The 144,179-nt window shown below is 45.0% G+C and overlaps 4 protein-coding genes across 17 annotated transcripts; 2 read left to right on the forward strand and 2 right to left on the reverse strand.

Moving 5' to 3' along the window:
- Positions 1-6,620: 6,620 nt before the first annotated feature.
- Fam114a1 (family with sequence similarity 114 member A1) lies at positions 6,621-73,175 on the reverse strand. The gene is made up of 14 exons (XM_075943430.1): positions 73,099-73,175; positions 64,439-64,779; positions 51,342-51,429; positions 40,012-40,125; positions 39,769-39,878; positions 36,829-36,963; positions 32,944-33,096; positions 26,753-26,876; positions 20,537-20,628; positions 18,602-18,763; positions 17,440-17,579; positions 13,995-14,067; positions 9,950-10,003; positions 6,621-8,182 (listed from the first exon to the last, which is right to left on the reverse strand). The coding sequence occupies exons 2-14, from the start codon at positions 64,769-64,771 to the stop codon at positions 8,066-8,068; spliced, it is 1,695 nt and encodes a 564-aa protein (XP_075799545.1). The 5' UTR covers positions 64,772-64,779; positions 73,099-73,175; the 3' UTR covers positions 6,621-8,065.
- On the reverse strand, positions 57,525-57,980 carry LOC142832518 (large ribosomal subunit protein eL27-like). The gene has a single exon (XM_075943007.1). It carries the CDS (start codon positions 57,961-57,963, stop codon positions 57,565-57,567), a length of 399 nt encoding a protein of 132 aa, XP_075799122.1. The 5' UTR covers positions 57,964-57,980; the 3' UTR covers positions 57,525-57,564.
- Positions 73,176-83,325: 10,150 nt separating the features above from the next.
- LOC142832724 (toll-like receptor 6) lies at positions 83,326-92,993 on the forward strand. Of its 2 annotated transcripts, none has more exons than XM_075943433.1 (3): positions 83,326-83,415; positions 85,377-85,661; positions 87,808-92,993. In XM_075943433.1, the coding sequence occupies exon 3, from the start codon at positions 87,874-87,876 to the stop codon at positions 90,259-90,261; it is 2,388 nt and encodes a 795-aa protein (XP_075799548.1). In that variant the 5' UTR covers positions 83,326-83,415; positions 85,377-85,661; positions 87,808-87,873; the 3' UTR covers positions 90,262-92,993. The 2 variants fall into 2 exon arrangements, with proteins under 2 accessions (XP_075799548.1, XP_075799547.1); XM_075943432.1 differs by lacking the exon at positions 83,326-83,415 and adding an exon at positions 84,506-84,542 and having other exon boundaries at positions 85,404-85,661.
- Positions 92,994-101,398: 8,405 nt separating this feature from the next.
- Positions 101,399-110,492, forward strand: LOC142832725 (toll-like receptor 1). Of its 13 annotated transcripts, none has more exons than XM_075943437.1 (5): positions 101,399-101,571; positions 101,683-102,449; positions 102,926-102,976; positions 104,011-104,100; positions 107,872-110,492. In XM_075943437.1, exon 5 carries the CDS (start codon positions 107,941-107,943, stop codon positions 110,326-110,328), a length of 2,388 nt encoding a protein of 795 aa, XP_075799552.1. In that variant the 5' UTR covers positions 101,399-101,571; positions 101,683-102,449; positions 102,926-102,976; positions 104,011-104,100; positions 107,872-107,940; the 3' UTR covers positions 110,329-110,492. The 13 variants fall into 13 exon arrangements, with proteins under 13 accessions (XP_075799552.1, XP_075799558.1, XP_075799555.1 ...); XM_075943443.1 differs by having other exon boundaries at positions 104,011-104,064; XM_075943440.1 differs by having other exon boundaries at positions 102,929-102,976.
- The last annotated feature ends 33,687 nt before the right edge of the window (positions 110,493-144,179 follow it).

Here is a 144,179-nt window from a genome sequence, read left to right on the forward strand (position 1 = left end):
CTTCCTCCGTCACCAGGCATGCATGTGGTGCATAGACATACATCAAGTAAAACACTCGTACACAGTAAAGAATTTACATGTAAGAGCTCTTCATTTAATTTACAAACAGGGCTGGAATCCTTCTGGATGACTCTGTCAAATTCTGGCATTCGTGCCCACTTGTCCCCTTGTACCTGTGGTTCTAGCATGGTTCCTGGCTTTTTGTCTGTAGTTTTGTGTGCTTGTGTGTGACATGTTTTGGACACACACATGTTATTTTGCATAAATAACCCAGAGCTTCTTGTCCGCCCAGCAGCTCAACAGTGCAGAAAGCCATTTCATTCTTTCGATTCTTTTGTAAAAATGGTTTCACAGCATTCACGGTTGACCTAATTTTCACTACCTTTAATCTGACTTTGAAGTCTTGACAGGTGAATTCTTCAAAGCAAAAACTACAGCAGGCCAATTAAGTGCTAAGTAGGTGCTGGGAACACGACAGAGGGTAGAAACGTGACTTAAGGGATTTTACATGAATATGCCCTAAAGGGAAGAAGAGCAAGCAGGGAAGGTGCTTCATTCAACAGACTTCATTGTTATTGTTTTGAACCAGGGACCTGTGTAGCCCAGGCTGGCCTTGAACACTCTCTGTAGACAAGGATGATCTTAACCCCTGATCCTCTGTCCCACACCTCCTGATTGCTGGGATTACAGGCATGTCCCACAGGAAGTGTTAAATGGAGACCTCAAAAAATGATAGCGGGAACATGATGCCATGCAGTAGAAGAGCGTCCCTAAGATGCTTGCTCGGATCAAACGCCTTTTTATGGACAGACATGGTCAGAGTCTGTCTTGCAGTTCATCATTTGCTTTCCGGTCCTGTATCAGTTCCCAGCAGGAAGCTGCTTCCCCCGGTCCTCACTTTGTTCAAAGACAGACGACATACTTTCATGTAGCCGCTTCCCTGTCAACAAAAGACAATCTGAGTTTTCAGGGAGCAACGGTCACTCAGCACAGGATGCTCACAACATGAGGACATTGAGAAAAATGGGACATGCAGGCGACTGGCCCTCTCCTGGGCTCCTAGGCATTGGCAGGGACAACGTGGAGCAATTGCTCCACTTGAGGCTGTGGGATCTAGAGAGGGGCATTCAGGGGTTATTAGAAGCAAAGAGCTCAGTCAGTGGGGAAACCAAAAACCAAATATTCTGTTTTAGTGTCAAGCATTGGCTAGTCCTTAGACTCTGTCTAGCCTTTTGTACAAGGCTGGGGTAGAAATCCCTGCTCTTGCAGTTATTAGTTGGCTAATCACAGGCGGCTTATCTTATCTCTGATTCAAGCTTTTCATCTGTAAATGGGTATGCTAATAATAGTAGCTGCCTTATGAGATGGGTGGGGGGATTAGATGAGACAGGAGGCAGAGTGTTTATATCAGGTGTCTGAAATACCAGAAGTAGTTAAGTTTGCTTCTGTGGTCTCCACAGTCATTACTATCACCACCCCCATTACCAGCACTACCACTGTGTCTTGGCAGCAATGCCGAGTTCAGGGGGTAGGAGGCGTCCACCAGCATTTTTTAAAAATGTTTTCAAAATCTTATGAAACTCAGTATTGAAGACGCAACTTAAAACTTGTCTAGACAAGGGAGAGGATTAAAAACAGCCATGGTCCAGGAAGCCAGTAGATGTTCAATGCCCAGAAATGGTGTTGGTTACAGACTGGCTTCTTTGGCGCCAGAGAAGGGGACAGGGAGGGAAGAGGAAATGGAGAGGTTTTCGTGTTGTCAAAGGCACCTGGGAGACAGGACAGTTAAGCTGCTTGGTTTAAATGTCTGTGAAAGGATAAAAAAAAAAAACAAAAAAAAAAACCTGTGGTGAAAGCCACCCAGGGACCAAATAACTGTACATGCTCCAGTCTGGTCTGTCTAGGCCCTGTTTGTTCTCAGCTGCTTGAAAAGAAGCAAAGCCCACAACTAAAGCTTTTGGTTGTATACCTAGGGCTTTAGAGAGTTAGGCCTCTAGTGGGAGGCTGCTCGTTTGTTTCCCAGTCACCCAGATCTAAAATAATCACACAGAAACTGTATTAATTACAATATTGTTTGGCCTATTATCTTATGCATATTTCCAGCTAGCTCTTATATCTTAAATTAACCCATCTCTGTTAATCTGTGCATCACCATGAGCTCATGGCCTACCGGTAAAGCTCTGGAATGCCCCAGCGGACATCTTTCTCCTTCTGCAGCTACATGGCTTCTCTTAGACTTTGCCTACTCTCTCTATATATATCTTTTCCAGCTTGGCTATATTCTGTTAAGCCATTGGCTTTTTTATTAACCAATGGCAATAAAACATACTCATAGCATACAGAGGGGAATCCTACATCATAAGCCTGTAAACCTGAACATTCAGATCTCCCTAAGACTTTCCTCTTTTGTTGGGTGGCTCCATACAGTAGTTCAAATGCTAGCTAGTGAGGTCAGACTGACTGTGTTTAAATACTGGCTCTGCTGCTACTCATGCTACTTGGAGCCAGTTCTTAACCTGTCTGGGTCTCGGTGGTTTTTTTCTTGTGGTGGAGATTATAGTCTGTATCTGCCCAGTTGGGTGACTGTGAATATTTAATGGGGCCATGCACTGAGCGCTCAGCACTCAGCCCAGCATACAGTATGTGTGCACTAATGATCATGGTTAGAGTTCTGAGTGGATGGTTTTCTGATAAATGGGGAGAAAGAAGTGCCGGGAGAGGGGAAAGATGGGCAGATCATTAAAAAACAAAAAACAACTGGTCTTGGAAGCTGTGCATTTTAATGGCTTTAAAAAAACCTGCTAAAGAAACAGGAGAGAGATGGCAAGGACTCAAAGGCAGAGCTTGGCTTTGCTTTGTGCCAAGGTTTCACCCATCTGGCCTTGGCATCCACACTGGCTTTTTCTTCCAAATAGCATCCGAGAAGCTTGCCTGTGGAACACGAAGGGCAGGAAGACAGATCAGCTCAGAATCGCTCCAAATTTCTGCACTCAGTGAAGGCACTGAAGACATCCATGTGTTATTCTTTTCAGGTTAAACTTCTTTCGAGACTAATGCGAGAGGCGGGCCAGTCAGGTGAGCTGCAGTCACTATAGGCTGACATAATCCTATTGCTTTTTGGCCAACAGCTCATGCAGAGAAAAATCCTCTGTGATCCAGACAAGGGCAAATTTAGCTCAGATCTCAACACAAAATCTAGCCCTCTGCAGTCAGACTCTGTTCCAGATCTGTGATGGCCTCAGACACTGGCAGTAGTAGAAACAACATCAATGACTCTCACGACTTGGGTTGTCATAATTGGATTATAAAGGCTGTACGTTCAAAGTGTGCAATAACTCCTTGATTTTAGGATGGAAGATAAAAGAACGAAGAAAATGATGTTTTTCTTCAGACCTTTTTACTGGCAGATATTCTGGAAGATCATTTAGTGTGGGTGAATACACAGAGAATAAATACAAACCTGCCTATGGGATGAGATAGCTCAGAAGACAAAACACACAGCTAAACACCTCATTTGTCTTCTTTCGTGTGAAGAATGGCTGGTGTGAAGCCACTCCTGCGCCATTAGGAATTCCAATCAACTACAGAACCGGGACCCAATTGCCGTTCTCACATGGATTTTCAGTCTGGTCTTTTCTGAAGTGCCTTTACAAGCACAGCAATTTAAGGAGCCAAGGTGAAGCCCAGATCTGAACATTAGAATGTAATGTTCTTAAGAGGAGGACCAAAGGGCAATTTCTTACATTATCAAAAAACAAAACAAACAAACAAAAACCCAAGTTTGGCCCTGTAGAGTAATTACTTTTATAAAACGAAGCACCATTTGAAGTACTGTAGCCTGGCCAACCTCATCTGTTCAGCATGTGCATGCATGTGAGCACACACACAGCATTTCATTGTAGGACAAAGAGAAATGCAGCGATAACTTCAAACTTTTGTAGACTTGAGTGGATTCGTCTGCTTTTGTACCTCAAACAGGCACAGCGTGGCCAGCCTGCACTGGTGCATCTCAGACAGCGTGGCCAGCCTGCACTGGTGCATCTCAGACAGCGTGGCCAGCCTGCACTAATGCATCTCAGACAGCGTGGCCAGCCTGCACTAATGCATCTCAGACAGCGTGGCCAGCCTGCACTAATGCATCTCAGACAGCGTGGCCAGCCTGCACTAGTGCATCTCAGACAGCGTGGCCAGCCTGCACTAGTGCATCTCAGACAGCGTGGCCAGCCTGCACTAATGCATCTCAGACAGCGTGGCCAGCCTGCACTGGTGCATCTCAGACAGCGTGGCCAGCCTGCACTAGTGCATCTCAGACAGCGTGGCCAGCCTGCACTGGTGCATCTCAGACAGCGTGGCCAGCCTGCACTGGTGCATCTCAGACAGCGTGGCCAGCCTGCACTGGTGCATCTCAGACAGCGTGGCCAGCCTGCACTGGTGCATCTCAGACAGCGTGGCCAGCCTGCACTAATGCATCTCAGACAGCGTGGCCAGCCTGCACTAATGCATCTCAGACAGCGTGGCCAGCCTGCACTGGTGGCTCTCAGACAGTGTGGCCAGCCTGTGCTACTGCATCTCAGACAGCATGGCCAGCCTGCGCTGGTGCCTCTCTGGAATTATAAGCACCTTGGAGCATGTGATTTCCACCCAGCACAGGAACACGTCTGCTTCCTGCATTGGGTTCTATCTGCTAATTTGCACGTTCCTTTAGCCAGCGCTTTGTCAATGCTTCCTTCTTATGGGATGAACCTGAAATGTGCTCCTCCCCCACCCCAGGCTCCTGTTTGGAATGCTTGTTCCCCGGTTGGTGTCGTGTTTGTTGTTGTTGTTTTGTGAGAGAGGACCTGGAAACTTTAGGTGTGGTGTATGGAGGGAGAGAGTTAGCTGGTGAGAGTGTGCCCTTAGGGGCCTTTGAAGGTTTCCTCTAGTTCCTGTTGGACTCTCAGCTCCCTTGGTCTGCAGTGATGTGAACAGCCTCCACCACACGCTCCCACAGCCACACACCGCCCAGTTTCACCGTATCTTCTCCATCAGGATGGACAGAAATCTTTAGAAACTGCACCCAAAGAAAACCGTTCTTTCCTTAAGTAGTTTCTGCCAGGTATTATGGGCGCAGGCACACAAAAGTGTGAACACACTCCTGGTCCTGCCTCCACGGTGTACCACTCCTTTGCAGAGATGAAAAGTGTGAACACGTTCCTGGTCCCTCTGGGTCTGAGGGAGGCCATTTCTTTGCTGGTGTGTAGGGCTTTCTTCCGTCACAGCTTCAGCAAAGACACACTGCTGCTAGAACGCCAGCTCATGTGAGACCAGAAATAGCACACACTCCTGTTCTCGCTGGGACTCTGTCCTTTAGATCTGTATGTATCAATACCCCAAAGCAATTTTTCTTGAATGTTCTTTGCTTTGAAACGTGCTTTGGATGCTTTTTATTTAATAAGGCACAGACGCAGGGCTATGTTCAATATTTTCATGAGAATTTATTTTGTACTTGATGCAAAATCTGGCATTGCTTGTTCAGGGTAATTGTGTGCAGTGCAACGAAGCTAATTTATGTAAAGTATTATTGAGAGAATACCGAACTGCCATGGTAAGCCTATTGAGTCATTCATTCAGTAATAGACACACATTTCCCCAGGTCTCCATCATGGGTTTTGACAGCTTTTAAAGCAAAACAAAGCAAAGCAGCAATTATTTCAAAGTGGCAGTGGAAGCCGGTAATGAGAGAGAGAAACCTTAGACAATGGGTCAGCGATTATCTCTCTTAAATAGTTTAATTTACAGACCATGGATCAGGAAACATTTTCAGTTCCTGTTTCTACTTGGTAACTTGGATAATTTTTTTATTAAAAAACAAATAAGTGAAATGTCAATAATGTTGCTTTTTTTAAAAAAATAGTTATCTATTATTTTAAAGCGTTTTTAAAAACTTTGTTGTATAATTAAAACTTTTGCTGTACAATAAATGGATGCTTAGGTAGCGTTTTAAAAACAGGGTCTAATGTAGCCCAGGCTGGCCTTGAACTGTTGATCCTCCTGCCTTACCTCCTGAGTGCTAGGATTACAGTCATACACCACTATGTGTTTTGAGCTGGTGCACACACATATTTGGGCGGGCAGGCGTGTCACAGATCCACCTAGGCCATCTCTACAGTTCTTCATGTTATTTTTTTGGGGGCCTTGATCTTCCACTAAACCTGGAGCTCATCAACTAGGCTAGGTGACCAGTGAGCCCTGGGGTCCTCCTGTCTCCATCACCCGCTGCTGGGATTACAGGTGTGCACCCAGATTTTATATGGGTGCTGGGGATCCAAACCCAGGTTCTTACGTTTTTCTCAACACTTTGCTGCTGCTGAGCCACCACCCCAACACTGACGGCTGAGAGACCAAGTCTGGGAATAGAATTCATTTGCGGCATGTGTTTTTCTTCTATATTTCTAGTTAATGTACAAACCCATCTGATGTGAAAAAAATGTCCACATCTAGATTTTTCTTCTGCTCTATACATAAGAATTATAGAAGTCATAAAGGCAAATGCGACATTGTTACCAGTTAATCACCACCATATTTAACATCAGAGACACTCCAGGTGTCAGAAAAGGAGACGTGAATCTTTCTTTGGTTTTATAAGAGAACTTTATTTTTTCTAGGTCGCAAATAAATTGTCCTTCTGTTTTTATTTGGTTGTTTCAGGAGACAGACAGCTGAGAAACAAAATAGGGACATACAAAAATGCTGCAGAGACTTCAGATATCTACTCTACCTGTAGGGAACAGGGAGAGTTGATTCTATCACAGAAAGAAAGGCAAAGGGACTTTCTCCCTTTTGAGACTCCACGCATCATTTGCTTGGGAGAGCCACTGGGCATGACTATTTTGGACACTGCTGGTACAAATGTCAGTGAGGGTCTGGAACAGAAGCATGCCACAGACTCCCAACCTGCCAAGAACAGGTGCGGCATTGCTACTGCCGGCTGCAAGATCTTTGAGGCATCTCCCTGAACCAATATACCAGCACGCATCGGTATTTTCTACCCTTGCCACCACAATTTTAGTGGGTAGTTTTGGAATGCAGGTCTGGGCTTCTACTATGCTAAAACCGCTTTAATTTTCTACTGAAATACATTCAAGCTTTCTAATTTTGCCACCGCATACCCTAAACTAAAATACGTCTTCAGGCCAGGCAGGTGTGGTTGTGCACACCTTTAACCCCAGGACCTGGGAGGCAGAGGCAGGCAGATCCTAGTGAATCTGAGGCCAGCCTGGTCTACATAAAGAGTTCCTGGCTAGCCATCTACATAGGGAGATCCTGTCTCAAAAATAAATATCTTTTCATACATATTTTTACCCTAGAGGTAATTTTGGTATTTAAAAGAAGTTCAAAGAGGTTGGAAAACTGTAATAAATTGAAAGGTAGCACATTTTAAGTAACTACCAGTTTACTTGGTTCTTCGAGTATTTTAAGGTTTAGAAAACATCTTAATATCTTTGAATATGTCAAGGGTTATTATAAATCATCTTTCAGAACATGTCTATTGGAGCGAGGTCACATCCTTTATGGAATACACATAGTAGGTGCTCAGTAAATCTTGTCACAAAACGAAGGACCACAAAAATATATTTATGCCCTTTTTAAAAACCAAATAAGTAGTGTTATTTTTGCTTGTGGTATTTATGCAACAAAATGAAGTTCAGTATAAGAACTGACTTAAAGGCGTGTTTTAGAAAAATAGGGCATTTAAAGGTAGACATTTCAAAGACGAACAAAAATCTAGGGTATTCCTTTGAATTTCTAAATAAAGCATGTTTGACTAGGAAAACACATATTTGTGAAGGAACTGAAAATTAAAGAAAAATTTCAATATAACAAGTATAAGTTTAAGTTAATATAAAGAAAATACAATTATTGATAAAAACAACAACAATATACATTAAGGGGAAAGTTAACTCTCTGTATTTGCAAAACTGTGCAAAATTGCTTGTAGTGTCCTCAGATGAGTGGTCCCGCCTGTGACTTTGAAGATCATCGCCTTTAAAAGGTGTGTAGTGAAGAGGCTTGGCCTACCCCCGAACTAGCTGGAGTCTGGCTGGGTTTCCACCTTCGAACAGCTGGTGTGGATGTGGGAGACCTGCAATACCGGGAGCAGCAGCTGGAGGGCGTCCTGGATGTATGTGGTGCTATTGCAGCCCTGCAAGATGCAAAAATGGGGCTGAGGGATCGTTTCATAGTTCAGTTCGATGGCTGTCACCTTTTGACAACATTCTTTTCCGTCTGAGGAGAGGGAACGCCAACCATCAAACTACATCATGAAATTCTTAGAATGTTCGTCCGTGTAGCAAATGCAAACACATGTTTTTGGATGGCACATGCCTGAGTCTTAATTATGTAAATTAATGAAGGGACTTCATTCAAAATGAGATAAATCATTGCCACTGGCTTTTAAGGGATGCCAGTATGTGTAGATCCACAGCCCAGTGTGGCCAGTATTATCCACCCCTTTCTCAGGTCTACCTTATGGCCCTAAAATCACAGGACAAGGAGACTAGAGCCGAAACCACAGAGGATTTATAGAAAGCTCTCCACAGGGAGATTATTGTAAAAATGGATGAAATTTAGGGTATCTAGGACATGAACATTTCTTCTGGGCCAGTGAATAAGAATTGGGTCTCGTATTTGTGGTGCACAAATATGGTCAATTGCCATGCTAATGTGCAATTTAATCTGGAAGCCAGGACAGGGATTTGGGGTGGGAGACTGAGAACTGAGACAGAATCTCACTACACAACTTGTGTTGGCCTTGAACTCACCATCCTCCTGCCTCAGACCTCTGAGTGCTAGGATTGCTGGGATACAGCACTACTGGCTTTCCAGGAGGTAGATTTTCTTATACTATATTCTGTTTTCAGCTTCCAGGGTTCCTATTAACTGTGTCTGTTCCACAGGATGTGTCCCTGTAGCTCCCGCCCCTTCTGGTTGATCCATTCCATTGTGTGGCTGGGATCTAAGCAATGACACTCACTGCCACCGCTTTGTTAACTTTTGTCCATTGACAGTTTTGCTTAACAACGAGGCACAATGCCCAACAATATTGCCATAGACAGCATTTCTGGTGCTTTGTAGTCTCCGAGCTTTCCGTTGACATCTAATGTGAAGACGATGGTATGTGTGTTGCCCGTGTCCCGCATCTGCTTGTCCAGCCCTGTGGCTACCCACTGCGAGTGGTTTACAGTCCGGTCTCCCACGGAAGACCCTCCTCTGACCGCATGCAGAACACAGAGCCCAAGTTCTAAGAGGAAGAAGGCATCTTGGGCTGCTTCTCTCTTGCATCACTGGGGTCGTTTTGGCAGAGCCACAGCAGAGCCGGGACAGCCTCCCCTTTGTGCAGCTGATGCTATGAAGTCCTAGTGAGCAGGCGGGTTGGGCCCTGAGCCTTCATCACCTAAGTATTCTACCCTTGTTACTGAACGGGCAGGCATGCTGTATCATTTTTGCTAACCTGGAGCTTAGACTCAGCTATACCAAAAGTTTTTGTGAACAATGGGAAATGCCTGCCTTTATGGAAATCACCAGTGGGCAATAATCCTCCATGGCAGCCAATAATCACAGTGTCAAACTTGGCAGCAGAAATCAGCCTCTGCAGGAGGGGGGTGGAGGGGGAGTGAGGGAGAGACAGTAGCAGGAAATAACCTGCAAGCTCAGCATTTTCTTTTATAACCAGGAATTCATGAAAATTAGGCATTGTGGCTCCACCAGAGGTTTTACAGCTGCTGAGCTACAGAAATGCATACACACACACACACACACACACACACACACACACACACGACTGTTAGACTACTGGTGATAAAATTTAGACTTTTGATAACACTTGCTGACTGGGAGAAAGAAGAAAGAAAGAACATAGCTGTGACATTCACTTTGATTTGGAGTACTTTTCTCTCTGGGGGCTACTTACCTCTAAAAACACACTATTGATCATGGGGTTAAGGACTTCAGCCTTCTTGTTGCTCTGTGAAATTGAAAATATAAAATTGACAGATTAAGGGCTTATACTGTAAGGTTTAGCACATCAAATGTACGACACCGCTTTGCAGAGGGAGGTCTTAGAGAGAGGAAGGTGAGCAGTGCGTGCTTACTGTAGACCAGGCTTCGTGTCTGCACCTTCCTTATGTGGTCTCTAGTTCTACCTGCAATCCTAGCAGGGGATTGGTGCTGTGGTAAGCCTAGGCGCTAGATGAAGAAATAGCAGTCCCGAAGGTTGGGCAATTTGTGCAAGTTCACTTTGCTAGAAATATAAACTAAGATCTTTCTAATTGTTGGAAGTTTATGGCTGATTGGATCCTGTCTTTTTGCACAATTTGCCTGACACCATCCTACATTACAGACATGCATCATGCCTCACCACACATTTTAATTAAGATAGCTGGATAGCTTACTGAGATTTTTATTCTTGAGAGTTTCATTCTACTCATTTTTAATTATGTGTATATGTGTTGGTGTGGAGTATGTGCATATAAGAGCAGGTGCCCTCAGGGGCCAGAAGAGGGCACTGAATTCCCTGGAGCTGTAATCATAGGCAGTTGTAATCTGCTCTATGTGGGTGCTTGGAACTGAACTCGGGTCTTCTGCAAAAGTAGTCCATGCTATTAACTACTGAGTCATCGCTCCAGGCCCTCAATTTTTGTATGTTTTTTTTTAGTTTCATATTTTGGCTTTTCCAAAATTTTCAGGCGGGTTAAGTCCTTTCCTTATTTATCCTGGTAGTCCAATCTTTCTGTCTGTCCTTTCTTCGTCCTCTTTGTTCCCTCTTTCCTTCTTCTCCCACTCGCTGCAAACACGAGTTCCAGGTTATCTACCAGAAGAGCAATAAGGTGCAAACACCCTCAAATATAACTTTCAAACACGCCTGCAGAATCAGGTTTGAAGAGCACAAGGATGTGTTAAGCATGGAGAACAAATCCCTACTTCAGGCACTCCGAAAGGCAGAGACGACCATTATCCTTAACTTGTACCATTCGGCTGTCAATCAGCAGACTTCCCTATCTAAACTGCTCAATCTACTCCTACAACAATGAATCATTAATAGGGCATCTTAGTGGGCTGCCTTCCCTTGCCGTTCCTGGAAGGCTCTATGGCAAACAAAAGCACATGAATTAAATATATCTTCCCAGAGAAGCCTCCCTTCGCTGGCATGGCGTTACTCTACAGAGAGCTAGGCCTTGCTGAGGGAACCGCAATGGAGTCTTGCGGGAGGTGGGGGGAGAACCTCTTTAAAAATGCAGTTATTTTAGTAAGCAACCCGCAAATCCATTATCAGCACATGCTTTTACGTTTATGGGATTATCAATAAACCTCTAAGATGTGATCAAAACGAGGGCAGTAAAATTGCATTTGGTTTTCAGAACCAATGAGATGGGTGAGCAATTTAAACGGAGTCTGGAGAGCAATATGCACTCATTAGTTTCAAGTTATGAATAATGGCTGTTTTGGAGGACAGAAACAATGACAGATGCGAATGATTCGTCACAGCTGCAGGCAGGGGCTCTGCTGTGGTGTGGTGGCATCCCTGGAGGCTCCCTTCTGAGATGCAGCTTTTACTGTCTCCAAACGGACAGCGCAAAGTGTCTGTGAGCGTGTTTGTATCTGCACACAATTGTAAGTTCAAGCACATGCCCACCTGCTGGAAACTTGCTTCAGCCAGTGGAGTCCCTGGCTCAGGCACGGACCTTGGCTTGGTAACCCTAGGGCTTATTACCAATGCAGAACCTCCGTCCTCAGCTCACATAGACTGACTGAGCGAGAACCTGCATTTGAACGAGGTCTCCAGATGGTTGATGTCATCGGTAAGGTTTGGGAAGCACTATGTTAGAGTATGATACGGCACAAGGAGAAGCAAACACTGTCACAAACACGACCCACCCCAGGGAAAAGCCTGTTTTAACACAAATCATATAAACACCACAGACACCCCTGGGACACCCAACAGTTGGTTATCTGATGCTTGATGAGCTGCGGTGAGGAGCCCAGAGACCGACCTAGAGGCCTGGACGCGTGTGGTCACCTCTCTGGGACTTGAGCTTCCTGAATGGGTGAGGTCAGCCCTGTGCTGCGGGGTCAACACACGATTCCCACCAAAGACTGTCACCAAGTAACTGGGAGTACAGAGTGTGCTTCATCTCGCCTGCCCATGGAGTCCGCCGCCCATCACTCTGCGTACAGACAAGGAGATACCATTGCTGAAAGCCCAAAATTAGATAAGGCCAAGATACGACAGGCAAACCAGACTCCTGGCAGCAGAATGGACGGGCGGCCTGTAGCTCACCCTTGATCAGACTGACTTACGGAAGTGTGGGGACAGATATCCTACTTCTTTTAAGAACTTGCTTTGGACCTAATGCGCAGTTGGGTCACAGCAGCTGGGTAATCTGCGTGACACAGTCTTGTCCCCAGTCACTGCTGAGTGACACCATCTGACCTGGCCAATGGTCTTTTTGAAACTTCTCACCCAGGGGAAAGGAATGGGAAAAGAGAAGCATAGCCAGACAATGTTTCAGAGCCTGGGGTGAGCTCTATTCTTGGGTCCCCAGGGCTGTGCACAGTCTTCCAATGCCTTTCACAAAGCCCCCCACTTATCTGAGGAATTTATATATCCATCCCAGAGGCCAAGGAGAGAGCAGAACCCTGGTGGCAGACTTCCAGGTATCCCCAGAAACCTCTACATTGCAATCAGATACCCTAACTGAAACATGTCTCCTGTGTCTCTGGGGAGAGTCAGATCTTGCATCCAGGACTTTAGAAGAGAAGTAAGAAGGTTGAAGAGGAATGGTTCCCACTTGCCTCTTACTACCCTATGAAGACGGGGCTTTATAATATGACCAATTTCTTTCTCCTGCCATGTGTATGTGTGTAGTGTGGAGGTACGTGTGTGTGCACATAGGCATGGAAGCCAGAGGTTGATGCTGGGTCTTCTTCAATCACACGCTACTTTATTTACTGAGACAGGGTCTCTTGCTGAACCTGGAGCTACTCAATTTGGCTACTCTAGCTAGCCAGCTTGACCTGAGGGAGCCCCTAGTCCCACCCCCCCCACCCCCCGCCCCAGCACTGACATTGCAGGCAGGTTCTGGGGATCTGAAGTCAGATTCTCATCCTGGCACATCCAAGCCTTTATCTACTAAACAACCTTCCCAGCCCATAAACACCACCTGGGCCAGAAAAGGGACAGAGAAAAGCAACCTGGATAAGTAATCAGAAGCCACACATTGAAATAAATGGAGAGTTTTTCAAAGCTATTATCTTGAGAACAGAAACACTTAGATCTTAATTGACATTTTGTTTTCCTTTTGAAACTCTTATCATATGTAACTTGTAAGAGAGGACAATATGAGTGATAATATTTAAAGTTAATTGTGTTAGTAGAGATTCTTGAGTAGTAAAATCACAGATGATAAGCAACGGAAAAGAACCTTCATTTTACACTCCTTCTTTGGATGTATGAATAAAATGAGGCCCACAAAGATCTGATCACTCACCCCACAAGTCAGACAGACAGAAGACTGGCTGGAGCCCGAAGCCCAGAAGGACAGTGGACTAGAGGAGTCCACAGCCCAGATGGACAGTGGACGGGAGCCCACAGCCCAGACGGAGAGCGGACTGGAACCCATAGCCCAGACGGAGAGTGGACTGGAACCCACAGCCCAGACGGAGAGCGGACTGGAGCCCACAGCCCAGACGGAGAGCGGACTGGAACCCACAGCCCAGACGGAGAGCGGACTGGAACCCACAGCCCAGACGGAGAGCGGACTGGAACCCACAGCCCAGATGGACGGCAGACTGGAGCCCGCAGCCCAGACGGAGAAGAACCCTCGGCCTGATTTTAGCAAGCAGTATGACACAGCTCTACTTATGGAGTTGTCTCCAAAGGTGTCATATTCCTGACTTCTCTTCACAGCTCCGCTTCCCTAAACAATGCACGAAAATGGTCCAAACGGTATTCTTACCCCAACAGTGGTTAGAGAATTTGTAAACTTCTTCGATAAGGAGGCTACTTCATTGCACATTGCTGTGGTCAATCTGAAATAAGAACAAAGAGGTTCGGGAGTTTTTTATAAAGTAAAGGATCTTAACCCTTGGGACAGTTATTGACATGAATGCTGCGTGACATCCAAAGGACAGCGCCTCAGGCTGAAGTCACTCAACAGAAATGAGCAGTTTTCCTCAACAGTTGTCCACAGGCACCGTTTCCTTTCCAGTTTAATTAAGGAATAATCATCTAATTAGTTTGCCCTCCTTTTAGAATCGAAGCCATGTGCAGGGAAGTATCAGGCCTGAGCATCATTTTCATAGGACTGGAAATTCAGGCCAGGTGGCTTTCCTCCAGCATCTGGGTCATTTTAAAATAATGGCTGCTCACCGAGGCACTTAATCACATGTCACCCAGTGACTAACTCTACCCGCCAGGTAACCTGCGTGGAACATACAGCAGTAATCACGGAGAGGGGATTAAAACGCAGGTATTTCACACGCATGCATGCACGCACGCACACACACACACACGCATGCACACGCATGCACACACACGCATGCACACACACACACGCATGCACACACACACGCATGCACACACACGCACGCATGCACACACACGCACGCACACACACACACACGCATGCACACACACGCATGCACGCACACACACACACGCACGCACACACACACACGCATGCACACACACACGCATGCACACACACACGCACGCGCACACATGCACACACACACACACACACACACGCATGTACGCGCACACACGCACGCACGCACCCCTACACACAAACACACACTTTCTGTCGCGAGGGGACAACCCAGGGTCTTGCACTGACGAAGCAAGTGCTCTATCCCTTGCCTCCCCCTTAAGCAGTGTGTCACTGTGTGGTCCAGACAGACCTGCCTTGAATAAGCGGAGATCTCCTGCCTCAGCTTACAGAGAGTTGGGTCTATGGGCATGTCCCACCATCCAGCTTCTCTCTGTATCCTGATTACATTTTTACTATATGCCTCAAAATAATGAGCCCCTGGAAAATGTCTTTAGGGTATCTCAAAATTCGAACTTTACTTTGGCCATTCTACTTCTAAGGCTTCACTCCAAATAAAGCAAGACAGGCAAAACGAGTGAGAATGTTTATCCTAACGCCACAGATGACAAAAACTGAAAACAAGATAATTGCCAAACAATGTGTGTTCTGTCTGATTTTGTCCTAACAATTAGAGCGGGTGATTTAATGGTGATTTAAAGGCTATTAGGAAAACAACAGTTCCACGTTAGAAGATCTCCTAAAGTCAGCGAAGGAGTTTTCTTTTTTGAAGGGACTCTATCTAAACTGCATATTCAGAGTTTTTTTGTGTGTGTATGTAGGTGCATATGCCACATGTTGAGGAAGGAGGTGTGTGTTTACATGTATGTGGAGGTCAGAGGTCAATATCTGAGCATTCCTTAATCTGCCCAATCTCCCTCCCGCCCTCTTAAAATTGTTTCCTTCCTTTCTTCCTCCCTCCCTCCCTCCCTCCCTCCCTCCCTCCCTCCCTCTCTCCCTTTCATTTTCAAGACAGGGCATCTCTGTGTAGCCCTGCTCATCCTGGAACTCGCTCTTTAGACCAGGCTAACCTAAAACTCGGAGATCTACCTGCATCTGCCTCCCGAGTGCTGGGGCTAAAGATGTGCACCACCACATCCAGCTGGGTCTGATCTTATTTCCTGAGACAAGCTCTCTCATTGAACATGAAAACTCACAAGTTCAGCTTAAGCCCCAGGGCTCCCCTCTCTCCACTTCTCCAGCTCTGAGACTGCAGGTGCCTGCAACCTTGTCTGGCTCTTTGTAAGAGGACTGAGGATGAAGTCAGCTCCTCAGGTGAACACAGCAAGTACTTTATTGAATCTGCCCCCTTCTCAGTCCCCACCCCTTCCGTACGCTGCTGGGGAAGAGACCTAGGACCTCCATGTGCTAATTCAGCCTTGTCACTGACCTACTAAGCAGTAGGCTGATGGACTCCATCATCTGAAATCCATCCATCTGAAATTTGTACGTAGGAAGCATCATGGGCCAGGCCAGCAGGCGGCAGAGAACCATGCTGTGTGTTCTTGGGCAGGTGGTGGAAGGGCACTCACTGAACTGACCAGCTGGGGGCCTGTGCAGCTTGAGGAGGTTGGCACAAACAGGGCAGGGGTCAAAAGGTGCTCAGAGCAAGGTCCAGGATTCATGTCCTGGGACTTCTGAGCCTCAGCCCTCCTCCTTCCAATCTGTATGGTGAAGACAGAGCAGTCTCTAGATGCTGTCTTCAGCATTTCAAAGCTTCCTGCTTTGTCGTTCTCTTTTCCTTTCGTATGTTAGAAAGTACACGATCTCTCTAGAATTATTGCATAAGATATAATTTCTTTCTAAATACATAATTTGCCTTGTCAGATGTAGTGAGATTAGCAAGCTGGGAAGTGAGTGTGGATAAGGTGTGTGTGCATGTGTGTGTGTGTTTGTGTGTGTGTCCCAATGTATTTTCTTGGGGGCTACTTGGGCTCCCTTGTTTCAGTAAGAATGGAGGGATATTTGGACATCAGCTAACATTCCATGTCATAATATATAATTATACACATAAAAGTTAATGACTTATTTTTAGCTCTGTTTTTGATTTTCAAGAAGATTCCACACCAACTGTTTTCCAGTGTGCATATATATACATATACATGTATATATTTATGTATAGTGTTTGCATAACACTAGATAAACTAATAATAACAACAACTGCTTATTGAAGAACATAAACTGCAATGCATGATGCAGGAACGCAGCCTACAGAGAACTGGCTTGCAGCAGCGGCTATCATGCTCAGAAATATAGACTATACAGGGCTGGTAAAGTCTCTAAACGGGTGGGGTGGGTTTGCCTACTTTTATCCTTTCTCTGTTGGTGTGGCATAAAAATAGGATTCCCCTCAATGTTCTGTGCTGAATGATTTAGTGTATCTTCTTTTTCTTTTTGTCTATTTCAAGACAGGGTTTCCCCATGTAGCCCTGGATGTCCTGAAACTCACTCTGCAGACCAGACTGGCCTCAAACTCACAGAGACTCACCTGCCTCTGCCTCTGGAGTGCCAGGATTAAAGGTGTGCACCACTAACGCCCAGCTTATTATGTCTCCTCTCAAATCTCCTATGTTACATTGTTATTATTTACTACTGTATAACATATTTCCTAAGGGCGTCCTTATCTTTTGAAATGACCATCGAGTAACGGAACAGTTGACAAGAAAATCTGAATCTTCAGTTGCTTGAAGTACACGCATATGTGCATTTGAATGGCATACACACATGCACACACATGTACACGCACAGACCACACACACGTGAGGGAGCACATACACACACAATTTAAAAAGTAAGAATTCAAAGTGGCATTTACTTTATCAGAACTTTTGCTTGGTCCTGAGCTGGTTTCTCCTCTTCTTGTCCATGAAGAATTAACTCTGCAACTTTATGAAGTTGCTCAATACAGCGTGCAGTTACTTCAGCCAGACTTTCGATGGATAACATGTACACCTCCTGAAATGAATGCATGCAAGGGAATTAGTCACAAACAAGTCTCTTTTCAAAAATCCCTGTCACATTATGTATACTATACTACTGAGCTACCCCCAGCCCCTAGATGATGTGATCCTGTATCCGTATGTAACTCAAGGGTGGGGTGATGCTTTAGTCAGTAAAGTGCTTCTGCATGAGCAAGAGGGACCGGGTATGGATCCTCCCCTGCACACCTCTAACCCCAGACTGAAGGATGGAGACAAGCTGATCCTGAAGCTCATGGGCCACAGACAACTGGGGGACTCCAGGTTCAATGTGGGACCTGAACTCAAAAGGAAATAAGGTGGAGAGCGACTAAAAAGGATGGGAAAAGTCAACCTCTGACCTCCACACAGACACTAACGGTGCATAACAGTGTGTGTGTGTGTGTGCTTGCGTGTGTGTGTGTGTGTGTGTGTGTGTGCTGCCAGGTCCCCAGGGATAAGGCAAGCCTAGTCACACCTGTGTCCTCAACAGAGGCAGGTGGTGAGTGGGGCGTGGAAGGAAAGCTCCTTAGAGAACATGTTCCCTCAGAGTGATCTCCCTTAGTCGCTTGAAGTTAGAACCCGGCATAATGAGCAATTAGCGCAGATGACTCTGGAGCACGGGCAGGACATAAAGCATCGCATAGACATTAAACTGCAGCAAAGAAGCCATGGCATGAACGTTTTTAGGGGAAGAAAAGAGCTTCAATTACCTCCTTAGTGAGGGAACATAAAAGAAATTTATAGTAACAAATTTGCATGTAAGATGGAGTTTTACTGTAAAGATAAATCAATCATGCTCCGGAAGATCTTGCCGCTTCTAAATTATGAAGTTATGGAGACAAGCTACAAAGTGTGCGGAACTGCAAAGGAAGTTAAGCCGTACGGCATCTTGGAGTAGGGGAACTCTCACTTTCTAGAAGGCAGGGCACGGTGTGAATGGGAAGTGGCTATCCACACCTGAATGAGGCTGACATAGAGCAATTAGGGATAACTGTGGGTGACGTGGTGTGGATTTACCTCTACAGTTTTAGTTCCTTTTCCCTCCGTTCTGTCTTCTTCGGGTTCTTTGGCTCGCTCTTCCTTTTCTTCCTTCTTCTCTTCTTCCTCTGGTCTTTTGGTCACATCTATTGACACCAGGCTTTGATCCTCTTCCACCCAGTCATGAGCTTTCTTCATGGCCTGCAAAGGCCCCCAAACAAACAAGACATTTGCCATGGGAATGGGGAAACCAAGTCATTTCAAGCCGGACCCTCCAGGGTGGATGTGTGGGGCCATTCCTTCAGGGTCTTAGATGGCAACCTCGTTGTTTGTAGAAACTATAGGCGAGGGAAAGAGGGTGGAAGAGAAAGTGCACAGAGCATGTTGAAGGGCTCTAGAAGTTTAGAAAGGCCATTTAAAAGATAATTAATTTATTTTTATTTTATGTGCATTGGTGTCTTGCCTGCATGTATGTCTGTGTGAGGGTTTCAGATCCTGGAGCTACAGACAGCAGTGAGCTGCCATGTGGGTGCTGGGAATTGAACCTGGGTCCTTTGGAAGAGCAGTCAGTGCTCTTAACCTCTGAGCCATAGCTCCAGATCCTAAAGAGAATCTTTTAAAATGATATTCAGACGAGAATATAAATGACAGACTGTACCACGTACGGTGTAGTCTTCGTGTCTCATGGCCAGCGACAGAAGATGAGCGGCAGCTTTTCTTGTAGGCATTAGAAATTAGTAAAGGGTCGTGGCTACAGCGAATCTCCTCATGTAGTGTTTTTCCTCATTATCTCAGAAACCGATAATGTATAGTGATGGAAGGAAGAACCATGGCTTTGCTCCTTCTGACTCAGGGCAGGCCCTCCAACCTCTACCAGGAGTGCAGCATAAACAACCCATGACCCACAAAATCGTGGCGAATTGGAAGCTGCAGAAACCATCTCCCTGGTCCAGTCTGTGGCTTCCAGAATTCAGAGAAAGGTCAGCCTCACCCAGGGCTCATTGGATCCTTCACGCCGTTGGCTTAAGTAGACGCTGTCACTCATCTGACGCTGAACTACTCACCGTAAAGCCTATGTGTTCAAGCTTAACAGGTCAGAATGTTGGGGGGCGGGAATTTAAGAGCTAGGAGATTAGGGGAGAGGCATCCGAAAACGTCCTCTTTGGGGAATAAAGGCTGACCCACGCAACTGAGAAGTCCCCCACGCTCCTCTCCGAGCAGTGCCAGGGGCTGCAAGGAGACGAACGAGGCAATTTCCCAGTGTTCGAGTCCCTGAGCTGCCAGATCAGGGAAGCCTGACAGAGAGAAAGAAATTACTCATCTGCCACCTCTATACCTCATCTGCCCTTTCTTCACGCATTGGAATAGGTGAGTGGCTATACAAACCTCTGCTAGATAAGGTAAGAGAAAAGGAGAGAAAAAAACTATTATATAATTTTGAGTAAGTAATGTTCAGTGTCTTCATAGGAAACCCCACAGCAAGACCCTGTACTAACTTGCAAAATGCACTGTGGTGTTAAAGGAAGCTGGACCGCCAAAGCTGGACCGTCCTAAGACAGTTCTAGCAGCAGCAGCAGCCCTGGTGGGAGGAGAGGTATGACTCTCAACTCTCAAAACTGACCTGTCTCTTTAAGAGGCAGGGCAAAGAGTAGAGTCTGGAAAAGGCCCCTGGTGATTCCCCTCCACCTCACTTTGAAGATAACAGTCCTCTGACAGAAATTTCTATTTCACTGTGAGAGAGTAACTGACTTTTTCAAGGTCACAGATAATCACTAGTAAAATTACAGAAGGCAGGTCCCAGAATTCCCGCAGACATCACGCTGCCCCTCAGATACTAATTACCGACCTCAGACTCCCCTCCCGCGGCGGTGCCAGAGGGGTTTGGTGTTTTTCCGTTTCTGTGGAATCTTACAACTGAGACCCTACCTCCCCAAGCCCCTTGAAACCAAAGGCACAGAATGGGTTGGTTCTGACCTTATTGAGTTTGTCAGGTGTGGCGGCGACGTGTAATTCGAACAGGAGTTCGGTAAGCATGCTAGCAAATTCTTCGCCCTTTTCTTCTAGGCCTAGAAATAGAACATGACAGAAGTAAGGAGCGTGATTTATTTATTTTCCATCCTTCAGAATGTGGCAGCTCTCCTGACTTTGCAGCCTGTACGTGGGGTAGACTAAGGAGAGGCTGTGGCAGTGTGCCCTGGGGCTGCCTGGGAAGATGGATGTCATGTCTTCCACTGGTGAGCCCAGCAGGGAAGCGGCAGGCTGCCTGGAGAGGGCTGCCAAGGCCTAGCTGCAGGCCTCTGGCACCAGGGCACCCCTAGGCTGGCTCAGACACCACAGAGGGTAGGGAGAGGCCTTGCGCGTTTTGGGACCACAGCTCTAGTGGCCCATAGCTAGTTGGCAAAAGAATAAGAGGACAGATAGATGCACGATCCATGTCAGGCCTGAGAGGCCTGCTGCCCAGAGTGTTGCTAGGCTTCAGGCTGTGACTCTGATGATGCCCAGGGTGCTCTGCTGAGGATGGGCCACAGGGCTGAGTGAGCAGAATTCTCAGCTGGGTGTGTACTCTGATGTAACATCCTCTCTCTGGAGAAATTTCCCATGGTTCCCTAGGATACCTAAGTGGCATTCTAATACTTTTTAATGATCTATTTTCTCAGACTGGAAGCTACCTAAGGACAGAGAGGAATTTAACTCATTCCTAACCCAGTGACTGGAACATAGTCCATGCTAAAGAAAATATCACCTTGATGATACAGTATTTATCATATGTCTACAACACAATAATCACATGATATTTGTTATATAGTATAGTCACATATCATGAATTGAAAATAGATGTTCCTGGTAGGAAAACTCAACAAAGAGCTTTAAAAGTTACAGTGTCCTTCTCTCCTTTGTGACTTCAAGACAAAGCCATCTTAAACCTTCAGGCAGGTGCTGAAGTACTGACTCCATAATGGGTTTATCAGCTCCCTTGTGGGGAAGAATAAAAGTAATCTGGCCTGATGGTATGTGTGCAAAGCCCTCTGTGAAGAACGCACCCAGGCTCACGCCAGAACCCAGGTGTACCTTTGGGGAAGGCTAAGTCATGTGAGAAACACTGTACCTCACACTTGCCAGGATACGTTAGTTTCAGCTTTATAGAAAAATGGTTCATGGGCAGCTCATAAAGATAGCCAGGGGGGCCTGTGGGTCTGCTCAAAATGTTTATCGTTGATCTGTTCATTATGATCTATATTCTCACAAGGGAGACAGGTCAATAAACAAATGGATAAACAAAATATTTATGTCAAGTGGTGAATTTTATGGAGAAGTATAAACCATGGGAGAAGGCTAGGGGTGGCTATAACTTAGGAACTTTATTACAAAAATTTAAAATATTTATTTATTGTTATGCGTATGAGTGCTTGCTTGCATATATGTATGTGTACCACATGCATGCCTGGTACCCATGGAGGTCAGTGGAGGTTGGAAGAGGATGTTGGATGGATGGCTGTGAGCTGAGCCCAGTTCCCAGACTATAGCAAGAGCTTTACTCTGAATGTTCGTGAGTCCCTAGAGCTCGTGTTGACACCTCATCACCAGGGGTGATATTATGAGCAGCCGGGGCTTTAGGTCATGGCACCACGGCATTCTTGGGAATAGATTAGTGTCCTTTGAAAGAGTTCCCAGAGAGCTGGCTGGCCTGTGCCCCCATGGAAGGACATATCTAGAGGACCCTGCCTGTGGTCCAGAGATGGACCCCACCGGTGGCCCAGAAATGGACCCCGCCTCAACACCAGATCTGCCAACACCCGGATCTTAGAAATCCGTCTAAACCATGAGAAAAAGTCCCTGCTGTTTATGAGGCGCACTGTGGTGCTTGCTGTGGGGGCCTGAACAGATAGGGGGAGGAAGGAAGGAGGGAAGGAAGCTATGAAGAACGGACGCACACTTAGAAGCTGGACCCTCCTGAAGCATTTCTGTTCTGATTTAGCATCAATTCCCGCCAAATACATTTAGTGTTTGTGTGTTCCGGTCAGTGTGGTACATAAGAACTCATTCACCTGAATTTTCCAGTTTTGCGAACAGTTCAACATTGTAGTGTTCGGTTCATATGGTGACTAAAAAGGGAAAGATGGAATTGGTGCAGCAGCCACCTGACAGCCTCAGAGGTCAGGGGAGGCACAGCCTTGCAGCCTGGCAGTGGCGGGGAATGTGCCTGTCAAAGTTCAGGGGACACTAAGGAGGCCAGAGGTGAGATGTGTGTCCTGGGGGTAGACAGAGCTTCAGGATGAGGCAAGGAGGGGACAACTCTTTAGCCAGGAAGGGAAGTGCTCCTCTGTACTCTGCTTCTCAGAGCAGGAGTGTGGAGAAAGCTTCCTAGGCGATGCTTGGAGAGAAGAGAGAATGAGACTCCATTAGCCAAGGAGTGGAGGTGGGAAGGGAGGGTGAGAAGGGGGAGGAAGGAGAGAGAGGAAGGAAGGGAGATTCCACAAGGCCTGCGTGAGGCCGGTCTGCAGTGAGGCCGGTCTGCGGGGCAGGGGCCCTTGGCTGAGGCCTACACCTGGCTTCCACCCCAGCCCATACCTTTGCCTCTGGGGCAGGAAACCAGCCACCAGACTGCCTCAGCTTACCACTTCCTGTCCCCCCATGCCCCACACCCCGTTAGCTGGGGATAATCAAACTCACCCTTAGTCCTTTCGTAAATTTTATTTTGTACTTTTGGACAGTTACCCACGCTAAGCAAGCATCCTGCCACACTGCATTACGGCAATCCCATCCTTCCCGCTTTAGTTACTATAAGAGCCAAACGCAACTCTGTTGAGTTGTTTTGTAAAAGTGGAAAACTACGTAAAGGAACCGTCATGCACCACACTGACACGGACACACAAGGTGAAATACATTTGGTGGGAATCCACAGTAAATCAGAACACAAGTACTTCAGGCGGGTCCAGCTTTTAAATGTGCGTCAATTCTACTAGACATATACCAGTAACTTTTAGCATGTATTTCAGAAGGGAAAAAAAATCACTAGAAATAAAAAGATAAAAGCAGATGAAAATAAATGTTGCCACGAAGACTATTACTGCTATTCTCGGCCTGTATACATGGCCAAGAGAATTTCCCCAAGGCAATAAAAACAGAAAGTGGACTTTTAAATTCTCCTCAGAGTCACGGTAAAGCAAATTAGAGGGCCATGCAGTTTGATGAGCCTGCACTGTGCCGGAAAGACAGGTGTGCAAACCATGAGCCAGTGTTATTTAGTGTGCAGGAGCCCAATATTAAATATATCTAGAAGATGGCAGTTTATTATTATACTTCCTGAGACTACCGAATAAATTATTTAGTTGTTAGAGGCTTTTAGGAATATAAGTGCATTTATAAGAAAAAATCACAACAACAACAACAAAAGGAACCTGGTGAAAATGCTTAGATTTCTGCCAGAATTTTGCTCTTGGAATTTTTTTCACATTCCACTGGTAAGATTCCTTTCCCGTGTGTTTGGGTAACCCCTCCACCCTCCTGGATTTTGGGTAACCCCTCTAGCCTCTTGGAGCTGTCACACGCCACGGGATGGGGTTGGTTCTACAACAACACCTCTGGTGTCTCTCCCAGAGCCTCATTAAGAATCTGAATGACATTTATTTATTAAATTAAGTTAATGAAAATTAATAGTGTTTTGATCATCTGGAGATGCCCTTTGGGGAAAATGGATCTATTACAGGAGCTAATAGGCTTTTGTCATGGAAAGAGAGACAAATTTACCATCTCTCCACCTTCCAGCCCCCAATTTTCTCAAAATATGACATTTAGCACTTCGGTGTGTGTGCGTGCGCATGAGTGCATGTGCGTGCTTGTGTGTCTGTGTGTGAATCTCAATTTACGGAATGAGGCTCTGTAGTATGAGAACATACCACGTTGCCTGTGGCGACATTTTCTTTCAGCAGTACAGACTCAAGTCTCCTCTCTAAGGAGCGGCACCGACAAGAAGCGGTGTGGTTTCACTCTGCATTAGCAACAACGTCTCTGATGTCTATGAGAACATGGAGTTGTGGGTGTGCATGTGTGTGTGCGTCCATGTGTCCCAGTGTGGGTGTGGATGCATCCGTGGCTGTGGCTATGTGCATGCAGCATGCCTGGAGAGGCCGGAGGACAACACTGGTTCATTCCTCAGGGGTCTTTCCCATGTTGTTGGAGACCAGGTCTCTCACTGGCCAGGAACTTCAAGGAAGAGGCAGAGGCCAGACTAGCTGGCCTACAAGCTTGCTTCTGCCACCTCTTCCCAGCTGAGATTACAGGAGTATGTCACTGATTTTGTCAAGCACTCTATTGGCTGAGCCCTCTCCTCAGCTCTGGGGTCCATTTTTAAAAATCCTTTCTGAATGTCACGCCAGCAGGAACAAGATCTAACTCATGTATCATGAGCTTGAAGAAGAGCCTCATTGGGGTGATGGTTAGGGCTGGAAAGGGGCATCTATAGGTTTATCTTGGGTCCCCAAAGCCTTTGTGTTTGAGCTTTGACTAAAGGCATATAATACTGCATCTGGGAACAAAACGTTTCTGTGACTTGACGGTGACAGTGTGAATGCGTATTGTCACCACTCTGCATGGTAGGGCGTGACAGGTACAATGATGAATAGAAGCTGCAGCTTACTCTGACTCCCCACTCTCCCTGGTATTGCGTTGACACACTGCACAAGAATAACGCCAGCTAACGTATTTGAGCAGTTCTGTATGCCAAGATCCGTAACGTATGTTTTTATGTATGTATTTACTCTGAGCCTCTGACAGGTCCTGGACTATGCAGCACTGTCTCCAGGATGTAGTAGAGATATATACTCTTTTCATCAGGGCCAGGGGACTTGTTCAAGAAATTACTGGAAAGGTTTCCAGTGGGATTTTCTATTGCTCCTAGAAGCAGCTAACCTTGAATCTGCGGTTGCTCTGACCATTGGCACAAACTCCAGGGAGCCCCTGTGGTATGGTGCCTATAACTGTCATATCTGTAGGAAGGCACCCTGTATATAGCAAATGCTTGACTCTATTCCTCACTGGATGACCAGTGTAGTAACTGGTAATGGCCAACTTTGAGATTCTTTTCTCTTCTTAAAAGAAGCCTCGCTTCTCTTACAAAGGCGCTGGATGCCTGTGGGTTCAGGTCACTTCTGAGGCTGTGGGGGATTGAATGAGAATGGCCGCATAGATTCATATATTTGAATGCTGTCTCCAGTTGTGGACTGTTTAGGATGAATTAGGTGTGGCCTTGTTGGAGGAGGAGGTGTGTCACTGGGAGGTGGCTTTGAGGTTTCAAAAGTCCTTGCTAGGCCCAGTCTCTCTCTCTCTCTCTCTCTCTCTCTCTCTCTCTCTCTCTCTCTCTCTCTCTCTCTCTCCTGAAGATTAGGATGTAAGTTCTTAGCTTCTGCTCCAGCTCCATGCTTATCTGCTTGCCTCCACATTCGCCACCATAGTAGTCATGGACCAATCTTTTGAAACTGTAATTAAATGCCTTCTTTCATAAACTTCCTTCATCATGGTGTCTCTTCATGGCAATAGAAAAGCAACTAAGACAAGGCGGAAGGCTGTCGAGATGTGTATACCTCACTCACTCACTCTGTGATCTTCAACTTGAAACACCTCATCCTGGGGCACTTGGAGAAAATGGCACAACCAGGGCAGAACTGTACTTCTTGTGTGGTGCCGGGAACTGAACTCGGGCTCTCATACGGCTAGGCACTGTTGTGTTGCTAGGCTACCAGCCTCCTACACCAAAACTGTACTATTCAGATCTCCACATCCCATGTATTCACACGGGACACATGTAAATGCACAACTCCTCCACACAGGGATGAAAAGGAATAACAAAGTTATCAAGACTTATGCACCATGGTCATCAGTTGCAGCCTACAACATCAACACGCGGAATAAGAAGTGCAACGTCCACGATAGTCATTTAGGCCCAGCCAACTGCGCTCTCGTCATTTGACTTTCTGCATTTACTGTGGGCTGGTGATGAGCCCGGAACCATGCAGAGAAAGGATGGGGCTCCTGCTCAGCAAAGAGAGGGCTATCCTGTGACCAGCCCAGGTACCCACAACAGCTGCACAGGGCGTTCAAGACGAGCACCTGAATTAAGTAAACCCAGTTCAAAGGGCTGTTTTCTCAGCAACTGCGTCCCATGGGTTTATCTTGGTGTTTATGTCTCTTTACCTTGTTCTTCTGGACTTGCTTCACTCTCTGATTCTTTGGCTACAAAGATGTCTTTGATAGAAATTAGGTCATTTTTCAAGAGTTCTAGCTTCTCTCCATCCAGCGATGCTAAAAATGACTGAACCTGGAAAAAAAATAGGTCATCTTAAGTGTCATCGTTTCTTCTTGTGAACACAGACCAGGCTGGCCTCGAACTCACAGAGATCCACTTGCCTGTCTCCAGTTTTCTCAAGACAAGTGAGAGAGCAGCGGGGCGGGAGGTAAGGGAGAGTTGGCTCTGCACCCGCCCATTCAGAGCATCGGCTCCCTGGGCCTCAGGCTATTCATTCCTTTACTATCCCTATTACATCTCAGTATATAGTCCAGACTGGCCTTGAATTGACTTTAAGGTCCAGGCCGGTCTTGAACCTGAGCTCCTCTTGCCTCAGTTTCTGAACTACTGTTATAGGAACAAGTTGCCACGCAGGACTAATTATCTCGTTCCTAAGGCAGGACCCGCACTTCCTTATGGTCCTTTGTGCGGTAAAGAACAAATATGAAGCAAATGGCACCGGTCAATGGGGGTGGGAACCATTTATCATAGTGGCTAAAACACACTTTGACCTCCAGACAGCTCAAATATCAGTTCCTCACTCACTAATTGCTGACCCTGTATAATTTATATTCCTACGCCTTGGCTCTATCTATGAAGTAGGGGCTGTGGATATCTATCTTACAAGGTCACCTTGACCATTAAAGCAAAAGAACTGGCTTAAAACCTATGATGCTCAATAAATGAAATATCAAACACACACACACATAGAGCCACATAAGTTCTTATTAGACAAGACTTACACTAAGTTTACAAAAATGCCCAAGGCACTTTTTCCATTTCTGAGAGCTAAGAGTCTAGAGCAGTTTCTCACACTGTGGGCCGTGTATCCGATATCCTGAATATCAGATATTGATATTACGATTCATAACAGTCACAGAATTACAGTCAGGAAGCAGCAGTGGAATAATTACATAGTTGGGGGCCACCACAACCTGAGGAGCTGTATTAAAGGGTGACAGCATCAGGAAGGCTGAGAACCTCTGCTGTGGAGGAAGGAAGAAGCCCAAATCAACCGGTTTCAGCCTGAATAGATGTGGGCGAAGGGCACAGCAGGGTCATTCTGCCTTGGGGGGGGGGGCTAAGGAGCTGGGCAGGGAGAGCTTGGGAGAAGAGGACTGACCTCACCCCTGCTCCCCTTCGGAGTCTCTCTTCTGACAGTACCCTCTGTGCACACTTCAAAACAAGTACAGATGGCCAGCCATCCTCTGAAGACTAATTTGAATTTCCAGATTGGTCACGGGGCATGAAATATCATATTAGAAAATGAGGTAAGGCTGTAAGTTTTTATTTTTTCATTTTGCAAGTCAGATGCTGGAGGGAGCTCAGTCCTCCCTGGGTTAGGTTGCAGTGTTCATGGGGCAGTAGATCAACACACCAGGCTAAGAGTCAGGCAGGGCATCCAGCCTGACAGACTCCATTTTCCTGAGTGCTTAAGCACATCACTGGGTGCCTGCCCAAGGCTCTGGAGGACGCTTGGCAGGAAATCAACATGAAGCCCATTAGCCGTGCAGTTCGGCAGGTAGCAGCCAATGTGCTCTGTGGCTCCTGGCCAGTCCTTCTGGCCTTGGCCTTCTGAGAGCCTGCCTTTTACTATGCTCTGTTTCCCCATTGGGCCACAGTGATGTGCACTGAACTGTGGTCGGATTCAAGAATAAATAATAAATAATCATGCATTCTTCAATACTAAAGGAATGCTGACTGACTGCTTGGTACTAGGTAGAGTATTGTTCAGGTCACACGAGGGTAGACAGGGTGTCCATGAAAAGAAAAAAATGCAACCGAGTGTAATGGAGACAAAATGATTCATTTTTCACATTTATTATGTATCACACTGCCGGGTCTGGCTTAGAACCAATCTGATCCTATTTAATATTGTGTGTGTGTATGATGAAGGTGTGATATGTGTGTGCACAATGAAGGTGTGGTGTGTGTGTGTGCACAATGACCGTATGGTGTGTGTGTGTGTGCACAATGACCGTATGGTGTGTGTGTGTGTGTGTGCACAATGACCATATGGTGTGTGTGTGTGTGCACAATGACCGTATGGTGTGTGTGTGTGTGCACAATGACCGTATGGTGTGTGTGTGTGTGCACAATGACCGTATGGTGTGTGTGTGTGTGTGTGTGCACGATGACAGTGTATGTGTGCATGATGACGGTGCGGTGTGTGTGTGCATGGATTGTTATGTGGGTGTTAAGGTCTGACCCCCAGTCCTCATGACTATGTAGTAGGCACTTTTAACCACTGAGCCCTCTCTCCAGCACCAATTCTTCCTGCCTTCCTTTTTCCTTGCTGAGCCTGAATCTCAGCCAATGAAATAACAGTGGACGCAATGAGCGTCCTTTCTTGTCCACAGCTTTCGAATGGCAGCGTCCTCTCTACTTCCTCAGGTTAATGGGACTCAGAAGACCATAAAGCACTAGAGAATGGTGCCATCCAATACTCCTTTTAGACTTGGACACAGGGGAGTCCACAGGACACACGGGATGCTTCCTCTTTCAGAGTGCCCTCCAGGTTACTGAGTGGGTCTCTTTCCTGAGTTGTGTTGAGGCCAGTGTGAACCCGGGTGATGACTAGAGGCAGGTGCTTGCAAGGGGATGTGGGTGGAGCTGGAACAATGGTATCTCCCTTACCCGTGCACAGCAGTTTGAGGCAAAAGGCAGTTGGAGTCTTACACATGTAAACATAGGCAACTTAGTTAAATTTGTGTTTCAGACACGCAATGATTGTTTTCTTAGTATAAGTGGGTCTCGAATAATTTGTAGGATGTATTTATTGAGAGTTCGATTTTAGGGAGTCATCCTGTGAAGTTTTTTTCTACTGTCTGTTTTCGAGGTGGTTGAGACTTGAACTCAGGACCCCGCATATGCTAGGTAAGCCCTTTGCCTCCCTCCAAACTACAAAGGCCTGAAGCCCTTTTCTTATTCACTTTATTTCTCACATGTTTAGTGTGTGTGCATGTGTGTGTGTGTGTGTGTGTGTGTGTGTGTGTGCGCGCGCGCATGCACATAAAGAGCAGAGATTTTCTCCCTCTGCCCCTTGGGTTCCAGGGGATCAAACTCAGGTCACAGTCTTGGCAGCAAGTGCTTGCACCCGATGTGCCATTTGCTGGCCCTTATTTTTAAGTTTAGATTGAATTTAAACAACTTCTTTTCAGTGCTAGGGACTGAACCCAGGACCCTGTGCATGATCTATCCCTGAGCTTTATCCTCCATCATTTTAAAATTTCTTTCCATCCACTTTTAATCTGAGACAGAGTCTCCTTAGGTTTTCAAGGTTGGCCTTGAACTCACTCTGTAACCCAGACAAGCCTCGAATCTGAAGCCAATCTGCGTCAGGCTCCTCAATGGCTGGGATTCAGGCCCATGTCACCATGCTTGTATCTATGGGGCACAGCGTGGTGACTTGACATGTGCACACCCTGGGTGCATCATGCCAGTGAAGGTATCTATGAAACATTGCCTCACACCATTGTTGTGGTGAGAATGTTTTAAGTTTATTTTTCCAGCAATTTTGAAATATGTGCATTTCCATCACCCCCAGTCACCGCGCTATAAATACATCTCTGGTAGGCACAGGGTGTCATTAGCTGTGCCTGAAGACCTCAATAAGGGCTTCCGCTTGTATTCCTGTGGGGGGCCTGTGTCCTTTAATCTAACCCCTGAGTACAGGAAGCCGCCTGCTGACCAGGTTCTCCGACTTCTGCTGGTTTTCACATAGATGTGTAGGACTGCTTATGACAGCACCACCCAGAGCGTTTTACAAGTTCTGCATTGCTCCCTGACTGTCACAGAAAGCTCCAGGCTGGGGAAAGAAAGCTTGTGGAAACAATTCACAAAGGGAAGATATGATCCCCTCTGGGACGTTCCCCAAAGGCCCCTGAGTTGAAGGCTTGCTCCCTAGCTTGGAGTTACTGGAAGGTGGTAAAGCCTTTGTGGGTGGGGGCAGGGAGAGATGTTAGGCCACTGGAGACCTATCCTTGGAGGGGGCTCTTCCTCTCTTTTGCTTCCTGGGCCTGAGTGAGTGGGTTGTTCCACTCTCTTGTTTCGCTGTATGGCCCAGAGCGAGGTGGCCAATTCCTCATGGATGGGACCTTATGAAATTCACACCTGTAATCTCAGCACTCAAGAGGCGGAGGCAGGAGGATTGTTTGAAGAACCCAAGGGCTGTTTTGCAACTGAGGTCTGTGATGGAACCAACCAGAATGCAACCTCTCTACTATTGTCTCCTGTAATGTTGTAAATAATAACAACAACAGATATTTAGAGCATCAGAGCGCATGTAAAATACAAAGCCATCAACGCTATGTTTACTCAAACCCGTGGGCGTGCTAAGCAGCAGCTGGCATTTACTGAGCACCTTATTTGTACCAGTCACGCCGCTACGAGCTCTTTCGCAGGCTATCTCACGGAATCCCTTTTGAAATCCTGCGAGGCGGGTTTTACCATCATCGTCATGTCAAGCAGATTGCAAGAAGAGAGGTCCAGATTCCCACAGCCTCAAATTGATGTATAATCACATAAAGGCTGATTCCAGACTCAGCTTTCACGGGGAGAATTTTGTGCTTTGGTGGGAAATTGCATTTTTATTTTTACCGGATTATGAGATTCTGAATGTAGGGAGCAATTTTACAACTGTGCAAATTGCGCAAGGCTGATGGCAGTGGGAAGCCGTCTCTCTACAGACACACAGCAGGATTTTAGGTGAGTTTTATAGGCGGAGGGCAGTCTGCCCCCCTCCCCCCGCCCGTTGGCAAGCTTGGGTCTATTTGCAACTATGATTCAACATTCTTTCTCTGGTTTTCTCTACAGCTGGCCATGACACCTGCCTGTTTTCCTCATTTAATTAATGAACTAAGTAAGATCTTTATTAGGTGCTTATTTTGTATCAGTATGAGTCATGATTTTCATCTTTTTGTTTCATTTAAAAAAAAATTATCCTTCAACAGTGTTTTTGCTTGCTCGCTTGCTTTTTTTTTAATAGTTTAATTTTTAAATTCTATTTGTGTGTGCTCACAGAGGCCAGAGGACAGCCTGCAGGTGTGAATCAGTTCTCCGTCCACCTTGGGCATCCTGGAGATTGAACTCGGGTAGTCAGGCTTGGCAGCACGTGCCTTTGCCTGTGGAGCCATCCCCTAGCACGGTTGGCTTCTTTCCTGAGACAGAGTCTCATAAAGCCTAGCCTTGCCTCCAATCCATAGCGAATCATCTTCCTGGCGTCACGTGGGAGAGTATGAATGTATAGGTGATGGAGGAAGGCCATTGGTTAAATAAAGAAACTGCCTTGGCCCTGATAGGACAGAAAATTAGGTAGGCGGAGTAAACAGAACAGAATGCTGGGAAGAAGGGAAGTGAGCTAGACGCCATGCTGCTCTCTCCAGGGCAGACGCGATGAAGCTCCGACCCAGGATAGACGTAGGCTAGAATCTTCCTGGTAAGCGCACCTCATGGTGCTACACACATTAATAGAAATGGGCCAAGCAGTGTTTATATGAATACAGTTTCTGTGTCGTTATTTTGGGGCATAAGCTAGCCAGTCGGTCGGGAGCTGGGTGGCAGGAACACAGCAGCCCGTAGCTCCCTCAACATATAGGGCTGTCTGTTTGGTAATCTAGGCTTCATAGGTTTCTCAGTGGGAGCATTTTCAAATAGGTCTTGGAGGGAAGGGATGGCTTTGTCTTTTTTGACCCAGATATTCTGATGAAGGTGACCAAATAAGTAACGCCGAACTCACGAAACAACACACACTTGAGGTCCACAGTCTAACAGAAATACAAGCCATCCTGTCTTCACTGGGTAGAATAAAGGCACGGGCTGGTGAGGGATCTCTGATCTGGGAATGAGATCGCCAAAAAGAGGGCCTGGCTGGCAAGTTTAAGAGCAGCCTTTTCTGCCCTGAGGAGGGGTAGTAAGCCTTCTGGGCTGGGTAGAATAACAGGTGAGCACAGGGCGAGAGGAAACCGTAAGTGGCTAGAGGGGACATCAAGCTGGACAGCTCATGAGACCTCAGCATAAGTCACGAGGTGAGAAAACATGTTGTTTTGCTAAGGAAACGCATCACCCAATAAGGCTGTTCAAATGACCCATGTGGATGTACCTTGCTCTCACTCTCATTGGACAGAATTTCCAAGGCTTCCAGGTGTGACAAACCTTGATATTCATCGAAAAGCAACCCGTAGTGTGCAGTCCTCTCCACTGTGAGCTGCTGGGCCAGCCTCTGCTTCTCCTTCTCCTTGGCCTCTCTCAGCATCTGCAGAGACACAATGGTCATGTACTAGACAGCTCCTTCCATGCTGCCTTCCTGTGCAAGATACAGAGGTGGTGGGGAAGACAGACGTTAACTGAAAAATCACCTTTATCACTTGGAATTTCTCAAAATGATTCTTTGTGAGTAGGTGGTAGTGGGTTCTCCCTCATGACCTCACTGGCTCTGGGTGAGTGGGTTTGGTTTCCAGTACTAGGTATACTTTCCCTATTGTTGAGAGGACATTGGGTCTAATTAGAAAGCTGTTGGTTACTGCCTAGGTATCTGTGCCACTATTACACCCTTCCCCATGCTGGTCATTGCTTTAGTTCATGGGCATCAGAACTGGCTAGGACTATGGGTGGCTCTTGTTCCTTGGAGGCTTGCATGGTGCCTTCTGTTACCATAAAAAACTAGTCCTCAGGGAGGAGGTTTTCAGATTCCCCATGAAGTCTCATCACCATGGCTACCGAAACAAGACATGAACAAAGACAACACCAATGGATATGCTAATGTGAAGGGGGGAAGCTAGTGGGGCCTCAACCCTACGTAAAAATCTATAGGCAACTAAGGAATGCTGAGAGATACTTGGAAGGGCCCCCAAGTATCCCAAACCGAATGGTCAGCCTAAAAACATATATATATATATATATATATATATATATATATATATATATATGTGTAACTTTATACAGACTAAGCAGGTTGTGTTTATATGCTTCGAAATTATATACACGCACACGTTACAGTAATTAAGGAAATACACACACACACAGGTTAAGAGAATAGAGGCCACGAATTTGAGACAGAGTAAGGGGCCAATGGAAAGGGTTGAAGAGAGGAAAAGGAGGGGGGAAGACAATGTAATTATATTTTATTTAAAATATACATTTTAAAAGAATGGTAAATAGATACATGATTGATACTGTTTACTAATGTTTACCTATTCTGTTTCATTTCTCCTCTGAGCCAAGCAAAGCAAGCCTCCGAGCCTAGGAGTAAGAGCAAAAGGAAGCACACAGGGGCTCTGCTGCTGCCCACTGAGGTCTTCTCCCACCTGGTTGATTCTTTTCTCAAGTGTTCTCAAGTGTCCACACTTTCTATACTGACAGTTTTCAGTGCACTAGACATAAAGTGAGGAAATGACCGCTCCAAGGGATGGCTGAGGAGAAGGGGTTTACTGTAGATATGAGAGAGAGAACTGCCAGAGGCAGTGGACAGGTCCAGAGCCGGGAGAGGGAGTAACACAAACATGGCCGGCTGGTAGACTGAATGCAGCCATGACAGGAGAGAGACGGGGAGAGAGAGAGAGAGGAAGGAAAGAGAGACAGCAAAGAGGAGAGAGGGCCAAGAGCAAAGAGGAGAGAGAGAGAGAAAGAGAGAGAGAGAGAGAGAGAGCAAGAAAGAGGAAAAAGAGCTTTGCAGAAATGGCAGGGTTATACAGGAATGAGAAGCTGGAGGAAGGGAAGCCCACAGGCTGAAGAAGTTTTGGGTTACAGGGTGGGGAGGTGGGGTGAGAAGAGCTGAGAGGAGCCACAGGTACTGAGTGTGCCTGGAGGCCAGCATGCACTTTGATATGCAAACAGCACCACAGTTAGCCTGACACTGGGAAATGGCAATTCTTTGCTATCTTACTGAGAATTCTCTGCCCAGGTAGATTTCAAAACAGAAAGAGGCTGGCCTGAGTTTCCTGTTACATTTTTAAAAAAATTTCCATGAAGGAAGCATGAGACATCTTCAGTGAAAAGAGTTAACAAATGAACACCAAATAGAAATCGGCTTATTTTTTTGGGCTGAATTTCCATTCACATTAATAACATCTGTCTTTCCTTCCTCAATTCCCTTCTTTTCTTCTTTCCTCTCCTCTCCCTTCACTTCCCTTCCTCTTCCCTCCTATCACCTACATTTGCAGTGTTGGGGATGGAACCCAGGCCTTGTGCATACTAAATAAGAGACACCCCCAACCCCTCCAGTTATTTTGTTGTTTAAATACAAAGATGACAGAATGGAGGCTATCCATTATTAACAATATTCTGCACTTGCTTGCTTTGGTGCTAGGCATCTTTTATTTGATTTCTCATTAAATTTACAAGGACATTACGTTTATGGAGTCCTTTAATATCTGCAGAGAGCCCCATAAATACACGGGCCAAGGCCACAAGGTCACAGGGGGAAGATCATCCAGGAATAGAGGCTATTATGTGCCAATAAAACAGGCAGCCTCATTTTCCTTTTGGGTTCTTAAGGTTGTTAGCCAAGAACTCGCTAGGCTGTGGAAGGAATTCTCTCTCCTGTCTCTCTTGAGGACTAAATTAGTAAGGTTCTGACTGTTAAGGTTTTCAAAATAACCCAGTGAAACCATTACTGGGAAGGTTTAACACTTGTAATAAAACTCAGCAGCCTCCCTGACCTCAGAGCACTAGAGGCTGGGGTAGGGGCTGTCCTATTGGCTTTAGTGACAATACCCAGAGGACCCATGCCCTTTCCAAAGCTTCTTAAGCAGTGTGGAATCTGGCACACTTCCACCCAGTCTTCCCTTTGGTCCTCCTTCACTGGGGCTCTGACATAAACCTGCTCTGATGGTCCTCCCAGGCCCCATTGGTCCTCCTTCACTGGGGTTCTGATATGTACCTGCTCTGATGGTCCTCCCAGGCCCCATTGGTCCTCCTTCACTGGGGTTCTGATATGTACCTGCTCTGATGGTCCTCCCAGGCCTGTTTTCTCTCAGATAGTAACTCCCTGAACATCTCAGCCCACCTCATGATCTACTCTGTGAGGAACAAGAGCGATCCACAGGCTGAAAGGCTTCCCTGTCCTAGGCCCTCCACTGCTCTCTTTGCACCAGAACAGCCACAGTGATCCTTTCTGAGCCCAGGTCAGTTCCTGTCACCTTCCTCCCCCAGCTCACTGACAGCCCTGCAAGTGCCCTCCACGAGGCGCCAACATCTGCAGCCATTGCACCCTGCTTTCGTCGTTGACAATTCCCATTGAGAGCTACTCTCTCAGCTGTAGCGTCCTTGCTGGCCTTTGTGGGTGCTGAGCAGCACATTTCCCTGCACGGTGCAACCTTTTAAATGTAGCTAGCCTGCAGCTGTGACCAAAAGAAGTATGGTAGTTTGGGAAAGGAACTCAGGCCCCTTCTTCATTTCACAACAAAAATAGCTAGAATTTGCCAGATTTTAGACTCAAGTTTTACTGCTCCAACATCATCATCATCTTACCTGGAACAGAAGTTGTACATGTATGTATACATGTGTGCCTTATCAGGTTCTGGGCTAGCTCGTGTAACTGTCACAACATAGTTATTAGGAAGTATTGCTGTCACCTCGTCGCACAGGGGATAAACTGAGGCACAGAGCTGGAAAGCATGGAAAAACCTTCAACAGATTACTAAATAAATAAGTATGCAAGTGTGACTAATATGCTGCCCTTTGGTGAGAGAGCAAGAGCGTGTGTGTGCACGCACGTGTGGGTGCATGTGCGCATGCACATATGTTCCATCTATATGCACAGCAACATGCAAACTCCTATATCCAAATGCGTATTTATCACAATATCTGTGTTTACTGACTGCGTGCACAAGGGACCATTAACAGTGCTTGCTCCTCATGGGGATTTCAGTGGAGTGTGTCAGAAACTTAGCTTTCTTGCTACTTTTTGTGCCACTTAAGTTTGAACACGTGCTTTGACTTTATTGGCTGAAAGGAGAAAATCGATAGAGGATCTATCTAGTCCAACCTGGGACAAGGAAACGGTTCTCTCCATCAGCGTCTTGGTGCGCTTAAACCCTGGGTCGCTTTCTGCGAGGACATTCATGGTTTTCTTTCCAATGAATTCCAGAGCATCCAGACCTCCGCTTAAGACGCTTTTGCCCTGCAAATGAGAAAACCACGGGAGATTAGGTTTTCCTACAGCTTGCTGTTTTGCAGTGGCCCGCAGTTCCAATGTACCCGTCACTCTCTTCAAGTATTAAAATCAATAGAAAACAAGTTTTTCACACCATGAGATTGAACATTTATATAATTCCTGTTTCTTTTCTTCTTGAAAAAAGCATGTCTTGTATAATTGTGGTATTATTAAAAAATGGTGCTGAGGGGGGAAAACAGTACACGTTAGGGATTTGTGTCAGCAGCTCTGGGCATATCAATAGATATGTATCCATGACAAAAAATTAACAGATGACCCAATTGCCTTGTTCGTTTGAAAGAATTTTAGCATAAGTAACGGTATTATTTGGGGTGAGTTATTAAAATGTCAAATACTCAAGCTGATTTAGATGATTTTTTAATCCAGGGCCCCGAAGCAGCAGCCCCTCAGGCTGTTTCAGATGGTTCTTGCGTGCTTTTGGAAACCAGCGAACACCAAATATAATTAGTACATTAATGAAGGAAGACAGCTTGCCTTCCGTGGACCTCCAGCTGTAGAAGTTGTTCTGTTAGCCAGGTATCAGTCTGGAAAATCCCCTTGCCAGACACTGTCTTCCTCTTAGCGGAAATTAAAACAGCCGAGGCACGCACACACTGCTCAAATGAACAGAACCACATTACTCTGAAGCCTCCAGACAGGACTGCAGCAAAACAACACGAATTACAACCTGCAGACACCTGTATTTTCCTCACCTTACACGAAAATGCCAGATTTTAGTTTTATATCATCTACATGTGCTTTTCAATCACCATAATTCAGACATTTCCATTTCCGGCATTTAGAATTTGTTTTCAAATCCGGGATCGGATCGGTACTTTTACGATGGAACAGATTTGTAAAGCAGATACTTTGAAGGATGCTAGGGGGTTCAGTACAAAGTGCTCCCCACTGGCTCACGAACATCCTTGGTCCTCAGCTACCCGTGTTATTTGAGGAAGTTCTAGAAACTTCAGGAGTTGGAGCGTTATTGGAGGAAGTAGGCCAGTGTGTGTGGGGTGTGCCTTAAAGGTTATATTTGGGCTTCAATCGTTCCTCTTTCTCTGCATCCCGGCTGCCAGAAGGCAAAGAGCCCCCTGTATTCTTACTACTCCTGCAACGTTCTGTCCATGGGGCCAAGCAGCCGTGGCCAAAACCTCTCGAACCACAAGCAAAATAAACCTTCTTCCCTGTCTTATTTCTGCCAGGTGTTTTTGTACCAGCAATGATAAAAGCAGCTAATACAGAGGACGGTGGCTTCTCAGCAGCTCCTACTTTCCCATGCTTTGCTCTACGTGGCCCCCAACAGCCTGCCACGACAGGTCACAGAGAACAAAGTGAGAACAGGAAGCATAGGTGCATTGCTGGACAAGGGCAAGCTTGCAGATGGGGTGGGGACTGTGGGAAGCAGTGCAGGTTCAGGAGGACACGGGAAGGGAGCTGAGGATGTGGATGGTGCACTCAAGAATGGATCGATTGCTCAGGACTGGCAAGATGGCTCCGTCGGTAAAGGCGAGAACCCGAAGACTGAGTTCCATACCCAGAAGCCACATAAAGCAGAAGGAGAGAACAAACTCCACAATGTTGTTCTCTCATGTTCATAAGAGCATCACGGTACAGGTGCCCCTCCCCCACCAGATGCATACACAATAATAAATTTAATTTAAAAAAGGGGAGGGGGGTGATGACAAGCCATGATTTTATGTTTTTAGGCCAGAGTTACGAAGTGAGCTTCCTCCACTCCCATGGGCACCCTTGAACGGCTCTGCCGCAGGACTCCTCAAACATTCTTGATAGTCTCCTTCTTCCTGCCCAGCCTAGGGGTCTCGAGATGCAAGTACAGGACAGTCATTTTCTCTACTCCTGGCAGACCTTCCCTCTAACAACTGTGTGAGATAACGCCCCCTGCTCTGCTCGTCTACAGTCTCCTTCTCTCCCATAGTGCATCACACTCCACGGCTGAGCTGACTTCCTGTGACAGAATCTGGCGTCAGCTCCTGCTGCGCACAGAGGACAATCACCTCTCTTCAAAGTCACAAACAGATAAGTGATTAAAAAGGACATGAGCCAAATTTTAGAAAATCTAGTTAGTTTGTTCTAGATAGTGGAATGAGTCTTTTCTTCCTGGCCCCAAGGACCAGCTAGCTCCCCCATCTCACTTGGGATGCCTCGGCTTCCTTTCAACACTATCAGTGTTTTGTTGCCAATAGGAGAGCAAGCTTCCTTCAGGGGTGAGAATGGTTATGTATCCGTCTTTTTAAAAATCAAAAGATGAATAAATAAGCAGGAAGGGCAGGACTTGCAGGGATACATTTAGGGTTCTGCAAGGAAGGGTAGAGTAGGGGCTGCAGGAGTATGGCAGGGCGGGTCTCTGGGCTATTCCTCCTGACTTGTTACGAGTCCTTTGTATGTAGACGATTTCATAATTTTAAGAAAACTGAGACGTGATCCAGGAAGAACAACTGTCCCTGCTCTGAGTTCCTCCCCCACCACCCAGATGTTGCCCTTGCAGCTGCTGGGAAGGACACTGTTAAACCAGATTGGGGGGAAAATGTCTCTTCTAAATCACTCTCTTCTTTCAAACACAGGCTGTATTTCATCTTGCCCTTATTATTTCAGATCCAAGGTTATACCTACTCTGTAGCAAAACAGCATAACAAACTGTAATCCAAAGTCATGAGCAAGGCTGCCTTCTCTCTGATGTATCTGGGTCACGAGATGGAGAGATCAAAAGAAATGAGCCACTAGGGAAAACAGGACCGGCTGGGGACTCACAGTGTTTTGAACCGCGTTGGTGAGGGCTGACAGCATGCCCCTCGACCCTGCTGCCCCTGGCGGAGGAGAAGGGTGGGGGCCTCCGGCAGGGTCCTGATCTGGAGTCACATCTGTCACAGCAAGAGAGAAGACCCCTGTTAGAATCTGTTTTGCTGATCTGAACTTGGGCTTTTTTTCCCCCGCTGTGCAGTTGTGCACACAGCATAATAAAAATCCCCTGAACACTAGGTGAACGCCACTCACTTTCAGAGAGTCCGTTGTCGGCATCAGTTGGGACCCCTTCAGGAGACCTGGAATTGGCACTATGGATTCGTAGGGTTGCCCCAGCCTTTTCTTTGACTGCTGTTAATCCATGACCTGTAGGGAAACAAATATATAGTTCACAGATACATTAGAAGCCCACACGGTCTATAACCCCTGGGCTGATCTCACAAAACCACACAAACCCTTCTGGCTTTGGGGGTGTCTACCCTGAATAAAACAAAATACTCAGCAGCAGGGCATTTAGATTCCTCGGGTTAGGGCCCAAAGATGAACTCAGCTTGGTCAAGGCTAAGGGACCATAAAGAAGCCACCCTCCTTTTGTGACTCAGTTTCCTTACTATGTATCCAGACCCATTTGCCTTCTGCCTCTCACATGGCTGTCTTTCACACTGAGATTCCAAATTCAAGCCAGCGTTTTTGAATGGCATGGCTGTCTCATCTTCCTCATGCCTCTCTAAGTGTCTTATGACCGAGACGCCATTGGTTTTCGTTGTTGCTTGTTTTTTGAGGTCCTGGCACGTCACAGGTGCTCAGTTAACCCTGGGTGATTTGAAGTCAGATGAATTTCAATACATTTCTATGTGTGAACCTAGACATGGTGGCACATGCCTATGATCCCAACACTCAGGAGGCCAAGGCAGAAGGATGCAAGTTTGAGGTTAGCCTGGTCTACAAAGCATTATAGGTCAGTGTGAGCTATGTAGCAAGCTCCTGTCTTAAAGCAAAACAAAACAAAATAAAACCCCCAAATCAAAACAAACAAACAAACAAAACCCACTGCATTTTCTTAAAAGTACACCATGAAGAATCTTGGACTGACCTGAAGGCTTTGAATTAAAAAGGTCAGTCAGTGGGAAAATCAGGAAGCAAACAGCACAAACCAGACTGAAGGTCATTGGTTTTACTCCACTGGGCAGGTAACACCTGTATTTCCAAGAAGGGGCGGTCCTTTATTGCCAAGCCACTGACTTACTGAGTCCTTGATGAATACAGAGCAAAAATCAACCCTTGACTCAGTAGGAAACAGTCTGGTCCCTATTTCATCCAAAGACAGCCTGACATCCTCCACTAAGATGAGCCGTAGCCTTTCTGTATTCCCAGACAGGAAGAAGCAACCAAAACATGTGTGGTCCTCACGGCTATTGGAGTTCTAGAAAGAAAAGCGGCCTGTGCTATCTCCATTCGGGTGCCTGGCACCTGCCTTGACATGCAAGAAGAAAGGAAGGATGTCTCCAGGGAACTTGGGTTTCAAACACAAGGCAGTGGTAAGCATAAAACCTAGAGGCAAAGTGCCAAATCAGAGCTAAGCAGAATCAGAATCACAAAGCACCGTCCAAATGACTGTTCACCCATCTCCAGAGTTAGAGGAAGACACAGATGAATCCGAAGAGTAGTATTCTGTACCTGATGTCAATGCTTACAACCCATATAAAAATCTGGAGGTGGAGGCATGATTTTGTAGTCTCAGAACTAGGCAGGCAGAGAGAGACAGGTGGATCCCTGGGGCCTGATGGCCAGACATTCTGACTGAATCCGTAAGTTGCAGGCCAAGTGAACCATGCTGTCCCCAAAGGCAAGGTGGACAGCATCCCGAGGAATGGCTTCTGAGGCTAACTCTGGCCCCTGCACATCCTCACACATGGCGCCCACACACGAACACATCCTACACACAAAATGCTGTTTTATCAATTAGAACCTGATTTATCAGAGCAACTCAACACAAGGCAATGGTATTTGTTGGTTCCGGTGAAAATCATTTGTCTTCATGGATTACCTACAACCCCTGAAAACCTAGGAAACATGATTTACAACCTTAATTACAATAGAAATATGTGCCTACACTCATGCAGATAATTAAACACAGCTCAAGCTCATTACTGAGTTACTTGAAAAAACAAACTGCAAAGCCCACGACTTAATTGTAAGCTTTCAATCTGGCTTGAATTAATTCTTTCTAGCCTCCAATGAATTCCAAACATTTCAATAGAATTTCATCAAAATTTCAGCAAACATTTAAGTCATTGACGTCAAATTCTTTAAGGTCTTTTTTTTTTTTTAAAAAAAAACCAAAACCAAGACAAATAACAACAACAACGAAAAGATTGCACAGGCAAATCTCCAGCCAGAATGCATAGCTATAGATCTCTGAGAACACCAATCAGAGTAAGTGAGCTTTGGAGGGCTGGGGGTGGGAGTGTGGGCACAGCCTGCTCTGGGAGCTCAGGAAGCCTTACATCATCATCACCCTTTGACCTTCTTGCATCCCTGGCAGGTTAGTATCCTGTCTGTCTCTCTGTAGGGAAGAACAGCCTCTCCTCATCTCAGAGCACAAAGGACTATCAGTTTGTAGTTCCAGCACTTGGAAGGCAGAAGTAGGAGGATTAGGAGTTCAAGACTAGTCTCAGCTATCTAACAAGGTCAAGGCCTACCTGGGCTATAGGAGACACTGTCTCAAACAACACAGACCAACAAAAGGGGGAGAAAGCCTCACAAATGACCGCCCATAAGTGTGCATGAACTGTCTCCAGAACAATCCCTTTGTTTTAGGACTGAAACAGTTTTTATGTGCATGTAAGCAAGGTGTATTTAGTTGAACAGAGATAACAAGAAGCTGCTGTTCTCTGATTAACAGTTCTAATTGTTTGTATGTGAGTAAAAGAAAATATTTTCTGAATTCTACTAGAAATTCAAAGTTAAGTTTTATGTTTCCCCAAAAGCTGTAGTTTTTTTAAAAAATTTTTTTAATTGCCACACCCTATTTAGCCAAGTCACTTCTAAAGCTTGACTTAGTGTGACATCTAGTGCCCAGAAGAAGGAAATCATAGCAGAGCCACTGGCACTTTGATGACTCCATTTCTAGAGACAGTGGCTGGAATCTACCAGCAAGAGAAAGACAACACACGTATGTGACACTATTAAGCGTAGCTTGTGGATTAACTTCACGCCGCCACGGATCCTAACTATCCTAAAACACAGAAGGCCCCAGGATCCCAAGGCTTTGAGGCTGGGGCTGGGACTGGGGCTGGTTTTTGTGCTGCAGTAGAAGGTGAGCACTGGAAAGCAAAACAACCAAAGCAAAACCAGAGAAACAACAAACCCAAATCAAGACACCACGACCTCAAGACCGGTGTAGGAGAGCATCACTTAGAAGCACTCAGCGGTCAGCTGGTACTTAGGTCACCTGTACTGACTCTCTAAAGACAAGCAGGCTGTACTGAAGTCAGCCTAGGACCTTTGGTTTCACCACTTCTCAGCTGTGCGATGTTAAGTAAGTAATTCACCTCTTGGGTCCCTGTCGCTGTGCTTTCTCTGCCAGGAGAATTATAATATATACGTTCTAGAAGTTAAGAGGTGACGTTGCATCCCTTCCGTAACCGAGAAAACGGAGGGCTGTCAAGATGGCATCACCTGCTCCTGAGTTGATAGGTGGGAACAGCATCACTTCACAATAAATAGATAGATATAAAAATAAAGACTCCCTTGCAGCTCATAGTCATTTGTACAGAAGGGAGTTTTCACAGAGGCACCGTGTGGATGAGTTTGCCATTCTTTGTAATAAACACTGATGCTATTTGGACAGGTGGAGGGGGCCATCAGAATGTGAGAAACTGCAGCTAGGGCAAGGATGGGAACGAGAAGAACAGTGGTTCTGAAAAAGTACAACCCAGATGCATTCCACCACCCAACCGGAAATTCTCGCCTTAGATGTGCAGAGCCCTAAAACTGTCACAGCCAACTTTTCAAATAAACACTCAGGCCTTTGGTGGCTCTAGTTATAAGTTTCTCCATTCTGTAGCCGTTTGGCTCTGGAATTTCCATGTCTTGGTACTGCCAGCTCTTGTTTGGATGACTGGACCACCGCTTTACTCTTAGTAATACATTCTAAAGGTAAGCTATGTCTACAATGTGCTTGCGGAAAACCAGAGCTGATTTTCATGATATTGCTCTGAAGTTATCAATATTTAATTAATTTTTTGGTCATTTTCTATATTTTAGACATTTTCTCCCTTTGGTTTCTATATGGAATGACAAAGATTTTTATTGCAGTTTATGAATTTTCCCACAGGCATGAGTGGCAGATGATTGAGTCCTCCTAGACTATGACACAATTTGTCTGTGAGTGACACAGATGCCTTTTAAGAGGGAGGGTCCCGGGCTGGAGAAATGGCTCAGTGGTTAAGAGCACTGGCTGCTCTTCCAGAGGTCCTGAGTTCAATTCCCAGCAACCACATGGTAGCTCTCAACCATCTATAATGAGATCTGGTGCCCTCTTCTGGCCTGCAGACATGCATGCAGACAGAACACTACAAATGATAATTAATCTTAAAATATATACATATATATATATAAAGAGGGAGAGTCCTCTGAAAAGAACTGTTGGCTGATAAATCTTTGACTTCACATATACATTGGGATGGTCGCTTTTTTTTCACTTCCTCTTACCTTAGAGTCAAAGTAATAAGCCACAAGACAAGAAGGAACCATGTAGAGGAGACAGACACCCATCTGGGTACTGTATGTTTCCAGTCGGCCCAGTGGCCCAGTGGCTACACATATGTAATTCCTTCTGCAGGTAACTATGAGGTGGAAAGTGGGAAGGGACCTTGAACTTTCTCAAGTACCTCTGCTCGCTCTTTTTCAAATAGAGAACCTAGGTGTTACAAAGCGCACCTACAAGGTGTAGCTACTGCATCACGGTGTCTTACCACGACAGGTTAGAGGTACTCAAGACTGAGTCTCACGGCCTGCAAGCATGGTTCAGTGTTCACTCCAAGAAAGCACCACCTTCCAAGTGTTTCTATACTGTTTTCTTTCCTGCCAACTCTGAAGACTCACACCCTGTACTGCAGTGTCCTGCCTTGTGAGCTTCGCTTGTGTTTCTAGCGCTGTGGGCAACCATATGTGAAGGACTGTGTTCTGCTGCCTCTCCACAAACGAATTACCCTGGGGGTAACAAGAGGCTTTGAGTGGAAATCAATCACAGTTGAATGTGGTTACTTTCTTTCTTTCCTGTCTGCAGGCAATTTATAAACCTTCAAGAGCTTCTCTGTGGCTATGAGTGCCCTCTGCCTTCTAATAAGTTTCTTTGCCTCACAATGATAAACTGCTTATGCAACAAAGACCTGGGATTGCCCTTGTTTTTTAATGTGATGGAAGTTACCCCTCAACACCAAATTAGCAGCTCAGGCAGGAACCTATAACTTAAAAAAATGTGTTTTTCTATTTCTAAATCTTTATATTTTTTTTTACAATTTTACATATGTACACTTTGCGTACTTACTGACTAACCTCACCTCCTATGTCCTACCTCTCCTTACCCATTCATATCTCTCTTTCTGTATGCGTGCCCACACACACACACACACACACACACACACACACACACGCTCGTGCATTTGTATGTGTTCCACTGAGATTAATGAGAGCTGCCTGTGTGACCATGGATTTGGAGGAATCTGTCGGGGCTTGGAGCATCAGCAGCATTGGAACCTATAACTTTACAGAATCACTGTTCATAGATGGTCCCGTTCCAACCCCCACTCCGGCAGTGACTTTTCCATTGTCTTTTGAGAATCCAAGTCTCAACCACTGCTCTCTGGTTCCAGCTTTGAGACCCCTATCTCCTCTCATGCTGTTTAGTTCTGTGTAAGGTCTGCAAAGAAATTCATCTATGTTTAAAGTATACTGGTTTTAGGGTAGTTCAACACACACAAACCAATCAATGCAAACACAGTACATAAACAGATTCAAGGACAGAAAAAAACAGTATATATTGCTGTTACTTGGGATCTATGATGGTTAATGTTGATTATCAACTTTACCGGATTAAGAAACACCTAGACAAATAGTGGATGTCTTTGGATGTGCCTTTGATGGTGTTTTCCAGAGATGATTGATGGATTAATTCCTTGATGAATTTACAGAATAACATTGCTGGGAGGTGATGAAACGGGCCTGTGCAGAGGAAATGAGTCTCACGGACTGTGTCCTTGGAACTCTACCCAGTCTCCCTCCCTCCTGAGTTCCCCCTTGTCCTGCCTCCTGTCTTCCATGAGGTGAGGGAGAGAACTTCCTCTGAAACAGGCTCCTGTCACCATGGTGACACCTCATCCTGGATGCAGACACACTGAGGCCAGTGACCACAGACGGCACCTCTGAAGCCCTGAGCCAATGCGCGGCTCCTCCCTTTAAATTACCCTCAGGCCACAGTGACGCAAAGGTCACTACTACAGGCCATTGCTGTTGAGTACACTGTAGAGCTATACTAGCTATGCTATGCACTGACTGGAAGTCTATAAAATATGCCTTGAGACAGTCCAGGAAGGATGCTCAGTGACATTTCTTCTGAGGTCACGGGGGCAGTGACAGTGAGTGGTGATGAACAATGCTAGAATTTGTCCAAAGACACCGGGTGGTCAATACCTGTACCTGGACTCTTGACCTAAAGGGACCATAAGACGGTAAGTGTAGACTGGTTTTAAGTCTCCAAAATTTTTGTGGTAGTGTTGTTGTTTATTTGTTTTGTTTTGTTCGAGACAGGGTTTCTCTGTGTAGCCCTGGCTGTCCTGGAATACATACTCATAGAGATCCACCTGCCTCTGCCTCCGAGGGCTGAGTTTAGAGGGGTGTGCCATCATCATCACCCACCTCTGGTAGTGTTAAAACAAGGCGGGTATATTAAACTCCATTCGCGTTTACGGGGTCTGTAAATGTGACTGCATGAAAGCATAGCCTGACCACATGAGAGCGAGATGGTTAGTGACAGCTGGATCTGCTCTAGAGTCACCTAGGAGACAATCCTCCAGGCATCCCTTTCCTGTATCACTGAGGCTAAATTAGTCTCTGAGTATATCTTGTTAAGTTAATTAAGGAAAGACCTGCCCATTGTTGTAGGGCTATATATTATACAGGCCCATATGCCTACATTGTATGGTGGCCATAGTTTGCACCCGGCCTCACAGAAGGCAGTCACTTCGCCTTTCCAGACAAACCTAACAAAGGGTCAGGATATGCTAATGTTGTTCTGCTTCTTCTTTGTAATTTGGAGAACGCAATTCAGCCTACGTGACAGAGCAGGCATAGATAGGTGTGGGCGTGACCTTAGACCTTTGCCTGGTTACCTAGGAAACAGAATACTAATAAATTTCTCCCTCAGTTTATGGTTTGGTATAAAAGCTGTTTGGAGAATAAACACAAGTGAATTTTCAGGATGTGAACTCAGGATTTCATGAGGGATCTCTGAAAATCTCCCTACTGATAAAGCCATGTGAATTATGTTTTTAATCCCACACCCCCCCTCTGGTCCAGAGAAATAATTTATGGTCCGGGCTGGCACCAGACCTCAACACATTCTGGGTGGCTCCATTCTCTGGTGTGTGATCCTGGACTGTATAAAAATGAGAAAATGAGCCAGCAGGACTGCTATACAGGTCAAAGTTCTTGCCACTAATTCTGATGACCTGAGTTCAATCTCCAGGGCCAACACGGTGGTAGGAGAGCTGCCTCCTGCAGGCTGTCTTCTGATCTCCATACGTGGACTGTGCTCCCCTCTCCCCAACAATAATAATAAATAAAATGTAATAAAATGTTTAAGAAGAAAAGGAAAAGTGGACCAAATACAAGCATTAATCATTTTCTGCTTCCTGGCCATGGCTGGAATATGACAAGTCATCTCGGGCTCCCGCTGTCAAGTCTTCCCTGCCATGATGACTGCACCCTAGAACTGTGAGCAACCCTTTTCCTTAAGTTGCTTTTGTCAAGATGTTGTGCAACAGCAATAAGGAAAAAAAACTAGGGGTGACAGTGGGAATGGGGTGACAGAGACTGGCACAATGGCGATGTTGGTCCATGGGCAGGACCATAAGCTCTAGGCTCTGTTGGGTCAACTGTTATGCTGGGGGCAACCAGCAGGGCCTTTAAGTGGCTGTGAAGGCAGCAACATCCTGTACTTATCATCTTCATGGCGCCTGAGGTAGAGGGACTTCAAAAGTAACACCAAGCCCAAGTGAAGGTTGAGATGGGAGATACTGCCGACAAGGCCTAAAGGACAGAGTCACAGCCTGCCTTCCCTGCACAGGCAGCACCACATCTACCGGTTACACCTGAAACAGGTAACAGAAGCCAGATGCTCAGGAGTGTAGCCCACCAGAAGCAAGGTGCGCACCTGCCAAGGCCAGATGACATGAAGAGAATGCTGGGCTGTTGCACCAACAGGAAAGCAACCTGTCAGTGCTGAGAAGCCCCACGAAAGTTCAGGGAAGTCCAGATCCAGTGAATAGGTGAGCCACTGAGGGGTGAGACATAATGGAGGACTCACGGGGGTGTTGTGGAGTATCTTCAGGAGAGCACTCCAAAGTGTGCTCAGAAAGGACCCATGACCGTTCATTCCCATAGGGATGATGATTTCTTTGTGCACTGTAGACTGTGTATTTACAGTTTAAAGAGAAAAGGCATTGAACCTTCTGTTGTGGAATATTTGTTTAACCATGTAAAGATTTGTTGCGTTTGTTTTTGTTGTAGAATATTTGTTTAACTATGTAAAGATGTGTCACATTTGTTTAACTATGTAAAGATGTGGTGCTGTTTTACCTTGTCTGCCTAAGGCATCTGATTGGTCTAATAAAAAGGCTGAATGGCCAATAGTAAGGGAGAAGGGATAGGTGTAACTTCCAGGCAAGGGAAATAAGTAGGAAGAGGAATTTAGGCTTGAGAAAGAAAGAAAGAAAGAAAGAAAGAAAGAAAGAAAGAAAGAAAGAAAGAAAGAAAGAAAGAAAGAAAAGAAAAGAAAAGAAAAGGAAAGGAAAGGAAAGGAAAGGAGATGCCAGGGAAAAACCAGGGGCCAATCAACCAGACATGGAGGAATCAGGAAGGTAGGACATACAGAATAAAAGAAAGCTAAAAAGCCCCGAGGCAAAACATAAATGAAAAGAAACAGGTTAAATGAAATTAAAAAGAACAAGTGGGGACAAGCCTAAGCTAAGGCCTAGTATTCACAATTACCAATAAGTCTCTAAATGCAGACCTTGGCCAGGCCTGTGGGCTTAAGGCTTGACTTTCACAGACCAAGGAGGGGCAGAGCCACCTGCCAGAGTTTCACAGTGGAGGGCCTAGCTGTTACTTAGCAGCTTAAGGTTTGGCTCACATGCTCAGAGAACACTATGGGTGCACAATAAAAGAGGTCCAGACTGAAAAAAATCTTTAAACAGGTTACAGTGTGAAATGGTACTTAAGAAAGAAAAGAAAATGGATATAGACAGTCACAGAAAAAGTAAATAGTTTAAAAATGATTAGGTAAAGTCTTTAAAGAAAGAGTAAAGTAGTATAAAAAGAATAAGTCATGTAAAGATGGGAGATACACAGGGAGTCTGGATCCTGTATGGTGCTTTGTTGACTTTGAATTTTTTGAATGTTGCTGAGTGAACCACAGCTGCTAAGGGACAATAGACTGTAAAAAGAAATGCTGAATTACACCAGCCGAGATACTTTAGGGATGCTTTAACTTTAAAATGGAATTCAGAAAGTGTATTGTGTTGGGGAAAGATTATGTTTTTATTTCCACAGGAAATGAAAGGCTGTGGATTCCTTCAAAATTAATAGAGATCAGATTTGACTCTGGGAGACACCCTGAAAAATCCTGGCTACAGACATAAAGAAATAAACCTAGAAAACCTATACAGGTGACATATATGCTGATCCCTTGACATGGGAACAGCTCTGAGGCTAGAGGAGACATGGTAAATCTTGTTGGTTACACAGTCCTCATGACTTACTATTACATGGCATCTTTTCATATAGCATGGATAGAAGTTTGGTTATACAGGTCTATTGTAAAATATTATTTTAAGATCTGTTATATTTGTGCATTTGTTTTAATGATGCAAAGATGTGTTGCCTTCTTTTATGTTGCATTTAACTAGTGAAGCTGTTTTACTTTGTCTGTATAAAACACCCGCTGCTGCCGGTCTAACAAAGAGCTGAATGGCCAATAGCAAGGCAGGAGAAAGGATAGGCAAGGCTTAGGGTGTTGTGCCTACGCAGTTCATTTTAAAATGTAATATAAGGTTCTAGTTCTTGAAAACTATTATTACAGAATGTTTAGGATAATTTGAGAATGCAGGTTAGTAGTTAGTCATCTGTCATAATCAAACACGTTACATATGTTTTCAAAGTTAAACAGATGTATTTTAGATAGATAGGTGATTTTCAAATGCTTCAGAGACCTACAGAATATGGCGTTAAGATGTTTAATAACCTAAGACTTAGTGAGGCATTGCTCCCGACAGCACCAATCTACTTCATAGAAGGATGATGGGTATTGAAGAACCTCCATATGGAGTTTGCTTTCATTTTGGGTTAGTAATACAAGTTAGGATAGAAAGTAAATTAGGTACACAACTTTGGATTCACCAAAATAGAGTATTTTCTATGAATTTTCCAAATGCAAATGGACTAGATATTATAAATGTAATTCTTTCTTTTTTTTTCTTTTTTTAAAATATTTATTTATTTATTATGTACACAATATTCTGTCTGTATGCCTGAAGGCCAGAAGAGGGCGCCAGACCTCTTTACAGATGGCCGTGAGCCACCATGTGGTTGCTGGGAATTGAACTCAGGACCTTTGGAAGAGCAGGCAATGCTCTCAACCTCTGAGCCATCTCTCCAGCCCTGTAATTCTTTCTTGATAATTGTTCTTATTGTATATAGTTGTACTATGCTGAAGCTAAAAAATTTATTTTCCTTTTTATTTAGACAAAAAGGGAAAAATGTCGCTGAATATTTTTTTAACTATGCAAAGAGAAGAAGAGAGTTGTTCAGCTAAATGTATTCAAGGGATGGCAAGGCCCTCTCTCAAACAAACAGAACACCAAAGTGACATAAAACAAGCAAAAACTAGTAGAGTTGGATGATAAACACATAGCTATAAGTAAGCTGGGTGGTGGTGGTGCACACATGTAATTCCAGCCCTCAGGATGCTGACACAGGAGAATCACAAGTTCAAGGTCAGCCTAGACTATACAATAAGACTCACTCTTTTAAAAAATCTGTGTGTGTATCTGTATTTATGTATATGCATAAATATGTGTGTACATATGCATTTATCTATATCTTAAATCTATACTTTTAGGGATAATAAAGATAGTGGTTTAAAACCACATTACGTGGTTTCCAAATTCCACCCCAAACAATACTGACTTGAACACTGAACATGGATTTCAAATGTTAAACTCCACCAATATATGCTATGTCACCATCTCTTGTCCCATCAAGCTTCTGAACTCTGTTCTGGTGCAACACCCAACACTTACCTACTGTGGCTGATGCAGATGAGAGCAGAGATTTCCCCCAGGATCCCCAGCCTGCCCATCCTCCTGCCCGTGGTGGAGAGTCCACAGCCTGCAGAAATAAACATTAGCAGCAGGTCAGATATTCACTTTGTCCCTGAATGGAAAATCATTCATTCAGAGATGCAGAGAAGATTTCAGAAAAAAAAACAACAACACCAAGTTAACCATATCTCCTGGGCATATAGTTTATATGGGTCATAAACGAGTATCTTGACCCCATTGCAGTATGCACTTTGGAACCAAACCTAGTAATGGAAGTGTTGGCTCCTGCGGACTTGGCCAAATGTGAGAAGGGAAATGTACTCCTCCCATCCCATGAAAGACAGGGACAAGGGCTGGCAGGGCTGAGGGGTGGGGTTAGGGGAGTGGAGGAGGTCAGGGAAATGTAACACATTAGAATCTAAAAGTGATGGAAAATATTTAAAATGATCCTGGTTTAGCCCATTCTTACAGAGCTAAATAAGTGTGTCTTTCAAGACAGTTAACTTCCAGACTTGTGGAGGGGGGATGGGAATGGTAGTGTGGTTGGTGAGTGGCGGTGTCCAACACCACTAAGTGTGCAATGGGGCCATCAACTAGCCTGGAGGGGGGTGGGGACCACAGAAAGCTTTATGGGATATTTGAATTCAAGCTGTCAGCTTCACTCAAATGACCCCTGCCACTCAGCCCTCACCTGCAAGGGTGAAACTCTTTCTGGCCGATGCAGTCAAATTCTGTCTCCCTGGTTCCCGAACTATAGACTGGAGACTGTGGTTTAGTGCGAGTTGTCTGTTTCAACAGAATGTGAAAACTCAGGCAGTGTGGGCCACCCTAGTCTATTCGCTGAACCAGTGAAGGGAAAGCAGGCTGTGCAGGATGGAGCTGCACCCAGGCCACAGCACAGATTTTCTGAAGTATCTCAGCTCTGTGATTTCTAGTTTGGGGACCGGCCTCATTCCCAGATTTGTGTTCTGGAAGATTCCCCCAGTTTGGCTTCCCTCCCTCCCTTCCCTCTTGATCTCTCTTTTTGTCTTCCCTCCTTTCTTTCTTGTTCTGGCCACTAATCCACCCCCAGAGTCAAGCAGAGTGCTTTGGTATTTGTTGGATAAATGGCCGACATTCATCCATTTTCTCTCTCAGGTCTGCAGGAGATTCTGTTAATCGTATCAAGTGAGTCCAACGCATTTAGCGGAAGCACAGCTTCCTCTTACTGTTCACAAACATCATAGAAAGCAAAGGAAGAACAAACACATCGACCAAGTATTCGAGCTTTTTAATAGGAACGAAGGGAAGGAGGCCTATATAATCCTGAGGCTGGCTGTCAGTCATCCCAGTTCCCTTTTCCCTGTTGCCTCTTACTCTTGCAGATAAAGGTGGTATCATGCCCAGTTTTTCACCAAAATGTGTATAAATAAGGAAATGTTGGCTTTTGTGATAAATTTTCAGTTATGGTCATTGCCAACTCTTTCTCTTCCTTTGGGCCCTGAATGTTGATATGATACTTAACCGTGAAGCAGTCACTTTGCTGCTTCAAGGAAAGCTCAGGGAAGCGGCAACCCTGGTCCTGATGCTGATGGGCACTATGCCAACACCAGGAGCTGCTTGTCTTCATCTTTCCTTTAATGGGAGAAAAATACATTGCTGCTCTGTAGACCACTACATGTTGAATTTTATTCATTTATATCTTGACGCATTCCTGACAGCATCCATCCAGCAGAGACATGAGAAATAGAAAAGGCCATAGACTTGAATTGCTTAAGCTTGAGTCTAGGTTCTGCCGTTCTGGACAATGAGTTACTAAAGTTCCTCTAAACCCTCATTCATTCATTAAAAAATGCAAGACGTGACAGAAGAGAGCTTTCAGAATGGGGCAGGGGATACACTCAGTGCTACCATAGACGTTTATGAAATTGTACACAGAAGATGTATATATATATATGTGTGTGTATATATATATATATATATACACATATATATATGAACTCTCAGAACCAATAACTCCACAGGTTTTGTGAAGATTAAAAGAATCATTTCATATAAAGTTGTGAGTGGAAGCCCTGCAATATAAACAGTCTGTGGGTGTTAGATAGTAACAACACGGAACATCAGCCTTAAGGCTACGATGTAGAGAGGTTGGCAAGCTGGCTGTCAGTTTTTCCCTCTGTCTGGAAACAGAGAGGCTTGTCAAGGTGAGTGGAACACTCATGACTCATGACGGTCTGCAACTCGTTTGTGGTGTCTGCATCGATCACCTCACCTGGCAACTGAATCCAGTGGCAACTTCGTGCCATCAGAAACACAGATGTAAGCTGATGACTAACATCACCCATTCATATGGCCAATCACTGCCCATGACTAGGAAGGACAATACACGCAGGGGTGACAGCTTCTGACTGAAATCTATACAATATTTAATATGCCCTGACAGTTGGTAATTGACTAGCAAATGGAAAAGAAATGTCAAATGATTCTAGAATGTTTTGCCGTGTAATAAGCAACACTTCACCTGCTTTATTAAAGTTCTTGACATTGAGCTGGGGTGTCTAGACGAGTTGTAAGGATATTTGTAATCAACAGAAAAAATTACAAACTAAAGATTAACTGTGAATTATATATCTCATCATGAACTTTGTCTCCACTAACTAGTCATTATGCCACACACTTAGAAGCCTATAAAATTGTATAACATAGGACCGCTGAGACGGCTCAGTGGGTAAAAGCACTTGCCACACACGGTTGATGTCCTGAGTTCAAGCCCTGGTAAGGGCAGAAGGAAAGAACCTTCTCCACAAAGTTCTCTGACCTCTACATGTGTGCTATGGTAACATGTGCAAACACACACATACACAGCCAAATAAAAGTAAAATAAGCAGAGTGGGTGAGCTCACACCCCACATTACTAAATGTTGTCGTAAAGCTTTCCTTCTCATCCTTTGCCTATGTATCTCCCACCTGCTACAACAGAGACCATCACGGCCCAGCTCAGACATCATCCTATGAGAACGCTACACGTTTTTCTCCTTCTCACAGAGTCAGAAGAATGAGTTTGGATAGTAGGAGCAAATCAGGCTTAGATTTAACAAGGACATCTAAAACCTCATTGGAAGGGCTGGAGCGAGAATCAGCTGATGGCTCAGCTGTTAAGAGTGCATGTCTTTAATCCCAGCACTCAGAGGCAGAGGCAGGCAGGTTGCTGTGAGTTTTAGGCCAACCTGGTTTACAAAGAGAGTTCTAGGACAGGAGGGCTGTACAGAGAAACCCTATCTCGAAAAAACAAAATAAAACACAAGAAGGGCTGGAGAGATGGCTCAGTGGTTAAGGGTACTGATTGGTCTTTCAGAAGACCTGGGTTTAATTTCCAGCACTCATATGGTGGTTCACAACCATCCATAACTTAGTCTCAGGGGATTCAACACGTTCTTCTGAAATCTGCAGGCCATGCATGAGATGCACAGACATATGTGTAGACAAAACACCCATATACATAAAAGAAGTAAATAAAATTTATATATAAAAAAACCTACTTGGTCCTTTGAACAATAACAACCATTGTGTGGTACTAAGCATATCTAACAATGCAGGATTCTATGGAGCTCAAAGTTCCTCAGTTAGAAAAGACATTTAAATACCTAGCGTCCTGCTTAACATCAAATAAAAAGTACTTTTTAGGACGGAGCTATAGCTTGGTGGTAGAGTACTTGACTGACAGGAGCAAGGCCCCAAGTTTCGTTCCTCACACCATCAATACCACCAGCAAAACAAGACATCATTTACTGAGGCTGCGAGTGTGGCTCGGTCACAAAGTTCGCCTAGCTTACACGTGAAACCCTGGATTAGATTTCTAGGAAAACAATGAACTGCTTGTTTATTTAGGTGAACATGTTCAAAACTATAAACAGACAGAAAGTAAAAACCATCACTGAATACAAACACCATCCACAGTTAGGTGGAAAATATATATTCCTATGTTAAGGGTAAAAGACCAACCTGGATGTCCCATCCCCAAGACAGATGAGGAATCCGGTACTGTGTGTATCTTTGTACCAGGGGTGCTGGCCATTGGATCCAGGAGACCAAGCCTTCCTCCAGTTCTGTAACTCATGGCACAGATACTCTAACCTTAGTAGGAAGGTTGCAAGCTGTCCTGGGCACCTACAGCCCTGTCAGAAGGTCTGGCTTGCAACGACCTCAGTTATTTCCAAGTAATTTTCTTCCCTGATGAATATACACAACTCAACTCTAGGAAGATTTAAAAATTAAATGTAGAAAGGCTAAAGCCCCAAAGCCATGCTATTAATGTTTTTTGGTCCACATTTGACCTTTTCTGTCCTACTAATATTTATGGAACTTAACAGGGTGACAAGGTTTGAAAACCAATTTACAATGAATAGCTGAATTATCACCTTAGAGACTTTAAGCCAAAATTGTGCCGCATTTAGGAATACTATATTAACGTTTAGGTCTTTAAGTCTACTCTATAAATTTAATAGCTTTATAACAATTATTAAGCACTCAGCAAGGTTTTGTAACCTAGAGATAAATGATGTACTTAAAAGGAAATAGAATGTATCGCATTTTTGTTATTTAAAACATTTGAATGTATTCAAGTTGGGAAAAAAGGACCAAACATTAATCAAATCTCCCTGGAAAGTGGCTGCTCTGTTTTGCTTAGCTTGCATACAGAATCATGATTTGTGAGATGAACATAATCCCAAGGGAGAATTGAGTGTTTGAAATTGCAGTCTTAATAAACTAAACACTAATTGTTTAAATTAATTAAGCAACTAAGCAGATCTTTTTATGTACAACATGCACACCAGCTTACACCAAAACCCATCGAAGGACCTAAATCTAAGGATCCCAAAGCCAATTGATGATTTTGTCCTTTCCATTGTCATGGAAATAGTGTCATCCTCTGAGTTACACTGTTTTCTCCACCTGACTCCTGCAGGGTTGGAGTCGGATGGTTCTCCATCCCGTCTTTGTTTATCTCCATCAGTGACTCCTCACATCTAATCATATCCAGTGTCTCCACCACAGCTCTACTGCAGAAACAAGGGGCTTCTTGCAGACTTCTCTGGTGGATGCTCCACATCTTTCTTCTTCACCTCTTCGGAAAGGTGGCTACTTCCTTGCCCGCTGCTATTACCACTTCTCCATCTAACACAGCAAGATTCCTCCTGGCACCACTTCCTGGAGCCACTTGCATCGAAGTCACAATGACTTCCTTGGTGTCAAGCTATGGATTCGTGTTATTCGTTATTATGTGACGTCCCAGTAGGATCTGAAGCTTAACCATGTTTAGATTTAAAGCTCTCTAGTTTCATAGCAGCGGAGCCAGTCCACTTTTCTTTATCATAACAAAATATCAGAGGCAGGCACATTTTAGAGGAAAAGGTGTTAACTTAGTTCACAGTTCTGGAGATTCCGAGGCAAGCTCAGAAGTGGCTTGGATGGTGGTTCACATTCATTGGTTCACAGTGGATGGTGGAGCATGTGAGGAAGGAATGGCATCTCAAAGTAGGAAGTTAGAGAACAACTCAGGGCTTAGCTCATCATAGCTTAACAATTCATTCTTGTGAGAGCTCAAGAGTCTCATGGGGGGACCTTAACCCTTTCTTAGGACAGCTTCCACAGGAACTAAGGGACGTCCACTGAGCTCTAATTCCAAAGGTCCAGCTTTCCAACATCACCACACTGAGAACCAACCTTCTAATCTTATCTCTTAGAGGTTGTCTTGGTTAGGGTTTCTATTGCTGTGAAGAGACACCATAACCACGGCAACTCTTAGAAAGGAAAACATTTAATCGAGGCATTGGCTTATGGTTTCAGAGGTTCGGTCCATTTTCATCATGGAGGGGGGCATGGCAGCATGCAGGCAGACATGGTGCTGGAGAGGTAGCTGAGGATGCTACATCTCTCAGGCAACAGGAAGTCAACTAAGACACTGGGCAGTATCCTGAGCATAGGAACTCTCAAAGCCTGCTCCCACAATGACACACTTCCTCTAACAAGACCACACCCACTCCAACAAAGCCACACCTCCTAATCGTGCCACTCCCTATGAGATTATGGGGGCCAGTTACATTCAAGCTACCACAGAGATCCAAGTAAACTCTATCAAATAGCATTGCCTCTGCCCGATCTTCTCATTATTACTTTTTTTTTGTTTTTTAAACTTTTAATGATGTAAACAAAAATATACCTAAAAGCGAAGCTTCTGGAAAAACCATTTGTTCTTCCCTGTCTTGTATCGTTCCTCAAATTTGACCTTGGCTTCCCGCCTTGCCTTGCGTTTTAGGGCTGGGTCCCTAAAGACATCCTTGTTGACAACAGTTTTGTCCAGGGGGATGTCCACAGAGTACCTTGTGGGCATCAGGTGGTTGTAGTTATAAACCTTCACAAAGGACTTGATCTTGGATCTCTTAGCGACCTTCTTGCCCATGGCAGCTGCCACTTTTCGGGGATAGCGGTCAATTCCAGCATGGCTGTAAGGGCGGTCTGAGGTGCCATCGTCAATGTTCTTCACAATGACGGCTTTGCGTCCCGAGTAGCGTCCAGCCAGGACGAGCACCACTTTCCCGGGTTTCATGAACTTGCCCATTTCGACAGCGAGCAGCCGGTTCCTCGTTATTACTTTTTTATTGTCAGCATTTAGGACTATGATTTCAGTTATTTTTAGAACATTCTTACATACATAGAAGATATTATATATGCTTCTTAGATTAAGTTACAATTAAGTTAATTCCAATAAAATACGTACAGTCCAGGTCAGCAGGGCATCCTCATTGGAAAAGTCATACTCCTGAGGCAGCCATAATAGGCAATTCTATTATCCCTGCCCCCATCGACATCGATGCTTTGCTAGTTAGCATTCTGAATTGCAGAACTGATTTTAATTAGGGAACACATTATACTTTTTACCAGCATCCCGAATATCTGAAAAGAAAGATATTCATGATTCGTAGATGGTTAAATATATTTAAGAGAGTCTTCCCACCTTTACGTGTCCAGGCATAAGGAAGCCTTTTGGGCCAGCTAGCCTACAATCAGTGTGCTCTGGGTTCAGTGAAAGATACTGTCTTAAAAGATAAGGTTGGAATACAAAGGTGTAGGACTCGGGATTAACCTCTAGCCTCCACATATGTGTTCACGCATGTGCAAACACACACACACACACACACACACACACACACACACACACACACACACCCCAGAATTTAGAGAAACTTGGCCTGGGCTGAGCCTTTTAAGGATCACTAGGCTGGTACATCTTGCAAGATCCATAAAAACAAGAATCATTTGTATCATCCTCAACGAAGACTAACCTTTCTGAACTTGGGGAAGACTTCAGGACTGGTTTAAATTAACGCTCCAGGGAAGGCTTTTCCCACACTGCTGTGGTCACTGCTTCTCTATGACTGCCTGTCCTAGCTAGACCACAGAAATCCTGTAGATGCCACATTCCTCACCTCTCTGGTGGCATGCAGCTGGAAGAGCTGCCGGAGGAGGTTATCCTAACATCCGAGGTTCGAGGGAGGATGGGGACTCTCTCCCGCACATGTTTAGAGAAAATTGTGCAGAAAGGCTTAACGCCATGGCTCCTGAGGACAGAGGAGGAGTCCTGAGGACAGTTTCTTTGAGAGCAGAAATGGTGTGATCAGAGCAGTGTGATGGAAAGTCCCGACTGACAACATGATTGAACTAAGAAAACCTAGGAGTGCTCTCTGTGAGTGTGTCTGGGGGCGTTTTCAGAGGCAATCACACACAGGGGTGCCAACCTCGTGAGTGCACCAATTCCTTGGTGGGTTCATAACATTAAGGCATTATTAGCAGATGGTAAACATATGAAGCAGGATGCCACTGGGGACATATCCCGGGGAGCTTGATAGGTTCTAGTCACTTCCGGTATCTTCCTTCCACTGGGGACATATCCCGGGGAGCTCGATAGGTCCTAGTCTCTTCCCGTATCTTCCTTCCACTGGGGACATATCCCGGGGAGCTCGATAGGTCCTAGTCTCTTCTAGTATCTTCCTTCCACTGGGGACATATCCCAGGGAGCTCTACTGGTCCTCGTCACTTCCGGTATCTTCCTTCTCTCTGCTTCCTGTCTACCACAAGGCAAAACACACTTTCTGTCATATGCTCTTGCTGCTGTGATGTTTGGACAAAGTCACCACGGCCCATGCCCTCTGAAACGATGAGTCAGAGGAAATATTCCCTCTCCTTAGGTTGTCTGTGCTGGGTGTTTGTGCACAACAACACAAAATAACTGATCCAGTCGTCACTGGCAGACTGCTGGCCACATCCTGTCCTTTGGCTTCGTCCTGGTCAACACCACTCTACTGTCAAGGTATAGATTCCACTCATTCTGGTAAAAGTGAACAGAATGGCAGGACCCAGATTCAAAGCAACTATGCAGATACAGTTCACTTAAAGACAGACATTCATGCACAGTGTGACAAACTCTAATGCGTTCTAGAAGACATTTTTCCTACAGAGACATCTTTAAAGGGGTTCATGAGCCTTTGTCAGGCTTAGCTACCTTAGGATCAAGGAGGCTTTTGAACCTGACTATTTTCCAATAGAATCTTTCATACTAAGGAACCTGTGTTCAGTAGCCAAGTAACCAATTTAGAAATGAACTTCTATTTCAAGGGCTTCCTTCCTGCCTGCCTGCTTCTATTTTTTTTCTAAAGAATTTATTAAAGAAAAACTATCTGGCTCGATGGTTGTTTTCTTCATTGCAAAAAGATTTCCTGTAAATAGCCAAAAAAAAGGCAAATATAATAAAAGACTAGTATTTAAAGATTATGTTCAAAATCGATCACTTCTAATAATAACTTAAGGAACTCAAGATAAGAAACTAAGGGAGAGAATAGAATGTCCTGTAGACAGAAAGTAGGGTTCAACCTAAAGGTCAGAAAAGAAAAATAGCCAGCCACTGGCTCTTATCTCTACCTCAGTCCGAAATGGTGATCCTGCCTTCAGGAATCTCAGAATGAGACTGTGAGTGAGAACTGTCTCTTCCTGTCTCTCTAGTGCTGGGATTAAAGGCGTGCACCACTATCACCCAGTTTCTATGGCAAACTAGCGTGGCTACTGGGATTAAAGGTGTGTGTGACCACCGCCTGGTCTGTAAGGCTGATCAGTGCGGCTGTTTTATTCTCTGAACTTCAGGCAAGCTTTATTTATTAAATATAAATGAAATGCCACTATGATGTCCCTTTCTGGTAATTCTTTAAGTGAGGCTAAATTTGCTCCCACACAGAGGGTTAAAATCTGACTCTAAAGAATAAGTGTAAATATTTTGAAGGCAATTCGACAGCATGACCATTTACCAAAATAATAGTAAGTTCTACCTTACAGCCTATGACTGCCTAAGCCGTGAGCTTTTCACTAGGATTACGGTACCAAACTTGAAATTCTTCCCTGTGGAACAGGCCTCACAGCAAATCACAAAGGGGTTGGTTTCTCTGGTTACTTCCATGCCACTATTGCACCAGCAGCCCCTCTTGCCTGCCAGGTCAGGACTGCAGCAATTAGGGTGCAGTATTGAGGGAGACCACTGATGGCGTCTGTCCCCCAACAGTTTGCATAGTAACTTCCAGCACTCTGAAAGCTAGCCAAAGGAAAGAAGTTTCCCCAGGAAGTTGAGATTGATTTCTCTATGTTCTATAGCCAAAGTGTATGGTATCTTCAGCAATAGAGTCACACCATGTAGTGATGGTTGGCAGCCAACGAAAGTAGGGATAGCCTATGTTGTTTGACATATCTTAGGGTAACTGGGATATTCATTTAATAACCTATGTCTTCTAGGAGCAACATTGTCCACCTATGCAGGGTAAAATTCTGCTCTAATTCTTTTTTTTTATTAAGTTATGTTTTGAAATTACCTTACTAACTAGTGGGTTTTCTTATCTTTTAAATAGACCCTGAGCTTCAGCTTAACCACCACTACCTTTTCCCCTCCCCCATTCCCTGGCTCCTATCCTTAAGTCTTTGACATTCAGTCCCCCGCCCCGTTGCCCCTTCTTTCATTTCACATGTGTTCTGCTCTCCTTCAGCTTTACATTTTAAGTTGGCTTTGAGATAGTAGCTTCCATATCATACCCCGCTTCCTTTGGGCTCAACCCATCCCTCCCATCCCTGACTTCACCCGTAGTCCTGCCACAACACAAATGGGCAACACTAACTCAACTTAGGGAACTATTAAAAAAATACATGAATTTGTTTGGGGGAAAAGGAGGGAGTTACAGAGATGGAATTATCATATTTCATTGTGAACGTATGTGTATGAAGTTTTCAAAAATCAAGGAAAGAAAACTTGGCCTGGGATTGACCTCAAGTCCCTTTCTGCCCCTCTGGTTACAAACATAACTACCTAGAGAAAGGATGAGTTGACTTGCTCTCTCTCAATGCCATTATCTTTAGTTTCATTTTTGTGTGCTGAGGACCGTATTCCTGGACCATGCCCATGCTAGTCAAATGCTCTATCACTGTGCCAAACACCCACTCTTCTTCAGATGTTTCTGAAGCACTGGACTGGCACCACAGAATTTTAGAACCGAAGTGGTACCAAGAGATCACCTCCTCAAAGAGTCATTAAGAGTTTCTTCATGGTTCTTTGTTCTGCAACAATTATTTTAAATCCTGGACAAACATGAGAACTATCTGAAGCTCCTTAAAAGGCCCCATCCATGAGTCAGGCTCCGTTAGGGTGGCACTCAGGTGTCAGCTCATTTTAAGCATTCCTGGTCACTGGGATGCTTGTCTAGAGTTGAGATCCTCTGCTCTGGGAGTCTGTGGTCCTTAGGGGTCATGGCTGGCCTCAAAGACTTTTTACGTGACTTCTCAGGGGAGACAAACTTTTGTGGATATTTTCCATATCTGATCATCTGATCCAAATGCCTAGCTGGCTCTCAAGTCTCCTCCACACCATCCCCACAGAATGACCATTTAGCTTTTGTTAGAACTCCAGGCCTGACCACTCTCTACCAGGAGAGCTATGAGTGCAACCCAACACAAAACTGTAAACTTTCTTAAGATACTGTGAGACTGTTTTGCATTTTATTTTTGTTTATTTGTTTTTGTAATTTGATTGTGTGGCTCTTAAGAGTAGACTTTGTGGGTAACCTGTTGCATTGCCAAAGGTTGGATGTTTCCAAGTGACGGGAGGTCAATCCCTCCTCTCTCTGGAAGCTCATACTATCTTTGAGCAGGTCTGAGAGTCAAACCTTTGAGGATGATAAAAAGAAGCCACACCTTGAATACAAGCCATAAAACATTGGAAGCAATTATCGAGACTTCATGTGACAAGTCCTATTTTATAGAGAAAAAAATTGAGACAAAGAAAATTGATATTTCTTGACCAAACGTCACAGTTAATAACAAACTGGAAAATGGATGGTCAGAATTCTTGGTTCCCTGTTTCATGTCTATTCTTGGAACACTACACTCAGACACTTCTAAGGGATTTGAGGTGCGCACCTTGAGATTAACGAGGCTAGTCCTTGGTGAAAGCTGAGCCCTGACCCTCTCATGCACCATCATTCTAGATCACCCGAACAGCTCGTCTTCTACCTCCTGTCCTGTGCCATGCCTGCAGGGAAAGCACCAGGAAATGAAGTTTAGATGGCCATGTTGTCGGAGCACAAGGAATGTCTATAATCCCAGCACCTGGGAGGCTAAGGTGGGAGGATGAATTGAAAGCCAGCCTGGGGAACATGGCAAAATCTTGTCTCAAAACCCCCTCTCCCTACAAAAACCAAGATACCTATGGGCAGACACTGGCCCAGCTTATCCTACCTACAGAGGAACAAGTGCAGGCACTGTGGGGAGGGGCACCAAGTGAGCTCTGCTTCTGGTTCCCAGAAAGGTGACAGGTGATAACAGGCTTGCGATCTAAATGCAGAAGACCTCCACAGTGGACCTTCGGTTATGCAGCAGAACTCCAAGGGTTCTGCAGAGACCCCTGGTGCTTGTCATTTGGGATTATTAAGGCTAATACTGTATCTTTTGTTACCCACTGAGCAGTCCAGGACAAGCTGCTTGTCATCTTTGAGTTTAGGTGCCTCACCTATCAACTGGAGTCATACGTAGCTTAGAACCATTGCATGGAGTGAACTGCACAGCACGCCAGGAGGCCAGCAGGGCTCCTGGAATACAGGCCATGTCCAGTAATTGATGGCTGTCAGGATTCTTAACACAACGATCAAAACACAAAATCAGATCCACAAGTTCCTTTTCTGAATGTCTTCCTTCCCCCCACACAGCAGGCAAGTGAGGAGTCACAGCATGTTGTGAATTCTCAAACAGGCAGAGTTTGGCTCAAAGGGTGCCCTTGTGGGTTGATATGGTACCACTTCAGAATATGGTTTTGAACTTCCCTGTGGAGCTTATGCTGGAATCTAATTTCCATGAGACAGTAAGAAATAAGACCTTTAAGGACTAGCTAAAAAATCAAGGATGTAGCTCAGCGGTGGTGAACTTTCCTAGAATTGGAGAAACCCAGTTTGATAACCAGCCCTCGAAACAAACAAACACAGGTGATGGGGCTCTGCCATCATAAGTGGATAAACTCATTCATGGGCTCAGTCCATCAGTGGGGTAGCTCGGGAATGGGCAGCTTTAACAACTAGTCGTCAAGGTCTCTCGTGCACAACTTATCTCTTGTCCAGTGATGCCTTGAGTTACCTTGGGTCACTTCCTGCGAGAAGGCCAACCTCCTTTATAACCCCTCATCCCTGCTGTAGAGCTGTGAATCAGAATAAACCTCTTTTATTGAGAACGTATCCAATCTGTGACATTGTGTTATTAGCAGCAGCTAGCAGCCAGAGACTGGGTATCAGGAAGAGTTTAGGTTAAAACATGGTGACTCTTGCAGGGCGCTGGTGCCTCATGCCTTTAATCCCAGCACTCGGGAGGCAGAGGCTGGTGAATCTCCATGAGTTTGAAACCAGCCTGGTTCTACAAGAGCTAGCTCCAAGACATCTAAGCATGCTACAGAGAAATCCTATCTCGAAAAAACAAAAAAACAACCAACCAAACAAAGAAACAAAAACCATGGCGACTCTTACCACATCGTTCTGTTCTTTCAGAGGAATGTCAGATCCAGTATCTCCCTCGAGGCTGACGGAATCAACGCACTCAGCCAGCGTGTCCTCGGTCACTTCTCCATTGAGGGGGGCCTCCTCGGCATCACTGACCTTGGCCTGCTCTCGAAGCCCTGTAGGGGCAGTCTCTGCACATGCATGCTGTTCTCCAGCGTGGTCAGCTGGCACTGGCTCATCTGAAGTCGTAGCTGGACCACACCGCACGTCTCCATCTTCAGCTGGGGAGTCACCCCGGGGCATCCCCGCAGCATCTTCTCTGACTTCATTGGCTATGATGTCATTGGCATCATCAGACATTTTAATATCTGTCAAGGGGATCACAAACACTTGTGTTGGCAACGTTCATTCAGTTCAATTATGCCAAGTGGGGGTAAGCTCTTGTCAATCAAGAGGTAACTCTATGTGATCTTATGTAGCCAGAATAAAGGCATGGGAAAACTGTCTTCGTTTCTCTGAGTGGCCCTAACTGTAGTCCCAAGTTCCTCGTCATCACAAGTGTCACTCACCAGAGTGAACAAAAGAAGGTTGGACATGATGGAGAAGCAGATGACATGTGGAGAAGGTGACATGCCAGAAGCAGAGCCTGAAGGGATGCACATTGAGAACAGAGGGAGGCTGAGGCAGCTACGAAGGCAAGGAAACCATTCTTCCCTTCCAGAGTCTAGGAGGAACCAGCCTTGCCGCCATCTTGATCCAAGCTCAGGAGAAATCCATATCTGACCTCTAAACTGCAAATGCGTGTTGTGTAAGTCATGGAGTCTGTTGGAAGAGACAGCCAGCACTGCTGACAGGGTTCTGATGGGATTCAGTCTCAAGATTGTACAGGGTTCAAACTTCCATCTTATTGCTTACTCAAAGCGTACCTTTTTAAGCCTCGGTTTTCTGATCTGGAAGATGATTTTGAGGCCATCCTGGGCTGCCTATAGGTATATCATGTCTCAAAACAAACAAACAAATCAAAACAAAAAAAATAAAGAAAAGAACAAAGAATGGCTGAGTTTTATCCCAGACCCACATGGTGGAAAGAGAGAACCTACTCCTGCCAAGTGGTCCTCTGACTCCACAAGTGAATTGTTACAAGTGGGAAGTCTCCACAACAAATGAAAGAACGAATGAATGAATGAATGAATTAGTTAATTTTTCTCTGAAGAATAAAAAATGTATCTGTGAACTTGTTTAAAAAGTGCTATTAGTTTTGCGGAGTCATCAAACACACGCAAGGACTTACAGACGCACTTGGCTCTACTGTCCTTTGTAACAGCTAAGGGCTTGTTGTGGCTCTCAAACTCCTGCCCCCATTCCATAGACATGGAATGGGTGAGCGTCGGTTTTAGAGGCTCATAGAAAGGGGAAGAAGTGACAGCTACTGAAGAGTTCTCTTGGAGGGGACAAGAGTAGTAGTGGTTGTATAGGTGTGTAAAATATACCAAAAAACACTGACCACAATGCCTAGAAACAATGTGAATTTTATGATCTGTGAATTATAGCTTAATATTCTGACATAGAGAAAGGTCTACAGCCAGATAAATAATTCTAGTAGCCAACTGAATCTCTGTCCATGTCTTATTTTTAACGGCAGGCCTCTTTGTCTTGTGTGTTTCTCACAACAAATCCTATATTTCTGCCAATAACATGCTGAAAATCTCAGTGCTATTGTCCAGGAAACCTTCACCTTCTTAAGAATACATAGTATATTGAAGGTACAGACTCTAAAGAACACCACTACTGACATTTTCCTAAACCAGGCCAGTTTCTAGCTGCATTCTAAATCCTTATCCTTCTGTCCACAGGTAAGCAGCTCCTGCCCTTCATCATGGCAGCAGATGAAGATCATTTCAGAGAGCCAAAACCGGTCTGTGGGGTGCCTGAGCCCAGCCAATGCATTTAGAACATAACTCTTCCACCTAAGGCTCAGGGACACCGTGCAAGAGAGGACAGAAAGATCGTAAGATCCACCGGACCAGGACGTCTGCTGTGAGGTGGTGTCTTCTATATGTTAGGGAAGCCGCACCCATGAAATCTTAACAATATAGTCACCTGATCAAGACCTGACTAATGACGACAACACCAGCTGACAAGCTGAAGTGGTGGGAGCAATCTCACAAGGCTCCGCCCCTAAATGAAGAGCTACATTCATTTGACTAGTGGCTGCTGAGAGGAGACTCCGATAGGTTACCTAAACCCAAGTGGTCAGCCATAAACAAATACACATATGAGCAGCACTAAGTGTGTATTCATATATACACATGTGTATCCATAGTTACACACATATATGTACATATATATGTAACAATCATTAAAGACAAGGTCATGAATTTGAGGCAATGGGGAATATGGAAGGAGTTGGAGGGGGTGATGATGGTGGAAATGTTGTAAATAAAATATTCGTGCATAAAATTTTAATAAATTGTAAATTAAGAAAGAGAATATAAAACACACAGAGCTATGATTTACTGACTGCTTACAGTAGCCAGGGTATGCAAATGTATCGCTTTCTGTGGATTAGATACACCGAGCTCCATTTTCCAGACCAGAAAACTGAGGCGTAGAGGGCACGCCCTCAGTTGCTGACAGAATTACAGTTGGAGAAATGTGTGACCTTGAGATTGAACCCCATCAGAGTCTTTGGTGTTCAGAAGCCATGCCCACTTTCCTACTTATTCACCGCCAGAACCTCATTGTGGGCCTGCTGTGATTTCACCTTTGGGTTTTCCTGTTCCCCTTTGGCTATTCCCCAAATCCACATTCTTTGCCTCCTAATTACACAGTGTTGCTGTCTTATTACACAGCTTTGCTGTCTACATCTCAGAGACTCCCTATCCCTAGCCCCACTGAGTGCATCCACACTCCTCCTGGCATCCGAGGACCAGCACACTGATCCCACTAGGATTGGCTCCTCCTATACCTTTCCAAACATGAAACGAGACATTCACAACAGACTGCAGCTGGCTACTGAACCTAATCCTCCACAATGGGAGGGTCCGGAAGACGAACCCTTCACCAACTGTTAAGAGCCGAAACGATGAGAGGGACCAGCACACGCGAACGGCTTTGCTCTTCTTTTTCACTAAACCCCAGGGTTGAAGACTCTGCTGTTCAGTTGGAATGAATTAAATGTAATGGATTTAACCCAGCCTAGAGTAGCCTGGTTACCAGAGCAGCATGGACTCACCAAAGGCCAGGTGAGCTGTACGTAGTTACCGTGACAGGCAGGACAAGCAAAGCAAATGTCTATGAGGGCTTGTATGATGTTACGGGCTTTCATAATGGCTGATCGACCAGATAAGAAGTCTGCTAAGTGCTTATTCTCTCTGAATTGGGTAAATGTATTGCTTTGCTTAAAGTCCAGGTAAAACCATCACATCATTCCTTCCTTGTGTCTCCCAAATAGATTTACTGTTTCTTCTTATTCCGGGAGTGCTTTGCTTCTACGGCATCATGGGCAATTAGAACTATCTGATTACAGTTACTCAAGGCATTGTTCTTACTCTGCAAATTCAATGAAGATCTTGATTTTTCAAAATATTTTACGTGTGTGTTTTCTGCCCATATTGGGAAGCTCAAGAAACATGTTCAGCACTTAAGACTGTGTAGAGAATGTAGGTGGTTTCAATTGACTCTATGACAGCTGTGTTCTGTCACAACAGCCAGTGCCAGAGAGAGTCAGCCTATGAAGACTCACATCTTGGGAGGGTTTGGCCTATGCCTGTTTAGTCCCTAACTTCTGAGTGAAGCCACACATCATAACAATAATGGATGTCACTTGGTGGAAAGAACCTCTCACTTCATAGTCAGGAAGCAAAACAGAACTGAAGTCTCACTCTCTCCTGCCAGAGTGCACTCCCGATGCCTGGAATTCCTTCTACTGGGCCCCACTTCTCAAGTTCCCGCCTCCCTTTAGTGCCATGTGAAGGGCTAAGCTGTGAGCACACGAGCCTCGCAAGAAAAATGGATTTTAAATATAAACTCTAAAATTAAATTAGAATTCTCTTTTTAAGCCAAACTCTGTACTGGAACTTCAGCGCTCCTGTGAGCAAGACTGCAGACAGGAAAGGCAAAGGTTATTCGCTTTGCTCGAGCTGCTGTGTGAAGTCTAAGGCAGGGTTTGTGGGCTGTGGGCAGTCAAGGAGTCTGGACTGGCCGGCAGGGGACACCTGAAAAGGGATTGTCATTTAGAAGCGGTAACGAAAACTTCCCAAGCTGGGCCTGGCCTAGGGTAAGAGGCTGCCAAAGTACAACTTGCTGCTCCAGTCTTGCCCTTCGCCCTGCCCTGCCCGGGTAAATAAAGTTTTATTGACCACAGATGAACCTTTCTATTCACATGCAGCTACTGTTTCTCCATAACAGCAAATCACTGCAGACGCAACACAGACCACGAGGCTGCAGAGAAACCGAGATGGAAATACTTACAGTGGAGCCTAGCACAGAGAACTCTAGCCTGGACCTGGGCGCCTAGAGATTTCTCTTTCTTACCCTTGCCTTCTTGCCCAGTCTTCTAGAGACAATCTTTCAAGAAGACACAGCACATCCACACACGAACATCATCTTTATCTCTGTTTATTTATTTATTTATTTATTTATTTTCAACTATAGCTGGTCACAGGCTTTATCCGAGACCTTTATTTTTTCATAAACTAATTTGAACACCCCTATTATTAGTCTGGATCTTTAAGAAGCACCAATTAGTTTTCTTCAGCTTTTTCTTTCCCCTTTCTTTCTTTTTGAAATAGCATCTTACTACATAGACTGGCCTAGAACTTGCTATGTAGACCAGGCTGGCCTCAAACTCGCAGCAATGTGCCTGCTTCAGCCTCCCAAGTGCTGGGATTAAAGGCGTGTATCACCATGTCCAGCAATTTTAACTTTTCTGTAAGCAGAAATATGAGAACAAATGTGGCCATGATAAACATTAATGGGCAAATGAAAACCACATGGATCACTTTCATGATGTCTTAATTATGCTATTATAACACTTACAGACATTCTAACATACTGTGACATATGTCATATGACCTACATGCTGACTGGCTAATACCTATGTTGCTCTGTCCAGGGATACAATATCCAGAGGTCTTTAGTAAGCATTCAAAGTTTACCACGGGGGGTCTGTCCTTTGAGAGATCTCAGCCGCCATCCTCTTGGACGCATGCTTTGGGGTATGTCAAATTGCATAAAGGTAGAAATCCATTTCCACATGACACAGCAAGCCCTTAAGACATGTGCTCCAGGCAGAAATAACGCACTGGTGTTCCCTGTCCTTCCATGCCCAGGGCCTAAGATTATGTCAAGTCAGCAGCCCGTGGGCCTTTGGAGTAGGGTTTTTCTAGAGCTCCTAGCTGACCGCAGAACTCCGAAGCCTGAAGCTAGCTGAACTGTGCTCTAGATGGACATCTGTTTCTGAGCAGGGACTCGTGAAGCGCACGGGACACAGCTGTAGCGAGGACCACGTGTCCTGGAGAGGTACATCACTTCCTATCTGCACAGTTCGGAAGTCTCTTCTGATTTTGGTTTGGAACACTGATCTCTGCAGCCATCCGTGTCCGTGGCTTTGACCCACAGAAACAAGGAGGCTGCTTCAGGAAGCTCCAAGGAAGGGGGGGCGATACATAATGAAGTCTTTGTAGGGTGGGAATAAGTTAGTTTTTTCATGAGCAAATGTATTCATCACCTAAAATGCTCCTGGGCCCATCGGAGCAGCTATATCACAGCACCCCAAGTGAGGGCAGAAGGCACAGGGCTAGATTTCGGAAATGAGAAAGGTACCAGGGGCTAAAACAAATCATTAAAAAGGCATTCAGGGGTGGAGGGTGGCTCAGTGCGGGAGGGCTTGCCCAACACATGCAAGGCGCTGGGTTTGATTCCTAGCACTGAGAAAAAGAAAATAGAATTAAAAGAAGGAAGGGAAGATGGAAAGAAAACTATGTAAAATAGCATCATACATAAACAATACCCCTGAACTAGCACAAGGGAGAATCGTGACCCCGGCTTAGCATAAGTGGGTGGGGTGAGAAATGAGAAAGGTACCAGGGGCTAAAACAAATCATTAAAAAGGCATTCAGGGGTGGAGGGTGGCTCAGTGCAGGAGGGCTTGCCCAACACATGCAAGGCGCTGGGTTTGATTCCTAGCACTGAGAAAAAGAAAATAGAATTAAAAGAAGGAAGGGAAGATGGAAAGAAAACTATGTAAAATAGCATAATACATAAACAATACCCCTGAACTAGCACAAGGGAGAATCGTGACCCCGGCTTAGCATAAGTGTTCAGGTGGGGGGGATGAGAAATGAGCTCTCGGCAGTCAGGATGCACGTCTGTGTGGCTGAGGCTGCACATGCGTGACTGCGTGGAGGAACAGTGAGGTACATTCTGCAGTGGGAAGGGCTAGGCAGGGGCCTCCGTCTGACTGCAGTGTCTCTTTGTAGGCAAACAGCGCTTGCTCGTTCGCACTGGGCTTCCTGCTCCCTCTTCTGTGAAGCTGGAGCGGATAACATGATCTGGAAACTTTGTTCCCAAGTCCTGACTGCAGAGAAAAATCAGGGCAGGGTTTTAAGGTTCTCCTAAATCTAAATTTATTCAAAGTAATGCTCGGCCTTCCTCGTGCCATTTAAGCGTCCATGCTCTTCTTGGTATTAAACTGTCCCGAACTGACAGTAGGTGGCTTACTGTCTGAATGAACTCACTTGGTGAGATGCAAATGTGGTAACATGACCTCTGTCCCAGGTGGCCTCCCTTCCTTCACAAAAAAGGCTCGGAGAATGACGCAGGAACCTACAGAGAAGAGGCTCCCAGACCTGTCCGGTTTTCACAGTGCACACATTGAGCCCCTAGGCCTGTCTCTACACCTGACAGGCATTTTCTGAACCACAGAGGAGACCTATATTTGCTTGACTTAAAAATCAAGCGGGGCTGGAGAGATGGCTCAGTGGTTAAGCGCACTGGCTGCTCTTCCAGAGGTCTCCGGGAGGGGTGGATTCCCAGCACCCACATAGCAGTTCACAACCCTCTGTAAGTCCAGCCCCAGGGGCTCCAATGCCACCTTCTGGCCTCCACGGGCGCTGCATGTACAGATACATGTATGTAGGTCAAATACTCACCCACCTACAACCCCCCACGCACACACTCACACACACAATACCACTACGGGTATTCTGTGGCCCTTCCTGAGCCAAGACCACCCTGTCTCTTGCATCTCAACACTTCTTGCACTTCTGACTTCTCACACTGGCCCTCCCTACTCACATTGCTCTTAAACCTTCAGGCTGGCTTCCACCACTGATGTCATGTCTTCCTGTCAAGCTAATTCCCAGTCCCTTCGCTACCCAGCATCTAATGTCACCCTTAACTTCGAAATTGCTCTTTGTGTACTCCACACCCTCCCAACAATGAACTGCTCCTCTGTCTCTGTCCTGAGACTTTCACAGACTTCTCTATTGCCTTTAGAAGTCTCTCCTGTCATCCTTCAGGCCTTGCTGTGAGGCACAGGATCTTACTTCATTCTGACCCACAAATATTTACTGGACTGAAATATACTGCGTTTGATACTGATTTAAAAGAAGTGATGTTTCACATAAGCCTGGTCTGATGAAAGAAATAGCTACTTACACGTCTGAATCCCCGAAATTAAGGGAGGTTCCCCTCCCCCCTTTCGAATTCCTTCTACAGGGGCTCACTTGTGCTTCAAATTTCACCCTTCATTCCTTCGTTGATGGCTTAATCAGAACATCTCAGGAGAGAGCCTAGGGATAGGGGCTGGGGAGGAAGGAGTCTCTAGGAAGCCCAGAGAGCTTGGGGAGGCCTCTCAGGATGACCCTTGAGCTGGGGAGTCGCAGGGAGGAGTTCAAGGAGTGCGGATTTAAAAACCCATCTGCTTCAATCAAGAGGTTCAGGGTGGAAACTATTATGGCCGAGATAATGCTCCTACAACCTGCAGAAAGTCTTCCTTTAAGAAAAGCCGGTGGGATTCTGGCGCTGACTGACGGCTGGGAAATACTCACCAGATTCCTTGGAGAAGAAAAGCCGACTGGGTAGAAGGACTGCATTTGGGGTGGGGAAGAGGGAATCCAAGAGGAGAACCCAGGATGTTGCTTGGGCAGGAGAGCAGGCATGCTGGGGGCACGCCAGGGAGGGGTGATGGACTAGGATGGAGACCAAGGCCTGAGCTCGGTTTTCCGAGGGCAAGGGCAGGCACACCCTAGGGATGGAGGCCTTTGCCTTGCTGGGACGGGATCACTCAGTGCTTCGCCCTGGGAAGACCCCACCGCTCGCTCCCCTACTTGGGACACTTGGAGAAACTTTTCAGACTGGTTTGTGCCAAGACTCCAGCAGCCGGCTCCGCAAGCTCCAGGCGAGACGAGGGTGCAGACCCGGCGTGCGGGCGTGTGGGTGTGTGCATGAGCGTGGACACGGAGCGACACACACTCACACACACACACTCACACGCCCGCACCCACTCAAGGCCCTCGGCCGCGTCGCCCGCGTCTCCCCCGACCTTCGTCCCCAAGCAAGCGGGTTTTCCTGGACCACTTTTCCGCCGCAGGCTTCTCGCTACCCAAAGAGGACAGGGGTCGCGGCGCTCGGGTCCCCGCCCGCCCGGGAAGGGATGGGGAGAAGGCGCCCCGTGCTCTTACCGCTTGGCCGCCGAGTGCGCGCCGGAGCCCCGGGTCCCGCCCCGCCACGTCGGCAGGACCGGCGGGGACGCGGCTGCAGGGGAGGGACCGGCCGAGCTGCCCCGCCCCGGGCCGCCCGCCTACGCCTGGCCCGGCCCAACTGGAACCTGACCTGTGGCGAACTCAGTTGTCCCAGCTCGGTGGTCCCGGCACTACGTCGGGTCCCTTGCCTTCCTTCAGAAACACCGGGAAAGCCCTGCATGGTCCTAAGGAAGGGGTCCCCTGGGCTGCACTGTGGGATCCCCAGGTTCTAAGTTAGGTGGAAATCTTTGACCACGTCCTCGGTGGGAGTGGGATGTTATTAAAAACAATAACAAAAGGAATCAATCAAACAGACCACACTTTGTAGGTCAGCTTGGAAATATGGATCAAGTTCATTCTCTTTGGCTTGGGGATTGCACATCTGTGTTTGGCATGAAAAATATATTTGTCCTGAGAAAACAAATTGTGTGTGTGTTAACTACTTAGATTGTGGGTAGCCGGAAGCACACTGGATAACCCACAATCAGGGATTAATGACATAACCTATAGTAACGCCAAACAATCAGGTCAGCTGTATCAAAAAACACGATTTATTTCAATGAAGGCCATATAGCAAGGTTTTCCTTAATAAGGGTCTAAATGATTAATTAAGTGCGGGAAAGCTAACTAAATATGTGCATTAGTAGGAACTACTTTTGTAAATATGTATGTGTACATGATTCAAATTCGGGAAAACAGTTTAGAAACAGTGGGTCTCTGACTGATGTGTTTAAGGCTAATTTTCTCCTTTTCCCTTTACGGGTCACAATCTTCTTTTAAAATATGGCATACACATGCTAAGAATTTATGAGGTTGAGGTAAAACCAAACAAAAGACCTTTGACCTGTCTCTTGTTGATCCCAGGCTTAAGCAGTTATTGGTTTGGTAGTTGTGTGGCTGAGGCTGCCTTAGGCAACCTGTGGCGGTGCACGCTTGCTTGTGCAGTGTGTGGTAGCCCCTGGAACAGAGAAGGGATCTCAGTTCCCTACAATATCCCCTCTGCTATTGCCTTTTGCTTCATCAAATACCTGTTCTATGAAACTTTGCACATAGTGAGTGAGTTGAACTGAATGAAAGTTGCATTTGGGTGCCATACTGGTGCCAAGGGTTACTTTAATTCTCACTTGGGGCCTGGGAACGTAGCTTGCTCCCCCATTCCCTGATGGGGAGCCTCAGATACAGGGGAATAAACAAGTGAGGACACATATACCAAATCAGAGGACCTTGTAATATTACCCCAAAGTGAGGTAATATTACATGGATAACGGTAGTTGTGTGTGCAACCCTATACACCCATTCTTCTAGGATGCCAGCCAATAACTGGTACACACCTCCTGGCATCTACATTCAGGCCACACCTAAGCACACACTTCTCTAGTTTTGTGGTCCTTTGTCCTTCATGGCCTCTCTCCTGTTAGTATCCATTGAATGTATGTAGTCTTTGAACATGAATGTCATTATAAGATCTATTTCTAGTGTGTGTGCTTTTTACTGTACCTAGATGATGTTATGCAATAGCCATTTTGTCTTCACTCAGTATGAGTGATTATCTAGCCTGGTGCCTTCTAGATCTTCTGTTGCTCTGGTCTGTTACCGGGGTGCCTCATAATGGCATCAGATGAACTTTATGTACACGATACCTTAAGCGGAGGATGTCTGAGCCTTCAGCTCCTTGGAACCACATTTCAGACCATAGCAAATATCTCTTTCTGTGTGTCTTTCTGGGACAGTTCTCTGCCATATGTGTCCAGGATGGGACTGTGGGTTATACAGGTTCATTTTTCTTGTTTTCTAGATTTTTCTTCTGAATGAGGACTGCCTCCTTTTAGGGGCTTATCTCTGTACCCTCCCCAGCATTTGATGCTGCTGACCTTTCTGATATTGCCAGTCCATTTCCTATAAAGTGCCACATATCTTAACATTCCTTTATCTGATCACCATATTGGGGGGGGGTTGGTGTGGTATTGGAGACAAGGTTTCTCTGTGTAGTCCTGGTTGTCCTGGAACTAGCCCTGTAGTCCAGGCTGGCCTTGAATTCCCTGATCTGTCTGTCTCTCTCTGTCTCTATCTCTCTCTCTCCCCTCTCTTTTTGTAAGAAGCTCTCACTTTCTTGTAAAACTTCCACTTATGTGTGTTCTTTTCCTTTGAAGAATTGTTTGTCCATTTCTGGGGAGTTGCAAACAACAACAACAACAACAACAACAACAACAAAATCCCTAAGATTAGGACTTTGTGTATTTAAGGAGATTTTTCACCAACCAGATGTTCTTAACTTTAGTATAGACAGTTGACTTTTACCAGAAAGCTTACTGCTTTTTTTTTCTTTTATGAAAAAATGAGTGATGTGGGAGTCCCCTCGGTGTGCTGTGATTACCATTAATGAATAAAGAAACTGCTTTGGACCTATAGCAAGGCAGAACTTAGCTAGCAGGGAAAGCTAGGCTGAATGCTGGGAGAAAGAAGGGCAGAGTCAAGGAGATGCCATGGAGCTGCTGGAGACAAACGCTGGGAACTTTACCTGGTAAGTTACAGCCACGTGGCAATATACAGATTAATAGAAATGGATTAAATTAATAAAAGAGTTAGCCAATAAGAAGCTAAAACTAATGGGCCACACAGTGATTTAATTAATACAGTTTCTGTGTGATTATTTTGGGGCTAAGTGGCCTCTTTATTACAAATGAGAAAGAACTTTCCGAGTGGCTCCAAGTGGAGATATTCAAGATTGATGCTTTTGGATTTCTAAACTAGTTAAGGTATTTTCAGTTGCTTCTGTTAATTTTGTTTTGTTTGTTTGTTTTTCTCACATGTTGAGACTATTAAATGGGGCTGAAAATCTTACCTGGTCCACCACGATGTTGGCATTGTCTATTCTGAGCCCTCAAACCCTGGTTGCCACTGGTTGTCACCAGGCTGTATCGGTCACTAACTTTTGTATGACACTTATCAACTATCTGAAATGCATCTTTTTGGAAGAGAAAGTTTTATTTTATTTTTAATCAAATGGGACAGTTTTCTAAACTTTGTCTGAAAAAAAAAAAGCCACTGATTTTCTACTAATCTTTGAATCTGATTTTTCACCAAAGCATGTCAACTTCTTTGAAAAAAAAATTTTGGTGAGAATACATCATTCCTTTGAATTTTGTAACAATTAAATAAAGCATGATTTTGTATACCCTTCCAGTTTTTATTCCTAATCTTTTATGCCCATCAGTGAATTTGGACACATGAATATTATGTATTAGGTCTCAACTAAATAAATGGGAATGCCTTTACCTAAAAATTAGATAAATTATAAATGCAAAATTAAAGAAAATGGCAACAACTTCATTCTTGTCCCTTTAATGTTACTTCCATCATCATCATCTTCTTCATTATTATCATCTTCTTTTTTATCATCATCTTCTTCATCTTCTGCACTATCATCATATTTTGTATCATCATTATTACTTTGGAAGTACTAGGGATTAATTAATGCTAAACATAAGCTACATTCCTAACCCTTTTTAAATTTTTAATTTTTGAGAACATCTTGCTTGGTGTGTACCACCACTGCCTGACTATCATTTTAAGTGTATGGATTCTACTGTAGCTCTTCTTTACTGGTATAAAGGCATAGACAGCTCTTTTTTTGTTACAAAAATGGCAAGATGCTAGAGGTGGGGATGATGGGCATGTCTATAAGTCTAGAACACAGCAGAGCGAGGCAGAAGAATTGCAAGCTTGAGATCAGCCAGGGCCACACAGCAAACTTGAGGCCAGCACGAGCTGCATATGGACAGCCTATCTCAAAGGTTTTTTTTGAAAAAAATTAAGGCAAGATTATCACATACTTTTTATTTTTCCTACAATTATCTTTCTTGGTTGACATGTGTCAATCAAAGCATTCTTCTAAGATCAACATTGTACTTTTAGTATAACAATGTATGTGATCACAATCAGGTCATTTCTGGTTCCTTCCTTATATTTTCCATATGGAATAAAGAAATTGAAGCTAATAAATGCTTTTTATTTTTATATTCATAGAAAAACTGGGAAGTCATCTGGATGTCACAAAGGGTGGAACGGCTTTAAATCGAGATTGATCTTTGTGTTTTGAGCCAGAACTTAATACCCATCCTAGTGCTTGGCCCTTGTACCCCACTTTCCTCTTCAAAAACAGAGCACAGAGCATTTCTCTCCCCTGTTTCTTCCAGTTCTGAAACTGTGACCCTTACCAAATTGTGTTCTGGGTGGGTCAGGTAGGTTTCAATGAACCACGGACTTCAGCATCTGTGCTGTGACTTCTGTGCCTGCCGAGAGACAGCCATTGCCTCTGCTGTCCCTGCCACGCAGCTGAGGGCAGCAACCCAGTCAGCCAGGGAGGACTTCCTTTTTCTCCTTTAACCCAAAATCCGCACCTGTGCAGCAAAGACGTATGGGCTGAACAATCCCAGCAACGAGGCGGTTCCTCGTGCCACTCCCCACTGTAGATTATGACCTGTATCCAAAAGCAGCTGCTTCCAAGCCAATGGGTCTAAACATCTTGGGCTGTTTGAAACATATAGAGAAGTCAAAGATAATAGAATAAATACTTATTTGTGGGCAGAAAAGGGAGAAAATGCAGTGACGAAGCTCAGATGTATCAAGTCTTAAGTTTTTTGACTTATTTATTTTAAAACTTTTATTTTGAAAGAAAAAGTGTTAGGGATCTGTTTGAAAGAGCTTTCCTTTCTTTCTCCACATTCTTTGAAGGTCACTGTTGTCCTGAGGTAGTTGTGAATCTCTTTACCCATATTTTTGAGTGTTTACTGCCGATACCCTTACTGATAAATGCATAAAAATTTATTTAAATGCTATGTTATTTAAATTATATGTAAATCAGTTAGAATTTTACAGATAACTATAGGTACTTGTTAATTCAACATTAAATTATTTGTTTATTTGAGATAGGGTCTCAAGTATCTCAGGCTAGCCTCAAAGTTGCTATGTAGACAAAGATGTCTTTAAAGTGATGATTCTCAGCTGAGCATGGTGGTGCTCACCTTTAATCCCGGCACTCAGGAGGCAGAGACAGGTGGAACTCCATGAGTTCGAGGCCAGCCTGGTCTACACAGCGATTTCCAGGACGGCTAGGGCTGTTACACAAACCCTGCCTCGAAACTGTGTTCCCACTCTCACTCCCCGCAAATAAATAAATAAATAAATAAATAAATAGGCTCCTGATTCCTCTGACCCGACCTCCTCAGTGCTAGATGACAAGAATTCTCCTCTGTACCCAGTTTAGATAGTGCTGGGGATCACAGCCAGGGCATCTGACAACCATGCTACTACCTTAGAGCATTCCCAGTTCTAACAGTGAGTTTCGCCTGAGAATAATCATGTTCACCCATGGAGCTCTATGGCGGTCATTCTGTTGTCCTTTAGACACCCATTCTGTGTCACAATGTATCGGTTTCCTCCACAGTGGATAGTTAGTGTGTTTCCTAGTTCACTCCTATAGTCAGATGGCCTTTACTGGGCACGTCCCAGTTGTCCTCTGCTGTGATCCAGCATGGCTGAACAATTTAGTCAGTGCTTTCCCTTTTTCTTTTTTTTAAAGGTGTGCACCATCACATCTGGCTTGCTATTTTTTTTAAGATTTTTAAATTTATTATGTGTATACAGTGTTCTGTCTGCACATACGCCTGCAGGCCAGAAGAGGGCGCCAGATCTTACTACAGATGGTTGTGAATAGAGCCGTGCTCTTAACTGCTGAGCCATGTTTCTAGCCCTAGACAATGTTTTTCTTTCTTTTTTTTCTTTCTTTTTTTTGTGTGTGTGTATGTATGTGTGTGTGCGTCTCTTTGTGTGTGGGTACGTGTGTGTGCACATGCATATGGAGGTCCAAGGTTGAGGCTGGAAATCATCTTCAATTACTCTTCACCTTATTCAAGGAGGCAGAACCTATTGTTCAAACCCAGCTCTCGCTGAGCTGGCTAGTCAACAGCCAGCTGGCTCTGAGCATCCCAGCTCTGCCTGTCAAGGCTAGAATTACAATAGGCTTCCAGGCCCACCCTGTGTTTACTGGGGTTCTGGGGATCTGAACTCCAGGCCTCACACGCCTGTCTGTGTGGCAGGCACTTTCACCCCTGAGTCATCCCTCCACCCTTGCAACACAACTTTTCAAAAGCATGTATTATGTAGCAAGTAATGCTGGCTCTGCTCTGGAGGCCCTCCCTTGATAGCATACCAGAAGGAACAAAGGTTTCGTAGAACCTGTGAGGCGAAGAGTGTGGCGGGTGAGAAGGATTGGGGTCCGTCTATACTTCTGAGCTGAAGGGAAGCCTTGCAGTTTTTTAATAGAAAGCTGCTGTGATTATGGGGTCTGAGTCTGGTGGGGTTGGGGTGGATGGGACTGAATGGGGAGAGGCAAATGCAGAGGCCAATAAGGAACTACTTCACTTATCCCTGTGATCCAATGATAGCGATGATGGCCTTGCACTCAGCAATCTCACCATCAGGAGAATGTGATTCGGAGCATGGAAAGGACTTTGTTTATTAATCTATTTTGAAGAAAGCACAGAAAATTAGTTTTTGGATTGGATGTAAATTTTGATAGCTTCAACAAGAGGAAGAAGTCACCAATTATGCCCAGGATCTTGGACTGAGATTCTGGGCGAGTAGAAAGATCAAAGAGAGATGAGAAAGGATGTGAAGGGTAGTTTGGGAGATTAAGGTAGTGAGGATGTAACTGTTTGGTTCTCCACAAGAATAGCCTGGTTAGTGTTTAGCAGGCAATTGGATAGAAGGGTCTGCAGTTCAGGGAAATCTGGGTTGGAGATGGTTACTGGAGAGTCACTGGCATTGATGCCACGAGACAGGATGGGAGAAAGAAGAGAAGTTCAAAACAGAAAGGACCATAGAGTGGGGAGCAATGCCAGTGAGTTCACAGGGATTTAATCCAAGAAAAGGGGAGGGAAGCTGGGTGTCCAGAAAGCCCAGATGTTTCGGCCATGTAAAATGCTGCTTGATAATCCAAATGAGATGGAAAAGGAAACCCGACCACTGTGTTGGACATTATGATAGTCCGTTTATGACCTTGAAAAGCGTCTTGAGCAGCAGGGAAGGAAACCCGAACGGTGTCTGTTTAAGGGAACAGAGAGAGAGTGACGAGAAAAATACCAGCCGTGCTCCGGTGTGAGGAGGAACAAGGATGAGGAGGCTGTGCATTTAAAGAAAGGGTTTTGCTTTCTAGAGAAAGCGCCACGCTGAGTGCAGAATAAAGCTGGCACCAAGGCAGAGAGAGGACACCAGCGAGAGCGACTTCCTGAGGAGACAAGGCAAGAGCGAGTCCTCTGCTGTGGGAGCAGCCAGGCTGGCAGAGCTTCGCAGAGGGCAGGACCCTGCCGTATGGACAGGTCTGTTTTCCTTGTGTGGTATGAAGCCTCATCAGCCAAGAATGAAGAATGAAGGGGAGGAAGGTCGGAGAGTTAGAGGAAGGCGAGCGTGGAGCGTGAGAAAGCGGAGGAGAGAGTTGGGCCAGGGTACGGAAGCTGATACAATCGCACCCCTTCAGGTTGGGACACAGTATGCATTTTACATGAGACCAGCTCTGGGTGGTGCAGATGTTTACTCCCAACTCCCTCAAGTAGCTTGGGCTCCATGGTCCAGAGAAAAGAGCGACTTAACGTGGACTGAGAAGAGGGCATAAGGTAGCCCAGTGGGAATGCAGACGGACACAGCAAGGCTGGGGAATTGCTGGCATCAGAGGGAAGGACTTGAGGTGGAAATGGAAATCAGAGAGCGCCGAAAAAAGTCAGATGGTGGCTGGAGCTTGAGCGCAGCCACTGGTATTAAAAGTATCTGGGATAAGCCGGGCGGTGGTGGCGCACGCCTTTAATCCCAATCCCAGCACTCGGGAGGCAGAGGCAGGCGGATCTCTGTGAGTTTGAGACCAGCCTGGTCTACAGAGCTAGTTCCAGGACAGGCTCCAAAGCCACAGAGAAACCCTGTCTCGAAAAACCAAAAAAAAAAAAAAGTATCTGGGATATAATCAGGGGTTTTCTGCGCAACTGCCTAACACCCTGGAATTAGCCAAGGGCTGGTGGGGCTCAACTTAGTGAACAAAACACCAAATCTGAAACATCAGGCAAACTGATTTCAAGGACTGGCTTCAGGTGTCAGTGAAAGACGGAGGCAATGAGCAAGAAAGTCAAGGACAGGGAAATGAGCAAGAAAGTCAAGGACAAACACCTCCAGGCCCCTGGGAGCGCTCTGTTAGGAAACAAGACACCAGGTAGTGTACAGGTCTCAGCTCCTAGATCCTCCTACGGCATCGATAGAATCAGAAGAGCTTCAAGCGTGGCATCAAAGCCTGGCTCCTCTGACCATTTATAAACAAATCAGGCCCCTGGACATGTTGACAAGCTCCTGTTTCCTATCCTTCTCACTCAGGCTTGGCATCACCAAGGCTCTGGATTTGTGTCTGTCTCAGGAGTGGGCAGTGATACACAACCAGGGGTATCTGAATCCGTGTTTTCCCAAGGGTAGTGAGGATGCTTGGTTGTGTACATCCCCACGTCAGATCCGTTTCGACTTCCTCTGCTTTCCGTCTGTTTATATCCTTGGCTCACCTTGCCCTCCCCTTTGGGTTTCTCAGTCACATTTATACCGATTTGTTGGAAACTTTATATATTTTGGATACTATCATATGGTTGTATGTACTACGAATACATTTTTTTTAAAAACACAGCCGTGGCTTATCTCCCCCACAAAATCAAGAGCAAATGTTAGCTTTAATATCAGTACTTCATGTTTTGCTTCTGTCTGAACTGGGACAGGATATTAGCTGGCCTCGGGCCATGTTATCTTACTTATCCCGCTGTGGCATTTTTAAAAATAAAATAACATAAAGTTGGCACATGCTTACAATGTCAACACTGGGGAACTGAGGCAGGAGGATTGCAAATTTGAGGCCCATCTGTGAGATACTATCTCAAAAAAATGACATATGTGTATGGCATTTTTTTTTTAAGGGAGAGGGTCATACGATGGTAATGGTTCTTAGCTCTGTTGCTGGAAGACAAGAGTTCCGAAGTAACCTCTGAGAAAAGAATTATGCCTGTTCCAGGATATGTGTGCAATCCTAGTATTAATCTCCTGTGGCTGACATAATAAGTTATCCTCAGTCATGTGCTTAAAACAACAGCAATTTATTCTGCTTAAGGTTCCAGAAGTCAGAGAACTGGAAATGAACGCAGGGCGGTGAGCCCTCCAGCCCCTGGCTGCAGGCATTCATCGGCTCTGGACGCCAGGCTCTGTGTCCGAGTCCAATGGGTGTCTGCCTGTGCCTCTTCATGTGCGTCTTGGGCCTTGACCCACAGTCTTGGGGCCACCCACCCCTGGCCATCCGTTTCCTAGCTGCTCCGGAACGGGCGTTAGGTGGGGGTGATAAAAGTGCTTCTCCCCCAGCACCTTTCTGAGGGTTGGCGGGAACTTAATGGGTCCTTGTGAAGAGCTCCGAGAAAAGCTGGCGGGAAGACAAGCCCTGTCCACGCGTGCCAGGCCGTGGTGCTGCAGCTTGCTTTGCTTCATTTGGCCACAGTGTTCTCTGATCTCCCTACTTCCCCACTTAAAAACACGGCTTTCACAGGATTCAAATCCCGTTACTCTCCTGCCTTCTCTTTTGGGTGGTCCCTGGTCCAGCCACCTGATGTTCATCATCATCCCTGAAAGTCACAATTCTGACCGTTCTGCAGGTAAAGACAGCCTCAGCGAGGTCACACAACTTAGCCAAAGCCTCACAGCTCGCAAGTAGCCACACGAGGAACTCAGCTCACTGTTCTCGCCTCTGCTCATTCCACTGTCATGTGGGCTCTTCCTTGTTACACGAATTTGGCTGGTTTGGTCTTCCCCTTGAAGGCGCTTCTGAGGATTGCAGCAACCCCAGCAAGAAAAGTGTCTGCCTCCCCAAATGTCAACATTATTATGCAATACAGTTGAGACATGAGTCATGTGACCAGTTTTCAGTGATGTGTACGTGTGCGCCTGCGTGTGTGTGTACGTGCGTGTGCCCACACGTTTGTGTATATACATATGTATCATGTGTTCTCTTAAGAAGCAGGCCCAGTGTTGCCTGCAATCCCTCCCTGTCTCTGGCTCCTCTCCCCTCTGCCTGTGTCCCCTCTCCCGGTGACCCCCCCCTCACACCCACTGCTCACAAGCTGCCAGCCTTGCCTCTCTCCCTCCCTCCTTGCTAAGCCTCCCCGGTTCCGAGCAGACTTCCTCTTATGTTTGGTGAGTAAGGATGAACAGTAAGATCTTTCTCTTCCCTTTCTCCTGAAAGTAGAAGTAATTTCTTCCTATGCTCAGCATTGTCCTACATACAGTCTTAACTTGCTTTGGCAGTTAGATCAATTAGGGGACGCTTATTTAGCTCCTGTATTCAGTTCTTTGCACAAGCTAATCAAGTGAGAAGGCTCGGTACGGGAACACCTGGCTGAAGGGGCTGGCCTTCATTCTCTTTGCCTTCCAGCCTGGACTGGAAGCATTCTCAAATTCTTTTTTTTTTATTTTTTTTTTGTGTTTTTATTGGGGTTAATCATGGGTAGGAACTGTCACCTTCAAGGTATGCTCCTCCCACTCAAATTCTAAACAGTCTTTAGAAAACTAATTTCTAGTCTGATCTAGAAGGATTCCAGCATTGTTTGCTCTTCCAGGATGAAAAATTAGAACATGCAGCTGGGCGGTGGTGGCTCACGCCCTTAATCCCAGCACTCGGGAGGCAGAGGCAGGCAGATCTCTGTCAGTTTGAGACCAGCCTAATCTACAAAACTAGTTCCAGGACAGGCCCCAAAGCTACAGAGAAACCCTGTCTCAAAAATCACAGACAAAACAAAACAAAAAAATTAGAACACCCAATAGTATCCAATGTTTGTCAGACTGTGAAGCCAGGCTAAATGTGTATCAGTCACAAAACTTCTCTTGAAAATTGACTTTCCTAAAAGGCAAATGAGGAGCATAAGCTTGTTTTATTTTTAAAGTATCTCTGTCAGTCCCAAGATGCTCAAACCGTGCTTGATTGACAGGCATTTCTGGGGGGAAATGTGAAGGATTGTTGTCGCAGAGAATCGAGTCTCATAACTTTCTGTCCTGGCAGCAATTTAAAATTTAGCCTGAAAACGTAAAACGTGTCTTAGATAAATATTTCTAGTAATTACAAAACGTTCATAATTTGCTTCAAGGATTTATAAGCTGTTTTAGATTGGAACGATTTTATACGTGGGGTAATTCCACCGAGGGTCAAGAGATGGCGCCAAACCACTCACGTACTGCTGCTCCCGGGCTAAGGACTGGGATAGGTCAAGCTCGTATTTTTTCAGAGCACTTCAGAGGTTACTTTCTTTTCCGAGAAGGAAGTCTTGGTGAGTAAGAAGGCTTTTCTGGATTTTTCAAATTGGATTTTTCAAATTATTGTGTTGACGCTTTAAAGGAGAAAGAAAATGGTAACGGCAGTGTAGGCAATAGGTAACCTTTCTTTGAAGTTTTTACAAAAAGATTTTGTGTTTGGTGTTTTGAAGTGTGGCTATCGTTTGAACCACCTAAGACAAATGTGTGACTTAACGCTAGACAGAAAACAGTTGGCATTTCAGCAGTAGCCAAGGAAGTGAGCAGACTCGTGTGGTTTTATCTCCCCTGGTTTGGGCTGTTTTCTCCATTCACAGAGTTTGTAGTCGTTTGTAGACGCGACAGTACACCGTCTGTACTGGTGTACAGTGTTTCATTTCCCAGTCATGTAGTACTATAATCTTTAATTGGTCGGTACCTCTCACTGATTCTTGAGCGTTGTGGAGGAAAGGCTAATTCAGTCGCTCCCATGTGATTTCGTATCCCCAGCGCTAGTTTCTACCGTGCTCCGTGCCCACTGAACAAACATGATTTAAGTGGTGGAAGTGAATGAGACCGGATTCCTAAACTCTGTGACCTCGAGTCCAGCACTCTTCCTCCACTCAGAGTTTGACAAAGCCGGGTTTCTCTTGTGTTTGTGTTGACTTGATGACAAAATTCTTCTCATGCTTGCCCTTGCTTACTGTTACTAACTTCCCTTCCCCTTCTTGTAGCTTTAATTTTCACAGCGACTCCCTCCACCCGCCACCTTTGTGGTTTTTGAAATAGGGCTTGTGTTGACTGTTCCTTTTTTCTTTCACTTTTTGTTTGATGTATAAATCTTACTCCTGTCCATTCCTAACTTCCTTTAGAAAGACAGAAACTCTTGAATTTTCCAGGGAGATCTTCCGGTTGTCCCACCCCCTCAACCACGTATACACTGAAGTTCGGCTCTGCTTCTCAGAATGCGTACCCTAAGAACTGCTTGAGGTTTTGAGCAACTTCCAGGACTCACATGTGTCCTCGTGGTCACATGGCGGCTGAATGACAGATCCCCTGAACAAGACACACAAGCTGTCAGAAGAATTTGTAGGATGGGACTTCATCCATGAATATCAATTCTCTACCATTGTGTTGAAAATGCTGACCCTCTTTATGTATGTATTAATACTATCAATAATACAAGCATGCTTATTTACATATAACATTTTATTTTGGGTATATTTCAAGTGGATTTTAAATTTTTCTGATTTATTAGTTCTTTGAGAATGTCGTACAATGTATTTTGATTGTATGCAGCACCCCCCCCCCTGCAATTCCTGCCTGATCCACCCCTCTTCCCTATCTACCTACCTTAGCACAACATATATTACATCCTAACCTCAGTTTCCCCTCCCTCTACTCCTCCCAATCCCTCTCCCCGAGAACCACTCCTCCTCCATTTCCCATTAGAAAAGAGCAGACCTCTCTGAGATATCAACCAAATGGCGTAACATGTTACAGTAAGACTGGGCACATATCCTCGTACCAAGGCTGGACCAGGCAACCCAGAAGAAGGAAAGGGGTCCCAAAAGTAGACAAAAGAGTCAGAGGCAGCCTCCACTGCCACTGTTAGGAGTCCCACAAGAGCACCAAACTACACCGCCATGGTATATATGCAGAGGATCCAGCTCAGAGCCATGCAGGCTCCCTGATTGTCGCTTCAAGTCTCTGTGAGCCCCTATGAACCTTGCTTGGTTGATTCTGAGGACCACGTTCTCCTGGCGTCTTTGACACCTCTGGCTCTTACAATCCTTCCTCCCCCTCCTCCGCAGGGTTCCTTGAGCTCTGCCTGATGTCTCTCCATCTGCTCCCATCAGCTGCTAGATGAAGCCTCTCCCAGTTATTCTGTGATACAAGGCTCTACTTAAGAAACGTCTGCTTTTGTGCCCCAAGCTCACAAATAATTTTACGTATAGAATAGAACCCAAAAGAGGGTGGAGCCAGCCAGGGAGTCTCAGTCATCTGTCCTCCCTGAAACACGAGGTCTGCGGGCTTGGGCGCCTGCCTCCGTGTCTCACTCAGGTAGACTTTTCTCGTCACTCAATGTCATTGTTATGTACATCAATGTCTGTGATCTGATGAGATACACATGAAGCCTTCTGGGCTCTGGAAAAAATAGTTATTGCTGACATACTTTAGCCTCACACACCTTCTAGATTCTTCCATGGGCTTTAGATTTCTTCCTGAAACATGCTCTCGCTATATAGCCAAGACTGGCCTGAAACTCTTAATCCCCTTGCCTGGGCTTCCCTAGGGCAGATTACCCTGCATTACTGTGGCTGGTTCCCCCGGTGTGTTTTGACATAGTTCTCTCTCTTCACCCATTTTGTGTGAACTGTAGAAACTTCCAAGCTTCTGACTGTCACATGCTGAATCTCATTTCCTTCACTCTATAGCTTCTAGGCTAATAGTTGTCGGAGAAATGCATGCTCCTTTTTATGAAACACGTGTCAAAGAGCTGAGATCCAGGGATTAAAAATAAATCTCTGGCATCAAAAGAACCAATGAAATGAACCTCTGCCAGGACCCGAATGCTCCTGTTTCCCTGAAACGTGTCTGCCGACTCTGAGTTGTCAATGTGATTGTAACGGGATGGGTGAGGGTGGGAGGGCAGGATGCCACTGTGAGAATTAAGTTGTTGGTGGAGAATTCTTTGACTTCAAAGCCCAGTACACAGTCTCTGGCTGGCTTCTGGCCCTCTGTGGCTCAGATATTTTTCTATGCAATTCAGAGCCCGAGTGGTATGGATTCTTGCATGTGTGTTTATGTTGATCCCTCTACACCTCTTTGCCTTCCCTTCCTTGCCTCTGTCCCCTCTTTCTGTCTCTCCTCACCCCACTTTCCCGGTGTCTACATATCCCTTCTCCCTTTCTCTTACTTCTCTGGCCTTTGGTGTGTCTATTCTTTGTTACCTCTGGCTCAGGTGACTGCAGCTAGTCTATTTGTCCTCAACTTTTGTTTTTTGACAATCACTGCCCAGGAGGTTGCTCCAGTCCTGAGAAAGTTCTGAGTAAGGAACAAAGGTGGTGCCTCTCTCCCAAATCCTTTAGCCCCCTAGACTAGTCAAAACACTTACTCATGGTACTTTGATTAAAAGTTCATATTGTCCCCTGTAGCTACAGACTGAGAAAATTTCACATAAAAACATGGGCTAGTGATGACTGCCAGAGAGGATGAAGAAAATATCCAAGTTTCTGAGAAGTGAAAGCTTAAAAGCCATTATCTAAACTTCATTCACCTTAAAGTCTCTCTTATTTCTAGGACTTGAACTCAAGTAAAAATGCTATGAAACAAATGGTACAGTCCCTTTGAGCTAACCATTGCATCATGACCCGAGATAGAGAACCCGCTGCGGGAAGTTTTCATTTTGTTTGCATCCTGGCCTTCATAGTCGGAATCATGATCCAGTTCTCTGATGAACTTGAGTCTGCAGTTGACTATTCAAACAGGAACCTAACTCGTGTCCCCAAAGACCTGCCGCCAGGAACAAAATCCTTAAATCTGTCTCAAAACTCTATCCCCGAGCTGCAGGTGTCTGATGTCCGCTTTCTGCCGGAGCTGAGGGTTCTGAGGCTCTCCCATAACAGAATCCAGACACTTGATTTTGGTGTGTTCAAGTTCAGCCCGGATTTAGAATATCTGGATGTCTCTCACAATCAGTTGCGAAACATCTCTGGCTGCCCTGCGGTGAGCCTGAAGTATTTAGACCTCTCATTCAATGACTTCGACCTGCTGCCCGTGTATAAGGAATTTGGCAACTTGACGCACCTGAGTTTCTTGGGATTAAGCGCTACGAAGTTCCGACAATTGGATCTGCTCCCAATTGCTCACTTGCACCTGAACTACCTTCTTCTGGACTTAGTGGGTTATCAGGTCAAAGATGGTGAGAACGAAAGTCTTGAGGTTGTGAACACCAACGCTCTTCACTTGGTCTTTCATCCAAGTAGCTTGTTCTCTGTGCAAGTGAACATATCTGCGAATGCTTTGGGATGTTTACAATTGAGTAATATTAAGTTGAATAATGGAAACTGTCAAAGGTTAATTACATTCTTATCAGAACTCACCAGAGGGCCAACCTTATTCAATTTGACTCTCCACCACGTGGAAACAACCTGGAAGTGCTTTGTTGAACTTCTCCAATTTCTTCGGCCCCGACCAGTGGAATATCTCAATATTTACAACTTAACGATAACTGAAAGCATCAATCATGAAAATTTTATTTACTCAAAGACAACACTGAAGGCATTGACAATAGAGCATGTTACGAACCAGGTGTTTATCTTTGAAAAGGAAGCACTGTACTCTATGTTTGCTGATATGAACATCACGACGCTGACCCTCTCACACACACCTTTCATCCATATGACCTGCCCTCAGTCCCCAAGCGCATTTACGTTTCTGAACTTTACCCAGAATGTTTTCACAGACAGTGTATTCCAAAACTGTTCCACCTTAGAGAGATTGGAGACACTTATCTTACAAAAGAATAGCTTGAAGAACCTTTTCAAGGTCAGTCTCATGACTGAGAACATGGTCTCTCTGGAAACTTTGGATGTTAGTTTGAATTCCTTGGACTCTCATGCATATGAGGAAACATGCTCTTGGGCGGAGAGCATATTGGTGTTAAACCTTTCTTCAAATGTACTTACTGACTCTGTCTTCAGATGCTTGCCGCCCAAGGTCAAGGTCCTTGACCTTCACAACAACAGAATAATGAGCATCCCTAAAGAGATCACCTACCTGCAAGCTTTGCAGGAACTCAATGTTGCATCCAATTCTTTAGTGGACCTTCCCGGATGCGGGGCCTTCGGCAGCCTTTCTGTGCTGGTCATCGAGCATAATTCAGTTTCCCACCCCTCCGTGGATTTCTTCCAGAGCTGTCAGAAGATCAGGTCCTTAGCAGCAGGGAACAACCCATTCCGATGTATATGTGAGCTGAGGGAGTTTATCACAAACATAGGCCACGTGTCAGGAGGAGTGGTAGAGGGCTGGCCCGATTCTTACAGGTGTGACTCCCCAGAAAGCGCTAAGGGGACCCCACTGCAGGACTTCCACATGTCTCCATTGTCCTGTGATACTGTTCTGCTGATTGTCACCGTCGGGGCCACTTTGCTGGTGTTGGCTGCCATCGTGGCTTTCCTCTGCCTCTACTTTGATCTGCCCTGGTACCTGAGGATGATGTGTCAGTGGACACAGACCCGGCACAGGGCCAGGAACGTCCCCGAAGAGGAACTCCAGAGGAAGCTCCAATTCCATGCTTTTGTCTCATACAGTGAACGTGATTCCACCTGGGTGAAGAATGAATTACTACCAAACCTAGAGAAAGATGGCATACGGGTTTGCCTCCATGAGAGAAACTTTATCCCTGGCAAGAGCATCGTGGAGAATATCATCCATTCCATCGAGAAGAGTTACAAGTCCATCTTTGTGTTGTCTCCACACTTCATTCAGAGTGAGTGGTGCCATTATGAGCTCTACTTTGCCCATCACAATCTCTTCCACGAAGGCTCTGATAATTTAATCCTGATCTTGCTGGAGCCCATTCCACAAGATAACATTCCCAGTAGGTACCACAAGCTGCGGGCTCTTATGACACAGCGGACTTACTTGGAATGGCCTGCGGAGAAGAGCAAACATGGACTCTTTTGGGCCAACCTTAGAGCTTCTTTTAGTACGAAGTTAATATTAGTCAATGAAGAGGATGTGGGAACTTGAAGTTTGGATTTCCAACTTAATGAACTGCCAAGTTGGAATCGGATGAGCATTGTGGTTTTACATTCCTAACTGGAGCTACCTCTCTTATGGTGTCCTAGTTCGGGGTCTGTGAATTGTGATGAACAGCATAACCAAATGCAACTTATGGAAGGAAAGGTTTCTCTGGGCTTATGATGGCAGTGTATCATGAAGGGGGATCAAGGCAGGAACTTAAAGCAGGAGTCTGGAGGCAGGAATTGAGGCAGAGACTGTGGAAGAGTGCTGCTTTTAACCTTTCTCTCCACATCTTGTTCTGTGTGCTTTCTTATTGCACTGAGGACCAGCTACCCAGAGGTGGCATCTCCCGCTATGGGCTGGACCCTTCCACATCAATAGTAATCAAGAAAATGCCCCACAAGCCTGCCTACAATCTGATCGAGACAGTTTCTTATTTGATGCTCTTTTTTTCCCCAAATGTGACCCCAGCTTGTGCCAAGTGGACAAAACAAAAACAAACAAACAAATAAACAAGCAAAAACCTAACAGGTATGATTTGGAGATAAAATGTCCCTAAAGGCTCATGCTTGAAGGCCTTGAGGAAAATTCTGATGGTGCTATCCTAAGTAGTTTATGAAGCTGCTCACTTCATCAGTGGAGTTACCTTCTGCTGAGTTCACAGCTGTATGGGCCATTAGGATGGGGGGTCCTACATCTAGGAAGTAGGTCATTAGGGACATGCCTTTGAAGGTTGTATTTTCTTCAAAGCTCATTTTTCTTTCTTTTCTTGATTTTTTTTTTTTGGTTGTTGTTTTTGAGACAGGTTTTTCTGTGTCACAGTTTTGGCTGTTCTGGAACTCACCTCATAAACCAGGCTGGCCTTGAACTCACAGAGATCCACCTGCATCTGCCTCCCAAGTGCTGGGATTAAAGGCATGCGCCATCACTGCCCAGTGTTTTCTTGTGGTTGTTAAGTCAGGGTCTCACCATATGTAGTTCAGACTGTCCCTGAGCCTAGTGTGACCTTCCTGCCTCAGCCTCCAAGTGCTGGCATTTACAGAGATGAGCTGCCACAATTAGCTTAGGAGTGCGCTCTCACGCCCTCTCTCCCCTCTCTCTCTGTGCTCCGTCACCACCATAGGGTTAATAACCCCTCCATCACATGTCCCCACTGCCATGATACTCTGCATGACCTCAGGTCCCAAAGTTAGGGACTCAGGTGAACCTGGGCTGAAGCCATGGTCACTTCCTCCTTTGTTTACATGGGGTCTTCACTCACAGCGGCACAAAGCTGACAGACACAGCTTCTGTCTCCTTCATGTCTTTGACAGAGAGTAGATGGAAGTTCTGGTGCCATTGAGCTGCGGGCTGAGGCTGCGGGGTGGGAACGGCACTCATTATATTAGTCAGAGGCGGCTCAGTCGCATCCGGCGACACAGTCCATTTTAGGGAAATACTCTCTCCTTCACAGAGAGTTCCCTCTCCCAGATGGATTCAGTATGGGCAGGAGTCTACAAGGCTTCGTGTTAGCCAGCCAGAGGGCAATGGTATGCGTCAGTCCTCACAGAGTCCCGTAGCTGCTTGTCGACCTGCCGCTGGGCTTCACCCTCCTATGTGTGTACAGGTAGATTGGTAAAAGTTTCTGAACAACAGCAGGCATGAGGAGCTGAAGCATGTTGACAGGTTTAGAGAAGAAAAAATTTGATGTTACAAAAACGGAGGGGTATTATTGTTGACTTAATTTTTTCTTTTTGTTTGTGTGTTTTGATTTTCTTAGTAAATGTTTTATTTGGATAATAAAACATTGAAATTACTAAGAACTTTCATGTCAGAAAAACATATGTATGGATATTTGATCTTGTTGTAGGAAAGAACTTTTAAATTATCAAAGTAGTAGGGCATATGCCTTTAACCCTTTCCTCGGGAAGCAGAAGAAGACAGATCTCTGAGTTTGGTCTACACAGTGAGATCCTGTCTCAAAATCAAATAAACAAAACGTCAATGGCTTGCTGGAGTGGGCATCTTAGTTAGAGCTTCTATTGCTCTGAAGAGACTTCCATGACTACAGCAACTCTTATAAAGGAAAACATTTACTTGGAGCGAGGTTTAATCCATTATCATCGTGGCAGGACATGGCTGGACACAGGCAGACATGGTGCTGGAGAAGTAGCTGAGAGTTCTGTATCTGGATTAGCAGGCAGCAGGAAGAGACAGTGACATTGGGTCCAACTTAGGCATCTGAAACCTCAAAGCCCACTCACAGAGACATATTTCCTCCAACAAGGCCACACCTACTCTAAAAGGCCACACCTCCTAACAGGGCCACACCCTATGGACCTATTGTGTCCCTTTTATTCAAACCACCACACTCACCTTATACAGACTAGTAATAGCCAACTGCTAAATATTCATCAATTCTGCAGCCAGATCAGCAGGCGGCCAGAAACCAGCTGTGGTGGGAACGCTGGCATTCCTAATATGAACAAATGCTACAAACCCATTCGCACTCAGTTGAATGGAAACAATAACAAAGGACATTTATGGACATAAAATATACAGATTCATTGTTTAAAAAAAAATCGTGAAGTGAAAGATGAACAGGAAGTGAGATGTCTGAACAGAGTGGGAAGGGCCAATGTCAGTAACAAAAAAAAGAATGTACCATAAGGTGCTAAACTATGGCCCCAATATGAAAACAGTTATATTCTATGGACAAATAATTCACTAAAGAGGTACAAATTGTTCTCTAAATATGAAAAGCTCAATGATATAATAAAGTGAAAAATAAACAGGAAATATTGCTCCCCATCACTGAAGGTGACAGAACCTGCCCAGCCTACACATTGCAAACCTAAGTGTGAAGGGCAGAGGCCCCTGGGATGCCGGTGTCAGTTGTCTGATGATGGGTGATGATGTGTAAACGGGCTACAATGGTGTGCTTCCAGGTCTTGTATGCTTGATGCTGTTGCTATTACAGCAGGGTTGTGGCTTCCCCCCCTTTGAAGAGATTACTGGATATCGTGCCTCTGTGCACGAGCTACTCAATAATAAGATGCCCAGATAAAACCAGAAGTTATCCAAACAAGCAGATACAGAAATCACAACACAGGGACACAAGAAGGATGGAGAAGCAAAGCACACAACCCTCCGAAATATCAGAAAAAAAAAAAAGATCAACTACGGGATAAAATAGATACTGAAAACGTGCAGCCCTGGTGAGCCGCCATGTTCTGGTGAAGGACCGCACATCCAAGAGTATCTGAAGACAGGTCGTGAAGAATCCTTTCTAAAGGACACAAAGGGAGTGGATCTGGGAAGAGTTGGGGGATGAATTTGATCAAAACACATTGTACAAAACTCTCAATGAACTAAAAAAAAAAATTTAAAAACTACTGAAGAAAGTAAAATACCAGACAAAGGTTTCAAAAATTCACAGAAATGTGATAAATGACCTGAAAGAGAATGCAAATAAGCAAAAGAATTTTATCCAGAGCCTGGAGAGGAAAGTCGGCAACATAGAAGAAAAGGTCGCCCACATGGACGAGAAAAATTAGCGGTGTGGATTTAAAAAGCTAGCAGCATGGAAGCAAAATTCAGCAAAGAAATGAAGATATTTGAAAAATATCTAGGAATGGAAAATTCAATGCATGAGATGGAAACCCTGTGGCAGGTGTCACTAATCAGCTAAATGATGCAGAAGAGAGAATGTCAAGGGTGGAGGCCGTGGCTGACAAAACATTGCATAGCAATATGGGGAAAAGCAATGAGCATAGCCACAGCATCTAAGGATGCTGAGACATGGAGACCAAGCCTAGGAATCTATGGGGTAGACAAAGGGCTGAGGCAGACACCAAATGCATAGAGAATCTGTTCAACGAAGTTACAGCAAAAAACTCTCAAAATCTGGGTATTCCAACACAAGAAGCACTTAGAGCTCTAAGTGGAGATGAGCAGAAAAGCCCTTTTCCAGGGTGTGGTACAGTTCAAATGTCAACAATAGGAAGCAAAGACGCTATACTAAAAGCTGAGGGGGAAAACTCACAAAAGCAAATATCAGAATAATGCCAAATTTCTTGTCAGCACCATAAAATACAGGATAACGCAGTAGGTATATTTTACACTCTGAAAGTAAAAACATGCCGAGCCAGCTTGCTATAGCCAGTTAAACTGTCGTTTAAACGTATCGGTGGATAAATAAGGGCACTTCAAGACAGGCGTAAGGGGACGTGCCGCGCACCGTGTCCCCGTGTCTGTGCTCGGTGCGCTATTACCCAGTTCGCGAGCTTCGGGCAAGGGGCTGGAGGTTAAAATACACAGACACACACAGACAGAGAGACAGTGACACAGGTCATCCTTGAGTTCCCCAAGAATGCCCCCTTTATTGTGTTCAGGGGCAGATTATATAGAGATAGCCACGCCCCAGCCAAACCCACCAGAAACCACTCCCCTGCCATCAGGAACTCCTGAAGGTCTCGTGCTCAGAGCAGCTGTAGGCACTCAGATCAGGGGAAACAAGTTGTTTACAAGATATTCAGGATCTGGGGTCTCACTGCTCCCAACACTGACGGCTCACGACTAGCTTCGTACTGTAGAAGATGCGTGGTAGCATGAATAATGAAAACACAGAGACAGATATTGGGTTCAACGTGAAGACCAGAAAAGCAAAGCAGCCGAGCCACGAGAGTACTCTTACCTCCATGAAATCTTCAGACTGAAAGAGAGCGAGTTGTTCTCTCATCCTGCCCTTATATTCTTCTCTAGTGCTGGGATTAAAGGTGTGTGCCCCCACTGCCTGGCCTGTATGGCTGACTTGTGTGGCTGTTTTACATTCTGATCTTCAGGCAGGCTTTATTCATTAAAATGCAAGTGAAACATCACTACAATATATACACAGAGGAGGAAGAAATGCAATCTTCATATTTCTCTTTCATGGAACAGTTTGAGGGACATTAGTACTAGGTCTTCCTTAAGATTTTTGGAGATTCTTCAGTTTATTCATTATTATTTAATTGAAAATTTACATACCAATCCCAGTACCCACTCCCTCCCCAGTTTATTTTCTTTAATATGAGTTTTTAGAGTTTTCCTTGCTGGGATAGGGAAACTGAGGGATTGCTAGGTAGGTAAACCCCTTGCCTACAAGTGTGACAGCCTTACCCACACAAATGCAAGGCAAGCGTGGTGACCGCCCATACCAGTGCTGGGGAGGCAGAGACAAGGGATCCCTGTGGCAAGCAGACCCAGTTAGACTAGATGAATCCAAGAGCTCTGGGTTAAAGTGAGAGGCCTTGCATCAAAATACAAGGTAAAGAGTAATTACACAAGACATACAACTTCAGTTTCTGGCCTTCACACTCATGTGCACACATATGCATATGGATGCAAACATGCATGCAAGCATGTGTGTGCACACATGCGCGCACGTGCACACACACCAAACCAAACAAAGAAACAAAAGACGGCTAACTCCCACAAAAACAGACACTGGAGAGAGACAGCCTCTTCAACAATTGGTGTAGGAAAAAGCTGGATGTCCACATATAGAAGAAAAAAACTAGATCCGTGTCTCCCACCTCGTACAAAAAGAAATTCAAAATGCTGCAGAGACCCAGAGGTAAGGCCCAATACCTTGAGAATGCCAGAGAAAAATACTTCAAAACACAGACATAGAAAAAGACCCCAGTAGTACAGGAAACAATCCAAAGAGCCAACGGATGGGGTTGCATGAAATCAAAACCTCCTGCCCAGAAAAGCAAACAATAACCAAAGTGAAGAGACAGTTTACAGAATGGGAAAACATATTTGCCAATTACACATCTGATGTGGAATTAATAGCTGCAATCTATAATGAGGCACAAGAATTAAACATTAAAGATCCCAAATCATTGACCCAAATGAGCTAATGCATCAAGCAGACACTTCTCAACAGAAGAAATATAGATTGCCAATAAAGGCTTGCAAAGTGTTCAACACCCTTCAGCATTAGGAAAATACAAACGGAAACTGTGCTAAGATTCTTTCCTGCTAGTCAGAAGGACCATAATCGAGAAACCAGATGACAACAAATGCTGGCAAGGATGTGGAAAGGGGAATCTTTACACAGATTTGGTGTGAATGCAAACGTGTGCAATCACTATGGAAATCAGAACGGAACCTGACCAAAGGGCTAAAAATGGAACTGTTCAATGATCCAGTTACTCAACTCAGATTATATTTGAATTACATATTCAAGCTGGGACAAGCATAATGACACACATGCAAATGCCATAATTAAGCCCATTAACCCGTATAGTTAGTGTTGCTTATCAACTTGATAGGATATAGGACCACCTAGGAGACAACCTCTGGGCATGTCTGTGAGTGATTTTAGACCACTGAGGAGAGAGATGCATCCTAGATGTGGGTGGTCCCATTTCAAGGGCTAAGATTCCTAATTAAATAAAAAAAAGGCAAGCTGAGAATCAGCTTTCATATCTGTCTTCTTACTCTCTGTGGATGTAGTGAGACCAACTGCCTCACCCACCTATTGCCATGACTTCCTCATGCTGAGAAACCGTACCTTCAATAAGTTGTTTTATTTACCAATAAAGACTTGGGAGTCAGATGTTGGGGTGAAAACCTGCTAGATCGGAGAAGCTAAGAAGCAAATAGCTGACAGTTATTATTGGCCAGAAACCCACTAAGAGAAGCATCTCTCCACACATTCAACCAAAACAGCCTGCAAATCTCTAAGTCCCTCCCTACTTTTTCCTGGGTCCTCCATACTCTCTATGGCTAATTCATGTCAATTCGTTGCTGGCTTCACTCCCTGATCCAAGGGTCTCAGAGTTTCACAGTGCAATCAAATATCCAACAACATTTCCCCCTTTTTGTCTAAATCAAAAGGAAAGGTTTTAAACTCTAACACAGTAACACTATATGCAGTAAGAATTCAATGAAGAATGACATTCACAGTGTCTGCTCCATTAGTATTTGGCAAATTCGGGGAAAGTACTCAACTATCTATCCTGTCTTAAGGAGTTCAAAGTTCTATGACTAAACAACTTTCTAACTTGTACCACCAATCTAGAAATATCTTTTTAGACCTTGAAATATTTTCTTAGATAAACAACTTAAGTCTTTACGCTTCTCAACCTTATAAACTTTACATCTCTTTTGTTTCACAGTGCCATCAACTCCCGCAACAGCCAGCTTTTAAAGAAAATGTGGTATATCTATACAAAGGAGTATTACTCAGTGGGGAAAAAAAACAATGACCTCATGAAATCCACAGGCAAATGGATGGAACTAGAAAAAAATCATCCATCCTGAGTGAGGTATCCCAGACCCACAAAGATAAACATGGTGTGTACTCACTCATAAGTGGATGTTAGTTGTAAAGTAAAGGATAACAAAACTACAATCCACAGCCCCAGAGAAGCTAGGCAACAAGGAGAACCCAAAGAGAGGCACATGGATTTTCCTAGGAATGGGAAATAGAAGAGGTGTCCTGGGTAAACTAAGGGCTGGGGTGGTGGAGGTATGGTAACATGAAGGATTGGTTGGGCAGTTTGGAGGTGGGACAGATGGGGAGAATAATGAAAGAGATATCTTGATGGGGGCTAGGGAGAAACCTGGTGTCAGGGAACCTCCCCGGAATCCACAAGGAAGACTCCAGCTAAGACTCCTAGCAATAGTGGAGAGGGTGCTTGCACTGGCCTCCTCCTGTAATCAGCTAGGTGACGATCCTAATGGTCATCAGGGAGCATTCATCCAATAACTGATAGAAGCAAATGCAAAAATTTCTAGCCAAACACTGCGCCAAGGTCTGAGAGTCCTGTTGAAGAGGGAGAGGAAGGATTGTATGAACCAGGGGATTCAAGATCATGGCAGAGGAACCCACAGATACAGCAGGCCTGAGTTCATGGGAGCTCACCAAGTCTGGACCAATAGTTAGGGAACCTGCATGAGACTGACCTAAGCCCTCTGCATGTGTGTAACAGTAGTGTAGTTTGGCCTGTTTGTGGGGCTCCTAGCAGTGAGATCAGGATCTGTCCCTGGTGCTTGAATCCATTTCCTATGCTGGGTTACCTTGCCCAACCTTGATGCAGGGGGAGGATGCTGGTCCTGCCTCAACTTGATGTGTCGAATGGAGATGGAAGAGGAGAGGGTGAGCAGGGGGTGGTAGTGGCAGAAGGGAAGTGGTGGAAGAGAGGAGGGAGGGGAAACTGTGGTTGGTATGCAAAATAAACAAAAAAATTTAAAAATAAATAAATAAATGTTTAAAAATGTTGAGCAAAGAAAAAGAATGAGATATCAATATGTACGACTGCATGATTGAGCCATGAAAACATGATGCTAAGAAGCAAGCCAGTCAAAAAGGTACCTGGAGGACATAAATCCACCATCTAAAGTAGTCAGGAGAGGTAAGTCTGCAGAGATGAAGTGTTTTCTGTAGAGTAAATTGGGCCAGCTTGTCCAGGTAGAGAAAGATACAGCGGTTCATTTTAAGATGATGAAAATCTTGTAAATTGATTGTGGCAATGATTACACAATTCTAAATACATCAAAAGTATTTATGTTACTGAGTGTATACATTATATTTTTGCTTACTTTTTACGTTTTTATTTTTAGAGTATTTATAGTTCGATAAGGCTTAGAAAAAAACCAATCACAGATTAGACCTGCTTGACGGTTTCTTTACAGTGCCCTGGACCCCAAAACACACACCTGGATGTGGGACAGAGAACTGGCTGTGGTGAAAAGTTAGGGGCTGCTTGAAGGAAAGGGGTGGACTTCGGCTTTGTGTGTTTTCAAGTTGTGATAGTGCTAACTAATCCGGAGCTGTCCAGTGTGGGAGCCTTCAGCCACATGTGCTCATTGGGCTCCTCAAATGGGGGTGACCCAGTTGAGATGAGTATGTACATACCAGACTTTGGAGAGTTGGCATTAACACACACACACACCCTAATTTTAATAATATTTCAGATATACTTTTAAAATTTCGGATATAATTTTAAAAATTGCAATGCTTTCAATACTTTTACAAATTTAAAAGGCCATACTCTCTGAGAAGAGAAGGCTTCCCCAGGAGGGCTGGCTGTACTGACGCGTGGGTATCCCCTGGATAGTAGGGGAGACGTTAGGTGAGGAGGCAGCTCATAGAGGATGGGGCGTGAGCTTGGAGGGAAGAGGGACACGAGGGTGATAATGTGCTTTGCCTTGAGCTCCACTTATTTTCCTTTTTGGCTGTTTTCTTTTTAAACAGAGTATCTTTATACTTTGACAATTTTGTATTATGTGTACAATATATGTTAGTCATATCTACTTGAACTCTCCATCCCCAACATGTTCTTTCAGGCTCTCTCTCTCTCTCTCTCTCTCTCTCTCTCTCTCTCTCTCTCTCCCTCCCTCCCTCCCTCCCTCCCTCCCTCCCTCCCTCTCCTCTCCCATCATACTTTAGTGCTGCCTGTTGGAATGTTGACTGATGTTGGCTTGGTTTCGTGATATCATGTGAGCAGACATACCTGGGGTGAGTTCGGGAGCAGGGTCACGGAATGTCCTGAAGGCCGCATTCCACAGCTCTCTTCCCCATCCCTCAGCTCTCACCTAATGCTTTGTCTTCCATGATGTTCCCTGAGCCTTGGGTGAAGGTTGCTATAGATACCCTTTTTAGGGTGAGCACTCAATAGTCACTATTCTCAGCACTTTGAGTGAGGAGTCTCCATTAATCCTGAGCACTTCAGAGAGAGGCTCCTCTGGCTAAGGTTGAAGGCAGTGCTAATTTATGTTTATAAACATTAGTATTTAGAAGCCAGCTTGACAAAGTGTTCATTTAGCAAGACAACAGCTGTATAAATTCCTCCCTAGGGCCTATAACCTCCTGACTCACAGTTGTTTGGCCAGGTTTACGGTACCAGGAAGGACTTCCTTCCTGTCAATTAGATCTGACTTAAGAATGGTTGGTTACCTCATAACCTTTGGGCCCCTATTGCACCAGTGGGCACATCCTTAGGCATTTCTTTAGAGCTTGGATCTTGAAGCCTGTGCCTTTAGGAGCTGTGATAACTATTCTTGGTTTTAAATTGATTCCATTTCAAATGAACTAAAAACTCAAGCTGCTGTGAGGGATTTTTAGTTAACTGGATCTTTTGAGGTAAGAAGACCCACCTTAAATCCTTAAATTTGAGATCAGAAGACCCACCCTAAATCTGAGCCACACCTTCTTATGATAGCCTAGTTAAAGGATGGGAAAGAAGGAAGATTTTGCTCTTTGCCTGCTTTCCCTCGCTCCCACTGGCAAATGTTATGGAATAATCTTTTTGTACACTGTGAAGAAATGCCACTTGGATTGATTTAATCAAAAAGCTAAATGGCCAATAGCTAGGCAAGGTTTTGGGGGCAAAGAGGACTCTGGGAAGAATAGGGGCGGAGTCAAGAGAAGACACCAGGAGATGCAGCGCAAGCAGCATGGGCTTTACCAAGTAAAGGTAACCAAGGTACGCAAAAGAATGTAGATGAAAAGATATAAGTTAATTTAAGTTATAAGAACTGGTTACATACGAGCCTAAGCTATTGGCTGAGCTTTCATAATTAATAAGAAGAGTGGTTATTTGGGAGCTGGCTGGCAGAACAGGAAAAGTCCGACTACAGGCAAGTTCATTCCTTCACTGTTCTTAGAGCCTACTTCTTCGAGATCCTGATGTGTGCTGAAGACCAGCTAAGACATCCAGCCTCGTGGGCTGAGCAACAACTGGATTCTTAGACTTTCCGTTTTAGATAGCCGTTGCTAAACTAGCTGGACCACAGCCTGTAAGCCACTCCAACAAATCTCCTGTATATAAATACAGTCTCATTTTGTCGTTTCTGTTCCCCTAGAGGACCCTGACGAATGCAGGAGCCAAGAGCTGAGCTCTCAAAGACCTCTCTGTCTCTGGTGGGGGCGGGGGCGTGCTTTACTTCTTTCTCAGTTTTATAAACATGTTTAACCACACATTTCCCTGAGCAGCAGAGATAGGTCATTTGGGAACGGTGGCAGCTGTTCTTGCTTGTCAACTTGACTCCTGGAATTAAACATTCTCCGTTAAACAGATTCCGAGATGGGGAACATAAGAGGGGTCAAAAGGAAATCCCAGAGTTCTCGGTTTAGGGAAGTAGACCTCATTGTGTCCGGTAGAAAAGCTGATTCTGGTGGAGACGTGTGGAGGGGCAGAAGGAAGGGGTTTTGCTGTCTCGGCATTCACACAGTGACTGGACACGCGTGGAGGCTGCTGTCATCCTTTAGCTTTGATTGCCCATTTGTTGTGGTCGTTTGATAAGAATTTGAGTTTGCTAACCGAAATCAAGTCAGTGGAGGTACCGAGGGTCTTATTTGAGAAAACAGGGCCTTGGCTTTGGTGGCAGAGTTTTTTTTTTTTTTTGTTGTTGTTGTTGTTGCATTTGTCTGTTTTTTTTTTTTTCACACAGAACTTTAAAAGCTGAAGATGAACTTTTGAAGAAAGTTAGAAAATATTACTGGGAAAGCCTTGTTTCAAACCGCATCTGAAAGCCAGTGATCAAAAGGCTGGCATTTGTCTGAGGAACCGCTCACAAATTACTTTTCCTCTATGAGAAGAAAAAAAAAATCTCTTGCAAAACTTTGATCTTGCCTCCCGACTTCTACCGCCCAGTCACTAGACAGTGAGCTGATCAAAAGGCCAGAGGAAGCCGGGCAGCGGTGGCACGTGTCTTTAATCCCAGCAGAGGCAGGCCAGTCTTCGTGAGTTTGAGGGCAGCCTGATCTACAGAATGAGTCCCAGGACATCCAGAGCTACACAGAGAAACCCTGTCTCAAGAAACAAACAAACCGGAAGACCAGAGGAAAAGCAAAGCAGATGAGTCGCACCAGAATCGTGACAGCATTGCCACAACCACCACGATAACCAGGTTGAATCGAGCCAACAACGGTCTATGAATTATTAACACCGCTGCTGCGCTCCACCAGTGGGGATGAAATGAGCCTACTTACTGCAGTATAAAGACGGGACCATGGCGAGAATACTCTATTTGACTGCAAGTCTACAAAGTCATTTCATGGGCTTTAGCTTTCTATGTGATGTAATTCCAGTAATCAACAGTAGGTGGCAGTAATGAGTCCCTTTTTGCAATGCTGAAAGCAGTTGCCAAAAGAAAAAAAAATGCTTGAGGAAGTACTTGAATTTCTTATTGCTATGCCAGAGAGGCAAGTTGTCTTGGTAAGTAAAACAAATTACTCTGTTTAGAAATAAGGACAATGCTTGTTGCCACGTGGAAATAGAAAATATCTCTATGATCAAGTTGTGCATGTTTCTCTAAGTAGGCTCGCTTCTGGTAATTACTTACTGTGAACTGTGTGGCTTGAAACTAGTGTTTGTCCAACCTAAAGCAGAGAAAACCTTCAACCTTCATCTTGTGTGATTTGTTTTTAACAGCTCCTGGGTGTGTGTGGGTGTGTGTGGAAGGTGGGAGGGAGAGGGGAGAGAGAGAGAGAGAGAGAGGAGCATTTGGTCACAGGTGTTTTTTTGTTTTGTGGACACAGCTATTTTTGATTTTAAGTGACCTCTCCTCTCTTCTCCCTCCCCTCCCCTCCCCTCCCCTCCCCTCCCCTCCCCTCCCCTCCCCTTCTCCCATCCTCTCCTCTCCCCTTTCCTCTCCTGTTCCCCATCCATATTCCTCTCACTGAAATGTTCAGAAGAATGGACAAGCTGGGACCTGCATACATTTGAGTGACCACACCATCACAGTAAGTAACGATCAGAATTCCACATGTTGGAACTTACTACCCTCTGTGAGGCACCAAGAGAGAGGAAGCTCAATCTGACAATGGCATTTGGAGGTGGCCCTTTGGGAGGAAACTAGAATTGGATTCAATCAGACCATCAGAGGCCCATGGTTGAATACTGGTGGCTTAATAAAAGCAGGGGGGAGGAACCAGAATACACATATATGTCCCATCTCTTGCCTTGAGATGCCCCTTGCTGCCTAGGATTCTGCTATCACGGTCACTGCCAGATGTGACCCCTTGACTGTGGACCAAAACTGTAAGTAAAATTAACTTCTTTTCTTTGTCAAGCAGTCTGTCTCAGGAGTTTGGTTATACCAGGGAAAACAGTCTGCACAGTGGAACTCAGTTTCTCCGGGACAAGCGCTGTAACACACAGCTCCTTGTTAATTCCTTGTTAATGGAGAGGGTTACTTCCATTTTTATTCTGGGCTATTCTTACTGAATATTCTTGAAGTTTTCCGAGACTATAGAAACTGTTCTGGGGAGCTGGAGGTCAAGGTGGAATTGTAGGGTTTGAAAATGCTCCCCAAGCCACATCCAAGTAGATGAATGCAGGAGTGTGCGCAGTCACACAGGAAGCCAATCAGAAATGCTTGCCCTCCGTCCAGACCTCCCAGGGCTGGTTAATAGTTACTCTAGCTCAGAGAAAACTCTTCACACATGTTTGAAGAACTGAATTTAACGAGCCACATTCATTGTGGGGGTGTTGTCCTATTTAAGATCAACCGAACCCTGATTGATATCCCCAGAGTTTCTGAGCAGAGGTAAGGCAAACACGTTAGTTCCTTGTGCCATTTGATGCCAGCTAAGCTTGTCCTGGTTCATAAAAATGGACGTACGTGTCTCTGAAGGCTTTTATGCTTCGAAAGTCCCCTTTCACAGCCCAGTTAATGAATCATCCTTTTCTAGTTAATGGTGAGATGGTTTTGAGGTTCTAAAATAGACGGGGTCAGTGACTATCGTTAAGACTCTGCTCAACGATGTTTTGGCAGGGCATGGTGCTACATACATCCCAGCATTTTGGAGGCTGAGACAGGAAGATCACTGTGAGTTTGAGACCATCCATTTTACATAGCTACAAAGTAAGTTCTAGGATAGCCAGGGTTACATATTGGGAGGTGTCCCCAAAACAAAAACGGTAACAACAGGAATTTGGTTTTGTTTGAACAAGAAAATTCAGATTCTGATTTTCAGTGACTTTAGCAAGTTTATTATCTACAATTTATAGCTCCAAATATCTAAAATTATTTAGATATCTAAAAGTCTCTAAACAAATATCTAAAATTGATTTCTTAATGTTTATAATACTTTAATTTTTTGAAAAACACTATTTCTTTATCTTGAGTGTGTGCCTGTGTTTGCGTGTGCGCACGTGGAGGTCTTTGGGATGCTGGAGCGGGATAGTTGGGACATTTCTCGGCCTTTCCCAGGGCAATCAGTGCGGTGCAAAGGCTAGCCTTGCTTTTCACGTGAAGGTTGATGCGGTCATCTTTATTGCTCAGAGATTTCCTGGTGGAGAACTCAGAATAGCCAGGACATCCATGGACACCCCTGCAGAAAGGTCAGCCCAGGGAGAGTTCTGCATGTCTAGCCTGGGGAACTTTTATAGCACAGGGCTACCTCTCAGAATTGAATTCTTTAGGTCTGTCTGCGCCATTTGATGTCTGGTGAGGGACATGCAGGCAGGATCTGGCTCTTTGTTGGTATGCTGGTGGCTTGTCTTTAATGCCAGTCTAGGGGGGTTGAATCAGTTTCCTGAGACAGATGCCGAGCTGTGCAGTCTGTAAAAAGCCTCGAATGCTCATCTCAGCTCAGCTCCCTCTGTCCTCCCACCATTGGAAAGGGGTTGACAGACAGCATCCAAGGTCACAGGCAGGGGCTGATAACTAGAGCAATGGGCACAACCCCAAACAATGTCTGGTGTGTCTGAGGGGGACATATTCATTTGATGAATGAACAAAAAAGATTTTCTGAAGTTTTTCCAGCCTCGAATCCCTCCAATATCGAATGAGTGAATTATTCTTATGACTCAGTGTCCTTGTGACTCATAGGATCTGTTGGGTTTTGAATGTGAAATGTCTCCCAGAGGCTCGTGTGTTTGAACACTTGGCCCCTAGTTGGTGCTCTTTGGGAGGTGTTGGAATCTTTACAAGGTAGAGTCTTTTGGGGGAAGTATATCTGTCATTGGGGATGGGTTTTGAAGGTTAATAGCCTTACCTCACTTCCTTCCTCCCTCTTGCTCTGCCTCCTGTGTGTGGATGGAAAGGTGATCCGCAGACTTTCCTGCTCCTGCAACCATGCCTTCTCCACCATAATGTCTTTGTCCCCCTGGAGCCCCTCCAGTGGCCATGCCTTCTCCACCATTATGACTCTGTCTCCCTGGAACCACAAACTAAAATAAACCCAATTCTTCCTTCAGCTGCTCTTGCTAAGGTATTTATCACAGCAACAGAAGTATCTAATAATGGGATCTAACCCTGCTTCCTTGCCATGACCAACAAGCCCTAGAGTGATCTTGGCCCCGACGCCTTTTGTGTTTGCCTCATCCCGGACTATTGCTGGCTACCCTGTCCCTCAGAGCAGCTCACCGCAGGTCCATCTCAAGACTTTATATTTACCTTTTGTTTGTTTGTGTTTTGCTAGAAGGGCTCTTCCCTTAGCTCTTTGGCTTCCTTTCGATTTCTATCCCAAGGTCATCTCAAAAGGCTTTCTCCAGGGAATTAGTCAAAACGAATTCCTTAGCACTATATCAGACCTGAAGTTACCCTGATTCATTTTTCTAGATTACTCTTTAACTACTGCATGAAATTAAAATGAGTTATTTATTAACAGGGCTTTGCTTTGAGAGACAGGAGTTGCTCTTCTTCACTGGTCTGCATCTGGGCCCCCAAACACTGATACATATTGGCTGGATAAATGAATGAATGAATGACCTTAACTGTGATCTTTATCAGCTTTTGAGTAAGACCAAAGTTAGGTCCAAGACTTGTCCAGGTAATCACAGTGATGCCAGTGATGCCGGGGTAGTTGAGACTCTGCTGCCCAGGGGGTCTTTTCAGAGTCACGGGACACCCGAACATCCCACGTCAAAGCATTAAAGGACGTGAAATGAGTCTCAGCATTGGTTTTGAATGAGTGTTTGAGAGGGCCAGAGCCAGGGAACTGTCTTAATTAAGATTACTGTTGCTGAGATGAAACCCCATGGCCCAGCAGCTTGGGGAGGAAAGGGTTTCTTCGGCATACACTTCCGTACCATAGTCCATCACTGAGAGAAGTCAGGGCAGGAACTCAAATAGAGTGGGTATCTGGAGGCCAGAGATGATGCAGAGGCCATGAAGGGAGGCTGCTTACACTTTGCTCAGTCTGCTTTCTTATAGAACCCAGAATCACCAGCCCAGGGAGGGGACCACCCACAATGGACTGGGCCCCCTTCTATCAATCACTGGTTAGGAAAATGCCCTATTGCCCAGTCTTTTTTTCTTTGTAAAAGCGTTGAAATATTTATTTGAATTCTATTTCTTTTCTTTTTTTAAATTTATTTTTAAAACAATCTTTTCTCATTTTACATATCAATCCCAGCTCCTTCTCTCTCTCGTCCTCCCTCTCCCGGCCCCTTCCCATCCACCCATCTACTCCTCAGAGAGGGTAAGGCTTCCTATGGGGAGTCAAGAAAATCTGGGACATCGCTTTGAGGCAGGACCAAGCTGCCTGCCCCCATATCTAGACTGAGTAAGGTATTCCTTCAAAGCGAATAGACTCCAAAAAAACCATAAATCCTGGTCCCACTGCCAGTGGCCCCACAGACTGCCCCAGTCACACAACTATCACCCACATTCAGAGGGCCTAGTTTGGCCCTGTGCAGGTTCCCCTGCTGTCAGTCTGGAGTCAGTGAGCCCCAACTAGCTCAGGTCAGCTGTTTCTGTGGGCCTCCCCATCCTGGTCTTGACCCCTTTGCTCATATTACCTCTCTTCTACTGGACTCTGGGAGCTTGGCCCATTTCCAGCTGTGGTTCTCTGCATCTGCTTCCATCAGTTGCTGGATGAAGTTTCTATGATGGGGAAGGCCAGCTCAGGTACCCTCTCCACTATTGCTTATGGTCTTAGCTGGGGTCATCCTGGCGGATTCCTACAGCTAGATCTTATGGAGGCTTTTTCTCAATTGAGGTCCCTTCCTTTCAGATGACTCTAGCTTGTGTCAAGTTGACATTAAGCCATACAGCATAAGGAGTGTCTGTAGGCCATCTGTGCTCCCATCCTATAGTTCCTGCAATAAGCCATCGTGAATTTAGTAGCTTAAAACAACATCAGTTTATCGTGGGGACTAGAAGTACAGGCATCAGCGGAGCTGTGCTCTCTGTGACTTTCTCCAGTTCCTACGGTGTATATAAAGGTGTTTGGGGCTAACAAGATGGCGGAGTGGGTAAAGGTACTTGCTGCCAAACCTGCATGGTGGAAGGAGAAAATTGACATCCACAAGTGTCCTCCACACATGCCCTGTGGCAGGCACACACACGCACATACACACACACACACTCATACACACACACACACACATACACACACACACATACACACACACATACACACACACACACATACACACACACTCATACACACACACACACTCTCATACACACACACACTCATACACACACACACTCTCATACACACACACATACACACACACACACAGTACCCACTGTCCATCTATTCACCAGCTACCAAATTTATCAGTCTTCTTGATTTTGAGTTGTATAACTCTAAAGAGCATAGCCTTCATTTCATAAATCTCTAATAACAAAAGCTGTTTAATATCTGACTTCATATAATCATTTCATGTGAATTTTTCCTAGGATCTGTACCCATGTCGAAAGTGCTCTGAAGAATATAACAGCTGCCTCAGGAATGTTTATTGCCATACAATGACTAAAATAAATTCCATCATCTTCTCTGTTATCATTGTCTTGGGATTGATACTTATTAATATCCGATTATCCAGTGGAAGTGAACTTATCATTAAGAGGCCGAGAGCAAACCTCACCCATGTGCCCAAGGACCTACCCTTGACAACAACTACTTTAGATCTATCACAAAACAATATATCTGAACTCCAGACTTCTGACATCCTCTCGCTGTCCAAGCTGAGGGCCTTGGTGATGTCCTACAACAGTCTCCGGTACCTTGATATCGGTGTTTTCAAATTCAACACGGAACTGGAATATTTGGATTTGTCCCACAATGAGTTAAGGGTGATTTCTTGCCACCCCACAGCCAACTTCAAGCATTTAGATCTTTCCTTCAATCCATTTGATGCCCTTCCCATATGCAAAGAGTTTGGCAACATGTCCCAGTTAAAATTTCTGGGACTGAGTGGTAGTCAGGTGCAAAGCGCCAGTGTGCAGCCGATTGCTCATTTGAATATCACCGAGGTTTTGCTGGTGTTAGGAGACACTTACGGGGAAAGAGAAGACCCTGAGTGTCTTCAGCACATTAACACTGGGGCTCTGCATGTTGTTTTCCCCGAGAAAAGAGAATTTCGTTTTACTCTGGATGTATCAGTCAGCAATGTAAACAGTTTGGAACTATCTAACATCAAGTGTGGACCTGAAAGCTCTAATTGTTCTTATTTCTTAAGTGCTTTGTTAAAGCTTAGAGAGAATCAGGGGCTATCAAGTCTTACCTTAAACAACATTGAAACAACATGGAATTCCTTCCTTGATATCCTCCAGTCTGTTTGGCATGCACCCGTAAAGTATTTCTCAATTTCAAACATGGCACTACAAGGTCAAGTTGAGTTCAGAAATTTCAATTATTCTGGCACTTCTCTAAAGGCGTTGTCAATACATCAAGTTGTCAGTGAAGTGTACAGTTTACCACAAAAATACATTTATGGTATCTTTTCCAATATGAACATCCAAAACTTCACGGTGTCTGGAACACGCATGCTCCACATGCTTTGCCCGTTAAAAGTTAGCCCATTTCTGTATTTGGACTTCACAGATAACCTCTTAACAGACATGGTTTTTGAAGATTGCAGAAACTTAATTAAATTGAAAATACTTAGTTTACAAAAGAACCAGTTAAAAAAACTCGAAAATATAATTCTTATGTCTGCGGAGATGAAATCACTGCAAAAACTAGACATTAGCCAGAATTTTCTACAGTACAGCGAGGAGGAAAACCTATGCTCCTGGACGGAGAGTTTGCTAGCTTTAAATTTGTCCTCAAATATGCTTACTGGCTCTGTCTTCAGATGCTTGCCGCCCAAGGTCAAGGTCCTTGACCTTCACAACAACAGAATAACGAGCATCCCTAAAGAGATCACCTACCTGCAAGCTTTGCAGGAACTCAATGTTGCATCCAATTCTTTAGTGGACCTTCCCGGATGCGGGGCCTTCGGCAGCCTTTCTGTGCTGGTCATCGAGCATAATTCAGTTTCCCACCCCTCCGTGGATTTCTTCCAGAGCTGTCAGAAGATCAGGTCCTTAGCAGCAGGGAACAACCCATTCCGATGTACATGTGAGCTGAGGGAGTTTATCACAAACATAGGCCATGTATCAGGAGGAGTGGTAGAGGGCTGGCCCGATTCTTACAGGTGTGACTCCCCAGAAGGCGCTAAGGGGACCCCACTGCAGGACTTCCACATGTCTCCATTGTCCTGTGATACTGTTCTGCTGATTGTCACCGTCGGGGCCACTTTGCTGGTGTTGGCTGCCATCGTGGCTTTCCTCTGGCTCTACTTTGATCTGCTCTGGTACCTGAGGATGATGTGTCAGTGGACACAGACCCGGCACAGGGCCAGGAACGTCCCCGAAGAGGAACTCCAGAGGAAGCTCCAATTCCATGCTTTTGTCTCATACAGTGGACATGATTCCACCTGGGTGAAGAATGAATTACTACCAAACCTAGAGAAAGATGGCATACGGGTTTGCCTCCATGAGAGAAACTTTATCCCTGGCAAGAGCATCATGGAGAATATCATCCATTCCATCGAGAAGAGTTACAAGTCCATCTTTGTGTTGTCTCCACACTTCATTCAGAGTGAGTGGTGCCATTATGAGCTCTACTTTGCCCATCACAATCTCTTCCACGAAGGCTCTGATAATTTAATCCTGATCTTGCTGGAGCCCATTCCACAGTACTCCATCCCTAGCAACTACCACAAACTTAAATCTCTCATGGCGCAGCGGACTTACTTGGAATGGCCAATGGAGAACAGCAAACATAGACTTTTTTGGGCCAACCTAAGAGCAACCATTAATGTCAAGCTGGTTAGCCAAGCAGAAACTACATGTCACATACAGAGATAAGAATATTCACCTCATCAGGCTTGCGGCTTTGGGCAGTTCTGATAGTGGTGCCATTGGTATCATCATGAACTTAAGAATGATCTGACATTATGTTGCAGGAATTTGTGATTTTAAGCCCAAGTTTACTACTAGCGTGTGGTAATAAAAATTAGTAGGTACTTTAATATTTGTTGAAATCATTTATTTCTTTTTTTATTATTTTTTATTTTTTTTAAAATACTATTTTGTATATATAAATATTGTGTCTTACCTGATTTATTTCTGTATACCACACGCATGCCTGGTGCCCTCAGAGACCAGCAGAGGGCATTTGAGTCACTGGAGCTGCCGTGTGGGTGCTGGGAATCGAATCTGGGTTCTCTGAAAGAGCAGTCAGTGCTCTAGTCCAGCCCCAAACCAATTTCAAACACTTAAGGGATTCATTGGCTTCTTTGCTATAACCACAGTCATGGAAGTTTTGGTAGACTCGGGAGCAGCCCTTCCTTCTGCAGGTGTGTGTATGTCTGTGTGCTGGGTCAGAAGAACTCAGTTCACTTTAGGTTGACTTTCCCATCCTTCCTTCTCGCTTTGGCCTCCCAGGCCCTTCACTCTTAGGTCCTGATAGTTCATTTCCACATACATTGCCTGCACATAAAGCTCTTGTCTCGGTTTCCACTTAATGGAGGGGTTGAAGGGCAGAGGATGGCATAGTCTATGCGTGACTGCATGTATGTGCTGAATAAAATCCCTCTTCTACGGAGCTCCCGGTGAATCCCAGCGGCCTGTGTGTGTCCCCAGATTCAGAAGGAATAATGAAACAGGAACATACAGTGAGGTTCAGAGGTTATTTAGTGTGGCCATCTTAGAAATAATAGGTAGTTAATCTCAGCACTTAGATGACAGAGGTGGGTGGATCTCTGTGAGTTCAAGGCCACCCTCGTCTACAGAGCAAGTTCCAGGACAGTTAGAGAGACCCTGTCTCAAAATAAGCAGATAACAAAGCTGAGAAAATCAGAAATAGTAGGTTAGATTTTCCACTGGGTGTTGAAGGAAGCCTCAGTATGTAACGGGGAAGCATGGAAGTCCATTACAGTGAACAGACCAAAGGCTGGCACACCCAGACTTATTCTGGGACTGCTGTCCCAGTGGGCTAGGATATGAGGGTTTACCATAAATAAAACTGGTATATTGCTGTTGGCAGTTAAATAAAACCATATTGCAGTCAGCCATGCTGGTGCATGACTGCAGTACCAGCAACTTCCAGGCTGAGGTAGGAGGTTCCTGAATTTTAGACCAGCCTGGATTACATAGTTAGAGCCTATCTCCAGGAGGAAGAGGAGGAGAAAGCAAAGGAGGAGCATGTTGTCAATGGTCCCAATTAGACGACTGAGTCTGAACTAGGGATTTAGACCCAGGCCAGCTGGCCTTGGTGAGTTCCCGAAAGAACATCCCCATTGTCTCAGTGTGTGGGTGCACCCCTCGCGGTCCTGAGTTCCTTGCTCGTGGTCTCTCTCCTTCTGTTCCTGATTTGGACCTTGGGGTTGTAGTCCAGTGTTCCAATGTGGAACTCTGTCTCTGTCTTCTTTTAATCACCTGATGAAGGTTAATATCCAGGAGGATGACTATATGTTTGTCTTTGGGTTCACCTTCTTATTTAGCTTCTCTAGGATCACAAATTATAGTCTGAAAAAGCCTGGAATAAAACCGGATTTGCTGAACATAGCGGACAATGAGGACTGCTGAGAAGTCAGGAACAATGGCACTGGGTTTTGATCCTACTGCACGTACTGGCTTTGTGGGAACCTAGGCTGCTTGGATGTTCACCTTACTAGACCTGAAAGAAGGTGGGAAGTCCTTGGACTCCCCACAGTGCAGGGAACCCCGTCTGCTCTTTGGGCTGATGAGAGAGGGGGAGTTGATTGGGGGAGGGTTATGGAAGGCGGTGGCGGGGAAGAGACAAAAATCTTTAATAAATAAATAAATAAAATAAAAAGAACTGGGGATTTAGGAAACATGACATCTAGGAAGCACAGTGGGAAGTGAACATCAACCATGAACCTGTTATCCCGTGATGCCGATGCAACCATTGTTCTAACTGGATTCTCCCATGTCCCCTAGGACCGCTCTACTTCCCAAAGTATGCTTCTAGATTTTACAATCCAGTTTCAACTTCTGATTTTATAGAACTTCGGGGACTTCTGTGCAGAGACCGTGTTTTCACAGACTGAACAGTTGAAGTTTCTTGTCTCAGGGTTCTGGGGCTGGATGTTCATAGTCGTGGTGAGGGTGGGGTGGGTTCCTCGTGAGAGGAGGGACGGAAGGACCTGCTCCCTGTCTCTTCTTGGTTTGCATTTGGCTATTTTCTCCCTATATTTCTTCACTTTGTCTTCCTTGTTTGCACATCTGCTTCTGTGTTCTAATTTCCCATTTTCATATAGAAATCCATGGTTTGGCCTTGGTCCAATATGAATATTCCTACTTAATTATAACTACAATGCCCCCATTCCCAAGAAAGGCCCCATTAAGAAGTACTCAGTTTCAAGGGTGCATCCTAAGAATTTGGAAGATACAATTCAACCCCAACACCTCAAAGTCTAAAAGGCAGTCTCTGTAGTGAGAGGCACTGACTCAAAGACTCCCAGAGTTTATCCAGCAAAGTCAGGGTGTTGAGACATTAAATCAAGTCCTGTATGTAGACAGCGGAACTCACGAGCAGCTTCACGGAGGCTGCCAAGAGTCTGCAGGTGCACTTTTGGCTTCTCCCATCCAAGAATTCCAAACTGAGAGATGAAGAACTTGGATCAAAGTATAGATTAAAAGGAAGCAATGAAAGTAAGAAATACATAAATGAGAAGGAACATAGAATTCAGCAAAGTGGAGGTGGCACAGACCTTTAATCCTAGCAGTCGGGAGGCAGAGGAAATGGATCTCTGAGTTTGTGGCCATCCTGGTCTACAGAGCAAGTTCTAGGACAGCCAGGGTTACACAGAGAAACCCTGTCTCAAACAAACAAACTTTCCCTCCCCCCCCCCCAAAAAAAAAGGAAGGAAGAAAAAGAAAAGAAAAATAGATTTCAAATGCAAGCTCTGAAACCAGTGTGGCTTTCAATTCCAGCTTCTGCATTCATTTGTGACAACCGACTGTAAACAAACTACTTCAACTTTCTAAGCTAAGCTTAGTATTTATATTAGAGATTTTTCAAAAAGTACTCTTACAGGAGTTAGTCAACACCTCTAGATTTCCAGACATGAATTTAAAATTGCTCAAATGTGTTCCCCAAATTACAGCATTCATAGAGCAAGCTTTCCATGGGGCTCCATTCTATTTCCTAGCACTGGAGAATGAGATATACACCTTTCCCTTTGCGGAGTAACTAGGACCCATAAAGAAAACCCCACCTCCACAGTGCTCCGCTGAAATGAACAAGGGGTTATTCTTCTTATGCATTGATTTTGCAGGTCAGCCATTCAAAGCTGGTACGTACTTTCACCATCCAAGCCTCTTCAGTGTTTTCACGTTACTGCTTGGGAAAACAAATTTTTCCCCAATTGCTTTTGGTTATGGTGTACCATCACAGCAGTGGAAAAGTAGCTAAGACAATATATATACCCATACACGTGAGAAAATATAACGTTAGTAGTAGTTAACTTCTAAAGTGTTACTATCCAGTGGGGTACTGATCAATACATATAGCTTTTATTTTATTAAATATCTTCCCTGTATGTTTTAAATATTCTATAATGAGCTTATAGTGTAAGGGAAATTTTTTACCTTTTAAAAAATATAGAAAACATGCTATTTTAAAAACAATACCTCATTCTTTCAAAGAAAACTAGGTATAAATATGTGTACTTATTTTCTCTTCACTGTTAAAAGAAAGGAAGCTGCTGTTCCCATCTTCTGCTGCAAATTTTGAGTCCTGCTTCTTCCCCTCATCTTCACCTTCTTGGAGAAGAGATGATCTTCCTGTTAAGTTCGATTACTTCCCTCATGGGGCAAGGTTCTACTGGTTTATTATTCAGGGTCCTCCATCCACCGAGCTGATTCCTCACCTGCTTTTCCAGCCCTCTTTCTGCTTTTTGAGGAATTAGGCTCAAGGCAGTGTCTCACTCTGTAGCCCAGGCTGGTCTTGAACTCCCAGCAATCTGCCTGCTCTGGTCTCCTGAGACCTGGGGTTGCCAGCATGAGCAGCCACACCTGGTCTTTGTGAAGACACTACCACTACCCATGACTGTTTATCTTTGTCACTGTGCTCACCATGGTCACTTACAAGAGGCTGGGTTCTCTAGCCTCCAGGTGAAGGAGAAGCTAGGCTGCCTTTAGTCCATGGGGTGGGCCCTCTCCTCTTCCCCCATAGCTGAGCTGTTTAATGAGTCAGAGCAGCAACAGGAGAGAGTGGTACTAACAACATGTGGGTCCATAGTCTCATATGGCTTGCATTTATTGTTTGTGAAGCAAATGTTAAATGTGTAGTCAGTTTGTAGTAGAATTATCCCTCCAGACTGGAGAGATTCTATAAAAGCTGTTTTAGAGCTTGGTCCACAAGTGCAATGGAGTAGCTGGTTCAGAGAAAAGGTTAAGAATATTGAACAATGGAGTAAAGCTTGAGATATGGAAATCTCCCAAGAGCAACTTCTTGGAGAATGAGACTGTGCTACATAGAAAGACAATCCCTATATGATGTTCTGCCTTGTAATGGCAAAGTCCATTAATTTCTTTCTTCTGTGTTTTGCAGAATGTCTGACAGACTCTTTCATGTAGCAGGAACCCCAAAGGACCATCTCACCTTTAGGCAAGTTCAGTAGTCATTTCTCTGTGGGTCCTGCATGTCCAGTTCATACAGCATAGCATTAAGCAGTCCAGGCAAGAGCAGTTTCTTGCCCAAATGGCTAACGAACTCCATAAGGAGTCTCTTCAATTCCAATTATTTTCTTGAAGTAGATTGGTGCTGCCAGGGGCAGATGTGTCTCATTGTCATGAAAAGTCCTAAGTCCTTAAAACATTTTAAATCCCATATTCTGAAGGTCTCTGAAAGATTTGAAGAATATTTATATAACTGAAATATACATACACATATGTACATACATATATCCTAACCAACATGACTACAAGCTTGACTATTATAGATGATTATCTATTAACCTATGTTTCTTAATTATACATTACATTTTTAAATGAGCTGTACAAACACAATACCTTAATCAAGAGCAGAAATATACATATAACTAAATTGACCTTAAATTTGTATCAATAAACCAAGATCCATATCAATGCAAATTTCTATAGCATATTCCCTTTTAAATGTAAACAAACATTTATTAAACAATCATTTAGGGAAATTGGATATAGTTCTCTCTAAACTGCTTCCTGGTTTTGATGGGCAAAGTATTTTGGGGGTGTTCACAGCAACCTTTCAGGAGATCTTGGTTCATCAAACCACATTAGTCTGGAAGAAGTCCACAGGTTCTCATCTTCTGTGAAAACAAAAGCAGAACCTCTTTTCCAAAGCAACATATCCTTAAGCCCATAATTTGAAATTAAGATACCTTTAAAGTATATAAATTGGCTTAATCCCAGAGATGGAGGGATGGTTCAACATACGAAAATCTGTCAATGTAAACCACCATATAAACAAACTGAAAAGTAAAAACCACATGATCATCTCATTAGATGCCGAAAAAGCCTTTGACAAAATACAAAACTTCATGATAAAGGTCTTGGAGAGAGCAGGGATACAAGGAACATAACTAAAAATAATAAAGGCAATATGTAGCAACCCAACAGCCAACATCAAACTAAAAGGAGAGAAACTCCACTGAAATCAGGAACAAGACAAGGTTGTCCACTCTCTCCATATCTATTCAATATAGTTCTTGAGGTCCTAACTAGAGCAATAAGACACCAAAGGGAGATCAAGGGGATACAAATCAGAAAAGAAGTAGTCAAAATCTCACTGTTTGCTGATGATATGATAGTTTACATAAACAACCCAAAAACTTCTACCAACGAACTTCTATAACTCATAAACACTTTCAGTAATGTAGCAGGATACAAGATTAACTAAAAAAAAAAAAAACCTCAGAAGCCGATAAATGGGCTGAGAAAGAAATCAGAGAAATCTTCACAATAGCCACAAATAGCATAAAATATCTCAGAGTAATTCTAACCAAAAAAGTGGAAAACTTGTATGACAAGAACTTTAGAAGTGGAAAGCAGAGAAAGAAATCAGAGAAACATCACCCTTCACAATAGCCACAAATAGCATAAAATATCTCAGAGTAATTCTAACCAAAAAAGTGGAAAACTTGTATGACAAGAACTTTAGAAGTGGAAAGATCTCCCATGCTCTTAGATAGGTAGAATTAACATAGTAAAAATAGCAATCTTACCAAAAGCAATCTACAGATTCAATGCAATGCCCATCAAAATTCCAACAAGATTCTTCACAGACCGCTAATGAATGGTACTCAAGTTCATATGGAAAAGCAAAAAACCCAGGATAGTCAAAACAATCCTGTACAATAAAGGAACTTCTGGAGGCATCACAATCCCTGACTTCAAATTCTACTACAGAGCTACAGTACTAAAAACAGCCTGGTATTGGCATAAGAATGGACAGGAGGTTGCTTATTTCAAACAACGTCGATCATAATTTTACAGGAAGATGTGGGAGGTTAGTTGAATCAAAATTCATGCACGTAGCCCTCCAATCTATAATGAATAAACATTAAAAATGAAGGTAATGCTAAGATTTTATATAAGAGTTAAATATATTTTGAATGCGGAATATCTATTGAGGAAAACCCCAGCTATGAACAGAGCCAGGATAAAACAGAGATTATGTCTACAGTATCCAGCAGGATGATGGAGATAAAATCAGTGTCTTCCCAATGAATCTACACTTTTTCTTGATGTAGCTTGTCGTTGATATGGTCTGACTAATTCCTGAGACACATTCCTTGCACTCTTACTATACCTTCAATGTGGCAGGAAGATATATTGATCAGCACATATGTCTGATGACCCTGATATCTTTTGGAAAAGTCGCAAATAAATATTTTTTAACAATTATGAAAAAAAAGAATAGACAGGAGGTCGAGCGGTGGTGGTGTAAGCCTTTAATTCCAGTACTCGGGAGGCAGAGGCAGGTGGACCTTTGTGAGTTCAAGGCCAGTCTGGTCTACACAGCAAGTTCCAGGACAGGCTCCAAAGCTACAGAGAAACCTTGTCTCAAAAACACAAAACAAAACAAAACAAACAAACAAACAAAAACTAGACAGGAGGATCAAAGACCCAGAATTAATCCACACACCTACAAACACCTGATTTTTGACAAAGAAGCAAAAACTATCAAATGGAAAAAAAAATAAAGCATATTTAACAAATGGTGCTGGCATAACTCAATATCAACATGTAGAAGAATAAAAATAGACTCATATCAATCACCACAAAACTCAAGTCCAAATGGATCAAAGACTTCAACATAAAGTCAGCCACACTGAACCTCATAGAAGAGAAAGTGGGAAGTACACTTGAACACATTGGCACAGGAGACTGCTTCCTAAATATAATCCCAGTAACACAGACATTGAGAAAAACAATTAATAAATGGAACCTCCTGAAACTAAAAACCTTCTATAAAGCAAAGAACAGTCAACAAGACAAAACGGCAGCCTGCAGAATGGAAAAATATCTTCACCTAACATGCATTGGACAGACGACTGATCTCCAAAATATAAAAAGAGCTTAAGAAATTGATCATCAAAAGAGCAAATAATCCAATAAAAAATGGAGTACAGATGTAAACAGAGAACTCTCAATAGAGGAATCTAAAATCACTGAAAGACTAAAGGAATCACTAAAGGAAATGCTCAACATCTTTAATTATCAGAGAAATGCAAATCAAAACAACTCTGAGATTCCATCTTACACCTGTAAGAATGGCCAAGACCAAAAACACTGATAACAACTTAAGTTGGAGAGGTTGTGGGGTAAAGGGAACACTCCTGCATTGCTGATGGGAATGCAAACTGGTACAGTCCCTTTGGATGTCAGTGTGGCGATTTCTCAGAAAATTAGGAAACAACCTTCCTCAAGATCCAGCATACCACTTTTGGTTATATATCCAAAAGCTGCTCAATTGTGCCACAAGGACATGTGCTCAACCATGTTCATAGCAGCTTTGTTTGTCATAGCCACAACCTGGAAACAACCTAAATGCACCTCAACCAAAGAATGGATAAGGAAAATGTGATACATTTACACAATGGAGTATTACACAGAAAAAATAATAACATCTTGAAATTTGCGGTCAAATAGATGGATCTAGAAAATATGATATTGAGTGAGGCAACTCAGACCCAGAAAGACAAATATCATATGTACTCACTCATAGGTGGCTTTTAGACATAAAGCAAAGACAACCAGCCCACAAATCACAGTCTCAGAGAACCTAGACAACAATGAGGACACTAAGAGAGACTTACATAGATCTAATCTACATGGGAAGTGGAAAAAGGCAAGATCTCCTGAGTAAATTGGGATGGGGACCATGAGAGAGGGTTTAAGGGGAGGGGAGAGGAGGGGAGGAGAGAGGAAGGGAAGGGATCAGAGAAAAATGTATAGCTCAATAAAATAAAAAAAGGGGGGGAGAAATGCTCTTTTGTGAATATTTATCTATTTATTTGTGTATATGTGGGAGTGGTGGGCATTGCAGATATCAGAGGACAACTTTGTGATGTGAGAACAACTTTGGCTTCCCCTTCACTTCTGCAGGGCTCTGGAGCCTGAACTCAGGGCTTGTACAGAAAGCGTCTTCATCGCCTGAGCCATTTTCCCAGCCTTCGCTTTGTATCTGAGACAGAGTCATATATATTCTAGTCTGGCCTTGAACTCATTATGTAATTGAGGGTGATCCTCTTGCCTCAACTACCCCTACCAGGATTCTAGAAGTGTGCCACTCAGCCCGAGTGTTTTCACTTTTCCATGGCATATGTAAACAACACAGATACCGCAGCTTGCTAATAAATGCCTGGCAATGGGGAGGGGCTTTGAAAAAGCAGTAACATTCTTAATTATTTTATATAGAAATTTAATAAACATCGAATAAAATTCTGATCTGTGTTTGCCAATTTTGTCATACACACACACACACTCCATGATCAATTTCAAGGTGTCAATGTAACATCATTGAAGGTAGAGTTGGAAAGAGATAGGCATGGATGTCCCAGTATGGTGCTTTCACCGTGCTGAAGCAGTGGCCAGAGGAGCTCTCTAGGGCACAACCGCGGTGAGCACACGACAGAACGATCAGGCACAACCGCGGTGAGCACACGACAGAACGATCAGGCACAACCACGGTGCGCACACAACAGAACGATCAGGCACAACCGCGGTGAGCACACGACAGAATGATCAGGCGGTGAAGAACCTGGAGGACTTTCTGGTGTTTGTTTTTAAGGCCATTTGTTCAAAACCCAAGTAGACACAACTCCATTGTTAGTGCTGGTTGCTTTTAACTATCTCACAAAATCCTTGAAAGTTAAAAACGGACTCTCACAAGTTAATAAAAACCTGTATGCATTAGAAAAGACCTTAGTAAGCGTGACTCATTGTGTAGTGGGTTTTTCCCACATCCATTGAAAGCCATGGCACGTGGCTTCCATGCAAACTAGGGAATCTTGGGGGAAATCCTTGAGCTCAGCCAAGTGTCTGACAAGCCGTCTGTGTCACGCCTGACCTCTGCAGCTCAGCCTCAGATCCACAGTACCTCCCGATCGCGGTCTCAAAGACAGCTCCACTGTAGTGTACTGTGTGTACTGTACCGTACAACTCTACTGTAAGGTGTAGTTAAGTGGTATGGACTTCCCATCGCACACATGACCTTCGCTTCCATCCCCAGCATCACCCCTACCACAAACAGGAACAAATTGTTGGGGCTGGGAAGCCAGACATGGAGCACACCCCTGAAATTCCAGAACTCCAGAAACTGAAGCAAAGGGTTATAAATTTGAGAACACCCCTGGCTACATAAAAAACCCTCTGCCTAAAAACAAAACAAAAAACAAACAAACAAAAAATACATAAAGATGGGGGCTGGGGAGTCGGCTCAGTGGGCAAAGTGCTTACTGCACAGACATGAGGACCTGCATTTGGGTCCCCAACACCCACGTAAAAACTGGGTGCATGGCAGGTTCAGTGAGAGACTCTGCCTCAGAAAATAAGGTGGAGAGAAAGAGTTGAACCAGCTCGTGGGGACAGTTGGGTAGCTTGGTCGGTTTGAGGGGCCCCTCGGGGACTCTAGACCGATGGCTGGGAGCCTGCATGGGGCTGAACTAGGCCCTCTGCGTGTGGGTGACAGTTGTGTAATTTGGTCTGTTTGACGGGCCCCTGGAGCGGGACCGGGATCTATCCCTGGTGCATGAGCTGGCCTTTTGGAGCCCGTTCCCTATGGTGGGATGCCTTGCTCAGCCTTGACGCAGTAGAGAGGGGCCTGTCTCAACTTAACCTGCCAGGCTTTGGTGACTCCACCTCGGAGGCCTTACCCTTTCAGAGGAGTGAATGGGAGTGAGGTGAGGGGGAGGCAGAGAGGGGGGCGGAAGGAGGGGTGGGAGGGGGAACTGTGGTTGGAATGTAAAATGAATTTAAAAATTTAAAATTAAAAAAAAAAGAAAAAAAGAAGGTGAAGAGTGACTTAGAAAGACATCTGATGTTGACCTCTGACCTCCATGCACGCTCACACGGGTATGAGCACCCACATTTACACAGGTGTGCACGCCCACATTCACACGGCTGTGCGCAGCCACATTCACACGAGTGTGCACACCCACATTTACACGGGTGTGCACACCCACATTCACACGAGTGTGCACACCCACATTCACACGGGTATGAGCACCCACATTTACACAGGTGTGCACGCCCACATTCACACGAGTGTGCACACCCACATTCACACGGGTATGAGCACCCACATTTACACAGGTGTGCACGCCCACATTCACACGGCTGTGTGCAGCCACATTCACACGGGTATGAACACCCACATTCACACAGCTGTGCACGCCCACATTCACACGGGTATGAACACCCACATTCACATGGCTGTGCACGCCCACATTCACACGGGTATGAACACCCACATTCACACAGCTGTGCACGCCCACATTCACACGGGTATGAACACCCACATTCACACAGCTGTGCACGCCCACATTCACACGGGTATGAACACCCACATTCACACGGGTATGAACACCCACATTCACACAGCTGTGCACGCCCACATTCACACGGGTATGAACACCCACATTCACACGGGTATGAACACCCACATTCACATGGCTGTGCACGCCCACATTCACACGGGTGTGAGCACCCACATTCACACGGGTGTGAGCACCCACATTCACACGAGTGTGAGCACCCACATTTACACAGATGTGCACACCCACATTCACACGGCTGTGCACACCCACATTCACACGGCTGTGCACACCCACATTCACACGAGTGTGTACACCCACATTCACACGAGTGTGCACACCCATATTCACATGGGTATGAGCACCCACATTTACACAGGTGTGCACGCCCACATTCACACGGGTGTGAGCACCTACATTCACATGAGTGTGAGCACCCACATTTACACAGGTGTGCACGCCCACATTCACACGGCTGTGCGCAGCCGCATTCACACGAGTGTGTACACCCACATTCACACGAGTGTGTGCACCCACATGCATACCACAACCACACAAACTCTCCAAAACCGAAACCAAAAAAGTACGCAGCTAGGGAGAAATACAGACTTACAGACTTTCCCTCCTTCCTCTTTTCTCTTTGTCAACCCCGTATTCACTCTGTGTGTAAAGATGTATTATATATATAATTACAAATGTAATATATAATAACCATATTATATATGATATACCACACATGTATGTGTGCATGCATATATATGAGTATTCACCTGCCCTTTAAAGATGTATTTTGTCTCTAGTCCCTTCCTCTGGTGCCCTTTCCCTCCCTTCTTTTTTCCTTCCCTCCCGCCCCCTCCCGTCACCTCCTCCCCCAGCCCCTTGGGAACCACAGGTGGGTACCTTTGTTCCATGGGAACCACAATGTGGGTACCTTTGTTTCATAATGATTCCCATGCCATGATGTTCCGCTTTGCATAGATTCCAAGTGACAGGGTGAGGGACCCACGTGCTGAAGCCTCTATATGCCAGACTAAATGTCTTCTGTAGGCTGATTTTCTCAAAGCTGTCCTAGTGCCTGGGGGCTGACTGACATTTGTTTTAGGGCTCGCTCCAATAGACAGTCTCTGCCTACTCCTCACGATCTTACAACTGCTGGAATTGCTTTCTTCTTATTGTCATTTTGCTACTCCACCTAGTTTGAGAGGCAAAGTAACTGATCTGAACCTGGAAGTAAGGACCACCAAAGTGTTCCAAGATGCTCGGAGGCCAGCGTGGCAGTTCTGATAAATAGATAAGTAAGCCTGAAACACCTGGTGACCCAGCGGTGCTGCCTGCAGGAATGTTCATGTTTGTACTCTCTGTTCATAGCAGCATTTTCCACAAAACTCCTGAGGCAATCCAAATGTCTGACGATAAGCAAGATGTGGTCTGTGCGTTTAGTATTATTCAGCCTTAAAAAGAAAGGGTAAACTAGGCGGGCTGACACACACCCTTAATCCCAGCATTCGAGAGGCAGAGGCAGGTGGATTTCTGTGAGTCATCCTGGTCTACAGAGAAATCATGTCTCAAAAAAGTAAGTAAGAAAGAAAGAAAGAAAGAAAGAAAGAAAGAAAGAAAGAAAGAAAGAAAGAAAGAAAGAGAAAGAAGGGAGAAGAAGGAAGAGGAGGAGTATTCTAAGGCATACTGGGTGGAGAGAATTGGAAAGGTTCTAAGTGAAATAAACCTATTATATATTAAAGAAAAAGAAATATTTCCTGAGTTCCCTTACAGACGGCACCTAAAACCATCATATTTTGAGACAGAAAACAGAGCAGCAAATATCAGAGGACAAAGGGGAGGAATGGGGAGATGGCGCTGATGGGCACAAAGTATCGGTTTGTGACGATGAATGATGAAAAGGTTCTAGAATGTACTTAACACTCAGAATTACAGTCTTTAAAGGCAAGTTTAATGTGTAGTTTGCCTCAACTAAAAAAGAAAAGAACAAGAAGCGCTCTTCCGTGCTAGCTGATGTAACATGTAATGCCAGTGGCATGCAGCAGAGGGGGAATTGTCTGGCCCTTCCAGGGAACTCTGATTCAGACTGTTCCCACAGCCATTTCTGACCTTGTCCAAGAAGCCATCTGCACACCTGCATCTCCACTGAGGCGGGAGCCTGCAAGCTGGGCTAGGAACTGCGGAGACACTCATGAAAAAGAATGGGGTTGTACAACTCTTTCCAAAGAGCTAATACAGATGAGAGCATACAGACCTAGGGTCTGTTTTGTTGTTGTTGCTGCTTTGTGTGTGTGTGTGTGTGTGTGGTTACTGTTTTGCCTAAAGCTGAATGATTAGTGAGCATGGGCTATTGCTCGGAGGGATTATCTTGTAGGAGTGTGGGGGTTTGGATTTATTTTCACTGCAGAATGCACCTGATCAGCTCTTGTGCCCACTGTGGATGGTCCTAGGGATTGTGGTGAGTTTCTCTGTTAACAACTGAAAGCTCCGTTACTGTTGGGAAGTTCTGCACCTCATGGTATGTCTAAAGATTGGTCGGATGGGTCTTCAACACTGTGGTTCTTGCTCCAAAGGATGCTCCCAACATCTGAAGTGGCCAAAGGTGGCTAAGGGGTTGCCGTGGTGTCTCAAGGAATTTGAGAGCATTCTTGCGGAGTGCCTAGGCTGACCTTGTGAACTGATAACTCTCAATATATGTACATGCAGGCCAAGTCTCTGTGATGTGTGACACATAGCACAGCATCCCATCACAGGCAGCAATATCAAACTGAGAAAGACACTGGGGTGAAAGGAGGAAGCCCCCACAGCAGCTGGCCAGGTGCGTGGAGCTCACCTCCGCAGTCTGAAAAGGCTTTGGTTGGGATTTAACTCCCACCCAGAAGGGACCAGACAGATCCAAATTCAAATCCCTAGTTTACTACTTTCTAGGCTGTCCTAGACAAGTTACTTAATCTCTGAGTTTTCACTTCTGGATCTGAAAAACGGGAATAATAGTGGCCACCATTTTGTTGGATTATTGAAAGGATCTTTAAGAGAGTGTTTGGAAAATACAAAGCTCTGTGTCAGACTGGTAGAAACACTAAAAAATGCTCTTTCTTACTCTCACACTGCAAGATCACTCAACCTTCGGTGGGTTTTTAAGCCTTTTTCCATTTACTAGAATTATTAAGGGGAAAATGACGCGGGATAAATTTCTTGGCAAACCACCAACTGCTATTGTGTAGTGCCTTCGGGTTGGACTTTTACATTATAATCTGTGAATGGAGGACTTTCTCTGCTTCTCAGCTGTTTTCAGCATAGTGACAATAGTGTCAATGCAGGGACAGTATGTACTGCTTTCTGACTGGATGCGTCTTTCATGAGGCCTCATGTTGGGTGAACGTCATAGCTCCATGGTACAGGGTGCACTTGGCGTGCCTGTGGCCCTGATTTAATCCTCTGTACAACAATAGCAATAATATAATCTCAATGCCTCGCTCAAAATGCTTTAGTGAGATGCTACGGGACATATGAATTGCCGGAGGGACAGGAACTTCTAATTTTCTTAAATTAAGAGAAGTTCAGTGGGAGTTGCTTCCTCTCTCTTTATAACTCCATATCAGGTTGTGACACTGGGCAAGAGGAAGCATCACTCAAGAGAGAAAAACTCTGACATCCCCGTCTAAGTAATTCCACAGAAAGTAGCAGGGTGGGTGTCGCTGTGGTTTTTTAAGGGCCATGACTCTCGAGTTCTGTGAGATGAAAACCCAGCCTCGCCCCTGTCAGCCCAGCGACCTTCCCAAGCCAAAACGGTGCCTGAGGGAATCCGAGTACCCAACTCTGTCTTTGTGGAAAGCTTTGATATTTATTCAATGTAGGTTTCACATTAATTTTGATTTAAACATTATTCATCCTGATGACTGAGTTTTTGCTAAACACCTTATAAGTAGTGTATCATGAGCCTTGTCCTGCCCTTGGCTATGAGAACTGATATTTACTGTGTGTGGTCAGCGTACGGCTAAAGGACTTTCTCATTATGCACCTTTGCACAAGCCTCATTGTATGGATGGGAAACCTTTCAAAAGTCGAATGATGGAATGATAGCTGCCCAAACTGTGACCGATTACGTTTGGCCCTGAGCGCAATCCACAAGAGAACAGGTCTTCAGAAGAGAGGCTGGATGCGTGGGATCACTGTCTGCAGCAAGTGCCGTGAGCAATCTTCTTTTTTATTTTTATTTCATTTTTCATTTGTTTATTGCATATGTGTTTGTGCCACAGTGCACATGTGGAGGTCAGAGGACCTCCGTTTGTTACCCCGTTCCACTGTGTGGTGCTATGGGAATCAAACTCGAGTCTTCAGGCTTGGCAGCAAGTTCCTTTAAAAAAAAAAAAACCTTGAGTAAATCCTGATTCCTTTTCCCCCCTTGTTTTTACATCCTAACTGAAGCTTCTCTTTCTTCCCCTTTTCTCAGTCCCCCCATTCCCTTCTTCCCCTCCCCAGCCCCATCCATTCCTCTTCCACAGTTTCTCTTCAGACACAGGTGGATATCCTACGGATACCAGCCAGCCAGGGTACATCAAGCTACAGTGAGACCAGGCACCCCCTCGCCCAACAAGGTTGAATGAGACAATATGGTCAGAGGAATGGGTCCCAAAAGCAGGCAACAGAGTCAGAACTATCCCCTGCTTTCACTGCTAAGAATCCCACAGGAAGACCAAGTTACACAACTGTAACACACACATACGTGTATGTATATGTGTATGTATGTATATATATAATGGCCCAAAGACAGTTGCAAATGTGAGCCTTTTTGGGCAAACTTCTGAGCTGCCATTATGTTAATTTATCAGACACCCAGCGAAAGGTGTCAACTACAGACATTCACAGGGCCAAATGATGAGTACCATGGTTCTACCATCTCTCTGGTGAGAACAGGCTGTTTCTAAAACCCACCACACCCAGGGAGATTGGGGACACCATCACTGTTGGGAGATAATGTATATAACCTTTAAGATGATAGTTTTGTAACATCTATTAAAATAAAATGATTATTTCCTTTGTGTCAGTTCCTAGAAAGATTTCTTAGACTGTGTCCTCAGAAATAGCTGCACAAGTTTGCAAAGGTTTAAGTAAATAGATTTCCAACATTGTTCATAATCATGAATTAAAAAAAAATTCCAAATGCCCACAGAACAAGGATTATTAGTTCAGTACCTTACAATATTCCTATGTAACAGAACAATTCATAGCCGTTAAAAAAGGATGCCATGGAGACACATATTATATTAATGTTAGTTTATACATTGAAATCAAAGACTGGACTTGCACGTCAGCTTGCTGTGTAGAAAACGTGCTCAGGGTTTGTTTGCTCCTACATAGCGTGTTCTGTTCCTATCATGTTTGCATTGCATAGGATGAAGCTGTATTTGTGCTTTTCTGACTTCTCAAGCAAACAACAACCAAAAAGAAAATTAACCCCAAAACGGCAGTTTCTGGAAGTTTGTGTATCCTTCTCATTCTGCGTGTTCCTTCCTCTCCAGTCTCACAGGCCACAGGAAGAGAATAAGCAGGTCTCAATTTGGGGAAATTACATGTTTTAAAAAAGGTTTTAAAATAGCCAATGAAATTCCATTACCATGTATGGAAGACATGAAAACAAAGATCGGACAAAAGGCTCTGTCTTCAGGGCTTGGTTCTTCTGAGCAGAGAAATTCATCCAAGTCTGTGCTAGAACAATTTAAAGCTATTTCCCTGGGGGCTGGTGAGAGACGACTCAGAGGTTAAGAGCACTGGCTGCTCTTCCAGAGGTCCTGAGTTCAATTCCCAGCGCCCATATGTGGCTCACAGCCATCTATAATGAGATCTGATGCCGTCTTTGGGTATGCAGACATACTTGCAGACAAAATACTAATATAAATAAATAAATAATCTTTTAAAAAAGAAAGACATTATTTAAAAAAAAGCGCTGTTCTTACAACAGCCGAAATCACATGATACTGCTAATATTTGGTTGCTTTTGACCTACATGGACAACGGCGCTTCACCCGATTTAATCTAATAAGAAAAAAAAGATTAAAATTAGAGTTTGTAGCTGGGCATGGTAGCCTGTGCCTTTAATTCTATCCTATTACTCAGGAGTTTGGAGATCTCTGAGTTCAAACCAGATTGGTCTAGAGAGAGTTTTAGATCAGGGCTACCCAGAGAAAACCTATCTCTAAAAACCAAAACCCAAACCCAAACCAAAAGAACCTAGAGTTTGTATCTACTTCTGTTTCTTATGGCTTGTATTTTATGAACTTCTCATAGTAGTAAATTTGCTTTGCTTTGGCTCTTTCTTTCTTTTGTAATTTATTTATACGCAATCTCATGTTGCCCAAGGTGGCCTTAAACTCACTATGTAGCCAAAAATGACTTTGCACCCCTGATCCTCCAACCTCCTCTTCCCAAGCTCTGGGATCACAGGTGTGCGCTTCCACATCCTGTGTAGTAGGTCGGCTTCTAGCCTGAGAACCCATGGAGTGGGCTGGGGCTTGGATCTAGAAGCCAGGTCTGGTTTACATCTTGCCAGTGCAAGAACTGGGGAGTAGCCTTGGAGCTAGGTGTCCCTCTGTCCTTCTGTGGAGTGTTGGCAGAAGGGGAAACTCAAAGAAATCACAGCGGCGTGTGGGCAGAGGTGGGGCTGGGAACTAACACACTGTGGCTCTTGGCTGTTGGAGAAGTGAGACAGAGAGGCTACAAACCTTGAGGGAATTATTCCACAGGAAACTGCTCCCTTTGAAGATGCAAGCTCAGCAGGATTCCACTGCTTCATGGTAGTGACCTCAGTTTAGTGACAGCTGTAAAAACACATATGGCTTTTACGTTTTATTACGGCTGTGTCTGTGTGCCTGACGGAGGGGGCACAGCATGTGGCGTGCTAGAAGTCAGAAGACCGTGTGGAGTAGGCGTGTATAGAGGTCGGAAGACAATCATGTGCAGTTGGCTTTCTCTTACCTTTGTGCAGTTCCAGGTATGAATAGAATGCAGGCTGTGAGGTTAGCTGGCCAAGTGCTTTCCCCACTGAACCATCTCCCTGGTCCCTGATAGGTTTTATTACAATTAAAAGAACAACAACAACAACAACACATCGGGCTTAGCTCTCAGCCCCTTCTTGTCTCCAAAGCTGAGCAGATCAAACAATTAGAAAATCCCTTCTCAGAACCTCAGGGGCCACCCCGATTCCCTAAAAAGCCTGGCCGTGACTGTCATGCCTTATAAGCCAGACAAGAGGAGTGCTGCTTACTTCTGTGGCTCTAAATACCCCTAATAGCCACATAATATCTAGATACACATAATACCCAGGCTCGGGAGAGCTCCATCTGGTATCTTTGCTCCCAAAGCTTTCCCATGGCAGCAGCTGTGTCCTCTGCTGAACCATGAAGTAAAGCGGAAGCCAACATGCAGACTTTGTGCTGCCCCGAACGCCAGCTGAACAACTCCAGTCATGTCCGCGCGCTCCAGAGCTCAGAGGACACCTGGGATGAGCTATCTGAAGGGCGCTCACTCATCTACTTGACTCTCATTTCTCCAAAGTCTTTACCACCTGACAAATTACGCTGTGGACCTTCTGCCTATCCCTCGTGTTCACTGGCGTCGTCCGCTAGGATCTAGGCATTTCAGAGGGAGAGCTCTGGCTTTGCTCGTGGGTGTTATCCAGCTGAGTCTGGAATGGGACCTGCTATACAGTCACTTCAGTAGTCTCTGAAGGAAACTTTGTCAGCAGGCATTGCTGGTCCTATGCTTTTGGGGACCCCAGTAGACCATCTGCTGCTGAGGCTGCCCCGCTTCCAGGTGAGCCTCTGTGCCGCACAAAGGATACAGGTTTTCCCATCAGGCATTCTTCCCCTTCGGTAAGCGTATTTTTGCTGACACTTTGTGAGCTAGGCCTTAACTGGCCTGTTATTCCCCTGTTCTACCCCAAATCTCCAACCTACACGTATTCCACAATGCCCCACTTCCTCCTTGGCACATGCCCGACCTCAGGGGTTTGCCCTGGAACTATTTTAGAGCCTGCTGATTATACAAGTCACCACATGGCTCCCCAGCTCCCCTCTTCATCCTTGTTGCTGTGTCAGCCAGCAGAGCCTCTGCCGCAGGACCACTCCTCCTCACTTCGGAGGGCCTCCCTTGAATGAATTTTCTAGAACATGGCGCTGTTAGGATTCACTGTATTCCCCAGTCAGGAGGCTCTTGGCCCAGACACAGACCCATTGTGCCTCTCTCTTTCCTCTCCCCTTCAAGGAACGTTCAGAGTCAGCCAGCTCTGGCCCACCCCCACCCCCATTCAAGATGGACAGCCTGACATAGACCATTCTTGCTGACTGATGTGATGTGGGATTGCCTGAGGCTGAGAACCAGAAGGGTGTTGACATACGACTTCGTGGTGGCTCTAGTGAACACGAGATGGCCTCGGGACTCCGAGCATACACCACTTCTCCAGCAAGCCTCGGGCTCAAGCTAAGTGCGCCTAAGTCTATCTGTGTTTAGATTGCAGAGTTTTCGCCTGCCTCCAACACTTAAGGATGGCATCCTGGTGGCACATGTTTTCCACGGTGTCCCTCCTTCTCAGGCACTCACACGATGGCCATCACTGCTGCAGGGTCTGAGCTGTCAGGTAGTCTTCCAAGGATGGCTTTAATGACAGAGCACCATCCAGGCTGCCCATCACTGAAGGCTCTTGCCCTCCACTGACGGGGTTGTGTATGCTCTTACTGCTGGCCTTAGGCTGTGCAGGCTTAGCAGGGGGACCACGCTGTGTTTGTGCCTGGCCTCTCGCTTACCCTCCTGTTGTTGCTGGACTGAGGAAAACAGAGACTTTGTGGTCTCTGAAATGACCTAGAAACGCAGTGATATCCTTATCAAGAAGCTTGGAGGGCACATGGTTCGAGTGTGGGTTCTTCTGTCTTTACACACTCCAGTTCTCAGTGATACGCTGAATAATACCAGGAGACAAATAAGCTTCCCTGGGCAAGACTTTCTCAAAGGAGCACAGGAGCAGCTGTTGAGGGGTCGCTGGGTGCTACTCTGAGCGCATGGCACAGAGCTGTTAGCAACGTTGCAGACAGACTATGAGAAACCGGCATTGACAAGAAGGTCCATCCTGCTTCATGTAGGCAGGTTCTGCAGACCATGTCCTCGAGATCAGTTCCAGGCCCGCTGCTGACCTCTCCTAAGGGAAATGCACACTAGACAGGGAAGTGCACAGATGACGGGGCCTGGAGCCTGCAGATAACCCTCACGTGTGCTACAAGACGATAAACAATCCATAAGTGACTATTCATTATTTTATTTGTGTGTATTGTACATTCATATATGAGGGCACATGCACGCGGATGCTGGAGGCTGACGCTGAGTGTCTTCTTAACCACTCTCCACCGCCGTTTTTGAGACACAGTATTTCACTGCACCTGTAGCTCACTGGTTCAGCTAAGCGAGCTGGCCAGCCAGCACCAAGAATCCACCTGCTTCACCAGTGATGAGATCACAGGCGTGCTCCTGTGTGCCTGGCCTTTCCAGAGGTGCCAGGAATCAAATTCAGGCACTCACGCTGGCATAGCGAGCATTTATATAAGGACCGAGGCTCACACAGGAAACTGTTCCTTTCTCACCTTCCTTCTAATTAAAGATTATACTGTCTGCAATCTTTCACATAATAAAATCTGCTCATCCTATTTTGACGGGGATTCTATAGTGATATGTTGAAATAACAAAATAACAAATTTTAAAAACCCGTGTGTTGATGTGCTGGGGCCAGAGTCTGCTGTGAGATGCTTGTTCAATACTCACCCCACACTCCTTGGGGGTGTCAAACAGATCCAGGGAGAACGGGGACCATAGACCACATCCTTAGCTCCAGACCCCTCCCTTCCTTCCCCATCTGGCCAGAGCTGCGATTACTCCTCCCTCATCCTGCCTGCGCCTGTCAGCTCAGGCACACAGACACAGAGAGGTCAAGGCCACTTAAAGAAAAGCCCAGTTTTTTCTTCCCCTTGTGCGCACAGCTAGAACTCTCTGATGTGGGCTTTATGCAAACTCGGGGGGAGAAGACTGAGAAGAACACAAATTTAAGTATCAATGTCATATAGTGCAAAGGTTTAGAGCCTCGGGCTTCGTAAGGGCTGGGTGAACATTAAACTAACTGATGAGGCAGGCAAGGAACAACTGTTCATATAACCATGTTGAGGAGACAAAATGGGGGAAATATATGGGGGCTGAAGATGAAGCCAAGTTAATAGATATCTGGGTTTGTGAAACCTACGTTTTATCACCAGCAAATCCCTGCACTTGGGAGGAAGAGTCAGGACTATTCAAAGTTCAAGGCCATTTTCAGCTGCACAGAAAGTTGAAAGGGCACCGTCGCAAACCAGCTCTAGAAAATAAAATGTCAGAGTCAGTCAGAGAAAAAGGACAGACCTCCTCTTCTCTTAGATGCTGCTGTGTCGAAGCAAGGGCCTGCCAGGAGTCAAAGGGCCTCACTGGACAAGAAGTGGTTTCACTTCATGCACTGTTCCCGGCAAGCCCTTCTCACTTGGGGAAGCAGAAGTTCGTGTATTAAAATAGATGGATTGTGTATGCAAGAGTAACGCCATCGGCGAAGCGGCTCTTCCTGTTACTGCTCTCGGTTCTTTCTATGGCTGGCTCTCCCCAGTATGGACTCTGCCTGCGCCTCAAGGCTGGCTTCTGAGGGGAGCATTTAGGAATGCGTGCTGAAGCCCCTAGCACTGGCTAGTGTAAATCCTGCACTGAGTTTTCCTCGGTGCCAGAAAGAAGGTCAAGGAAGGATCCCGCGGGTTGCACTTCTCACCTGGACCAAAGCATCTGCTCTACTGAGTCAGTGCTCGGCAGCCCCGCCCCCTCCCCCACAGGGCTAATGGGATTGGAGCACTCCGAGAGAGCTGCCTGAGTTTGTTCCGGTTGTCGTCCCCCCCCCCCCCCCCATTGCCTCTTAAAGACAGAGGGCAGAGCCCTTTCTCCTTTTCCCAACTACGTAGTTTCCACTCCATTCCAATCACTAGAGAAATGAAAACTGAACTCGCCTAGAACCAGGAGCAGCGTTAGTATCTCCCTAAAGCCTCTTGGAAGCGCGCAGTTCAGGCTCCACCCCAGACCTGCCAAACCAGAACTTTCCTTGCAGCAAGGTGGCTCTGGCTCACCAGTGTACGTTACAGTTACAGGAACCCCAGGGTAATACGACTTTAAAAAGAACCTAGGTGCTTTGATCTATTTTCTTAAGTTCTCTATGTATTTTGGAGATAAGCTCTCTGTCAGATGCGGAGTTGGTGAGTAGCTTTTCCCGCTCTGTAAGATGTCTTAATGACAGTGTCCTTTGCCTTACATAAGCTTCTCAATTTCAGGAAGTTCCATTATTTACTGTTACTCTCAGTGTCTGTTCAGGGAGTGGTCTCCTGTGCCAGTGTGTTCCAGGCTACTTTCTGCTTACTCTTCTATCATGTTCAGTGTAACCGGATTTATGCTGAGGTAATACTCCAGTTAAAAAATGGGGTACAGATCTAAACAGAGAATTCTCAACAGAAGAATATCAAATGGCTGAGATACACTTAAAGACTTGTTCAGTATCCTTAATCATCAGGGAACTGCAAGTCAAAACAATGTTGAGATGCCACCTTACACTGTCTGCATGGGTAAAATCAATGATGACTACTTATACTGGAGAGGATGTGGAGTAAGGGAACACTCCTCCATTGCCGGTGGGAGTGCAAATTGGTACAGTCGCTTTGGAAATCAATAAGGTGGTTTCTCAGGCTAAAATGGAAATCAGTCTAACTCAAGACCCAGCAATGCCACTCAGGGCTATCCCCAAAAGATGCTCAATTACACCACAAGGACAATTGCTCATCTATACTCATAGCAGCATTATTAGCAATAGCCAGAACCTGAAAACAACCTAGATGCCCTTCGACTGAAGAATGGATAAGGAAAATGTGGTACATTTACACAATGGAGTATTAATCAGTTGTAAAAAAAAAAAAAACAAAGCAAAACAATGACCTCACGAAATTTTCAGGCAAATGAATGGAAGTAGAAAAAATCATTCTGAGTGAGATAACCCAGACTCAAAAAGACAAACACAGAGTGTACTTACTCATAAGTGGATATTAGGAGTAAAGCAAAGGACAACCAATCCACAACACAGCCTCGGGAGGCTAGATAAGAAGAACAGCCCAAAGAGGGGTGCATGGATTTCCCTGGGAAGGGGAACTAGAAGAGATCTCCTGGGTGAACTGGGGGCATGGGTGGGAGGGTCGGGAGGATGGGGGATGGGAACCTGAGGGAATAGGTTGGGCAGGCTTGGCATGGAAGGCAGGTTGAAGCTGGATGGAAGGGGAGAGAAATGAAACAGACATCTTGATGGGGTGGGCATTTCAGGGTTAGAGAGAAACCCGGTGCCAGGGAAGTGCCCAGGAATCCACAAGGATGACCCCAGCTAAGACTCCTAGAAATAGTGGAGAGAGTATCACCTCCTGTAATCAGATTGGTGACCACCCTAATTGTCATCAGAAAGCCTTTGTCCAGTAACTGATGGAAGCTGATGCAGAGATCCACAGTCAAGCACTGAGCTGGGCTCCAGAAGTCCTCCCAAAGAAAGGGAGGAGGGATTGTACAAGCCAGGGTGGTCGGGGTCATGATGGGGAAACCCACAGAGACAGCTGACCTGAGCTTATGGGAGCGCATAGACTCTGGACCAACAGTTAGGGAGCCTGCATGGACCAACTGGGTTCTCTGCATGTGTTTGACAGTTGTGTAGCTTGGTCTGTTTGTAAGGTTCCTAGTGGTGAGAACAGGACCTGTCCCTGGCGCTTAGCTGGCTTTTGGGAACCTGTTGACCATGCTGGATTACCTCCGTCAGCCTTTATGCAGGGGGAGGAGCTTGGTCCTACCTCAACTTGATGTGCCAGGCTTTGTGCAAGCCCTTGCCCCTTTCTGAGTGGAGACTGAAGAGGAGTGGATGGATGGGGAGGGGGTAGATGGGAGCTGGGGAGTAAGGAAGGTGAAACTGTGGTCGGTATGTAAAATAAGTGAAAAAAATGTTAATTATTTAAAAAAAAAAAAACCTAAATTTTTCACTTGTGTGAAGTTTTAGGTCACACCGCCACCTTGTGGTAACTTCAGTAGTTAACACTTTCTCTCTGAGTATATTCATCCTTACAGGGAAGAGACAAGTGAACAGAGGTCTTTCCACTACAGTGTCCGTTGAAAAGATACAGGACCTCTTCCAAGGATGCCTTCTCCCTAGTTCAGACGAGCTTCCGTGGACATAGGTGTTATCTGCATCCGAGGCGGCAACTCACTTCGATACATCCAGGAATTGCTTCCCGCTCACAAAGTTTCTAAAACCATCACATCCTAGAAGCACAAGAGATCAGCTCAGAGATCATCTAGACAAGTGATCTCACTCTGAGGGCGAGGATTGCTTTACTATAATGGCCAACATTGACTCAGCCGGGCCCAATACCAGGCGCTGTCTCAACCCCTGGTGTATTTACTTGCTTGCTTCCACAGTCCAGCAAGTCAGCCCAGCACTTGGGAGACGGAGGCAGAAGGATTGCCATGGGCTGCAGAGCAAGAACCTATCTGAAAACAAAACAAAACAAAAACAAAAACAAAACAGCGAGAAACAGAAGCAGGAGGATCTCTGTGAGTTTGAGGCTAGCCTGGTCTACATAGTGAGTTCCGGGTTATCTAGGGCTACATAGTGAGACAGACTATGTCTCAACAACAAACCAATACCTGAACAGGTGATCTCTTATCTTCAATTTGCAGGAGCTCATTTGACAATAAATCTTTGTGTTCCATTTGCTGTTTGGGAAAAATCTGTGTTAACGAGAAGTTATGACAGGTTGATTATCTGTCGTCCGAAAACCTGGAACTGGAAATGCTCCAGAACTTGAAACTGCTTTTCTAAGACTGACTCTTACTCTGTAGCCCAGGCTAGCCTGACACCCGTGCTTATTGTCTTGCTTCGGCCTCCTGTGTACTGGGATTACAGCTGAGAGCAGCCACACCGGGCAAAACCTGAAACAGAGCATCAATGTGATGTCCAAAATGGAGAATTGTGCTCCTGACTGCATGCCCAAAAATACTAACAATAGGTGTAGAGTGCTTGCCCATCATGTGCGTGGGCCTAAGTCTAATCCCCAACACCACAAATAATAACAAACGCAGCTATAATAAAGAAAATATTGTATAACGTTACCTTAAGGCCATGAGTGTAGGATGCACATGAAGCTCAGGTCCATTTCCTGTTGCTATGACCCTACAGGTCAAGATATGGTCCATCGTGGTAGGGGGTCAAGGCAGCAGGAGCTGGAAGCAGCTGGTCACATGACATCAATCATCAAAATCAAAGAACAGGCTTGTGAGATAGCTTGCTGGGTTCCGGCACTTGCCAGGCAAGCCTGGAGACCTGATTTCAATGCCCCAAGTCACACCAAGTGCAGAAGGGTGGAACCATCTCTATAAAGTTGTCCTCTGACCTTCACATGCACACCATGGCACACACACACACACACACACACACACACACACACACACGAACACACATTCCATGCACACACACACGCTCACATATTCACACACATGCACCATACACACACACCATGCATACACATACACACATGCACCATGCACACACACACATGAACACACACACACACACCGTGCACACAATACACACATGCACCATGCACACACACATATTATGCACACAGATACTCACACACACTATTTAAATTTTCTAAAGAGAAGCAAAGAGCAGTGAGTGCCAGTGCCTGCCCACCGTCAAAGTGGGTCTTCCCACATCAATCACAATCGAGATAATCCTCCCTGAGACATGTCCTTTCTCCAGGTGGTTCTAGGTCCCGACATCACATGAAACATAAACACGGACATTCTGTGTTTAGACTTGAGACTCATTCCCAAGACATCTCGTTATATATATATAAAAATATTCCAAACTTTAAAGAAAAAAATCTGAAACTGAAAAAAGCACCTCTGGTCCCAAGTACTTTGGATAAAGGATACTCAAAGTGTATTACATGTCTACAAGCTCTTGAAAAGAGCATAAATTTCACTTCTACTTTGAAAAGGCTGTTATAGGTGGGATCTACAGCTAATTTCTCCCTTCATTAATCTATGCCCTCCAAGAAGGCTAATCTCCCTAAAACACAGCTCTGTTTGGGTTAGTTCTCAACCTGGCTATGCACATCTGCCCATAGCTGACAAGCACACACCGGTGGTAAAGTACCTCCTAGCTTTGTGGCTGTGCATTTTGTCCTCCTAGCTGACCATAAAAAATGATCGTCCCAAAAAGACCCTTCCTGGGAACCTGGAGGGCAGAGCTAGGGCCCAGCTAGACACAGGGAGACAGCTCTGGTAAGTAAGTGAATTGGGCAGCCTCTCCCTCAGGCACGCATGAGTTCACTGTGAGAAACTCACAGTTAGCTGTGATAGACTCTGTGGCTGGCATTCTCCTCTGTGACACGTCCCCTACCCACCTGACCCCAAGTGCATCTGAGAAGGAACAGGGCCAGAGGGGCTGCATGCATCTTGGCGGTGGTTGTTTCTAGAAGCTTAGAATCAAGTTGTCTTAGAGGGGGCTGAGGCTGAAGCTCAGCGGTACTTGCTTACTGGGTAGAAAGTGGTGGGTTTGATATCCAGTCCTGGAAACACCTAAACACAAACCAACAAACCAACCAACCAAACAAATCCCAACTATTCTCTATGAGGCGTTCTTTCTTCCTGGTGGATAGAGCCAAGGAGACAGCCGCCATGAGCCCGTGCTCGCTAGTTACTGGATAGAGGTGGTCCCCACTTTCCATCCTTCCTCCCTCATCCTCATCCTTTCTCCTTCCTTCCTTCCTTCCTTCCTTCCTTCCTTCCTTCCTTCCTTCCTTCCTTCCTTCCTTTCCTCCTAATCAGTTACTGATAGACTAGTATTGTCTAAAAAGTAGCCCTCAAAATCTCACTGATTACAGCCATGAAAATCGTTCCCTTATTCCATGGGTCAGGGAAGGTAGGCATTCTTCAGTCGTCAGGTCTGGTTGAAGTTTGTCCCAGGTGTCTTGAATCTGAAAGCGGCAAGTCCTTAAAACATGCCCTTGCCATCATGAATTGGAGGCAGCAAGGGCACATTAAGAGTCTCTGGTTGGGCAGCTCACATTTTACCGTATTCCATGGGTTAGATTAAGTCACATGGTTACGCTTGACAGTAATTGTGTGGGGTTGCACATTTGGCAAACTTTAAGGTAAGTTAAAAAGCCACTATACCAAGCAAGGGACACAAATGTCTCACCACCCTGTGAAGAAAGAGTGTGAAGCTGGGACAGGCCACCTACCACAAGGAACCAGGATATAATAAAAATGTTAGCAGGGATGAATTTTAACACAGTGATGATCAAGCTTGTGATCGTTGTATTGTGCTTCCCATGTCTCAGTTAAGAGCTTCTCTTTCAAGGATTGAAGTGTTTTATCTAATTATTCTTCATCAACCAAGAATCGGGAGCCAGACATTGGAGTAAGATCCTGAATGATCAGAAAAGCAACAGAGAAGCCATCAGTGACTTGCTTTCTCTTCTGTTCCTCAATCCAAAAAGGGTTGAGATCCTCTGTCAATCGTTCCCTGCTACTTCCTGTGTCCTATCTGTCCTCAGTCCTCCAAGACCTCTATGGTTAATTTTGGCCAGCTAATAGCCGACTGCCCTCTGACTCAAAGCAAACTTTATTGCCAGAATGGGATCAAGGTCATGAGAAAGCCGTCTGTCTCCCAGATGGACAGATGGGCAGGAGGACTCACATCTGCAAGGCTCCCAGGTGTGTCATCGCTCAGCAGCTATGCAAAAGGCTCCTTTGAACCTAGGTGGGACCTGAGTAGTTGGGAATGTATAACAGTGCGGTTGAGGGTGAGGGGCAGAGTGGATGTTGCCAACGAGACAGTCTATGCTGAAGAAGGAGGGTACAGGGGACCTCTTGTGGACAGGGCTTGATACTGTTGCCTGCCTGGTCCTTCCAGAGTTCTCCTGTTGGTCTCGGGCCAGCACTGTGGGTCTGACAGCAAGGAGAGGAGGTGTAAAGTTACAACCCTAGTCATCCCTGGAGTGAGGTGACAGATGGTGGCCTAGAATAGGGCTTCTTTTTTCTCTTCCTTCCTTTCTTCCTTCCTTTCTTCCTTCCTTCCTTCCTTCCTTTCTTTCTTTCTTTCTTTCTTTCTTTCTTCCTTTCTTTCTTTCTTTTTTTGGCTTGTATTTCTTTTTTTTTTCAATTGTTTTTATTGAGCTATATATTTTTCTCTGTTCCCCTCCCTTCTACTCCCCTCCCCTTCCACTCTCTCCCATGGTCCCCATGCTCCCAGTTTACTCAGGAGATCTTGTCTTTTTCTACTTCCCATGTAGATTAAATCCATGTATGTCTTTCTTAGGGTCCTCATTGTTGTCTAAGTTCTCTGGGATTGTAAAGTGTAGGCTAGTTTTTCTTAGCTTTATGTCTAAAAGCCACCTATGAGTGAGTACATATGATATTTGTCTTTCTGGGTCTGGGTTACCTCACTCAATATCATATTTTCTAGATCTATCCATTTGCCCGCAATTTTCAAGATGTCATTATTTTTCTCTGCTGTGTAATACTCCATTGTGTAAATGCACCTTCAGTTGAGGTGCATTTAGGTTGTTTCCAGGTTCTGGCTATGACAAACAATGCTGCCATGAACGGGTTGAGCACATGTCCTTGTGGTACTTATACAACTTCTATGAGTCTATGGTCTTCCAATATTTCACTCAGGGTCCACTGGCCACTGGAAATGAATACAGGATAATTATAGTCCATGTTTCTTCACATGGGGCCATTAAGATGGGAGAGAATTTACTTGCAGTCTGACTGGGGCAGAAAATTCTCAAGATCAAGGCTTCCTGGGTGTCTTAGGGTTTCTATTGCCATGATCATGACAACTCTTATAAAGGAAAACGTTTAATTGGGTGGCTTACAGTTTCAGAGGTTTGGTCCATTATCATCATGCAGGACATGGTGACATGCAGTCAGACATGGTGCTGGAGGAGCTGAGAGTAGAGGCAGCAGGAAGTGAACTGAGACACCAGGCATGACTTGAGCATATTTGAGACCTCAAAGCCTGCATCCCCAGTGATACACTTCCTCAGATAAGGCCACACCTACTCCAACAAAGCCACACCTACTCCAATAAAGTCACACCTCCCAATAGTGCCAATCTTTAGGAGCATATGGGAGCCAATCACATTTAAACAACCACAGTGGGCATAACGACTACTCTTACCTGTCAAGTTGACAGCATCTGGAATTAACAAAATCCCAAGCAGCTGTGAACATCTGTGAGAGATTTTTCTTGATTTGATCAGTTGAGGTGGGAGGATCCATCCTAAATCTGGGCCACACCTTCTGGTGGCAGTCAAGATAAAGGACAAGGAAGAAGGAAGTGTTTGCTCTTTGTTGCTTGCCCTTGGTCTCACTGGCAAGTTCTTTCCTTTGCTGATATTAGAACCTACATCTTCAGGATTCTGGCATAAACTGAAGACCAGCTGAGACATCCAGCCTTGTGGACAAAATTGCTACTGCATTCTTGGACTTTCCACTGGGAGACAGCCATTGTTGGACTAGCTGGACCACAGCCTGTGTAACCCTCCAACAAACCCCATTTTTATAGATACATAGAGACATAGGTAGATGACAGATAGATGAATTAGGTTGATAGATAGATGACAGATAATATCAGTTTTATTTCTCCAGAGAACCTGGACTGTTATGTTAGGGCATAAAGTGCTTTTTTTAAGAAAAATAACTTGTCTTGTTCCCTCTGCTCTGTAGTGGTCTTTGTCACCATCTGTTGATACACACACACATCCAGAGGGACTCTCTGGACTCAGTTGAGTTTCTTTGTTCTACCTGTCAATTCTTGAGCTGGCTCCGCAGGAATCACCATTTGCCCTTCAGTTTTTATTAGCATCAACTCATCAAGTTCCATAGCTGCATGCTAAAACCACCAATCACTGTTTGGTTTTTGAATTACTTTGAATGAAACATTGGTATGGAGTAAGCAGTTTGAGATAATGAATCTTACTCTTCATGAATATGGAATAGCTCTTCAATTTTTCTAGTCATATTTAATTACATTCAATAAAATTTTATAATTGCCGAAGTGGGTAACGTGGTTGCTGTTCAAGCCTGAGGACCCAAGTTTGGATCCCACTGCCCACATAAAAAGTCTATCTGAGAGGCACCATAAAGAAATGCTGACTTGCTGTCTCCACTTTTATTTTATAAATAAAGTTTTTTTTGTGGCTAAGAGAGAAAAAATATCCAGAGGCATCTGGAAGAGTCCAGAGCAGAGAGAAGGAAAAACAGACTGGACACGGGCAGGGCTAGGGAAGCTGGGAGGGTGGGAGAGAATAGTGGAGAGAGATGGCAAGAGATATGGCATAGTGAGAGATCTTGAGACAGAGAGAGAGGTAGCTGGAGAGAGAGGCTCCTTTGCGGGATAGAAAGCCCTTCAAGGTTCCCGAGGAATGCTAGCTTTATCTAGCATTTTTCTAACCACCAGAAATTCTTCTGCAGTGCAGCTCGATCTCATTTCTGTATGTATGGATAGCCTGAGACCTAACAAAGACTAGCATGGTGTTGCTTACCTGTCCTCTCAGTACTGGAGAGGTGAAGCGAGAGGTCTTGTCTCAAAAATACAGTGGGGATGGCGAGAAACACCTTGTGGCAGAGAATGGTACCATTGGCTCATAGATTTGAGTACTTGGTTGCCAGGGAGTGGCACTATTTGAAAGGATTAGGAGGTGTGGCCTTGTTGGAGGAAGTGTGCCACTGGGGGCGGGCCTTGAGGCTTCAAAAGGCCCATTCTAAGCCCAGAGACTCTCTCTTTTCCATGCTTGTGGCTTGGATATTGAACCGTTAGGTACTTCTCCAGTGGCATGTCTACCTGTGTGCTACCACGCTTTCCACCATGGTGCTAATGGGCTAAGCCTTTGAAACAGCAAGCCCCAATTAAATGGATGCTTTCTTTCACAAGAGTTTTCATAGTCTTGCGGTCTCTTCACCATAACAAAACACTAAGATAGAAGTTGGTACCAAGGAGCGGTGTGTTGTTGTGACAGGCCTGACCGTGTGGTTTAGTAGTGGACGTGGAGTTTGGGACTTCAGACTAGAAAAGCCATGAGAAAAAAAGTGGAGAACAGTAAAGATGATGGAGGCCTAGCCTGTGAAGTTTCAGAGGGAGGTTGAAAGACTCTCAAGGCCATTTGTTATTTTGAATTAAGATCCTGTGGTTCTGGTTCGCTGGGGCTGAAGAACCAGCTGGATTTAACAAGACACCAGAACTACTGAAGTAGTTTGCTTGGCTGGGACCCTCACTGCTGGTCAACTGGAGCTGAGAAGTTGCTGCTTATTAACACGAGACTGGTGTCACCGACGTGAAATCATCTGGAAGGCTTTTCCTCAGAGTCAGCTCACAGAAGCTGTGCTCCAGAGGTGGCCATGCTTGTACCTTGTGCTGGCAACTGAACTTGGTAATATCAGAGCCACCCAGGTGGTACTGGTTTTGAAGGCATGAAGGGGCCATGGAGAGCAGCTGAGGCTTGGCACTGGGAGAGGCCAAGAAAGATCATTGGCAAAGATACAGCCCCAGTGGCAATTGATGGACCAGGACTGAGGGCTCATGCAGAGAAGCTGAAGCTTGTTACCATGAAGCCTCTAAGAGGCTACAGTGAAAGTGTGGCCCAGTTTCAGTAGAAGACCCTGGTGTTTTGGAGATGCCAGCACAACAGGATGACTGCCAAGAATAGCAAGCAGCAATGGTGCAATGGAGCTTGTCAAAGCTTAGAAGAAAGCTGTGTGCAGCAGAGGGCAGGGCCAAGGAAGTGACTCCTTCCTTTGGAGGAGGCTAGAAAATCATGATTGGATCCCAGACTATCCTAGTGAAAGTTTCTACTGCTATGAAAAGACACCACGACCACAACAGCTCTCATTTTTATTTTTATGTGCATTGGTGTTTTGCCTGCATGCATGTTTGTGTGAGGGTGTCAGATTTTGGAGTTACAAACAGTTGTTAGCTGCCACATGGGTGCTGCCATTGAACCCGGGTCCTCTGGAAGAGCAATCAGTGCTCTTAACTGTTGAGTCATCTCTCCAGCCCCAACGACAACTCTTATAAAGTAAAACATTTAATCAGGGTGGCTCACAGTTTCAGAGGTTTAGTCCATTATCGGGATGGGGAGAATGGCAGCGTGCAGGCAGATGTGGTGCTGGAGCTGAGAGTCCTGCATCTTACAGGCAACAGGAAGTTGACTGAGACACGGGGTGGTATCCTGAGCATAGAAACTTCAAAGGCTGTGCCCACAGTGACACACTTCCTCCAACAAGGCCATACCCACTCCAACAAAGCCACACCTCCTAATAGTGCCACTCCCTGTGAAATTATGGGGGACAAGTACAGTCAAACTTCAGACGCACACACATTGGACACTGAGTTACTTATACTGTTTGGTTTTGCTTTGTTTGGATTGTGACTCTCCCCTGGTTCTTCCCTCTTCCCTGGTTTGCTGGGGAATCAAACATGGGTCTTCTGGCAGAGCAAACCAGTGCTTTCAACTGCTGAACCATCTCTTCAGCTACAGAGATCGGATGACTGGATATTTTAAAGAGACTGGAATTTTAATATGTCTGAATTTGTAAGAACTGTTGGACTTTTAAAGTTATTTATGTTTTATATTGTGATATTAATATTAATGTGCCATCTTGGAAATCAATGAAAAAGTAAAGGTTCACATAGAAAAGTGATGTATTTGTGTGCCACGGTAACAAGGGATCAGTTGTACTGGATAGTTTTATGTCAACTTGACACAAGCTATAGTCATCAGAGAGTAGTCCCAGCTGTGAAAATGCTTCCATAAGATTGGGCTGTAGACAAGTCTGTAGGGCATTTCCTTAATTAGTGATTGATGGGATAGGGTCCAGTTAATTGTGGGTGGTACTGTAAATGGACATTTCTCTCCTGCCCACATATTTCCAAATACCCAGCAGCCGCTTCCCAAATAAACACTCAGAGGCTTATATTAATTACAAATGCTTGGCTGATAGTTCAGACTTATTACTAACTAGCTCTTACATTTTAACTTAACCCATATTCCTTATTTACACTCTCCCACATGGTAGTACCTTTACTAGCACAGCATGTTTATTTCCTGCTTCCTCTGTATCTGGCTGGCAACTCCTGACTCTACTTTTCTCCTTCCCAGCATCCTTAATTTGGTCACCTCACCTATACTTCCTGCCTGACTCCTGTCCAATCAGTGGCCATTCACAGCAACAAATCTTCACAGTATGCAAAGGGATCATTCCACAGCATTTCCTCCTTTTTGTCTAATTAAGAAGGAATGATGGAATCCACATCTTCTCATTTCCTATGGAAATTAAAGCATAACCTCTCCCACAAAGCAACATACCTTTTAACTTAAATTGTGAAGTCAAAATATTTTTAAATATATAGGTTTGTTTAATCAAGCAGCTCTAGCCCAGTGTCTCTTAGCAAACATTACTTCTTCCTCAGTAGACAAAAAATTCAAAGACAACACAATAACATACAATATCCAGACTCTCTGTATTTTC

This window comes from Microtus pennsylvanicus, chromosome 12 (assembly GCF_037038515.1).
Source record: "Microtus pennsylvanicus isolate mMicPen1 chromosome 12, mMicPen1.hap1, whole genome shotgun sequence".
Taxonomy (NCBI): domain Eukaryota; kingdom Metazoa; phylum Chordata; class Mammalia; order Rodentia; family Cricetidae; genus Microtus; species Microtus pennsylvanicus.

Coding starts and splice junctions, on each gene's coding strand:
- Fam114a1 (XM_075943430.1), bottom strand. CDS start 64,771: ATGTCTGATGATGCCAATGACATCATAGCCAATGAAGTCAGAGAAGAT. Junction 36,964..39,768: donor CCAACGCGGTTCAAAACACT/GTGAGTCCCCAG, acceptor TCTCATTTGCAG/GGCAAAAGCGTCTTAAGCGG. Junction 17,580..18,601: donor AAGGAACTAAAACTGTAGAG/GTAAATCCACAC, acceptor CATTCATTTCAG/GAGGTGTACATGTTATCCAT.
- LOC142832518 (XM_075943007.1), bottom strand. CDS start 57,963: ATGGGCAAGTTCATGAAACCCGGGAAAGTGGTGCTCGTCCTGGCTGGA.
- LOC142832724 (XM_075943433.1), top strand. CDS start 87,874: ATGACCCGAGATAGAGAACCCGCTGCGGGAAGTTTTCATTTTGTTTGC.
- LOC142832725 (XM_075943434.1), top strand. CDS start 102,393: ATGCTTGAGGAAGTACTTGAATTTCTTATTGCTATGCCAGAGAGGCAA. Junction 102,450..102,925: donor CAGAGAGGCAAGTTGTCTTG/GTAAGTAAAACA, acceptor TGAAATGTTCAG/AAGAATGGACAAGCTGGGAC. Junction 102,977..107,871: donor TGAGTGACCACACCATCACA/GTAAGTAACGAT, acceptor AATTTTTCCTAG/GATCTGTACCCATGTCGAAA.